This window comes from Dermochelys coriacea, chromosome 21 (assembly GCF_009764565.3).
Source record: "Dermochelys coriacea isolate rDerCor1 chromosome 21, rDerCor1.pri.v4, whole genome shotgun sequence".
In the NCBI taxonomy this organism is placed as follows: domain Eukaryota; kingdom Metazoa; phylum Chordata; order Testudines; family Dermochelyidae; genus Dermochelys; species Dermochelys coriacea.
Window position 1 is genome coordinate 6768211 of NC_050088.1, and position 115838 is coordinate 6884048.

General features: G+C 48.0%; 2 protein-coding genes, 2 long non-coding RNA genes and 1 pseudogene across 8 annotated transcripts; 4 read left to right on the forward strand and 1 right to left on the reverse strand.

Annotated features, from left to right (window-relative positions):
• Positions 1–300: 300 nt before the first annotated feature.
• On the forward strand, positions 301–31663 carry KLHDC8A (kelch domain containing 8A). Of its 5 annotated transcripts, XM_043500484.1 has the most exons (10): positions 301–619; positions 1241–1333; positions 5621–5655; positions 10684–10898; positions 20394–20460; positions 20659–21090; positions 26017–26181; positions 28346–28561; positions 29577–29678; positions 31089–31663. In XM_043500484.1, the coding sequence occupies exons 6-10, from the start codon at positions 20715–20717 to the stop codon at positions 31280–31282; spliced, it is 1053 nt and encodes a 350-aa protein (XP_043356419.1). In that variant the 5' UTR covers positions 301–619; positions 1241–1333; positions 5621–5655; positions 10684–10898; positions 20394–20460; positions 20659–20714; the 3' UTR covers positions 31283–31663. The 5 variants fall into 5 exon arrangements, with proteins under 5 accessions (XP_043356419.1, XP_038235849.1, XP_038235847.1 ...); XM_038379921.2 differs by lacking the exons at positions 301–619; positions 1241–1333 and having other exon boundaries at positions 5369–5655; XM_038379919.2 differs by lacking the exons at positions 301–619; positions 1241–1333; positions 5621–5655 and having other exon boundaries at positions 10453–10898.
• LOC119846362 lies at positions 26177–27745 on the reverse strand. The gene is made up of 3 exons (XR_005289857.2): positions 27568–27745; positions 26866–26942; positions 26177–26272 (listed from the first exon to the last, which is right to left on the reverse strand). It is a non-coding gene; the product is annotated as an uncharacterized LOC119846362 (long non-coding RNA).
• A 10-nt stretch (positions 31664–31673) lies between the features above and the next one.
• LOC122457133 lies at positions 31674–32745 on the forward strand. The gene is made up of 2 exons (XR_006276491.1): positions 31674–32320; positions 32426–32745. It is a non-coding gene; the product is annotated as an uncharacterized LOC122457133 (long non-coding RNA).
• Positions 32746–55362: 22617 nt separating this feature from the next.
• Positions 55363–73488, forward strand: NUAK2 (NUAK family kinase 2). The gene is made up of 7 exons (XM_038379918.2): positions 55363–55888; positions 63397–63517; positions 65687–65838; positions 67329–67394; positions 69274–69393; positions 70369–70501; positions 70629–73488. The coding sequence occupies exons 1-7, from the start codon at positions 55673–55675 to the stop codon at positions 71759–71761; spliced, it is 1941 nt and encodes a 646-aa protein (XP_038235846.1). The 5' UTR covers positions 55363–55672; the 3' UTR covers positions 71762–73488.
• Positions 73489–76253: 2765 nt separating this feature from the next.
• Positions 76254–76714, forward strand: LOC119846359 (annotated as a pseudogene).
• The last annotated feature ends 39124 nt before the right edge of the window (positions 76715–115838 follow it).

Here is a 115838-nt window from a genome sequence, read left to right on the forward strand (position 1 = left end):
ATGAAATCCTAGTTATGGAGTCTGGCTGGGGATTTGATCGGTTTTCCTGTCTGTTACAATTAATCCCACTGAGGGTGGAAGCCTCGTGCCTTTTTCTTTATGTTCAGAGAGACTGCAGCAATATTCTGTAGAGAGGATTGGCATCGGGGTAGGAGGGGCCTGTCCACGGAAACTGATTGCTGGGGAACACAGAGCAGGAAGCAATGCACAGTCTGTGCTTTCTTGGCTGCATTATCTCCCACTCTCTGGATTTTATCTTGTTGTCCTGACTGCTCTATGTCGGTTCCATAGCCAGGAGCCTTATTCTAGTGCTTCATCCCATCCACTCAGAGAGAACCCCTCAAGCTGGCTAATCCGACTGCTTAACTCAACTGCAAGTCTGACACTTTATTTACTTTGCTTGGGCGCAGGCCCTTCTGCTTTCTTTCCAGTCACTTTGGGAACGTAAACACCTGCTGCTGGTCTGTGCTGTGACAGCTCTCAGCATCCTGCCAGGGCCTGGCTTCCCGAGGCAGCCTGTTGCTTAGTACGGAGGAGACAGCAGCCGCTTGTCCTGTCTTCAGAAAATACTTCACAAATGCAAGAGTTGCATCTGCATCTCGGGGAGAAGGAGCAGCTGGTTTTGTTTTTTGTTTGTTTTTTGTATACCTGGCTAAAGAGAATTGCTGCCCCTATATCCAGGAAACACAAATGAAAGGTCCAATCCTGCTGTCTGTTATGCCCCTGTCAGTGCAGAGAAACTTCAGTGAGCACTAAAAGGATCCCTAACATGTAGTAGCAATAGGTCAAACGAGTCTGGGTACAGAGACCCTGCTAAATAAAAAGGAAAGACTATATTTGTACCAGCTTTTGTTTCAATTATCTGGTTGTTTATATTTTGTCTCTGTGCCTTTCCCTCCATCCTCTGAATTCCCATCAATGAACTGGGAGTTATGATGGCTGGGCTAGGGTCCGCTCTCCCTTCTTAACCAGCTAGCCCCTCCTCTGCTGTGCTTGTCGCTGCCTTCCCCTTGGATCATACCACCCACAGATTGCTGACAGGCTGCTGTCTCAGACTGCCTCTCCCACCCATCTAATTTTACGCACTGCAGCCTTCTCTTGAGACCTGTCAGCAAGGATCTGTGCTTGGCAGAAATAGCCCTGGGAGAGTAATGACAGCAAAATGGTTGCTATATAGAGAATGGCTGGGGCACTGCAGCAGTAAGGTCAATTATAATCAACTTGTCTCCATATTCCTCAGACATCCCAGGGATGGGAAGCAGCTGGGGCTGTAACACATCTTAGAGAGCTGCCCCTGATGAAGACAATAAGGTATCAGACTCATAAGGAAAAGGTAATCGTCCCATCCATTTGCCGTGGTGGTACTCTGTCCTCTCCCATTGTTGTGAACATAGCTCTGCCCAATCCACTAGTTTCTCTTGTTGTTTTGCAAGGCTTTGGATACTTGCAAAAGTGCCTAGACCTGGACCCTAGAGGCTTGTGACTTTAACTTTTCATCCACCCCCTGTGGAGCTAGAGAATGAACGGACTTCTGAATGCAGGTGCTCACTTATCAGTACAGGGTTCCACCCCACTGGCATGCAAACTAAATGGTGTACACCTGTTTAGTGATTAACACATTTGCTGCCTTTAAGGCTCAGCTAAAGTTCCCCATAGTATTTTCAGAAATTCTTATGAACGCTGAACTTCCTTGAGGGCTTTCTCAACCAGCTGATCTCCAAATGCATGGCAGACACTAGCTAAACCTAACACCCCGCCCTTGTGAGAAAAATAAATGACATGCCCATTTTACAGATTTCTAAACCAATACAGAGAGTTTAGCTGGCTTGCCCGGAGAGCTCACAATAAGAAGATGGCTGAGCAAGGAATGGAACTCATAAGTCTCAACTCTCATTCCCCTGACCTAACCACCAGAGCGCACCTCTCTTCGAGTCAGGGAATAGAGCCCATGACACCTGATTCCTAAGCCACCTGCTCTAACCGCTGCGCCCCCTCCCTCCCCCCAGCTATGAATAGAATCTAGAAGTCCTGACTCTCATTTGCCTTGTTCAAACCATTAGACAAACACGCTCACTTGCTCTTTCTCACTCTCTCAGAGCTGGGAACAGAATGTAGAAGACCTGATTTATGATCTGCTATCCTAACTGCACTGCCTCCTGTACTGGACTACGTAGGAAATCATCTTTACCTTCTTAACATGCAGGACAGTGTTACTGAACTCAGAGCGAAGGGGGCTCATGACAATGGCAAACCACTGGTTGATTTCCATGGGTTTCCATTTATCACAATGGTAATCCTAAGTAGAGATCAGCTATTTTGATTCCTGCTAGGTCCCAAGTAAGCTTTCTCCATAAGAACAAACATTTTCCCAGCTGTAAATAAACATTGACTTAAAAAAAAAAAGTCACAGAAAGGCTGATGGCTTATTTTTCATCATCTATATATAGGCTGTCTTGTTATGCAGCTTAATGTCTTCCGCTGATAATGATGAAATGCTACTAACTGGTTTCAGAGTAGCAGCCGTGTTAGTCTGTATTCGCAAAAAGAAAAGCTACAGCTCACTTCATCGGATGCATTCAGTGGAAAATACAGTGGGGAGATTTATATACACACAAAGAGTTGGCAACGGGCTTTGTTGTAAGGATAGGTTCCTGGGTTAGTGGTTCTGTTGTGTGGTTTGTGGTTGCTGGTGAGTATTTGCTTCAGGTTGGGGGGCTGTCTGTAAGCAAGGACTGGCTTGTCTCCCAAGATCTGTGAGAGTGATGGGTCGTCCTTCAGGATAGGTTGTAGATCCTTGATGATGCGTTGGAGAGGTTTTAGTTGCCAACTCTGTCCACATATCTATTCAGGGGACACCATCATAGGGCCTAATCACATCAACCACACTATCGGAGGCTCGTTCACCTGCACATCTACCAATGTGATATATGCCATCATGTGCCAGCAATGCCCCTCTGCCATGTACATTGATCAAATTGAACAGTCTCTACGTAAAAGAATAAATGGACACAAATCAGACGTCAGGAATTATAACATTCAAAAACCAATCGGAGAACACTTCAATCTCTCTGGTCACTCTATTACAGACCTAAGAGTGGCTATCCTTCAACAAAAAACCTTCAAAAACAGACTCCAACGAGAGACTGCTGAATTGGAATTAATTTGCAAACTGGATGCAATTAACTTAGGCTTGAATAGAGACTGGGAGTGGATGGGTCATTACACAAAGTAAAACTATTTCCCCATGTTATTCTCCCCCCTTACCCCCCCACTGTTCCTCAGACGTTCTTGTCAACTGCTGGAAATGGCCCACCTTGATTATCACCACAAAAGTTTTCCTCCCCCCGTCCCCCCAGCTGGTAATAGCTCATCTTAAGTGATCACTCTCCTTACAGTGTGTATGATAAAACCCATTGTTTCATGTTCTCTGTGTGTATATATAGATCTCCCCACTGTATTTTCCACTGAATGCATCCAATGAAGTAAGCTGTAGCTCACGAAAGCTTATGCTCAAATAAATTGTGTTAGTCTCTAAGGTGCCACAAGTCCTCCTGTTCTTTTTGCTACTAACTGGCTAATTTTGAATGTTGCTCTCATGTATGTATTTTTCCAGCCACTATCTTTTCTTCGAGGCTGCCTCTGCTGAAATGACGCCTCTCTCTGTTTGTCAGAGGGTCAGGTGCAGCCGATGAACTTCTCCCCTTGAGAGATCCTGAAGCTCTCAGCTCACGCTTCCAAGGATTAAGGTGACTAGCTGTGGCAGAACTAGCTGAGGGCCCTGCAAGAGGGAGAATTAATTAAATGCCAGACTGCTAGATCTATGAGAGAGATTGTCAGTAAGGACTGGATCCAGCAGCTCCAACGCCACAATACAGGCCTCTACCATGTAAACGAAAGGGCTAATTTTGCTGGCTATGAGCAGTTAGCAGGTGGCAATCCTGTGTGGGTCAACCACAGACTGGCACCAAGACATGCCTGGCCAATGTGTTACACCTCTTTTACCCTGCAAATAAATCCCATGCTGCTGAACAGACATCAGATCTCCTGTTCTGAAGAGGATTCCTATCCGTTGGGCTGCTGAGCCACCGTTAGAATCTGTGGGGTGTGGAATAAGCCATTTGTTCTCTTCCATTACCCTCCACCTGTTCTTATCTCTGCAGCTCAGCCAAGGGATCCATCAATAGCAGAGGGGCCACTGCAGAAGCTTCAGCAGAATGACCCAAGAGATGAATCTGGCTCATAGTGCATTAGTCAATGAATGCTGGGAAATTAACCCTTTACTAGCTGCTCTAAAACACCTTGCTGCATAAAGCATACATGCAAAAACAATATCTGTTCTGATGCCACAAAGTAAAGGATCCACGAGGCAGGTTAGTTTCCTCCAGATTATTTCATACGCTGAGGAAAGAGCAGGGGGAGGAAAAAATGGCCACCTCTTTGACAAACTGCATATATTAGGAGCCAGCTGAATCTTAAAGGCTGCAGGTGCGATGGGAGGGAACCTGAAATTTGTAGCGTTCAGTCTATTTGTGTAATTTACAAGAGTCCCGACAATTCTACTGCTGTTCCCATGGAAACAGATGTTGGCTTGCAGAAAATCTTTACGGGTTTTGTTGTTTGTTTTTAAATTGAGGTCCTCCTGCCTCGTTTTCAGAGAGGTAGGACATTTTTGCTACCTTGTCCCTGTTTGCCAGGGCAGGCCAGAGTTTGACTGGGCCGTTACCAACCCACAAGCTATGTTAAGCATCTTGAGATCCCTCTGCATCTGCCCCCATGACAGGGCAATTGTAAGACTATCCATAAAAATGAGGACACCAGCTGGAGTCAATCCATGGATGGATTTTTTTGTTCTGTAGTTGTACTCGACATTGTCCTCTGCTCTGACCATATTTAAACATAAGTTGCTAGACGAACCTCTCTCTCTCTCTCACTCATCTAATGGAACAGTCTGACTTCCAAATCTGTTTGGTGGGTTTGTTTCCATGGCAGTTGTTGTCTGTCTCTGCGTCTCTCCCTTTCATTACAGAGCAGGCCCCCAGCAGCCAGTGAGATTCATAGATTCATAGATACTAGGGTCAGAAGGGACCATTCTGATCATCTAGTCCGACCTCCTGCACAACGCAGGCCACAGAATCTCACCCACCCACTCCTGCGAAAAACCTCACCTATGTCTGAGCTATTGAAGTCCTCAAATCATGGTTTAAAGACTTCAAGGAGCAGAGAATCCTCCAGCAAGTGACCCGTGCCCCATGCTACAGAGGAAGGTGAAAAACCTCCAGGTGGTATAGGTGGAAGGAGGTCTAGCAGCTATATACACTGCTGAGGCTTTTTTACCATTTAAAAAGCAACTTCTAGGCTAAGCCAACTCCTATCTTTGTATATGAAGACTCTGGAGTCTCTGTAGCATGTTACGTAAGCTTGGTTCTTGAGAGACAGATGGTTATTTTCCAGCTTGTCAGGTCTGGCTCAGACAGCAGGGAAGTCATCAGTCATGCAATGAACACGTTGGATTTTGTGGCTGAACTGATCTACCTATCTCTGCAACACATTTCTCTATGTAGAACAAACCCTCTTTCTTCCACAGTCTTGATCTTTCTTTCACTTCTTTTGTCTTTTGCAGATGTTAATGTGATACAGTTTATTCTCCCTGGGAAGGTAAGTCTCACTGAATTACTCTTTTAAGAAATGATTGCCAGGCAAATGAAAGATTGTAATGTTATGTTTTAAAAAGCGGGGTGAATTAGATGCTGATGGGCTAATAGCATTAGCATTTATGAATGATATTATTAGCATTAGCGAGAATGAAACCATGAGGACAAAGACTGTGCAAGCTTCCCCACATGCATCTCTGTTGATACATCCATGATCTACCCTGCAACATCGCTGGTATCCTGTTAGTATTCATATTACTGTAGGACTTACAGATCCCAGCTAAGATCAGGTCACGTGGTGTAAGGCACTGTGCATACACATAATAAGAGATTACAGTTTAAAATAGACCAAAGGTGGGAGGGGAACAGAGAGACAGTGTCTTATCCAAGATCACACAGCAGGTCAGCGGCAAAGGCTGGAATAGACTCCCAGGTCTCCTGAGTCCCAGTTCTGGGCCTTCCCATTAAACTCCCCTAGTACTGGCTGTCTCAACCCATTTTATGTTGCTCTGTAATGTAACAAAAGCCAGCTTGCTGGGGTGCTCTGCGCCCTTCTAGTGATGGCTGGGCCACCTAGAGGTTGATGAGCCTGCGACAGCCTTGGCTAATAAGAGAGGTGAGTCTCTTCAGTTGGGCGTAACAACTCATGCACTGGCTGGAGGACAACGCCTCCAGTCTGTGATGGATTTTGAGATTTCAGAATTTGGCTTCGTTGGGCATCAGAATGAAACCTGAATGCTTTTTCAAAATTCAATTTCAACAGCTTTTCATTAGATGCTCTGTTCCATGTGAGAGAGAGAGACATTTGAAATGAAGATGTTTCAAAATACAAAAGCAAAATGTTTCATTCCCCAGTTGTTGAAACGGGACATTTCAGCTTTGTTTGAATGTTCATTTCTTCCTTCCCCCCGTGCCTCCCACCCCGTTTTTTCCCTGAAACAAAAATTCAGAGGAATTGATAGGACTCCACTAAGTGTTCGAGTATGATGGGGAAATCTGCATTTTCCAGTGGCAAATGGTTCCATTGAAGTTTTTCTGAGCTGTTCTAATCCAGAGATCTCAGGTTTGGTCCCTGCTGTTGACCAGTCACCCATATTTTTCTGAGGTGAATAAATGTCTGTTAGGGAGCATGGCAATTTCCGTTTTAAAGCGGCTGAAAAATGAGTCAAACATTTTCACCAAACAATTTTTTTTTTTTAAAGACTTGAAAATTCTACAACAAATATTCACTGGAATTTCACTTTTTGAAATTTTTTGACCAACTCTCTGTTTTCATTTTTCATGCCACAGGTTCCAGAGTCTAAAAGCATCTTAATGTATGTAATACATAGTGATAGGCACTGTACAGACACGTAAGAAGAGGAATGATCATCATTAGAGGTGGGAGCCTAAGCCACCAAATTGGAACACTTGGGGAGTTTGAATCCAAGGCTTCAGAGTATCCTAGTAGAAACACAATGACAGGTTTCAGAGTAGCAGCCATGTTAGTCTGTATTCGCAAAAAGAAAAGGAGTACTTGTGGCACCTTAGAGACTAACAAATTTATTTGAGCATAAGCTTTTGTGAGCTACAGCTCACTTCATCGGATGCTGTAGCTCACGAAAGCTTATGCTCAAATAAATTTGTTAGTCTCTAAGGTGCCACAAGTACTCCTTTTCTTTTTAGTAGAAACACAGGGATCAGTAGACAAACCTAGACCCTGATCCACAAAAAAAGGTGTGTGACTTTGTGTGTGAGAATAGTTCCATTGGGAGTACTCACATGCTTAAATTTATGCAAGTGCTTAGGTGCCTTGATGGATGGATGGAGCTAATTCGCATCTTTTCACTTACTTATCCATAGTGGCTGTTTCATTTGGGGGCACATCAGATTCCCTTTCCACAGTTCCTCCCCCTTACCTTATAATTTATATTCTACTCAGCCAGGTGTTTCATGGCCTGAGAAGACTTTTTTCATGATGATGTTCCCACCTCCACAGCAGTCAGCTCAGATCTTGCAAATTCCTTGGTGTCTAGGTTTTCAGCTGTCTGGATTGAGCTGTAAACAGTCTGTTAAATAATAATAACTTATAAATACTAAGTAGCTAATAAAACCAAACACTCTAATAAGCCCTCCATTAAAATGCACATTGACATTCTTTTTAATTTTTAAAGAAGCAAATGCATTTGTAATTAGCATTTTAACATTAGATTGACCATGTTCCTAAGGTTTCTATTTAAATGCAAATTAAATCCTCCCACTGGAAAGCTAATAGGAGATGAAAATAGCTGGTAGGGGATGGGAATTCGCTTTCATTTTAGTCATCTTGCTGTTGATTTCTTCATTTTTTATGGCCCGGTTTGCTTTAAAAATAGAGCTCCTGTGTAGAACTGCATGAAACATCTGTAATAATTAACCTTGCTTGGTTCCGGACAACATTGAAAGTTGAGCTCAGACTCTCCGAAAGGTTTGCTAGCTTTTTGCAAAGGTGGGCAAAGGTTAGAACTACTCTGAGCCCAGTTTTGGATGATCTAGTGCTTGGTTTCATGTAGTAATCGAGTGAGAGAGGAAGGATGGTCCCGTGTTAGGATCCTGGAGTAGGATTTGGAAGTTTCGTTTCCAGCTCTGCCACACGCTTCTTGTGTGATCACGGGCATGGCACCTGGGGCCAGATTTTAAAATGGATTTAGGCACCTAAAGATGCAAATGGGCACCTAGAGGGCTGGATATTAGCTGCTTAGGCTCTTTTGAAAATCCAACTAGGTGCCTATCTGCATCTGTAGGCACCTAAATACCTTTAAACATCTGGCCCTTAACTCTCTCGGTGCCTCAGTTCCCCATCTGCAAAAGGGGCACTCCTTGTCTGAGCTAAACACACATACAACCCACACTAAAAGAAACTGAGTCTTTTTTGCCCTGTAGTGTCTGGTGTACATAACAGCTTAAAGAGGCTACTACAGATAAGATAATGGGGGTGGGGGGGAACGGACATTACAGGGGCTGAGCTCTTTAGGTCAAGTGATAGCTGCTCATGCTTTTAGATCTGAAGCATGCAGGTTCAAACCCTACTACGTATCCAAGCCGGGGTGACTATACTCAGATAGGGTGCTATGCATGTGCTGGTTTAGGACGCATCCATTGTCTCAAGGAGCTCACAGATTTAGGAAGTGATATCCAATGGGATCATCGACCATTTTCCCAGGCATACGTGAACATGTGCAATTCAATATGGAGAGAGTCAGCAAAAATAAGTGGTAAAGAGAACGAATTAAAGAGATTTTCGTAGTGTAGGGAGCTCCTCAGTAGATGGTGACGTTGGCACCAGAAAAAACTGCTCTGGGCCATTATGCAAATATAACTTTGGGAAGCAGCTGCTGGGATATACTTTTGAGAAACAAGGTTGGTGAGGAATATCTTCTGTTGGTGGAAGAGACAAGCTTTTGAGCTCCACAGAGCTCTTCTTCAGGACTGGGAAAGTTAATCAGAGTGTCACCGCTGAATACAAGAAGGAACGGATTGTTAAGCATAAGGAGTTAACGCATGTTCCAAGAAATCATTCAGAATGAAGTGGTCAATTAACACCAACCATCATAGGACAAAGGCAAGTTAGTGGGTTACAAAGTGTTGTAATGAGACATAAAACCAGTGTCTCTCTAGAACCCCTGATTTTTGGTGTCTAGCAGAGTTATGAATTTAAGATCCCAGCCTCCTCTTCTGAAGGTGTTTGCAGGTTTCTTTTGAGGACAAAGACTGAGAGGCCAGCTATAGAGTATTATTTATGTGAAAAGTGATCAGTTGCAGGAGATAGGGTGTTTTTGTCTTTTATCATTTTTCTGCGTGAGTTCAATTTAGAGTCTAGTGATTGTCTAGTTTCACCCACGTTGTTGTTGTTGGGGCATTTGATGCACTGGACAAGGTTCAGCACATTTTGTGATAGGCATGTGTAGGACCCTTGGGTCTTCAAAGGTGTTTGTGTGAGGGCGGGGTGGTATTGACCATCATAGCAGTGGAGATATGGCTGCAGGTTTTGCATCTGTTATGACAGGGCCTGGTGCTGCTTTGAGTTGGTGGGTCCTGGCATTGGGGAGGTAGCTTCTGATGATGAGTTTAGCGATGCTACAGGATTCTTGAAGGCCAAAAGAGAGGGTTTGGGAAAGATTTCTTTCAGGATGTGGTCCCCATGGAGTATGGGTTGTAACTGTTTGATGATACCCTCTTTCGGTTCTCATGTGGGGTGGTAGGTGACAGCTAAGGGTGTGCGGTCAGTGTTTTTTTTTTCTTTTCTGTATTGAAGCAGACTCGTTCACGGGATTAGGGAGGCCCGTTCCATGATGTGCTCTACTTCTCTCATGGAATGTCTTCCTTTGAGGAAGGTGGTTTCAAGTGAATCAAGCAATCCATTAAATCTTGTCTCGTCCTCCGGGACTCTGACTCTAGCCAAACAGGCACAAGGGATCATTTGCATTTCTCTCCCCTGCCCCTAAAGGATCTAGGGTGTAGGCTCAGCAGCTGCTTAATGAGATGCTCTCTGAGACCTTGAGCTTAATTCAGTCCTGGCTCAAGCAGGCAAAACTTTCCACAAGTCAAGGGAGTTGCCTTTGTCTCTCCAGGGTTACCTTTTGGCCCTCTGTGTCTCATTGGAAACATCTGCTTTTCATCTTTCCCATTTTAGTTCTTCCTTCTGGCTCCCTTTCCCTATTGCTTTTGTTTTCCCTGCAAGTTTGGAGAGAGAGAGGCCCTCCTACAAAACATCCTGTGCTAGCACTGGGTGCCATAAAAGGCTTAACATGGCTCTTATAATCCAGTACGTGTACACACATACACACACACCCACACACACACACACACACACACACACACAATCTCTCTGACTCGGGGCATTGAGAAAAATACAAGTGGTCACACCAGATGGGGATTCCTCTGACTCTAATTGTCTTTCATCTTTTATAGGAAAGTGATTAGGTCAGTTGGATTTATGCAGCCAGTTGATCTTCTTTCTTCCCCCCCAGAAACCCAGTCTGCTACTTTCTTGCTTTACTTTCCTCTTAACAAGGGCTTCAACCTCCAGGGAGAAGGAGACAGACCAACGCACAGAGAGAGAGAGAATGGCTGTTGAGAGAAATGAGACAGAGGAACAAGGGAGAGGAAGAGAGATTCAGAGCTGCTCTTGCAGGAGCTTGGTGTCTGGACTCACTTGTATTAAGGTTGCAGAGCATTCTGAATAAAGAGCAAGTCTTCCTTGGTACCCCCCGCTGCCTCTCAAAAACTGTAAGTACAAGACACTTTTGAAGTATTTCTTTGGCAGCAGAAAATTCTTTCTTTGGCAGAAAATTCCACGCTCGCTAGAGGTCATTGGGTTATTAGTGTGTGTGTGTGTGTGTATGTGTATATGAGTGCAAGCTTTCCAAGGGAACAGCTTCTTTCAAACATGAGCATAGCTTCTAAGGTGCAACCTGGGATGAATCTTTAAGAGCATCAGTGTTCTCTAAAAGAAATACGTGGGTCAGGCCAGGGTGGTAATTTTCTCTCAGTGGTTGCTTTTTAATTGCTTCAAAGCTAAGGTTGCATTGAGTATAAATTCTCAGAGGGTGCTTCTAGTTGGCATCTCCTGAGGAAGTATCTGTGGGGCTGCGGCTCACCTTGCCACAATCCAAAGCCAGATAGTGTCAGCCTTTTGCAGTCCAGGCCAATCTTGAAGGAAAAGAGGCCCAGATCCTCAGTTGATATAAAGGGATGAAGTCGATGGAGCTATGTTAATTTACCCCAGTTGAAGATCTGGCCCAAGCTCCTTAAATTATATTTATAGAGGTGGCCTAAATACCACAGGATGGGTATATCATGAATATGATTGTAGAGGCTGAAAGATATGAAAGTGAAACTTGCATATTTGACCCCTGAAAAATAAAATTACTTTTACTTGTAGAGATCAACAGTAGTTATGACGGGGTGGGAAGGAGGAACACAGCATGGGGATTAGGAAGATCAGGAAAGGGTCAGTGTTTGCTATGTGAAGTGGTTTGTTTTTCTTTTGTAGGAATTGTAGCTCTGAGTCTCTCATTAGACAAATCTCAGGGTGAATCAAGCAGTCCAATAAATCTTGCTATATCCTCTGGGGCTCCCCAGCCACACAGGGGCAAGGGATAATTTGCATCCCTCTCTGTCCTAACAGGCAGAATTTCAAGAGGTGTGGTGCCCACCCCCTCTAAAAATCAAACAGTCATTACTTTCTCTTCTGCCCCTGATCTGGGGCTCCTACAGATTTACCTTTGCCCTGCTGTTAGCTGTAGAATATTTCCTTGCAAATGCTGTTCTGTCCTCCTATTTAGCAACATCAGAAAATTACATTTGGCATGATAAGATGGCAAATAACAGTCTCGAGGGGCTGCTAATGGGGTTAAAACCAGGCAGGAAGTTAAATATTCATAGTCTGCTGTCTTTGCATTAAAACTGTGTGCATATAAATTAAGAATGAGCTCAATGAACTGCCCATTGTAGCAAAGGTCTTGTCTCTCCTCACAAAGTTTCAGGTAATTCCCATTTACCAAGACAATCTTTCCCTCTCTCTTTCCACACTGAAAGCATCTTTTCCTCTGAATAACATTTTGTAGCCATGTAATCCTGGAAGAAATAGGGCTTGCCGGGGTTTTATCGGGTTTTCAGGAAGCTGTCAAGAGACTTGATTCAACTTGATGGGAGGTCAGCAAATATCCGATTCAATCCGAATATATGTAGTTCATTTAGAAGCCTCAGCCGTCAGGCCTTGTGCAAAGGGGAAATAATGTTGGCACCAGAGTGCCAGTTTTCAGAATGATTTAAAGCCTTTGCAGCTAAAACGTAGTATAAATTGGGGTCATTTGAAAGCACAGGCTGGTAACTCAATACTGTATGGGGCAGGATAATCATAAAATAATGCTCTAAGCTTTCAGATCCGCATATGGAAGACCTTCCTATCTGCAGATATTGCTGAGCTGCACCGCTTTTCTGCGAAGGTAGCAACAGCAGGGAGAGGCTTTATTTGTACAGGATCATGCTGTAAAACATGAAAACCTTTGGTAGGAGGGCCAGATTTCCAAGTGCTCAGCACTTACAAAAGGCATCTGAGTTGCAAACAAGATGCTGCTCCTATTTAGGCACCAAATGGCCAGCGTTCCAGGGGAGCTCTGCAAGTTGGGTGCCCACTGGGTGCTGAGTGCTTGGAAATCTGGCCCCATTATGTGTGTTGAACACTGAGAAATCTGGCTCATTGCTTTTCTGAAAATCTGCCCCACGGTGTATTTCACGCTTCGCTCATTGGCAATGTCTTCACTGCAAAAAGGTGCATTTTACATCAAACTTAGTTTCTCAGTGTACAATTCTAACAGAGAAAAGGTATGGGTAGTTTTTCACCTCCATATAACTCCCAGAGGTCAACCCCAGGTGTTGGGCAGAGAGTTGACCTTGAATAGCTGCATCAAGATAAAAACAACAATGCCTTGCTTCCGCTCGGATTTTACATGAGAGCTACCTTGTTGTAAAAACCCACTTCTATTTGCAGAGAGGACATAAGTAACGAGGCCTGATTCTGCTAGCCTTGGGGCTTTTGCCACTGATATCTATCAGCCCAGGAATCAAGCCCTTTGCACTAGGTTCACCTTGGCTGAAATTCATCCAGAACATTCCATGTAACTACCAAAAAAAAAAAAAGCACGTGAATTTAAATTATATGTTTAGATGAGCTGAAGCAGCTGATCTTGAAATGAATCCCTATAATCAAAGTTTACAGGACATTCGCTTGTCTGGAACATTTCAGGACACAGCATGTGTTTATTTAAAATACATTGCATCCTGCCAACTTTTTGTGCACGTAGCAACAGGACAAAAAAGGTTGAAAGAAATATTCATAATTTTTTTTTCTCCCTCGTTTGGTCATATTTTGTTTCTCCATAAGCTTCCTATCCTGTTCTTGAAAAATGTGATTTTTGTTCCCGTTGTATTGTCAGGAAGCTCCAAGTTCAAATTTTTAAAATGCTGCTTTTTGCTTCTCTGTTAACGGCACATGTAACAGGATGTGCTGGCACTGTAAGGCAGGTCTACAGTTCAGTTCTTCTCTGAACATTTCACCAAGGTGAATCAATTGAGCTGGATGAAAGCTAGCATGGGTCTGTCTGCATGAGCTGCAACTGCACCCCTTGACTGCAATACCCCAAGAAGTGTACACAGTACAGAGGTGGAAAACAGCCACCCACAAGGAGATGTGATCTTCAGCTCAGTCCTTGTGGTGATTATGGAGCACGTAGCTACAGGCTCCATGCCGAGGCCTCCCTCCTGCCACCAGGTGTCCCATGAACACTGGATCAGGATCTCACGTGCGCTCCACATCTGCTCAACCTCATCCTCATATCTTCCCACAGGCCCTAGATGGTGACATTCAAAGAGCAAATATCAGCTCGGTTCTCAGCCCTGAAGCACCTCCCTTGAGACGGTGTCTCTATCTCCGAGCCGTGCTGCCTGTAGTCTCCTCCTGCTCTTTTTAACAGAGTGCAGGCAGCCAGTATAATTGAAATGAAGCAGCTCACTCACAAATATAGATGCTGTGCTTGGAGAACAGGAGATGAGATCTTTCGCCAGTGTTTGAATAACGTTCCCAACCTATTGTTGCCCGTCTTCCTGTCTCTGCTGCTGTGACTGTCCCCAGTGTATTGAGAATAATTGTGGATTCAGCTATTGGTATTGGTTTGATGTCATATTATTCACAGCAAAACATTCAAGCCTCCTTGACAGTTCAGATAGCACATTGCAGATCTGCACAGCACTAATCTGATGTGACATTTAGATGAGTACAAGAGCTTTCTTTTGGGGTCAGAAGGAATATAGGTTTTCTGGTGTCCTTGTCAGGCTGGTGGCTAATCTGCATCTGTCTATCTAACCCACTCCTTGGCAACAGTGCGACCAGTCTGGGAAGCTGTAATATGTTAGGATTGTAATCCTCGAAGGGACTCTATCAGATGTCATGGGCTTAGCTTGCCTCTCAATATACCCCAGTGTAAATCAGGAGTACCTTCACCAAAACCAGCAGAGTTCAGAGTCACCAATGTGAGATCAGAATGAAGCCCTATATTTTTAAGAAACACAGTGGCAAATCAAGCCTTGTAACTCCATGGAAATCGGTATCATTCCACGAACTTGGAGCGTGCAGTGGTGTACTAGGCTCCAGATTTCCTTAACCTTTGGTATAAAATGAAAAGAATTGTGAGCATCACATTTACTTTTCAACATCTAAGACTTGGAGGGTGAAAAGAGACTCCCTTTCCTTTCGAGTCATTCTCTAGTTAGGTTTCACTCTCGGCTCTCAGGCACTAACTAGCCACAAGGGTACAACGTTTGGGTTTGCTTATGCTTTAGGAGAGTGTTTAAATACAAACAAAGCTGTTTTCACTGGAATGAAGATTCAAGACTTAAGTGGCTCTTAGGCCTTGCTCTGACCCACTGCGCAAGAATTACCGTTAGAGCATGACACCCTTTGAAATATGAGAGTCTAGGAGAGGAGAGAGGTAGCAAAAAGGACCTACCTGCATTCTAGAAAACCTAGGTGTGTTTGGAGTTCATGTTCATCTCCCTCCCCACAACACACTCACGCACAATCACTTTACTACAAGACTTAACACACACAGCTGTTAATAAATTTCAAATGGCTGTTTTATGAAGAGCAAATTGCTGCAAATAATGTTGCTTTAAAAAACATGGGGCTGGATCTTCAGGCAGGAGTGACCCTGTGTAGCTCTGTTGACTTCAATGGAGCCATGCCAGCTGAATATTTAAAAAGTAACATTAAGTGTGCGTGTTCTGCACTCCCCCGAGATACCAAACAGTGAGCTGTTCAGAGCATGATGGAAACCAGAGGGCAAGGAATAATGGTTTTGTCTGTAACAGCTTCCAGGTTGTTGTTTTTAACTCTTGTAGAATACAAACTATGGGCTAGAGCAGTGGCTCTCGACCTTTCCCAACTACTGTACCCCTTTCTGGAGTCGGATTTGTCTTGCATACCCCCAAGTTTCACCTCACTTAAAAACTACTTGCTTACAAAATCGGACATAAAAATACCCGGTGTGTCCGTTCTTATTTTTACTATATAAGTACACAAATAAATCAACTGGAATATAAATATTGTATGGACATTTCAGTGTATAGTATATAGAGCAGTATAAACAAGTTATTGTCTGTATGACATTTTAGCTTGTACCAACTTCGCTAGTGCTTTTTATGTAGCCTGTTGTAAAACTAGGCAAATATCTAGAGGAGTTGATGTGCCCCCTGGAAGATCTGTGTTTACCCTCAGGGTTACAGTACCCCTGGTTGAGAACCACTGGGCTAGAGACTTCAGTTGCTGTGCACCCTCTGCTCCCATCAGTTTCACCTCCCATATTCAGGCTCCATGTAGTTTTCTTTCTTGAGGTTGTAAATTTCATGCCTTCCCTGCCACTTTGCTTTCAAAACCTGGTCAGCTGCTATGAACCACAAATGCACTGGGTGGTCAAGGGATGCCCCGCTGCTAGGAGCTTTTATCCTGGCAGTTTCTGGCCGAGAACGATTTGGGCAGGTCTGGCAGCTGGCTCAGCATGACAAAGAGAATCTCTCCTCTCCCATCTCCTTTGATAGAAAAGCAATTACTATTCATTTTTGTTTTAATGTAGCCATTTAGGAAGAAAATGTTAACGCTTCCAATTTGTTTGGTATAATTAAGTGATCGTTCCATTTGCCTGAGAGTAGATGAAGAGGAACATGGCTGAAGTAGGTTATTTGCTCAGCACATTAGTAACAGCCATACAGTCCCGAGGCATAGCACAGTTATTACTTGGGAGAGAAAACCCTAGTGCCCCTTGAGAGAGGAGGGAAGGACTAAGTGTTTCAGGCTGACCTTAACTATTTTTTTATTGTACGTTGTTTAGAGGTGGACAGCAAGGCTAGAACATCGTTTCAATGCCAACGCAGCAGAATTCATACGAAGTAGCAGATTAATGCACTAGATGCTCCCCTTTGGACGCCCACACCTGGGTTCCATTTGACTTGGTCACAGCTGGAATGAATTTGGCAGGTCTCTGCTTAGTCTGTCCTCACTAAGGGCCTGATTCAAAGCCCAGTGAAGTCCGTGGAAAGACTCTTGTCCACTTCAATGGGACCAGGATCAGGCCTATGGGTTTCCTATGCTCTGATGCAATTGGGAGTCTCTGATGCTCAAGTGTGAGGCTCAGGGTTTGCTCCAGGACAGGATTAAGAGAGGTCACTGGCTGAACTGTCTGGGAATCCCAGCAATGAAGGGGTGGGGGGACCTTCAGGGAAGGGCTGAGGTGCATTGGCTCATTAGTGCATTGTGTAGGAGAGCCCAGACCTGGTATGTACAGTAGAACCCCTATTTTGCTAATTAATTAGGGTTTCAGGTCATAAAATCAAACAGTTCATAAAACTGAACAGCTCAAAAATACAGCAGGTGCAGGGCATAAGTTGCAGCCTGGTTCACTGCTTGGCTTCTGTCATTCACCCCATGGCAAAGCGATTCCCCAAGCACTGAAGGCATCGGAATGGAAAGGGATGTCTACTTGTTCGTCATCACTTTTGTTCTCCTGTGTTTTTTTCTCCAGTTGGGAAAAATGGTTTGTAAAACCGGTTGTTCATAAGACTGGTGCTTGTGAAACTGAGATTCTACTGCAGTAGCAGGGTGTGGGGCTTCAGGTCAGGGCTGAGATCAATTAGCAAAGCTGTTGGGGGGAGTCAAGAACCCAGCACTGGAAAGCAGTGTTCCTCAACATCAGAACTGAGATGCACTGGCAGGGCTGTATGGAGGCTCGAGACTGGAGTAATCAAATTGCTCCAGGTCAGGAGGGAGATGAACTAGCAGGATCCCTTAGGCTGAAAGACGCTTGCATAGCAAATGTCTGCACTGTGCAGTGTTCTCAATCCCCTCATTTTCACCACCATTGCAATTCCCTAATGAGGTCGCTGAATACAGACTGGGATTGTGACATTGCCTCCCTGTTGTTGTTAGCCCCTTTACGATTGGGTTACCTTAGATTTTGCTCCTAGGCCCTGTTGTCTCAGTTTTGCATCGCTTTTTTCCCCCTCAAACCCATGCTGAACTGAACGACCACCCCCTGAATCGTATGCAGGAAAGTCTGCTTCTTTCAGGCCAAACTGCACACAGGCTTTGGAACCCTGTGCCTCTCCTGTTCCAATAAGGATCCTGCATTTCACAAGGGAAGCAAGGCAACTGACTCAGCACGGGGCCGCATGATCAGCTCAGACTGCTGCCAAAGGCGTTATAGCTCTTAGCTGCTCATGTGTGAAATGAGTTTGATGGATCTCAGTCCAGTTGTTGGTGGTCAGCTGTCTGCATCACAGTTGCTCTCCCTCTATTGGCAGTCTCAGTGAAGAAGCCAAGAAGTGATTGGGTTAGGCAGAATGAGCTCACCTGCAGGTGATCCTTACAGATCAAGGCTAGCGATTGATGGCAGGGCAGTGGGTGCGAAGTTTGCTTTGCTGATGCCAGTTCTATGCCCACCCGGGGATAAATAATAATAATAGCTTGCTGTTCTATAGCATTTGCCATCTGTGGATCTCGCGGGGCTGTACAAACTATCATTATCCTAACTTTCCTGATGGGGAAAACAGAGGATAAGTGATTTGGCCAAGGAAATCCAGCAGGTCAGTGACAGAGCTGGGCACAGACAACAGGTCTCCCTGCACTACCCACTGTGCCATAGTAGGGCCATCAGTTCTGTCCTTTGCCACAGCACTGAATTCAGGCTGGAAAGTTTCAGCCATGCAGAGCCTTTGTGATAGCCCTGGTTTCTTTGACGTGAAGAACCTCTGTCCCTCTTTCCTTCCGGGGAGAACTTGCTCATGCTCCACAGTGCGGTTCAGTGAACCCATCAAGATACCAACTCGGATCCGAAATGATGGGTGATTAAAGGGAGTTGTAGGTGGCTGTTGCTAGGCTACAGACTCTCTCAGTCTGCTCTCGCTGTCAAAGGGTTCTGGTTTGGGGAGATCTGAAGCAATGCGGCCGGGAGTGGAGGAGTACGTGCTTCCCATCCTTTCAGTGTGTGTGGACAGCCCTGTTGGCCCAGAAGCAACCAGAGGCTTCTCATGTGGGAGGCCTGGCTCCTTAGGAAGCAATGCCAGGCATCGCATGAGACGTGTTGTGGGTTAGTAGGAGGTGCTGCGGACATATCTCCTCTGGAGTTCTGTGATGGCTCCTAGTTCTGGCAATGGCAAGGGGCATCCCAGCCATTGCCTTTGGGCAGAGCCATGATCTGCAAGTGGCGGTGTGAGCTCAGGCTGCTGGGATGGGGCGCGAAGGAGTGTCCAGGAGCAAGTTATTTCCTCTCCCTCTGCTCCTGCTGATGTAGAGGGATGTGGGGCTGGCCTTTTCCCCTAAAAAGCCAGGGCCACACAGCCAGTTGCTGGCTTTGCTTGGGCATAGGGCTGGCCATTACCTTACTTTTGAAATAGGATCATAGGTGGGAAAGCACCATTAGGCCATTGATCCTCCCCCATCCCAAACAGGAGAGAGTCCCCTCCCCCCCAACAGAGCAATCGCAGTGTCAGAGGCTTAAACTGATGCCATGTTCAGTCTTAGCCAGAAGGTTGAGACGAGATGATGGGCGTTAGCTTCTCTAAAACAAACCTGTTTTTGTTTCAGAGAAGCAGGCTCAGGCTGCATCTCACATGCATCAAGATCCCTAAAGCTCCGGAGGAAGCGGGCACCAAGTCAGATAGGCCTGCACTCTGGGAGTCCAGATTCCTGGGTTTTTTCCCCCTCTCTGACACTGATTCACTGTGTGACCTTGGGCAAATCACTTCACCTCTCTGTGCCCCTCTGTCAAATGGGGATAATGTTACTTTGTGAAGGCACTTTGAGATCCTCTCCGAAAACGCTATAAAGGATAAGTATAAAGGAAACCTTCCCCCAATGCCAGGTGGGGGAAGGTTTCCCATATAGGCTAATAAACCTCCACATGTGCGCTATTTTGATAGTGGCAAATATCCATTATTGCCAGAAGCCTGAATTTCAGGGATCAGTTTGTGATGCTTGGAGAGGAGCATTGGCTGCTGGAGCCAGAAGTGCACCTATGCTCTGTACACAGTTTGTGTCCAGGGTGCTCCAGTCCCAGAGTGATGGGATATATAAATTCTACTTTACTTTAAGCAGCTCTGGTTACATAACGAAAGCTGAGTTTCTCACTGTGGTTTGCACACCTATTTATACACAGGTGTGAGTATGTGGGTGGCTGCCAATCTTGCTTCCCTTTTGTGTCTCTACTCTCCTCTGTCGCTCTTCATTTGTTCATTTCCTCTGAAGGTTTGACAGCTATTCAGGGCGAGAGGAAAAAATAATCCCTGGTTTCCAGTGGTAGTTTGGGACTCTCTCTCTCTCTCTGTCCTGCTGGGCTGCTTTTTGGATCTTTTACAGTTCAGCTGTAATGCTGCATGTGACAGTCAGAGAGCTGTGGCTGGAGGGTTGGTCTCTGTACTCCAGCCTTTTTGCCTTTTCCAGCAGGAGGTACCATGGTAGGTTTCCCTGGGGGTTTGGGAAGATGTTGACAATGGGCATTAATATTAATCTTGTCAATGAAAAATTAAACAAAGAAAAGTTCCTCATGAGCTAAGAAAGGTCTGAGCCGGGGAGCAGACAGCTTGCAGCATCCTCGGTTGGAATATCCTGTGGGGGAGGGGATGCTCAGAAAAGGGGGGAGTGAGCTGAATCCAACCTGTGCCTTTTATTTTTAGGACCTGGCTCTGCGTGAGCTGCTCTGGCAGATGTGGAACTGCAGGATTAATGGAGATGTGATGAAAGGTACCGACTCCTTCTTCTCTCTCTCGCTCTCTGGTAGATGGGACCTCTCATTATGGGCGACTGCATGGATGCATTGCTCATGAAGGGGTTGCTGTGCTCCCGGCTGCCTGGCTCTCGGGTGGGGGTGGGGGTTTCTTTGTACATTTCTCTGTTGGTTTTTGCCTGTGTGTGATGCTTATCTCTGGCTGTGTTTTGCAGCTTAGCCAGCCCCCTGGCAGGCAGGACAGATGCTGCCTCATCCCTGACGATCCACAATGGAAGTGCCCAGTACCAAAGACTTCCAGTGGAAAACCCTCGCCCCACTCCCCAGCGGCAGGGTCTATTGCTCACTGGTGGAGGCAGGCGGCCAGGTCTTTGCCATCGGAGGCTGCGACGACAACGGAGTCCCCATGAACTGCTTCGAGGTTTACTCCCCCGAAGCCAACCAGTGGAACTCTCTCCCTCCCATGCCCACGGCCCGGGCCGGAGTAGCCGTGGCCACCCTAGGCAAGCGGATCATGGTGATAGGAGGCGTCGGGATGAAGCAGACGCCCTTGAAGATAGTGGAGATGTACAACATAGATGAGGGCAAGTGGAAGAAGAGGAACTCCCTGAGGGAAGCCTCCATGGGCATCTCTGTGACTGTGAAAGGCAAGGAGAATTTGTTTCCTAGGCAGTGTGTGGGAAGTTGCTCTGCAGAGAGAAAGGGTGGAGGGTAGGACATGGGTTCAGCTTATATATCTAGCCAACCAGCTTTCAGTGACTCTTGGGGTGGTGGGGGGCTTTGAACGGGGGCAAGGAAACAATCCCCCTTCCCAAACCCTGCACTGGGAACTCAAGCTGAGCCTTACCTCAGGTTGGAGAAGTTGGGTCAGCTAGACCTCTCCCCCTTGCAATGTCCAAACGAGGCAGGACTGGACCAGAACCACTGTAAAGAGGACTTTTCACTGACGCTGCTGAACCCAGACAGACCCTGTGGTACCCACTGGCTCTTCAGCACTGCCTGTGGACGTTGAGAACTCTTATGGCCATGATTATTTTAGACAGGCACAAGCTGCATTGCTGCAATGCAAACTTTCCCAATGTTGGGTGACTTTTGGATCTCAGGTTTTGGCTTGGGCCCAACTCTAGTTTTGCAGGTTTTCTGTAAGGCAAAGATGCCAGTAGGGGTTATGTAGGGCCCAGTTCTGCTCTCAGTTACACAAGTTTTAATCCCGGATTGAATGGAGAGCAGAATTTGGTCCTTGGGATGGTCCCATTCATGTGTATTTCCAAGATCTTATGGCCTGATTGTTAGAGATGCGGGAAACCTAAAGCTCCCGTTCATGCCACTGGGAGTGATGAGTACTTAGCACCTCTGCAAACCAGGCTACAAGGATCATAAAATGGCTTTGAATCCGTGAGCGGAGACAATTACTGTGACTTTTCCCAAGGGGCTACGAATAGGAACAAATTGCTCTCAGTTGGCATCTATTTCCAAGGGCTGTACAATTGAGATGGTAGGTTCCCTTATCTCTCCTTCCATTTGGGCCACAGGATGGGTGGGATCCACCACTTTATCTGGTTTGGCACTTGTACCACTGCCCTCTGGAGAAACAGAAAATGGAGCTGGCAAGTCTACCGAAGCCATATTGAGCTACTAAGTAGACAGGTGAAATCATTCTGCCTCCTGATTTCATTATAAATGGGAAAAACCTTGAGCTTTCCCTGGCCCACCCCAGCTCAACAGCCTTTCAGAAGTCTTCCAGGAATGGGGCTGCAGCTGACCCGGGGCTCCTCTGGCGGGGGCGAGGGGGCGCGCTCGGGGCCATTGATTGATCTGCCCTGGGGCCCAGAATTGCTGTCAGTGGACCTGCCGCCAGCAGCACACTCACCCCCCACCACGCTGCATGTGTCCCGAAGGGCCCCTCTCCACCGGCTCCCCCGTGGCGCCAAGTGGGGAGGATGCATCCCACCACCTAGTGGGCTGACTGGTGAAGGGTCAGGGCCTGGGGGGGAGAGCTGCCATCACATCACATATGCCTCCTCCCTCCGCAGATCACAGCAGCCGCCTCAGCCCGCCCCACTTGCTTGTAGCTGGAGCTGTGGAGCGGCACTGGTGGGTGCGGCATGAGAGAAGCCAGCCACCAGCTGGCAAGGCAGCATAGCGCAGGGGGCAGCAGCCAGCCGCTGCGCAGAGAGACTCTGGGGGAGGCATCCGGGGGCAGCGGGCAGGGCCAGTGGAGAGGCCTGGCCCCAAATATTGGTGGAGCTGGACCCCAGTGCTCTGAATATTGGTGGAGCACGGGCACCACGGGCCCATATAACCCACAGCCTATGCCCAAGGCCCCATTGTGAACTCCCTGAACCTCACGGCCAGTTTAGGAAGAGTATCAGTAGGTGCATTTCCAACAGTCGATGCCCTAATCTTCCTTGGAGAGAGGGTGGCGATTTTCCCCTGAAAAGGGCCAGGTTGCAATACCCTATGGGGCTACTCATGGAATAGGGGGATTCTGCAGCATCAGTAGTGATATTCCAGCCAGATCCCAAAATTTGCACCCGTGCAAATGAACCGACTGCACAAGTGTGAATGCGAGCACTGATGCCTCCCATTGCCAATTCCCCCTGCTTCGGGTACTGTCATTAGAGGCACAAGGGCCCTGGTTTGCACCACTGACTGAACTGTGAGTGCAAAATGCAGGTACAAATTCTGTGGTGCAAGAAAAGGGAGGTGTCTTTTGGTGAGCTCCAAACACTCCTCTTTCCTCTGCCTTTCATAATACTATGGCATTAAATGGACAAACGGAAAATCCTTGTATCAGGGCTCTGGCTTGCCTATCTAGGCATCTTGTTTATAATTTCTAAGTGGAGGCCTGGAATACTGATTTCCTTTGGAATGTGCTGCCATGCAATGAAAAGCCCCAGGCTGGGAGCCATGTTCTCATGCAATGAGCCTGAAGGTCAGTTAGCTTCCTGGGGTGATCTGGATCATGAACTCCTCTTCTGCCTAATCACCAGACAGCTTCTTTGGAAGTTGTTGGGTTTTCGTTTATTTTTAGGTGGATTAAAAAGGATACTGTCCAGGCTTTTTTTTTTAAAAAAAACCCAATGTTTACCACCATCGAGCTGGTTTCATCCCTGCTGTAAGTCTGCTGGCTTAAACACAGATACAGCAGGGATCAATTTGGCCAGAGAAGTCTGGAACATAAACCCTTCCCACAGTATTTTGTCTTCCTTGAGCAGACTAGTTTGTTAGTGTAAGGTTGTTCAGAAGTGCTGGGTGCGGGGGAGGGGGGGCCGCATATGCTGGAGTGTTATAGGGGTGCTTGGGATTGCTGATGGCTTCTTATACTGGTTTATTATTGTAGGGATGCTCAGTAGCGCTCTGCTCTGCGTACACTGAGAGATTATTGTAGGGATGCTCTTGTGGGCCAGGCAGCTGCCATTGGGTTCTTGGATTTCATTTCTGGTAATAAAAAAGCCTAGAAGGGTTTGTGTAGGAGAAACCCCGCCCGCCCCCTGTGTCTGTAGGTAAAGGATTCCATCGGTGAGGACTGCATTTGTTGTTACCCAGGGACAGATGTGGGTGACAGGGAGTCAGCTATCAACAAATTGGTTCTGTGCCTTGTGTGTGTCCTAGCTCTGACACCGTGGCTTGGCTCACAGGACTCACCATCTTTTGCCTGCTTTGAGGCGGTTCAAATGCCCTCCCTAAGTATGGGCTGGAGAGCGCTGTGTTGATTCTGCCATAATTTGAGTGCACTACCTGTTTCTATGACCTCATCTCCTCTTCTAGGGAGAAATAGCCAGGTACTTGTATCCAGCCAGAGTGAAACAACACAGCCTGCTCCTCCACAGCACCTTTAGCACCCTGCCCCCTCAGGGGCCAAGCAGCCCCAAAGGCAAACAGTCACCCCACCTTAATCCCTGTGATGCAGGCTAGGACAGTGGGGTATCAGCTGGGTACAGGGAACACCCAGACCGAGTAGCAGGAGAGGCTATGGGTTAGGATTGAGGTGCTTTGGCTGAGCTCCACATGGGAACCCCAAGGGGGTGCTGCAAGTCAAGACATAAGGCATCAGCAAGGCCGTGTGAGAGCTCAGGCACGTATCTGGCGCCAGCCAAGGATCTTAGTCCTCACTGTCATGAGCCCCATTTCCCCTCACAGAAGGGATGGTCTAAGCAGGCTTAATTCTGTCTCTGTGCAGTGGGCTGATTTCTGGAGATCCCTCCCAGCCCTGCATTTGTATATCGAAAGCAAAGAGCCCCTGTGTGACCACGCTTTTCCCTCCCTCCATGACCCTCTGGCATTATTTCCCTATTCCCCAGTCATTTATTTGCAGCTCCCACTGTGCCACCAGTTCTCACCCCTACCATGTGTGCTTTATCGGGTCTGTAGGGGTCTGTCTACACTGCACCTGGAAGCGAGCTTCCCAGCCCAGGCAGATAGACTTGTGCTAGCGTGCTAAAAATAGCAATGTGGACGTTCCTGCTCTGGCGCAAGCTCAGGGTTTTAAGCCCACCTGATCACCTAGGGAGCCCAAGCTCCAGCCTGAGCAGAACACCCATGTGGTTATTTTTAGCAAGCTAGCTTGAGCCCTGCTAGCGGGAGTCTGTCCACCTGGGCTGGGGGCTCGCTCCCAGCTGCAGTATAGACATCAAGGAAGACTCTGAGATTCAGACTTATGAGTTGCTGGGAATGTGGCCGATCGACACTGGATCGGCTCCATGAAACGCAGATGCCCCTGTCTGCAGTGACCATTTGGTGGCCCAGAATAAATCAGACAGGATGGCAAAAGCAGGCTGGGTGAAAGAATCAAACTAACCCCACCCCTTGGGTGAAGCTGCTTTTCCAGTTCAGAGCACAAAGGTGCTTTATTTGCTGTAGTGCTTAAATATCTGTCTAGGTGCACTGGGAGGGGGATAGAGGAGGTGGATTCATATTCATTCCATTGTTAGGAAAGGGAAGAAAGCCTCTTCGGCAACTGCTTCTAGTTCATTAACCCTTTCCCTGCCCAGGACAAGTGCCATAGTGCACTGGAATGGGCCTGACAGTAGAATACCTACTGGTCTGAGTTATTGCAAAGATTTACATGGCACAGTGGGCACCGCATGAAAACTGAGAAGGTGGCTCCCAAATATTCTTCGTGCCAAGGGAGAGTGGTCACTCTAGACCCAAAGTTACCTGTGCTCTGGGCAAATATGCCCTCTCACTTTTAGGGATGTAAATACTCTATCTCAGAACAGATCAATGGCTCTGAGGTTCTAGAGAGTGCTATTTACATGGAAGGAAGAGAGGCACTGCCGGGTAGTGGATAGGGCACTGAACTGGGGCTCAAAAGTATCTCCATTACCTATTAGCAGTACAAGAGCTATGACATAGAGTTCAGCAGTTCTGATTCCATCCAGTAGAGGACAGTGCAACGTGCCCAGGCATGCACAAACACGCACCTGCATGTTCACACGCACGCAATGCATGCATTTTTGCACCCTGGAGATTGCCCTGAGGGCAAGTGTCTTTTTCATTGTCCCAGGAAATAATTAGGATCTGGATGCATTCCTGAGCTCTTGTGGCCTTTGCTCCTCTGCCCTCTGCAGACTACAGAGTCTATGCGGCTGGTGGGATGGGACTGGACCTGCGGCCTCACAACTACATGCAGCACTACGACATGCTCAAGGACATCTGGGTGTCACTCGCGACCATGCCCACGCCCAGGTATGCCGCCACCTCCTTCCTGCGGGGCACCAAGATCTACGTGCTCGGTAAGGATGGGCCTTGGCTGCCTCCTTTCTTGTTCTTCTGTAGGGGATCTGCTGGACAATAGCTCCTCTGATCCATGTACTCCTGTGAATGCTGAGGGTGAGAGAATTCCTAGAACAGACCCAGACTGACCTAAAACCTCATAGGAGGTTCTGGAAGCTGCTTCCGTCCACCCCCAAGTGGTGATTTTAATGCATCCCATGGGTTTAGCCACCATTAGAAAGACCAGGCCTGCTCTTGCATCTGCTGAAATCAGTGGGATTTTGGCCATTGGCGCCTGCAGACTCAGGGTTGGGTCTGTTATGAGGGAGATAAGTTGCCCACTCGAGTTGCAGACACCTGCACAAGCACCTGGCCTTTGATAACAATAAAAATGCTCTGTCTATACAGAGACTGTTTACGTCTTCAAAGCACTGTACAAACATAAGGGTCTGATCCTGAATAACAAAACCCCACTGATGTCAGGATGTCATTGTCCCTTTGTGGGGAGTAAGTATCCTTCTCCTCCTCTTATAGATGGGGAAACTGAGGCAGAGGTACAGCACTACTTGCTTAAGATCACACAGCAAGTCAGTGGCAAAGCTTGGATCAAAACCAAGGAGCCCTGACTACACTCAAATCCCTAGGTAATGTTGCCTCTCTTAAGGTTGCTGCAGAAAAGAACCTTTGTTGCATTTGAAATTTACCTGCTTCTACTGAACACACAGTGTGCAAGGCCCTGCAGCAAGCGCGCATTTCCAGTCTTCAAAGACATGCCGAGTACCTGAACGGGAAAGACATGTATTCATTTGCATTTGATTTATAAAAAGAATAATATGGCATCTTTTGCCATTAAGTACTTGCTGCCTAGGCCGTTATGGTCTGTCCCTTTGAGTTCTTGGCCATGTTGTGGGCGGCACCAGTGCTGAACCCAATCTGAATTGCAAAAGTTCCTGAGCTGGCAGTACCCATTTTACTGTGAATTAGCCTTGATTACACTGGCACATATTTAAATACCTTTCAGTGCTAGCTATCCAGTGTTGCATCCTAGAGCAGCTGGGCTCCGTGATGGCTGTGCGGCAAGGAGCACCACTCACATCAAATCACATTTTTAACCTTGTTCAGAGAACTGAGTGATCCATTTACTTATTGATTTTAAAAGTTGCCAAGTGAGGATAAGGGCTGGTGAAATGTGCTGTACTGACAGCTTTGGAGGCTGATAGTCTCTGTCTATCTACAGGGCTGGCACAGACAAGCTTCCCCCATTCACTGCCCTGCCACTGTGCCTCGTCCCTGACCTGAAGGGATCCCACGCTGCGGCAAGAGGAGAGTTTAATCTCTATGGCCCCGTCAACCCCTGCCAACAGCTGGGATAGATGGTCAACTCCATTAGTAACTGAGTTTATTACCATTGTTATTCATTTGTATTACTTTAGACCCAAAGGTCCCTCTTAGGAGCAAGGGTCCATTGTGCTAGGTGCTGTACACACACTGAGGAAAAGACAGTCCCTGCCTCCAAAGAGCTTCCAGTTAGAGAAAATGGTCAGAAAATGGGATTTCTTTCCTTTTCTATGCTATAAGCTGGCCTCTCTAGTCAGACCCCATGTCCCATGATGCACCACAGTTTCCCCTCTGTTAGAGGAGGCAGTGCATCATGGGAGTCCCTGGCTGTGGTGCATCATGGGAGACGTAGTCCAACCAGGGAGCTTAGCCTATAGAGGAGAATGGGAGCATGAGGCACCTGAACTACAACTCCTATGAGGCACTGCAGCAACATATCAGATTACAAATATTTTGGGTTTTGAGTGTTGGGTTTTTTGATTGAAAAAAACTGAAAATTTCCACAGAAAGCTGATACTTTTCCTGATATTTTTCATTTAGTTAAAAACCCAATTTTCCATTGAAAAACAGTTTGGCTGGGATGACCAGCCTTGCTTACAATCTAATTTAAGACTAAGATGCATCCAGCGAGCGTGGCGGATGAAAGCAGAGGAGGGAGGATAAGGGTAGTAATAATTATAAGTTGGTTACTTAAGTTCCTTCATATGGTTCTGTATTGTCTGGAACCCGCCTCACGCATTTCAGCTGCCTGGTAAGTTACTCCCAGTTAGCCCATGCTTTTCCCGGAGCCTGGAGGCAGCAAACTGACCCTGCCCTGGGATGCTTCTGTCCCCATGTCTGTCACAGGTGGGAGGCAGTCCAAATACGCCATCAATGCCTTCGAGGTCTTCGACACAGAGACCAGGTCGTGGACCAAGTTCCCCAGCATCCCCAGCAAAAGGGCCTTCTCCAGCTTTGTGCCCATGGAGAACAACCTCTTCAGTCTCGGGGGGCTGCGGCAGGGCAGGCTGTACCGGCAGCCCAAGTTCATGAAGACTGTGGATGTGTTTGACATTGAGCAAGGTGGGTTCCCATCAGATTCAATGCTTGCAGGTGAGGAGCGTGTGTGTGATGTGAAGGGCAATATCTTCTAAGTCAGCAAAGACCTAAAGAGAGACAGCTAGAGCTAGACCTAGGTGGGCTGAGATGGATCTGCAGCTCCCATCGCCTTTGTTGAGAGTTGAGGCACACTGCCTCCCGCAGGATTGACTGTGGATCACTTGCACCCAGCTCTGCAGAAGGAATGCCATCAATAGTTTAAAAAAAAAAAAGGGGAGGGGGGCGCAAACTAGCCATGCAGCCTGCGGGTGGCAAACCCATTGACCAGGCAGCTGGCTCTAACATCAAACTCTCTCCTGGACACTGCCCTGAGAGACCCTGGTCAGCTGTGACATAGGTTTATACAAGCCAGGGCAATGTCAGGCAAACAGGCTTTATGGAGGTGGAGATGCCAGCGGGGTTTGGTTTAGTTGCGCCGCACCTGTTTGCGCACAGGTAAGATCTGCATGGAGCACATGGATTTTCAGCTGTTCTCCCTTCAGTAAGGAAACACCAAGCAGGGCCTTGGTTTCCCCTGGCTTGCTGGTGTGTCTGGGCTCGTGTGAAATGCAGGCATTTTGCTTGGCAAGGGAGGGGATGTTTATGCCAACTTTCTGGAGATGGGCACAGGCTGTAAAATCTGAATTCAGATTTTTCCAGCAGCCCACTTTGGATCCAGGGTTTGGTTCAGCCTGTTAGAAAGATAGAGCAAGGGCCTTTTGCAAAATCGGTATCCTTTTCTGAGCTCAAATTTCAAACACCCAATGCCTGGCCCTTCGGGAGCTGGGATTTTGGCTCAGGTCTATCTCTAACTTCACCCTGTGTGAGGTTAGTACTCCCCCTCCGCCCCCACAGTGACTTTTGACTGAGTTTGTGTCTGGGGTTTGAACAGAACCAAAGATTCTGAGCGAAACTCCCCAACAAACCACTGAGTTTCACTAGGAGGGTGGTGAACTGTTGAGTTTAGCACAGACCGTCTGTCTGTCCTTTCTCTCCTCAGGTGGCTGGATGAAGATGGAACGTTCCTCCTTCCTAAAGAAAAGGCGAGCGGACTTTGTCGCTGGCTACTTGAAAGGAAGGGTCATCGTGGCCGGGGGGCTAGGTGAGGAACAACTGGAGGCGAAGGGTAACATTTTCAAAAGCACTGAAATGACTTAGGAGCCTAAGCCCCATTTTCAAAACTCACTTAAGCACTTCAGAGCCCAAATCCCATTAAGTTTCAGAGAGCCTTAGGGAGATTTTCAAAGGCATGTTGACTTTCAATGGGAGTTAGGTGTCTAACTGCCATGCGAAGCTATGAAAATCTCCCCATTTGTCTCCTGTGTTGTTCAGGCACTTTGGGAAATCTCACCTGAATTGGGCAAGACTCTCAAAGGTCCCTGTTGATTTTGGGTGGCTGCATTTTTGGCTGCCCAGCACGGGACCCTGGAAGGGGCCTGATTTTTCTGTTGAGTACCTGCCTTCTGAAAATGAAGCCTCTTTCGGATATCTTAAGTTGGTCACCCAAAAATGGAGCCATCCGAAATCACTAGTCACTTATTAAAATCGAGGCTGAAATCTTCTTCTGTCTCATGCGATGCTTTTGAGGTACAAATCTCTCTTTCCCATCCCTCCCCCGAGTTCTGGGTAATGCATTACCTGCGAGCTTCCACTCCCATTAGGAGATGACCATGAAAGAGTTCTTGCCCTGCCCCTGCAAATTCATATGGTTGCTGCTGGCTGTTTGGGAGCCATCCTTCATTTAGTTGTTTCTTCCTGGGTAGTTGTGAGGAATGGTGCAGAGGGCTCACTGCATGGCGCCTTCTAGCTGCTGACTGCAGCCTTAACAAGAGCACAAAAAGGCAACTCCATCACAGGCCAGGAAGGGCTTTGGGGTCCTGAGGAGCCAGCGTGGCACAACTGCTATTGTGCAAGGGTGCCGGGTGCAGCTGCAGAGACTAGAGGTCATCACCCATTTTGGACAGCAGGGGGCACACCAGTCACTACGAGCTGCAGCGTGCAGCTGGCTCTGGTTTCTTTCTGTGTCCTGCAATATGTGAAAAGAAAGAAATTTATTCAATGCAAGTTCTCATTGCTTCCTTTCCTGTACCTCAGTTTCCCCCAGTGGGGCTAAGGATACTGATCTGCTTTGTAAAGTGCTTTGAGATGCACCGCTGAAAAGCACTATGTAAGACCTAGGTGGTGGTTTTATTTGTATGATTAACACAAAGCAGAGTGAGCAAGACTGGAAGCAGGAGCGGGCAGTTGGGTTATGCATGACCACCCAGAGAAGTCTTTGTTCTTTGGGCCTGAGTATATGTAGCAGAGAAGATCTCCCAGGCATCCTCATGGGAAAGGGGGAAAAGAGATGACAAAATGAGACCATTTCTGCTTTTGGATCATTGCCCCAAAGTGGTGATTTCTTTTCTGCTCAAATCTGATCCCCTCCCGTTATTTTTATATATTTATCCTGTCTCCACCACACTTTTGCTCTCTTACCCTCGCCCCCTCCACCCCACTTTGGTTCTTTCAGGGAACCAGCCAACAGTCCTGGAGTCAGCTGAAGCCTTCCACCCAGGGAAGAACAAATGGGAGAGCCTGCCACCCATGCCGACCCCCCGCTGCACCTGCTCCAGCATCGTGGTGAAGAACTGCCTGCTGGCCATTGGCGGAGTGAACCAGGGCTTGAGTGACGCAGTGGAGGCACTGTGCGTCTCTGACTCCTAGCCAGCCCCTTCCCAATCCACACCCACTGGAGGGTCCTGCTCTGAGGTCCTGGGAAAGCAGCAGTGGCGGTGATGCTGTCTGGATCAGCCTCGCGTAGTTTGCATCCTGCTCTCTCCTGCTGCACCTCTGTAGCTGACTTCACAGGACATCCCAGCAGCCGCCCAACCCTCGTGCGCACATACCTCTGAAGCTGTTGGCCAGCAGGGGCTCCTGATCGTCTGTTAGCCAGCCTCGGTACCCAAGGGCATCCCCCTTCATCTCCACCCTCATCCAAGACCCCACAGCCCTTGGTCCTATGCCAGCCCCGAATTGCTGAAGAACACACCAGCCTTGTACCGCAGTGCGGGAGATGACCAGTCTAGGAGGAGCACTTTGGTGGGGGGGAGGAATTCACTCTGACCACCTGCAAAGATCCAAGAAGGAGCTTGGCTGAGAAGAGCACCCCATGGAGCCGGAACATCGTGTCCCCTACCATTGGGAAAGGACCCTTTAGATCAGGGTATGCAGGGGCTATGTGCTCATACTCTACTGTGCTTCTCTAACCATGGCTCAGAGCTGCAGCACTCACATGAAAACCCTATGTAGCCAGACACGCTGGTTAACGAAACCCCTCTGACTCCATTGTTTGGGCGGAACCAGCCTTCCTGTTCTGATGTGACATTACGCTTGCCAAGCACCCAGGGTGCAAGACATCCCTCCCTGCACAGAATCCCTCGGCGAGCTACAGGGCAACTTCCTAATCATATAAGCTAGAATGGATGGTGAGCACCATCAGCCAGAGAGGAGCCAGTCCAATGCCTGGATTGACAGCAACTTCATTTCCCATTAACTTGCCCATTGCTTGTGCCCAGAGCTGAAGCCGAGCGTTGCCAGCACTCCTGGGCGTGCTCTGACAGATGGAGGCACGGGGGCTAGATTGAGGACAGTTTGAGGCAAACGGATGACTCTGCATTTAGCATAGAACAGACAGGCAGACCTGCCTTCACTTGTTCTGACACAGAGATGGGGCCAAGCTGCAACATTCAGATCCGATTCCAGGTCAATGCATCCGATGAAGTGAGCTGTAGCTCACAAAAGCTTATGCTCTAATAAATTTGTTAGTCTCTAAGGTACCATAAGTACTCCTTTTCTTTTTGGTTCCAGGTCAGGATTTTAATGCCCATGATGCTCTGGGGTGTTCAGATCCACGATTATTATTTTTTGGCTCACTTCACAGATAAAGGACCATTTTCAAAACCATGAGCTCATTTTGGATTTCCAGTACCCCAAGAGTTTAGGGGATGGCTTTGGACCCACCTCTTCGTAAACGCGTCCCACAACGAAGCCAGAATGCCACAGCGGTCACTTCCTCTTCCTTGCATCTGTTTAAATTTGTATCAGTGGTTTGTGGCCAAATGCTCTTTGATGGATGGGTTGCGATTCTTGCTCCTAGCAGCAGCATAATTAAAACCTGTATTCACTGAGCAAAGGCTCTCTGCAGTGAGAGATTCTGTAGCTCCCTCCCTGCTGTGGAGGGATCAAACTGGGAGCTGCAAAGCTGGGGCATGGACTAAAGGGAGCGGGAGCCAGCCTGGGAAATTCTTATTGTCACTAGACGGACATCAAAGGCCCTGCACTAGGGCAGCCTTAATGCTGCTGCAGCCACCAGCCTAACTTTTTTTCCACCAAATGCATCCGATGAAGTGAGCTGTAGCTCACGAAAGCTTATGCTCTAATAAATTTGTTAGTCTCTAAGGTGCCACAAGTACTCCTTTTCTTTCAGCCTAACTGGCTTATTGTGTACATTTCTGAATAAAGTCATTTGCCTTGGAGGAAAATGGGATTTACCAGTGACAATCCCTTCCAGTCCTGTGCAGAACAAGCCAGGGTATAGCTGCAGGGCGGGAGGGGAGGAAGCTGCATGGCAGCTTAGCCAGCGCCAATCACAAGTGTAAACCGCCTAAGATCCGTCCATGCTTCCTGCCTTTGAAAGAGCCCATTGGTTGTAAACGTGATTTGTGATGGGGCAAGCACTCCAGTGACAGGCTCGGTCAATGAGAACAAAGCCAGGCTCTCCCTTGGCAGGCTGATATAGCTGCCCAGGCTAATCTCCAGCCACGCTGCACTGGGCAGAGCCATGGGAAAAGGTGGCTGCTAGCAGGGAGAGCTTCCCTGATCAGAACAGGGAAGAGGGGTTCGTTTTCTCCTGCCAGCTGTGCTGTCACCATGTTCTAAAACCATCCTTGTGCTTCTCCCGTGGCCAGCCTGCACGGTTTTCAGAAGGAAATCCGTATCTATGCGGCTCACGCTAAGTCATGTTTAAACATGACTCGTACCAACACAGAGCAATCCCTGGGCCTGTCTGCAATAGGGGAAGTTGAGCACAGTTTTCTCGGCCCTTTTATGGATAGGGCTCGGCTGGGTGATTATAGCCGTGGGTCTGGAAGGGTGTTACAGCCTTGCTGCTACCCCCCTGGCCTTCTGCTGCTTGGACTTGTAGCTACTTTGGGATCCTGGGATGAAAGGCCTGATGGAGTGCAGGGCAACTGTTAGTGTGCTCCGAGGAGCAGTGACTGGAGATGCTAAGGAGCCAGGTGATGGATGAGAGGGGCTGGGACAAGGCCCCTGAGGAATTTGTGCCACCACAGGGCTGGGGATGGATGGGTTACTGTTGCCACGGCAGGGTGGGGTGGTTGGGGTACTGGTGCCACCGTAGGGTCAGGAAAGTCCAGGGAAATGGGGCCCTGAGGTAGTTTTTAGCACTTTGAAACAATCCATAAAGGTAGCCGCAATCGGCCAGAGGAGCGGAAACACAGGTGCTTGCAAAGCTCCTGGCACGCCAAGCCCAGTGCACCCAGCTCAGGACCACCGGGTTTAGCTGTTTCTTGGGCAGCTGGCCCATTCACAGTGTTTCTCTGAGGGCAGATGCTGGGCAGCGGGGTCGTAAACAGATTACGCTCCCACAACACTGCAGGGAGCAGGGAGAGAGCCAGCCCAGCGCTGCCGCAGCCACAGCCGATTGTAACCAGTGATAACCGAGCCATTCCTGATTGGCCACCCGTCTTCCCATAGCAGACGCTGTGTGAGACACAGGACCTCTGCCCTCTCAAGGTAACTACACCAAGGCCCTTCTATAACCTAGGGATCGAAAAGAGCTCCAAGAGCACATCTTTTCCAGCCCCTTCTCAGCCCAGTGCAGGACTGTTCCTACTGGATAGTGTCATGTACTGTGTGGCTGTGCATCACTGCCCTCTCCTGGATAGAGTCAGAACTGCTCAGCTGTGTGTCATAGGCCCTATACTGGTAGCAGATAATGGGAATTCCCAAATGGCAGGGACTTGAGCTCTAAGCCATGAGCAAGGTTAAATTCTAACCTTGCAGTTGCTGTGAAGTTCCCAGCATGTGGCCCAATGACAGCGGGGAAATCTTTGTTGTTACAACGTTGTAATTTTTGAACAACTTTAAATATCTCATTTACATATTTTTGTAAAAAATAAAATAAAAAATCACAGAATTTCAAACAAACTGGAAAAAAATCCTTTTTAAATTGTTGCACAAAATATACTTTCCTCTTGCCCAGCACACCAGCTGCCAGGCAGTGTCTGATGCTAGCAGCTCAGAGCAGAGTGAGGGGATGCAGAACATTGCTGGGAACACTAGAGGGCACTTAGGCAGGGAAGGGAGAAAGAGGGTGTAAAATCCAGCGGCTGCTGTCTTGCAATTGTTCGCACCTGTGTAAGGTGGGAGGGTGATGTGACCGGATCTCAGTGGCTGTGCTTTCCACCTGGAGAAGTGGGCCCATCACAGTGAGATGTTGGCATTTTGTGAGTCAGCGCCAATAATCCAGTTTCATCTCCCTAAACCAGATGCTGCAGCTCCTGGGGGAAGTATTTGCTGCAGATGAGTCCCAGCTGTGCAGATTCTCTCTGGCCACACTCCCTGCTCACTAGGAGGTGCGCACTCTGTGCTGTCATGGTGATGTAACTCTCTGGGGCGTGTCTCAGCAAAATAACCCCTGGGATCCTCCCCAGCTCCATAATGCAAAGCCTAGACGTGGATTCATTGTAATCGGGGGATCAGCCTGTCGGATGTGCTGCAAACGTTTCCCTAGTCTTTCTCCAAATGCCCGATTTAATACTCATCACTTGGATCCAGGCCCTATGTTCAGGATAGGGCCTAGATCAGGGGAGGGCAAACTGCGGCCTGCAGGCCAGATCTGGCCCGCAAGCCATTTTGAGCCAGCCCACAAGCCACACCACACAGCTCGGCCCTGCTTCAGCACTCTGGCTGGGGCACTGGGTCGGGGGCTGCCCCGATGGGAGCTGCAGGGGAGGTGCCTGTGGATGGGGCAGCGTGCAGAGCCACGTGGCCGCCTCTCCGCATAGGAGCTGGAGAAGAGACATACCACTGTTTCCGGGAGCTGCTTGAGGTAAGCGCCATTTGGAGCCTGTACCCCCTGAGCCTCTCGCCCTGCCCCAGCCCTTATCCCTCTCCCGTTCTCCAAACCCCTCCATCTCAGCCCGGAGCACCCTTCTGCACCCCAAACCTTTCATCCCCAGCATCACCCCAGAGCCCGCACCCCAACCCCAATATTGTGAGTATTCATGGCCCATCATACAATTTCTATTCCCTGGTGTGGCCCTCGGGCCAAAAAGTTTGGCCACCCCTGGCCTAGATCAAGCAATGGCAGTGAGTCAGAGGCAGTGCAACAGATGGTAGCAGAGGTCTGGGCTGATTGCAGCTGGCTGACTCTGCCTCAAAGGTCAAGGAGTCAGGAGAGGGAGAAAGAGGGAATACTCTTGCTGGGAGGCAGGAATGAAGGCTCCCTGCCAGGGCTGGGGAAATCTGGGCCAGATAGAAGAGTGTCTCCAGCATGACTCAAGACTTCAGTGGATGGGCCAGCACCACGATGCCTTTTGCTCTGGTCTGTCACGTGCCATGTGGGCTTTCGAGCTGGTTGGGGTAGTTGGTCGTGGGTCACATCCTGAAGCCCAAAGGCAGTCGATAGCCCAAAATGCAGCAAGGGAACATGCAGAAATCCAGGGGCAGAGAGGCCTAGCAAACCCACCCAGTCGCCACGACTGAGTTCCCAGCCACTCTAGCGAGTTGCCTTGCTAATCTTTGAGCCTGGCAAAGGAGCAGGACTGTCTTGGGGTTGCTTTATTGTGCCACTTTGAGGACACCTAGCGGCTTTTTGGGTTATCGCATTTGGAATTCTCTAATGAGGTATTTCTAATACAAGGAGCCCTCATCCAGTGCATCTCTGCAGAGAAGGAAGGTAGTTGAAACAAGGGATACCGGCAGGGGACATACAGAGTATCCTGTTCCATTGTAGCTGCATAGACATGAGAGGGAGTGGGGTGGCTGGCTCAGAGACTAGGTAATGGGCTATGCTGAGCTGTCACCATGTCAGATCCAGCTCTGCTCAGTAATAACCTGACTACTTAGCACTGCAGAGGGTTTGAAGGAGTTCCCTAGGCCTGAGCCATTCTTTTTAGGTGATAAATCAGAGCTTGATCAGGGTGCCTGTGATCCAGATCTGAATGCTGTGGCTTGAGCCTTCTCTGGAAAGTTGTTGCAGAGGCCGTGGGAGAAAACCATTCCCGTCTGTTTGTATTTGCCATTGAGCAGTGAAATTGGTGGCCCCTTTTTGAAGTGTTGTCCTGCCAGCCGTAAGTCTCCGTCCCCTCTGATCTCAGACTGCCACCTGGTACAGATGAAAGGGCGGGGAGATATTTACTCTGCAGCTAGCAACCCCGGAGCTAATTAGTTACATCCCCCCTGGATAAACACAAATGGCAGCAGGTATGGCCTGTCTGATCACACCCTGCAGCAGGTTCCCACCATGATTTAGGAAGTAGGGCCCAGATCCTCAAATGTATTTAGGCCTCTAACTTCTACTGGTTTCAAGGGAAGTTAGGAACCTAAATACCTTTGAGGTTCTAGGTCTAGGAGCCCATGATCGAGGAGCTCAGGGATCCCAAAGAGCAGCCTCTTTGAGAAGATAGTCTCGGCTGTGGTGGGCTTCTGTTTTTTTCTGGCCCAACCCGGGGAAATGCTGAGCCCTGTTTGTTGAGCACCGTGGACAGTGGTAGGAGTTGGGAGCGCTCAGTGCTCGACAGGGCAGGGCCTTCCTGCAGGGAAGGAGCTAGATAAACGCAAAATAGAAACTGCAATACGGGATGGTCTCACCAACAGCTGAGATGCAGTTACCTCTGGGGCGGAAGGCAGCAGTGCTCAGGAATGCCACGCAGCCACTGAAGATGGGAAGTGAAGGAGAACGCTGAAGCCAGGTGAAGCTACAGGATCAATTTAGGTTGCCCCATTGCAGATCCAGAGAGGGTGGGACCGATAACTCTGCCATAAGCACCAGAACTTGGGCCCTCTTGGTACCATGCTGGGGCATTGGGAAGAGCATCGCAGCAAATTGCTGTTTTCCCTGCAGGCCTCCCTTCCAAATATGGAGCAGGCACAGCCCGGTTTAGCATGTGCGAGCTGATGTAATGGCAAACTGAGCTGATGTAGCTGTGGTCACAGATACTGTTGAAGGGAAGGGGAGGGAAATGTCAACAAATTATTCAGACCCAGGGGAATAATAAGCGAGGTGGGAAGGAGGAAATGACCGGAGTGTTTGTAAAACAGCCCGGGATTAGTGCCTGGGGTGGGACACTGGTGGTTCTAATTTGCTAAGTGGTGCGTGAAACTAGTCAAGGCTAAGAAACTTCTCTCTGAACTCCACGTGGGAAATTCCATGAAGCACACATCCCACAACAGCACAGCCCGCTACAGCGGGCAATGGTGCAGTCCGGTAGAATTGCGAGTCAGGACTCCTGGGTTGTGTGTAGGATATTGGGCAGGTTGCTTTCCCAGCCTGGACCTCAGTTTCCCTGTTGGGAGATGGACACCGCCCCAGCTTTGTAAAGCAGATTGGCTAAACTGTACAATATGAGTGCAGATTATCGCGTTGATTCGTTGTGATTGTGGAGTATTGTGTCCAGTTCTGGGCACCACATTTCAGGAAAGAGGTGGACAAAATTGGAGAAAGTCCGGAGTGTAGCTGAGCACTGGAACAAATTGCCTAGGGAGGTTGTGGAATTTGTCATTGGAGGTTTTTAAGAACAGGTTCTCCAGACACCTGCCAGGACTATTACATAGTCCTGCCTTGCCTGCAGGGGTCAGGACTAGATGACCTTTTGAGGTTCCTTCCAGTCCTACGCTTCTGATTCTGTGATGACCAAGATTCTTCTCCCGCTCCCATTGAAGCCAGCAGGGCCATCAGTGGACTTGGAATCCATTGCGCACCGTGCCACTATGATCCCGATTTCAGAGTAGCAGCCATGTTAGTCTGTATTCGCAAAAAGAAAAGGAGTACCCGTGGCACCTTAGAGACTAACAAATTTATTAGAGCATAAGCTTTCGTGAGCTACAGCTCACTTCATCGGATGCATTCGATGAAGTGAGCTGTAGCTCACGAAAGCTTATGCTCTAATAAATTTGTTAGTCTCTAAGGTGCCACGGGTATGATCCCGATGGCAGTGAAGCCCAGCCCGTCGAGAGGCCAAAACCGCTCAGCATGCAGAGCCAGAGGGAGCCATGTCCCGGCCTAGAGGCTGTGAATCCCTCTCCTGTTCATGAGTTGCTGGTGTGTTGGGTAACACACCCTTCTGTCTCACAAATTCAAAGGTCTCTGAGAGCTGGAAACGGAGTGGCTTTTTTTTCTCTCCATTTTAATAGCAAACTCCAGCTCCCAGCACCCTTTCTGCACAGCATAAAATCTCCATGTATTAATTAAACACTTCCCTTTGTCCTGAAGGAACCTTTTCTCCACAAGACGCAGCCTGCTGCTTCCCCACTGGGCTGATTTTTCTCATTAGCGTTGAGCCCTGCTTATTACAATGAGGCATTCTGCTGGCAGAGACTCAGGGCTCGATTCTGATCTCGCTGGAGCTGCTGTAACGCTCTGCTGGCTTTGGTGGGGGCTATACGAGCATAAGGGAGGGAAGGAATCCTTCCCCTTTGTCTCGCTTCTAGACGCAGTCCAAAAAAGGAGCCCAGGGCCTGATTCTCCTCTTGCTTCCTCCCATGTGGATTAGAATCCACAGAACACAATAGAGTCAATGTAGTGTCAGTGGGAGGGGGATCAGGCCCTGAAATGCAGAGCCAGGGGCTGGCGGGGGACTGGGAAGAGGTGAGGGAGAGACAGTTACTAATCAAAATAATAGCTGTGGAAAGCACTTAAAGAAAAAAGTAGTTATCTGAGCCACACGTTTGCTTGGAGCTAACTTCATTTACATGGGCTTAGTTAACGAACCCAAAGCTCCTATGTGCAAACTGTAGATCATTTTAACTATCCCGCGGCTGTTGTTTGAAATGATGGCAGCTCACTTTGTAGTTATATCTAGTGATGATGCACTGATGTGCTCAGAGAATGTGTGGAGGGACTGGATGGCTCAGGGCAATGGGCTAACCATAGAGCCTTTTGCCTCTTACCAGCTAACAGCTAGGATGTGCGGGCAATGAGTTTGGTGGGTCTCGTGTGCACTGGGTATTTCCTACCTTGGTGTAGGGGCACTAGTGTAACGAGGTGAGGTGGCTATTTGAACTGATGTAACTTGCTCATATTTTCAACTGAAGGAAGCTGAATTGGTGCAAAGCGCAACTTGTTGTAGCTTTGCCTGTCGACAGCAGGAGTTTGCACTTGGGTCTGGCCACTGCTAATTAGTGCCAACGGCAATGACAAAGAGGCCTGCTCACTAGGAACTGGACTGAGTCAAATCCCCAGAACAGACAAATCCTCAGCCTTGCTCCTAATGAGCAGGTCTCTTCGTCACTGCCATTGGCACTAATTGGCAGTGCCCTCATTGGCAGAGATGCCAAGGATCAATGCTGCCAACGAGGCTGACATAGCCTCTGATCCCTAGAGAAGGGGTCCAGCAAGGTCAGGGTGCTGAGGCGTGTTGATGAAGCAGTATGTGGGAAACTTGCCCTGTGGTCAGAGATGACGTCAGCCTCCAGAGCTGCCAAGGCTCTGTCTTTCTCCAGCACTGAAATCCAGAGCCTGCTGCTGTCCAGGGGTGGTTCCAGGGACTTTCAGGCAGGCAGGAGGAACCTCATCTTCTCTCATCTGCAAGACATACGTTTCTGGTCTCTCAAAAAATGGGAGTGGAGGTTCCTCTCTCCCCAACCTGTCTGAGCATCCTTCTCTCATACCACAGGAAAACCAGGGCGCAGTGAAAGGGACTGACTTCCCTGGCCCTCTTAAGATTGAATCCTAGGAGTTGTATCGCCTGACAGCTGCTTGGAAGTAACCCAGGTGTCTGTGGCTTGTGGAGAGCGTGACTTTCTTGTTAATGTTAGCTTCGGTTGCAAATGATACAGGGGAAGGAAGGTGACAAATCACAGGGGGTTTCACACCATGTCATTTACCCAGCCTCCAGCAAAACAGTGGGGTGGGGAGCGAGCAAAGCTACAGAGCCTGAAACCCTGGCCGTGGAAGATGAGCGAATGCATTTCACAAGGCCATGCAAGTGCCTTGGGACTCTTGGCTCCCCGGAGTGGGTTAAGGACCCAGAGGGTAGCACGCTTGCAGGGATGGAGCTGAGTGCTAGTGGAAATGGGAGGCCAAACTGCAGTGATCCTTAATCCGAATGTGCCTGGCAAGTGTGGACGCATGGCACTGGTTTGTGCTTAAACTGCTTAGTGATGATTCCATTCTCTAGCGTAGACACAGCCGAAGCTCAGAGGTTTGCGCCCCATGCCAGGATGGGGGCATGATTTATGGGAAGTAGCTCAGTTCCCAGCTAGGCCAGATTTGCAAAACGCTCCACATCCAGCAGCTCTCGCTGCAATGGGCAGATTTGCACAAGAGCGCAGCAGCCCACACACTGCAGTTTCATGAAAATCTGGCCCTGGTTGCAGCTGCTGAGCCTTTAGGCTGTGGGTACTCACAGCACTGCCTGGGCACAGGTGACATTTATTTCCAGGTGACATTTCATTGCATCTGATGAAGTGGGTTCTAATCCACGAAAGCTTATGCCCAAATAAATGTGTTAGCCTCTAAGGTGCCACAATGACTCCTCGTTCTTTTTATTCCAAGTTAAGCCTCTGCATTGGCTATACTGTAGTCAGAGCTGCTCTGAATAATACCTAGTGCTCTTCGTGGGTGAGCTCAAAGTGCTTTACAAAGGAGGTCAATATCATGATCCCCACTTTACACATGGGGAAACTGAGGCACACAGCGGGGGAAGTGACTTGCTCATGGACAAATGGTAGAGAGCTGGGAATAGAACCCAGGTCTCCTGAGACTCACTCCAGTGCTCTATGCACTAAACAACACTGCCTTAGGCATCCTAAGACAGGCCACTCCCGGGGATGGCTCTGCCTGTACTTGGCACTGCCTGGAGGAAGCTAACAGTGTTTTCAGACTGTTCTTCCTTTAATTATTTCAAGGAAAGGTTTCAAACAATTTTTTTTAGCGGTCTTCCTGCTTCACATGAAACTACAGGAGCCTACGTTAATTAATCACAGTGTGGGAGGTTTAATGAGACTGCTGTAGAGAACAGGGGAAACCCAACCAGCAACTAAAACCACCGTGGAAATGCACTAAGCCCCACTGCCTGGGAAAGAGGGTTCAGTGCTCCAGAACCAGCTGTCCAAGTGAACTGCGTGAAGATCCCCAAACGGACAGGAGCTTGGTTGCTCTTCTAGGATGATGGTGTAAGAGGCAGAGGCAGACAGGCAAGCTTCATAGGTGCTGCTCTCAATGCTCCCCAAAAACAGCCCAGTCAGTGCACCTCGTTCCTGACCTGCTGCACGCCCTGCTACTCCAGTCTTGGGCTTCCCCCCTCCCAGCTTTCCCACTGTATCTCAGTCCTGACCTACAGACCCCCCACCCAGCACACCATTCCAGTCATACAGCTCTCTCTATATGTGCGCCTCACCCCATGTCTAAGTTGGGGTGCCTCTTATATCAGCCGTATGCAGCTGCTCTGCTGGCTGGATTCTCCCAAAACAACCTCTCAAGTTTTCTAAATGACTCCTTCAACATCACTGCAGCTATCTCGCTGTATGAATGTGGGTAAACCCCTCAGCCTGAGACACCCTCCTCCTCTTCTCAGGCCTTGCTACCTTCCGAGCACTGTGAACGGGTCGCACAGAGGACTTCCAGCTGTAGCCACATGGCTGTCGATCTGGCACAAGCCAGGAGGGGTGGGGTGCTGATGGAATGAAATGGAACAAGAAAGGAGGCGTGGAGAAGACACTGAGAGCGTGGCCCTGGTGACCTGAGGGTGTCACTCCGAACCATGTGGCCTGAGCGGGCACCCAGTGCACTGATGATGGAAAGGGGGTGCTCCAGCACAGGTGGCAAGAAGGCAGCTGTTGCACAGACTCAGATCTGCTCCCCCTCTGAGTCAATGAGAGTTTTGCTACTGGCTCTGATGGCAGCAGGATCTGAACCTAAGGAATTTCCAAGGATGTTAATAATGTCTCCTTCATGAGCTGGGTCAGATTAGGAGACACGAGGGTACAAGGCTCCTTACCAGACCTATAGATCCATGATCACAGCAGTTAGTGCTCTCATTGCTGTTCTAAACCACAGATCTCAAAGCACTTCATGAAGGTGGGAAAGTTTCATGATTGCCCTCTTGCAGGGAGATGAAGTGACTTGCCAAGAGTCATGCAGTGAGTCAGTGGCAGAATTGGGGATAGAACCTAGGTTTCCTGCCTTCATTCCTGTGCCCTATGCACTGGGTCACACTGCCTTTCCAGAGAGAATGGCCAAAGAGGCAGGCAGATCAGATAATGGCTAAACAGCAGTACTGGCAACTCTCCCGACTTTTGGTGTATTTCCTTTAGCTCTGGCTAGTGGACTTGAGAGAGAACATGAGAACATGAGCTTTCATTTAAAACAAAAAGTGAGTTTCTAGGCCTTATGCTTGAAGAAAAGCTTGAAAACGTGACCTGAGTGCACCCAAAGGCTTTGAGACCAGAAGATCCCCATATTTGTCATTTTTTAAAAAAATCTCATGACTTTTTAAATCACTTTCATTCTGGATTCATTATTTTTAATGCTTGATGTTGGCAATACTGAAACCTGGCCCCGGCCGACTCAGTGCAAGGAGTGTCCAACCTACCCATGCACCCCATTGGCTAGCGGAGGATGCTGGATCACATTTTTGGACACTTGAGACCAAACATCTTTCTTCCCTCATTGACGCATCAGAGGATGGCTTAACACCCCCCCCCCCAAGTCCCTAATCTGCCTAGCCACTTGTGCAGCCCATGGTGCAGAGGGACAGAAAGGATAAACCCAATCTCTCCCCTTGCAGGACACGGTGTCCCAGATGTCATACAAGGAACTTCTTCAATCAAGGTACTGAGTCTTCCTGGAGAAGAACCTGGCTCTGTACTTTATTGACCATGCCTGTGTCGCAGGAGTAGCTGCAATACTCTGACTATATTCTCCATGTCATGTCCCAGCATGCTCCGGGCTTGGTGTCAAACCAGGAGGGAATCTCTGATGCCTGATTCCGTCCCATTGAATGTAATGGGGATGAAACCTCTGGGGTTCCATAGAAATGTAATGGGGTTCTATAGTTAATCACCCTAAAACCCTGTAGGACTTAATAGAGTACATGATCCTTTCTACGTCCTAAAGCAAGGGAAGTGGTAGAATCCTCTGTTAAATTCTTTAGGATGCTTCAGGAAAACCCGTAGAAAGGTGATTGTTTTCTTTTATATTCTGTAAGTGTTACTCTCCAACTGAACTGACTTTTGCTCCAAATATTCTAAACTTTTGGGTGGGAGAGAGGGCTCCTGTAGGAAAACCTTGGGAAATCCAATGCTGACTTCCACCTTGACTGACTTTGACAGCAGAGCATCCGGAACGAGGATGTTAAAGGTCCGTACTATGGCACATTGCTCATACTGCAGTGTTGTCGATCCAGCATCGTTCCCCAGCTCTCTGGTCTGGCCTGGCTTCCACTGAAGTCAAAGGCAATGCTTTCCTTGACTCTAGTGGGAGCAGGACTGGGCCCTAAATAAAACTGTATATTGTGTCCTGATTTTGTTCTACTTCTGAATGAAGCACATGCCCCCGCGGGATACAGATGTCAGGGGAGGAGGTGAGAAGGTAGGAAGGCTGGATAAAATAAGAACCACCCCACCTGATCCAGTGAGAAGTGGATCCACTTAGTTATGGACCTGCTAACCCCCAAATAGCTTTCTATGGCTGAGCAAAGGGAGCTCCCAGGAGCTGTGTGGTTTATGGGGGCAGAGACCAGGATACCTCCTCCACCTCACACGAGCTGCACTGTGCTCAAGACTTCCATCCACCTCAGCAGAGGTTGGTGGACAGGGCAGGATTGTCCCTGGATGCTCCCCATTGAGGCTAACTGGCAGGTGACTATGGTGGGGGGTGACACTGGAATTTACTGATTGTCGGACAGAATTCTCTACCCACCTGACCCCCTGCTTTGCAAATAGGGTGACCAGACAGCAAGTGTGAAAAATCAGGACAGGGTGGGGGTGATAGGTGCCCTATAAAAGACAAAGCCCCAAGTATTGGGACTGTCCCTATAAAATTGGGACATGTGGTCACCCTACTTGCAAACAATGTCCCATGATTATTTCTTGCTGGTGCTTTTGCACTGTTGGCAACTCTTGGGAGCTCATCATAAGTGTCACAATTTTTATTGTTTTTTCTACAGCCCCAGCTGCTAGAACCAAGAGGTCACCCAAGAATCTCCGCTTTCTTTGGAAACAAAGTGAGTTTCTAGCCCTCCTGGGTGCAGAGGAAAGCTTGAAATGTGACCGGAGTGCAGCCTACAGGCTCCAAAACCAAAAGGCAAATCACAAGAATCCAAAATATTTTTTTTTAAACAAAATCTTATTATTTTCAAGCCAAACTCATGATTTTTCAGGGCCTGACTCCGGCTTGTTGAACATTTTGAGGTTGGCAATACCGCTTTTGTTCCCTTTCTTACGATGCCAGAACTCTCTCTGAACAGCAGAGGGCACCCCAGCTCTTAGCCTCAGCCTAAAGCAGCTTCGCAAAGGATTTGGTTTTCCCACTATCGCTGAAGGGTCAAGGCACACTGCAGCCGCCAGCTAGCTACAGTAGTACTGGAATTTCCAGCTCAGGTAGCCATGCCTCTGTTAGCTTTGATCAAGTTAGCATGCTAAAAATAGCAATGCTGTGGTACCCTCTAGCCGCCCCAAGTAGGTACCTAGGTCCAGGTGGGATTGTATAATGAGTCCAACCGCCTATACCTGCAATGCTATGTTTAGCACGCTAGCTTGATCAGATGTGAGCTGGAAATTACACCTCCAGCTCCAGTAGAGACCGATCCTCAATGATGCTCGTTTCAGCCATTCTGTGATGTCCAGCTGGCAGCACTGTGGCCCACACTGGATTTCTACCACAAGGCTGAAGGGGTAGGGTGCTACGCCTTCCCTTGTGCAGGTGGGGTATCAAACTCATCTCTGTTTTGCCTGTCTCTGCTGGCCTGTCCTCCAGAGGAAGTTAAAGATCAGGGCTCTGCTTTCTGTGCCTAGATCTTCCCAGCACAGACTTCCCCTGTTTGTGACCTAGGACACAACCTTGCAAAGTGCCGAGAGATCTCACTGCGTTGTGTGCTCAGCACCTTGCAGATTTGAGTCCCTCATGCAGATGGGTGCGATGTCCAACTCAAATGAGCCTACAGGCCAATTTTTGCTATCAGTTGCATCAATGCAACTGGTCCCAGTGCAGGCTTGGCCATGCAGAAAGGCTCTATGGTAAATCTACAGATTACTGCCCAAGAGTTTTGGGGATTGGAGGGTTGTGAGGTTTCCTGTTCCAAGACACAAGCAACATGCTGAGTGTTCCCCAACAGCCAATTCGGAGAGTGCTTCTACCTTTGAAATTAATACTTGATGGATCCCATTATGCCTAAGGGGACAAGGCAAAATGTAAGCCAGGAGGTCTAGGCTAGTGATCAAACCAGCTCCTTAGAACGGGCCCTTTGATCATAATTACCAAGTGCAGCCGGGTTAGTTAGTCTGCAGTGTGTGATGGGGGCTGCTTCTCTGGATGGAATGTAACAATGAAACCAACTGTCTTCCAAAAATAGTTTGACTCTGTCTGTGACATATGACTCGGGGGGCCTGGGACTAGATGCAGAGATAACACTGCACCACCTCTGTGTGTGTGTGTGTGTGTGTGCATGCGCGCGCACGCATGTGAAAGTCTGTGTTCATAAACTTTACCATCAACATGCCTGCGTGTGTGTGTGTGCATGCATAGGGGTGCACAGAGATACTGAGCCATTTTTGTGTGTGTGTGTGTACATGCAGTTGTGTGCGTTCATTGTATGTGTATGGTATAATGAATAGAGCTGTGCAACATGTTCTCAGTTAAAAAACAAAAAAACCAAAACAACCAAGCCCCCTCAGCACTCCCCTGGGTTTGAGTTTTATTGCTAGAAAAGTACTCAGTCCACAAAATTTGGATCTAGATTTCATACACCTCAGATTTCAGGGTTGCGCCGATCTGAACTTTTGGTCCAGTTCCACTATAAACACCAGGATCATCTGCAAAATATGGGCCCAGTTCATGTTTGAGTTTTGGCTCTTCCTGCCATCGACTGGAGATTTTCAGCTACAGGTCCCTGGTTCTGCTCCTTGTGAGAAATAGGCTGGCTGTGAAATTTGGTTACAGAGATATAGTCAGGCCCCAGATTTTAATCATGCTGTAACCCAGTCTGAGGACAACAGTGTTGCAACTGGTAATTACAATCAAAGGCTCTGTTTGAAGGAGCTGATTTGTTCCTTTGACTTCATTCTGCTTGTGGCATATACAAAGCCACTTAAGCGGATGGTGCCAGATGGAGTATCTTCTACCCTGCTCTACCACTGCAAGCCATCCCTAATGGGATGCAGACACTAACTCTTTGAAGATTTATTTTATATAACTGCAGCATTAGCGCTCACTTTCTATAGCTGTAGCCATGCCTGGTTGCCACAAAAGACTGGAATGCTGCCAGAGATTTTGCTCCTGCGAAAGGAAGCTCTTCAGATCTGCAGAGCCAGACTGCAGAAGGAACAGACACGGAAACATCATTCTGAGTACAGTAAACAGAACCCCCATCTAACGTGGCAGATCAGTGCAGCCTTACAACAGTTCACAGGCCTGTAAAATATATACAGTGCACCCAAGGCTAGCCTTGTATCAGGGTGGTCAAGGGGCCCTAAGCATGACTAACATCATGTGTCATTCCATCCAGATGCAGTAGGCCCTCCTTAAATTACAAGGAGAGCAAACTGAGCTGCTTAAAAAGACCTCAAGGAGGTACTTGATTGAGATCACATGCTGCACCAGCCCAGTGAGCAACACGCATCAAGATGTAAGAAATCATTGTCGTGTCTCATTAATCCTTCCTGCTATACCCTAGAAAGGCCACCTCAGTTCAGGCCTATTTGGCATTTCCATTTACAAAAAGGATCATTTCTGCCCCAATTAGATTCCTGAAGCCTCAGTGAGGGTAACTGAAGGCAGAATGCAGCCGTTCATTGTTAAGGGGAGGCAAGTGAAGTAACTTTTCCTCCCTTTCGCAATTCACAGAGGTGGTTTTCACTGCCACTCCAAATGGATGTTTCAGTGATGGGACACGAAAAGCAGGAAATGATTTAGGCTCCAATTCAACAGTGCACCTTAAGCAGGTGCTTAAATACTTTGCTGACTGTGAGCCTTAGATTATTGCAACCGTCTTTGATTTGGAAGTCAGTTAAACACACACAAAATGATCTGGGTTTCAGTTGCTTTCTTGCCAACATTTCCACCAAACCCAATTTCTTCTTATGTGGCATCTCTGTTATGGAAGGGTTACAACAATGGTTGCCCATTCGGTACCATCCTCCGTTACTCTCTCTGTAGACGAATAATCCTTTTGGTCCATCGTCCATGATTTTTTTTTTTCTGCCTTGTCCTTCTGCCACCAACTTTTCCTTCCAGTGCCTGTACACATGCATCACCTGCAGACCCCCAAAAAATGCACCCTGCCAATCAGAATCTTTCCTTTCATAAGATATATGACTACTAGTGTTTGCTGAGTTCCCATAATCACCACTTCTTCATTGGTTACACCATCTATCCATGAGATTTTCAGAATTCTTGTGTACCACAAACTTAGCATGGAAAATTATTGTCCATAGTCTTTTGAAAATGGATTAGTAAATATCTGAGGCATTTTGGAGGAAATACACTTGAGATCTAACAAAGACAATTACATTTAAGAATGATTCCATTTAAATAGGCCAGAATTTTCTCTATAGTATACATTTTTATTATGGGGCTATACTATTCCTGAGACCCAAATCTCATAATCCCTTTCAACTGCAAAGGATTGTGCGATATAATAGGTCACAGGATAAGTTTTTGCCCATTTTTTGGGTCATGGACTAAAAAGGTCTATCACCATTAAACTACTGCTTTGTTATAGGATGAAGAGGATGGATGGATGAATGGATAGATATATAGATAGAGAGGCCTGATTTTAAGAATAGCATTAACTCAACTACTTTATTTGTGCCTCCAAATAATAGCAGGCAAAATTCTGCACGTGCCTTTATTTGCAGACCCAAATGAGATGATGTACTTGTCAAGCTACCAACTTGTGATTAACAGATCAGGAAGCTCACTGCCTACATGTCCTTGTTTGAACCTGCAAATAGAAGAGACCATATTTACCGGATGCCAGATTTTAAAAATCAGACCCTGCGTGTTGTTCTGAATCAAATCTGCACCAGGCAGTCAGATTGCTGCTTGGCAGGATGCCCTTTTCACTGGTAAAAGTCCTCCTTATTGTCACTAGACAAAGCTTATTTATATAAAAACACAACACACTTCTTTAAAGGCATCACTCTGCTTTTAGGAAGAAGCCGGCTTCTAGAGGAAACCCAGAATAAGTTCTATAGGCAAAAGTTGCCCTGTATTAACTACCAACCAGGGCAGTTAAAACTGTACAGCCCTGCTAGTGTGGATACAGTAACACCAGCATAAAAGTACGTGTACTAGTGTAGTTTATTCCTGTAGGGAAAGAGGAATAACCTATAGCAGTATAAGACACTTGTATACCAGTATAATTGCATCCACATTCACGGTTATATTGGTATAACTATTTCAATCAAAAATTGCACCCCTAAATGACATTGTTATACTGGTACAAAATCTGTGTGTAGACTAGGCCTTAAGACCATGCAGAATTCAATCCCTGAGTCATGGCAGTGAGCTACTGTCTTTCTCCACAGCTAGCAGACAAAATGATTCAACATCCGTCATTTGCTATTACACATCGACTGTGACATGCAACATGTTGCTTCTTCCATTTGATCTATTGCAGGGGGACATCTGAGACGAACCCAATAAGTAGATATAATAGATGGACCTGAGACAGAAAGCTACACTTAAGGTTTATATTCTCCTCTGGCAGCCTGGGTGGGTAACTCGTTTTTGTTGACACTCACGCATAACTCCCATTAACTCTGCATTAAAGAAGCCATTTGCATGCATCTGAGAGGAAAACAAAACCCTAAGGATCTACTTCAAACTCACAAAAGCATGGAAATGTAGGGTAATAGCTACCACTCCGTCCTTATCTCAAGCGCTTGTCTGTGCTTCTTATCAGCTGCAATTTGGAACTTGTAGGACCGTGGGGGGTCTTGCACATTGTATTAGCTGAAATACTCAGACAGAATGCATCCAGTGGAGGACATCACTTCTGCCTTAACTATATAATGTCCTCAGTCTTGTGAGTTTAAAGCAGATGTATAAAATTGTATCTGTCCATCTTATCTATCTTATGTTTGCAGTGTTGCTATAGCTATATTAGTCCCAGGATATTAGCAAAACAAGATGGATGAGGTTTCAGAGTAGCAGCCGTGTTAGTCTGTATTCGCAAAAAGAAAAGGAGGACTTGTGGCACCTTAGAGACTAACAAATGTATTTGAGCATAAGATTTCGTGAGCTACAGCTCACGGATGAGGTATTATCTTTTATTGGACCAACTTCTGATAGTGAAAGAGACAAGCTTTCCAGCTACACAGTGTAGCCTCTTCTCCCACCTTGTCTCTCTTGGCAATTCTAAGATGACCATCACCTTTATATATAAGTTACCATATACTTTAAGGTGGCTTTTTTCCTGTCCTTCTGTATCATTCTGCCTTTATAAGTGAATAATTACTTTTCATTTATCCAGGCTCAAAGAGGTTAAGAGACTTGCTCAAATTCACACAGCCAGTCTTATTGGGATCCGGGAAGTGGGCGGGCGAAGCCCGTCCACTGCTAAAGGGTCCCCCCCAGCCTAAAGGGGGGATCCACAGGACCTAGATACCCAAAAAATTCCGGGGGACAACTAATAAAATAACAGGGACAGGAGTGCGGTCAAAGGGTCAAAAGAAGGGAACCGGACGGGGACACCGAGCAGAGAACCCCGGACAGAGCCCACTGCTCCTCAAAGGCGTCAAGGGAGTCAGAGGACGCCGCCCAGAGGAACTCTGCCCGGATACGTGAACAGACCGAGGATCGGAAATAGGCCCCACAGTCACAGGAGACTCCTTCACACAGCCAGTCAGTGGCAGAGCAAGCAACAAAACCAGGAATCCTGCCTCCCCATCCTTTGTTCTAATCACTAGAGAACACTGCTACCCTGTACACAGTATACAGAAAAAGCAAGAGACCGATGAGCATTAACTGCAGTTTTGCTTTGCTCCTTTTACTTCTCTGTGCACTTCCATTTATCAAATTGTCCACATGTAGAACTGCTCATAGAAGTGAATATATTTTTCCAGCCACATTGTCCAACAATGCAATAAGACAATATGTAGGTTTCTACCAATTCTACATCATTTGTGTTCACAGAAACCAAACCAATCAGTGATGTCATTGTCCTCTTCGAACTGGAAGGATGAACAACAAAACATAAACGTTGACTACAACAGGTCTGCCTATCTCTGCAGATATGTCTAACAGGGAGCCAGATTCAGCTGTTCTTATTTACAATGCATAGTGACTTACTCCATACCACTATTTATGAATAAACTTGGCAGAAGCTCAGTTTGTATGTACATCAATGTCAAATTGATGTTCTATATTAAGCCAAGCCAATCTTGCAAAAGCATTACGAAAAGTGACTAGCTAGAGCACGAAATCTATTTGTCCAGCCCTTATCAGGATGGCATTGAAAAAAAAAATTAAAAATACTTACTTGTCCATCAAAAAAAATTTCTAGCTCCAGGTGAGTGGATGAACAGAATAGGGCCCTGCGGATTAATCAGAGTATCTCATGGACTGCTACAGTGGAATTTGGTGACCATTGTACTGATCATTAGGCTTGATAGGTCATAAATTACTTTCCAAAGCCTTTTCCTATTGGTGCTAATGTGTTTGCCCCTCTCTTATGTTGATCAATGGGGCACTCAGTTGAAAGGATCAGAGCAGTATTAGTTTCTTTGGTGTTTTCAAAGGCAAGAATGAATTTCACACCTGTCTGAATACCACTTAGCTGCAGGTAAAGAATGTTGCCAGTTGGCAGGAGTGCTAATTAGAGGCAATTATAAGCTAAATGACCCTCCTTGGCATTTAAATACCTAGCAGAACTCTGCCTTTTTGCAAGGTGGAGATCGTGATTCTGTGAACTTGTCTGATATGGGAAGTTCATTCTTGTATGAATCTAGAAATAGGGCCCAACCTGTTGCTATTGACCTCAGTGGCAGAAAAATTCACACCCGTGGCCTTTTACCAAACTGGGGACATTGTCCAAAAATGTCATGCCGTCACACCAGTGTTAGCAAAATCAGGAGCCCTAGTGTTCGTAAGGATCCCAAAACATCCCAAAACATCATGTTGATTAGAGCATAAGAAGGTAAGAATGGCCATATTAGGGCAGACCAATGGCCCATCTAGCCTAGTATCCTGTCTTCTGACAGCAGCCGCTGCCAGATGCTTCAGAGGGAATGAACAGAAAAGGGCAATTATTGAGTGATCCATCCCCTGTCGTCCTGTCCCAGCTCTGGCAGTCAGTGCATGGGGTTGCATCCCTGATTAGACTAGCTCTGAGCAGGTTTAATTGATACAGAGCCAAATTCCATGCCAGCTTCCCTGTTGACTTTAATGGCGTTATGCCTGCAGAGAATTCAGCCCATAGTGTTAAAAACAGCCGCAGCCATGGGAGGCCTATGTACACTAGGATGTTGCAACAGGGGGGAAATTTTAAAGCTACAGTGATCCTAATGACAGGTTTCAGAGTAGCAGCCGTGTTCGTCTGTATTCGCAAAAAGAAAAGGAGTACTTGTGGCAACTTAGAGACTAACAAATATATTTGAGCGTAAGCTTTTGTGAGCTACAGCTCATTTCATTGACGCATCCGATGAAGTGAGCTGTAACTCACGAAAACTTATGCTCAAATAAATTTGTTAGTCTCTAAGGTGCCACAAGTACGCCTTTTCTTTTAGTGATCCTAATGATTACAATGAAGGATCCTTACACTGGGTTTGGTTCGTACCAGATCATACCCAATGCAACCCTGTCACACCAGTTACAACACACAACTACAGAAAATAATGCAGCTCTCACCCCAGTCAAAGGCCCCTAATGCAGTAAAGTATCTCTATAAATCAATGGGAGACTTAAGCAGGTGTTTAATTTTAGGTATGTGCTTATGTGCTTTCCTGGACTGGGGTCTAAATCAGGAGTAAACCCACTGGTGGCAATGGATTTACACCCATGAAAGACAATTTTTGTAGGGCGGGGGAGCTGAGACCCATTGAACCAAACTGTAAACACTGTATAGAATGGAAACTACTTCACGTCAGGGGGTGCTGCAGCAGCCCCAGCACCCCTATTTCTAGCACCTATGGTAAAAGAATCAGACCCAGAATGGTCTAAAACATAGGGGATTTGAGCTCAAGAAAATGAAATTGCTTTGCTTATTTTTACTGCAATGAGAGGTCTGTTTTCTCCCCTTTCAACTATTCAGCAGTATCTCAGAGTTGCCTTTAGCAAGATCTTATATGTTTATTTTGCCACCGAAATTACAGCTGTTTATTTAATCTCATCTACACCTTATTTATCTTGCCTATGTGACCTGCTGGCTGGTTTAAGACTGAAGTGCAGCTGCTGTTATTGTACAGTAAATAATTTATTATAGCAATGCTGCTGCAATAAAGTAACTTATTGGCACAAAAGAAACCTCTCAAAAGGCGTAGCTGAACTCCTGGGTGTCACCCCTGATAATAACATAAAATCTGAATGATAGATTGATAGATAGATATAGATGATTTTGCCAGTGGGGTAATTTCAATTTCACGTTACAGGTCTACCCCTGCATTCCTTGTAAATCTCAAAGTACCATTGACTTCAGGGGGAGGTTTTTGAGTGTACAAGGAATGCAGGCTCAGACTTTTCATTGTTCTTGTGGGCATGATCTTCCAAGAGTCCCTTAATGTCTGTTGAAGAATTGAAAGTTCCACTTACCCTAATACCAATAGAAAATGAGGGTGTTTGCCATTTAGCAGGGCCAGGTCCTCTATTTCTAGCATCTAGGTACCTGATCCAAAGCTCATGGAAGTCAGCGGGAGTCCAATCAAAAATTATCTTGATCATATGATGCGCTAATACAGAGCCCTTCTTCCAGGAATATCCAAGCACTTTGCAACAAGCACAAAACTAAGAAACATACCTGAGGTCTAGATCTGCAAAGATATGTAGGTGTGTCACTCCCAAGCACCTCAATGCCTTTGAGGACCTGGGCCTGAGTTACTACACTTAGTCTGTGATTCTATAAGGGCCTGATCCATTGAAATGAACAGTCTTTGAATCAAGCTTTAGCTCCAGGTTTCATCTTTCCTTGTGTGCATTCACATAAGACCCTGTTATATTTCATCTTGTCATGCTGCCCTTAGCCTTTTGAAGTTCTGGGGAAATCCAGGTCTGATTGTATGGATGAGTAATGCTGTAGTTATCTCTCTTTTTTCCCCCCAATCAATACGATGATGTCCACACGCATGCCAAAGCCAGGCGAAAGCTTTTGTTTTGTCTGCTTTTGAAATACAGACATTCTTTTGATATTTGAAAGCAAAGAATTACCATAGGGGCAAATAGACTGCGGTGAAGGGCAGGGTAGAGCACAATGAAATAGAACGGCACGTAACAGTTTTGCAAATGAGAGTTTGATGTAAATGTACAGCACGCCTTTCCCCACCCACCTCCAGAGTAAGCATACATAAGCAGCATTTATTCAATCCACAGAGCCTATGATTCTATTAAAGCAAAGCAATGTTTCACACCATAAATACAATTATTACATCAATGCACATAGAGTGCTCATGCAGGAGGTATTTTTCTTCAATAACTATTTGTTCTGTCTCCTTTTTAAAAGAGAGAAACCCAGATCCACTGTGCATGCGTCTGTTTCTGACACACACTGGGCCTCTGTGGGTACATCTCTGTCTATGGTTGCATGCACATCTCTCCATATAGCTGTGTATCCCATTGTGCCTGTGTCTTTTGGGATATTTGTGTGTAACTCTGTGTGTGTGTGTGTGTCTGTATTTCTGTGGCCTTGTCTACGCAGAAATTTGCACCTATTTAGTTAAACTAGTTTACAGTTAAATTCGTGCAACCCCCTGTGTGGATGAGCTGCTTTTGGTTTTAGAGGGGTTCACTTCAGTTTACCTTAAACGTGGTTCCTATTAAAATAGACTTAAAATCGATACAAGCCTGTTTCAAACTGAAATGAGCATGTCCACACAGTCTTTTGCATCCCCTGAACATCACGCCTTGATTTAAACCAGCACAACTCTGCCTGTAGACAAGCCATGAGTGCCTCTACCAGTCTCCCCTCAGTGTTCAGCGTAAGTCTGCCTCTCCATTTCTGTCTCCCCTCCAGTACCTTTCTGCACGTCTGTCTCTCCATCTGCTTGTCTATATTTCTGTGTCTGTCTCTTCTCCAGTACCTGTCTGTCTTTCTGCCTCTCCTCCCAGCGGTGCTGGAATAATTTTTACCGTGGGGGTGCTGATGGTGATGGGAAACCGGGGTGGTGTTTGTTATTACTACCGCAAGTCAGGGGGGGCGCAGCAGCACCCCTAGTCCCAGCACCGCGGTCTCCACCAGGGCCTGTCTCTTTCTGCCAGTGCCAGCCCATCTCTGTCCCTCTTCGTAGCTCACCATTGACACCTTTCGCAAAAAGCCCTTCGGGGCCGGTCACGTGTCCCGGGGCGGCCACTAGGAGGCGGGAGGCGGGCCCGGACCGGACAGGTTTGTAGCATTTATTGGCCCCGTGGCGCGGCGGCCGGCACAGGCTCGCTGCCTTGCGCCCTCACCTGGGCTGGAGATCGCCGCGCTGCGCCCCGGCGCGCCCCGCTCCGCCCCAGCCATGGCTCTGGCCCCGGCCCCGGCCCCGGCCGAGGCGCTGCTGGCCCCCTCGCTGGCCGAGGGGCGGATCCAGTCCCCCAAGCCGCTGATGAAGAAGCAGGCGGTGAAGCGGCACCACCACAAGCACAACCTGCGGCACCGCTACGAGTTCCTGGAGACGCTGGGCAAAGGCACCTACGGCAAGGTGAAGAAGGCGAGGGAGCGCTCCGGCAAGCTGGTGAGTGGCCCCGGGCGCCGCGCCCTGGCCTGCCGCGGGCACCTCTGCTTGCCCCCTGCAGCCCAGCCCCGCTTCCCGCCGCTGCCCCGCAGGGGAGACCCCCCGCCCCCATCCCAGGGCTGCTCCGAAGGGACGGTGCCGTCCCCGGGGTCCCTAGCCGGCCCGCTGCCCCTTGCGCGGAGAGCGGCCTTTCCCTCCAGCCCTCGGGGGCTCCTCTTGCGCCTGTTTGGTTTAACGCTCTCCTAGGCTGACCAGACAGCAAGTGTGAAAAACCAGGACGGGGGTGGAGGGTAATAGGAGCCTATATAAGAAAAAGGCCCCAAAATCGGGACTGTCCCTATCAAATCGGGACATCTGGTCACCCTGTGTGTGTGTGTGCGCGCGCGCGCTCGCTCTCGCTCTAGCTTGATGCGTTTACACGGGGCACCGGCGCTGCTCGCCTTTAGCGCGCCGCTCGCTCCGGGATGCAGTTGCTGCTCCCCTTGCGCCTGCGGCTGCAGTAAGCCCCCGATTTTGGTCCTGTCCCGTTTGCGCGTTGGTGCGCGATGCTGAGCTGCGCGGGGTGTGCGCAGGGCAGAGCCAGGCGTGGGCTGAGCCAACTGCCTGCGGCTCTTCAGGTTCAAGGCTACGCTGTTAATGGAAGTGGGGGAATAACCGGTTGCGGGGTGCATAGTACGTGACTATTTACCAGAGTGTAATTCAAGGGGTGGGGGTGAGGGGGGAGCGTTGCTGTAAGGAAACCTTAGATCATGGAGGAGGTGGTGGTGGTACTAAAAGTAAGGCAAAAAGGAACTGAAAAGTTAATCTTATTTGGAACAAATTAAATGAGGTTGCTGGCTCTACCACTTGTCTAGACAAGACCTGGTAGAGCAGCCTTGCAAAATCTACTTGCCCAGGGTGAGTAATTCTCCTTGATGCAGGAGGGTAAAACGATTAGGCTCTGCTTCCTGGTGTAAACTATACTGGTATGGGTATAAACGACAAGATGTTTTCTAAGTGGCTCAAAAGGTGGAGTAGGTGAGATGGTCACAGAAAATACCTTTAAATGTTCCTAGGCTCAGGGCCCTCTCTGTGTGATGGGATTATAAAATGACAGCACCTTGTTGTTGTTGTTTGTGAAGTAGGAGGCTGTATTGTGCAATAAAGAATGCTTCTGCCAGGGCATTTATTTCCTCTTGAAAGGGAAGGACAAGCCAGCCAGTAGTCTGCTGCTGTATTTACTGTAGTTGCTATAATTGATCAGACGTGAATTGCCTGGCACTAGTCTGCCTTCATGGTCTGTGCTAATTTGAAATGCAAAAAGTCCACCTCTCTTTGGCTTGGTTTCAGGGAGCCTATTGTCCAATCAACAGGGATTCCAAGCTCTCTCCCTTCTCAGAAGGGCCTGCCTGATTCTGATCTTGCCTACCCTGGTATAAAGTAGGAGTAACTTGCCTGAAGTTATTGGAACTGTGCAGGAGGTGGAAGGGGCAGATTCTGGCTTTACACTAAAGCTTTTGATACTGCATGCAGTAAAACTGGTTGGTGCTCATCACAGGCATGTAAATGTTTAGGCTTGCCAACAGATGACATGCATCTCTCTATAAACCCTTTCTGAGAGGTGTAATGTGTGTAGATTTGGCAAGATCTGTTGTTCAGAGAACTTGGTCCTGCAGTTGCATTATGTTACTACCTCTTGGAGCACTATTGAGTCCCTCATTGGAGGGGGGGGTAGAGGCAGTCACAGCTTCCTGTTGCACACTTGACCATAAAAGTCAGATTTGCTCCTAAAAGGGGTTTGTACATATCTTGTAGTAATACATATCGAGTAGTGGAGAACAAACATCACACTCGAGTCTCTTCCCCCCCCCCCCCAAGTTTTGGTTACTATGAAACATATAAAGTCTAAGTAGTGGGGGTAGGGATAGCTCAGTGGTTTGAGCATTGGCTTGTTAAACCCAGGGTTGTGAGTTCAATCTTTGAGGGGGTCATTTAGGGGTTTGGGGCAAAAATTGGGGATTGGTCCTGCTTTGAGCAGGGGGTTGGACTAGATGATCTCCTGAGGTCCCTTCCAACCCTCATATTCTATGATTCTAGTGCAGCATGCAAGCAACTCTACACCTCTAAATTGTCTCCTCACCCCTGACTCCAAGAGTGTCTGCTTTCACTGAAAGAATTAGTTCAACTTTATGGTGTTTCTGCCTCTCTTAAGCCAACTACAGGTTTTTAAGTTTTAAACCTTTCCAAAAACTGTGTGTGAAAACACATACATTGGACGTGGTGATGGTGAAGCAATACAGACTAACTATGCAATCTGTCTAAAATGGGAGAATGTATTGTAAATGTCCCTTTGGTTGGAGGCCAACATTCTATCTTGAAAGGTTTTTTTGGGGAGGGAAATACTGACACAAAATGGATCAGCTACAAATACTGAGTGGACCTAACCCCCTCCCAAGGAGCCTCTGCAAAAGTCTAAAAGGCAAACTTAGACACTTTCTCCTTGCTTTGAGTCACTAAGGTGCGAGAGGTGATCCATGGAAGTCAGATTCGTACATGAAAACCCACATGATCCCCTCTTATGCAGGTAAACGTCAAGACACAACTTCAGTAACTCAACTGGCCTGGCAAAGCATCAGTGTTCAAGTCCTGAGGAGAAGGAGTGGGTGGGTGTGAGATTCAATTACTAATGTGCCAGAATGGCATGTAAAGAAAAAAGATTGTGCTCTGACTTGGTAGATTTCTAAATGTACAGTTTTCCTTTCCTTAAGTAACATGAAGTAGTTCTTGGCTGACTTAAGTAGATGTAATGCTGGCAAAAGAAATGGCCTATCCGATGACTCTGGAGTCTCCTAATCTGCTGCATAACCAGGACTGTGACAGTGCAGTCTCCCACATCTTGACCTGGAAGGATCCCTTTGGTTGGGAGCTGGAGAAGAAGGGTTGGTTCAGCCTTCGTAGCCCACTTACCATTGGATTTCTCTGAGTACCCAAAATCAGATGTCATTGGGCTCGTCTAATCTAAGACTTGGAATTAAGCTCTTTGGGGCAGGAGTTCATGTTTGTACAGTGCCTAGGATAATGAGGTCCTGGCCTCCTAGTGCTACCGTTATAGAAATAGCATACGCAGGCCATCAAACAATCCCTAGGTGTAAGTGATTTGGCCAGTTCATATGTGGAACTGTTCACCTAGAAGCAAGTGCCTGCATCACAAAACCCTCTTGTGTTCTCTTCCTAACTCCACTTGGCAGTAAAGTTGGTTAATATTTGTTCATTTTTAGTGGCTTCCGCTTCCTAAATAAGGCGTAAGAGCAAATAACTTCATTTGGTTAGTCTTTTCAAGGACTGTGAGCGATGCTAACCCTGTTAGCAAGAGTCACGGTACCCATGGTATTTCAGCACTCTCTCATCTGGCTAGGCAGAAGCTTCCTCTAAACACAGTCACCCTCCCTAATTGGCTAGCCTGTTGTTTCTCCTATCTCTAGTCCTCCTACCTAGACTCAGACCAATCAAAGCAGAACTTGCCGTCTTGTTTAATCGTGAAGCTGTCGGGTGTGTGGATTTCCGTTGAAGTTTGCAGACTGCATGGAAATGGTGACATTTTTGTGTGAAACGTTAATTTTCTGCTATAAATGTTTCTTCGGTTGCAGGGTTCTCATGCTCTGCTGTTAAGATGCAAGAACAGGTTAAAACATTTTTCGCTGTGTGGGTCCTTCCTGACCACTTGGAAGCTTCCCTTCTGAAGTAAATGGGATGCTGAGAGCGTGGTTGGCTCTCGCCCTTGTTTTGAAATGAAACTCCCAATGGAAATGCAGCTCAGGGGCTGAGTAGCCAGCCTGCCTTCTGCACCTGTTTGTTCTGCAGCACCTGCCCATAGGCTGGGGGAGAGACTCGCTTTTAGTGCTTGGGTTTCAGCCAAGCCAAACAAGAGGCTTGAGTTTCTATAGTACTTGCCTGCAATGTCTGACAGATACTCCTGGGCCGGGGCTATGTGGAGGGGGGAAAGGGGCACCTGGAACAATTTAAAAATAGCAAAAACCTCCCTTTTGATGTTTAGTAACAAGACAACACTGGACTTCTCTATAATGGGATGGAATCTATAATTCACCAGGAATGATATTGTGTGCACAACCTGGAAGAAGCTTTAAAAGCACCTGATGGGCTTGTGGCTTAGTAATGCACTGTTTGTCACCTCCTTGAAATACTCTGCTCTTTCTGCCCGTCCCCCCTGCCTCGGCCCCCAGCATAATTTAAACCCTCCTGATTCAGAACTTGCTTTCAAATCAGCAAGTGGCAAGGATCAGCAGAGTGCCTGGTAATGCAAAGTGCACAACAGACTTCAAGGCTCTTGTGTGCCCCACAGGATGTTCTAGACATGCATGCTCTGTTATTTAGATGGCCTGAAGCTTGAGGTGGATAGAGCTGGCTGTCTAGTGTTCATGGTCAGCCCCCAGTGGCACAGGTGTCTACCTTCTTAACAGCCCCACCAGAGTGGGGCATGAGCAGACTATGAAGAGTGAGCTACTTTACTGCCAACTCAAAGCTGGGAGTTGGCACTGGTGTTGCCCATGCTATACCTATGATGGGGCAGGAGTAAGGGAATCTGAGTAGCATGACTTCAAGCTAGCAATAAGCTAGTCTTGAAAGCTAATGCTGGAGCTTGACTACTAGACAAACAGCCTTGTACAATAATAGGCAGCTACATTTTTATTGCACGAGATTGTAGCATGGACCATTGCTTCTTCTTGCTGGGAAGAACTCTTAAGGTGCTGAGCTGGAAACTATAGTACTAATCTATCCAAACCAGAGTCTTTCAAAGCTGGAAAGTGAGCAGGGTAGGGGTGGGAAAGAGAATTGCTGTTAGCTGTTTACTGTAAGCTTGATGGGCTAATGCCACTTGATGCTGCAGGAATATTGGTTTCCTTAATGAGGATGGGACATACACAAGTTTGTATGCCCAACTGCATCATAAGCCTGAAGATGCCGCCATTTTCAGAGGTTTGGTTGGAGCCATTCAGCATCTGTCGGCTAGGCAATAATGGGCTCTTGCTTTGAGACCAAAGATGTGTGCAATGCAATCGCTCTTCAGTCAGCGGGTCTTCAGTCTTCAAAAACTGCTGATGCAGCAGGTGGCTCTGTGTCCTAAAGATCATCAAGCCAGGCTAGATGCCAGGCATTCCAGCCACATGGCTCTGGGGAGGTGAATGGCCAGCAAGTGACTCACAGTAGGGACTTGGGGGAGCAGGCAGCCTAGCTTGTTACAGAAAGGGCTTTCAAGCATTTGTGCACACCCCAGATAATGGAGTGAGACAGAAAGGGTTAATCTTTAACCCATGAACGGAGCAGAGAGGCCACTGAATGAGTGTCCAACACTCATGTCACTCTTGAGTACATGCCTTCTGTATTGTTGGATAACAAGTCTTGGACTTGGGTTTTCACATCCTCCCTGGCTGGAGTTTATGGCCCTTCGTAACGCTTGGGTTTAAACTCTCTGATTGGACCAGCGCAACTTTCTCCTCTTGCATATGGAAGTCAAGTGTCAATCTCTGACCTGCTGCTGACCCCATGTGCCAGTGCTTGACTAGGTAAGTGGGACCCAATGTAGAGCAGGGAGATGCTTCAGCATGTGGGAGAATCAGACCTCTCCTATACATCTGCCCAAATGATCCTTTGCACAAAGGGACTGACGTGGCAATCTAAAGCTTGGTCCTCTAGCAGCCAACGATTTGTTATTTGTGATGTGACTGGCTTAGCTCAACTGTCAGTTTATTTTGGGAGATGTCTCTCTGACAGCACCAGGACACGCTTTGCAGGCGAAAGAGGTGGTGACATAACAGGAATAGCAGCGATGCAAAGTGTGTGGTACCTCTTGTGACCCCAGTGTGCATGAGGAGCAGCTAGCTGGAATGCGTGCGCCTAGTTACTGTAACCTCCCAATCTGCAGCATGTTCAAGGCAAGGAGCCACATCAAACCTGACTTGGGGAGAGTCTAGGCAGTGTGGTGCTACTCTGGCAGGCTGGGGTGGAGGAAGAATGCCAGGGAGGCATCAGGTTGAGCATCTGGCGTTCAATAATGCCAGCAGATCACCTGTGGGAAGATTCCCTTTTTTCATTAAAGAGAACTCTAGCCCTGCACTGACCCTGGGGTGCAAGGCAAAGCTCCCCCCCGCCCCCTTTTCTTTGGTTGCTGGGAGACCTGGCACTTTGTATCATCTAGGATCCTTTTACAGGATTAACGCTGTTCCGCATTCTTGTCTGAGAGAAGAAAAGAGGTTCTGCCGGATTCAGTTGTAAATTCAACCCAAGGAGTATATTGTTTCTCTCCAGTCCCTTTGAAAGAGGATTAAGAGGCATCCATTCTCCAGCACTTACTTTTCTTTCTCCTCCCTCTTTCTCTTCTCTTGTAGAGGAGCATTCATAATGAAGAAATCTGAGCGAACGCTGGCTGCTGCTGGCAGTTTGTATTTTCAGCATGCCAGCCAACTGGTCCCATTTCAGGGAAGTCCCATGTTTACTGCTTGTGCCTCTGTCATGTGGGGAACATTAGCAGGAACTTGCTGATGGCTCCTTGAGTGCCAAACTTTCTCTCATCAAATCCAAGTAATCTGTTCCTCTGAAACAAACAAGAAACCTGTTTTCCATCTGCACCAAACCAAGATGTTGTTTATCTTCAAGTCATGTGTATAGGTGACATTCCATTCACTGGCTGTAATGTACCGGGCAGCAATGGGGTCGGACGCTGTTCATGTAATGTAACTAACGGATTGGCCCCTTGCTACCTTGCAGGAAAGTGGGGTTCATGGTTTCTGGTTGGGGTGGCAGAACTAGCAGCGTGCTTGTCTTTATGGCTAGTGGGAAGTAGAGAAAGGAACAGCTTTTCAGGGAGACAAGGGCCTTTCCCCAAATCATTCTGCAGTGAACTAGAAATCTGGAGCAGTTCTGACTGGATTGTATGAAGGGGAGCACTAACCCCAATCACTCACCTGGAGCTGTGAGGCATGAGATTCAAAGGAAGGTGACCATTTGTAACGAGCACGCAACAAAAGAACTAGCCAAGACAGAGCCTAAACTATTAAACTACCTCCTCAGTAAGGCCGAGTCACAAAAATGTGAGGGACGGTCCCGTTAAAGCCCTGGGTGAGGACTCTTGGGTTCAATTCCCTGCTCTGCCACAGACTCCTTGTGTGACCCTAGGCAAGTCACCCAAATCTCTGCTTCCATTCCCCATCTCTAAAATGGGGACATCACTTCCTTTGTCTATTTAGACAGCAAGCTTTTCAGGGCAGGGGCTCTCATGTTCTAAGTACAATGCCTAGAACAATAAGCTTCCAACTCCTATCTCTAGAGGCTACCTCCCATGCAAATAAGTACATGAACTGAGGTTTCATCTGCCATTGTACTAGTCTGGTTACTCCAATCCCACGCACTCAGTAACTGGTGAGTCTCCTATCTCTCATTTCAGTGAGGAAACTCTGAAGGAACCCCGTAGGCTCCAGCGTTAATCCTTCCTTTATTTCTGTTCTCATTTACAGGTTGCAATCAAGTCAATCCGGAAAGACAAAATTAAGGATGAGCAGGATCTTGTCCACATCCGGAGAGAGATTGAGATAATGTCGTCCCTCAACCACCCCCACATCATTGGTATCCATGAAGGTAGGCTTGGCTAATGTGGATAGATGGGGGGACAATTTAGGCTTTCGCTCAATCCATAACTTAAGCTGGTCTGTGCAAGGAAGTAATCTTCCTTTAAGCATCTAATTTATGCTTTGTATCTCACTGCCAACTAGCCTTTCACCGCTTGCTGCACGTAGTGCAGCTGACACGTTCCTAGGGAATCTGCAGAGCTGGCTAACAGCATGTGGTCAGACTTACTTTTGCTGTGTCTGCATCCTGCCAAGTGCAATATTTATTGAAAAGATCTTCCCTGGACCTTAACATGCAACAAACCCCTCTGCACCATGAAACTGGCTTCTGTCACTGAGCTGCTCTGAGCAACCTGAAAACTTGGGAGAGAGACTCTGGGATGAGCATAGCTGCAGCCCTAAATACTACTCCCTGGAATTCATCTACCCAATACAATATCCTATATGGATGCAAGATCCTGTATCCAGTTGCTAACTGCATCATGTTGCAGCATCCCTCAGTGTGATGTAACTTGGCTGTCTCTGATGCAGACTTAAATTGCCTGTGAAAGCTAGCTGGGGTGGGGAGTTGGGAGGTGCTTTAAAGATTACTGGTAACCAGGCATTAGATTATAGAATTCCTTCAGTGCGGGGGGGAAACGAGGCAAAGCTAAAATTTAAGCAAGCCACTTTCCCTGTGGATTATTCTTGTTAGGGACACCCAAGACTCTCCACTTCCCCTCTAAAAATAGGAAAATATTACAAAACAAGCAGGCAGAAGCTACTCACTTATTGCTTATGCCTGGGGCATGTATGGGTGACTCAGCAGCTGCCAGAATAGAGTGCAGTTAGGCTTTCAGGCTTCTGCTGATCAGCTCTTGGATTTCATTCTTGTTTTGTGTACAAAATGAGGCAATCAGGTGGTAGGAGGGGAATATCTGCTCTAAAAATAGCCTCTTCCCCCTCCCCTCCATTCTGAACCATGCAGAGAACAAAGGCTGGAGAGCTTCAGAAGCCTTTTTAGTCTGCCTGCCCCACAACTGAATGTAGTCAGAAAGCCAGAGACCTGAAATGCTGCTTTCAGCAAAAGCATGGACTGGATAGCCCAGAGGATCTTTCCTTTCTAGGTCCTGCATTTGAATTCCAGCTCGGGTAGCTGTTGAGTGATCTATGTGAAATGTACCACCAACTCCAGTTCTCAATGGCCCAGGGCCAGCATTGCAAAGCACTGCAGTAGTTATCCTAGTATGAATACTGAGCTACCCTCTCTACTAGAGTTCTCCTTTCCCCCTCCAAGTCCTAGCTGGCCACTGGCAGGGTGGTGTGGATGTTTGTGCTGCTGCCCATGCTGTTTTATGGACAGAGGACTTTGATCTCCAGTGTTTGTGGTCTCCAGACACCATTCTTAACAAGTGCTGAACTTGGGTGAAAATTTGTTCTCAAATTCTAGTTGCAGTCAAACCCACCCGGAGCAAGTCTCCAATCAGACTGGTCTAGTATCATTTGAACACCTCCTACTTCCTTGATTCTTTGGAACTTATATTTAATCTCTGTCAGCTGGCTCTGTGGAATTTTTATAGTTTTCTCATGCCTGCTGTTAAGCTACATGGTAATGTCTGTATCACACCCTTTCAGAAATTGTGTGCAGTATCTCAAGGTTTCTCCTCTAAACACAGCAAGACTGGTGGCATACATTATGCTGAATGTTTGTATTGACTGAGTCATCCTGATCCTGGCCTCCATTCTCAGAATCCCAAAATATCACTTCTGAAAATTAGCAGAGGAAAATCTTGCATTTCTTGGCTAAACCTGGCTTGGTAGAATGGATTCTGAGAGTGTAGTGGTCTACACCCAAACTGGAACCATTGCAGTTTTCCTTGTCATCAGGGCTATTAAGAACCACATGCCATCTTTGTCAGCTTGGAATCCTTTCTCACGTGGTCTGTGGGAGTAGATCAATATAGCAGCTACCTAGGATGTCATCTACATCCCCAACCTGCTGAGCAACAGTCTGGTTGTACCCCCAGTAATCGAATGGGCACTTGCGCTAAAGCAATGGAGTCTAGATGTTACCTTTTTGGCTCAAATCAGAGACTGCAGAAATGGTTTGAAGGAACTTGTTTGAAGGAACCCTAACTCCTGAGCATACTTGAATGCTCTGTGGCATCTCCTGACCCCTCGCCCCCTTTGTCCCATCTAGTGTTTGAAAACAATAACAAGATCGTCATTGTGATGGAGTATGCCAGCAAGGGAGACCTGTATGACTACATCAACGAGCGACAGCGGCTGACTGAGCAAGAGGCACGATACTTCTTCAGGCAGGTCGTGTCTGCGGTCTACTATTGTCACAAGGTAAGTGAGCATTGCTGTCCTGAGTCTGGGTGGCAGGAGGGCATGGGGCCTCTCCATGACCTAATCGATGCAAAAAGTGATACTTGGCAACAGCCGTGGTCTCCAACCAGACCCTTACCCATGAATGTTAGTCTTACTCCTGTGCACCTCCCCAGCACTGCCTGGTGGGGTTCAGGATGATATGATGATACAGCAGCATAGACTGAAGAGCTTGACCAATGTACCTCTTAACTAGATAAAACTGCCTATCTGGAGCAGTGCAACCTTGATAAAGAAGATCGGCTGGCTGGCTGATAGGCTCAGTCTCCCACACTTCACATTGTGTTGTAGTTGAGTCCAACCCAACATCTCTTCCCCCACCCACCCACTCCAAAAAAGACCTGTTCATCTAATCCTTGACTCTCTGCACCCTCCAGACAGGGAGCATGCAGGGCGAGTCCTGTGCTGGCACCTACCTCCTGGGTTTGGAAGGGAATTGCAAGCTTCCCTTGGGGAAGACAAGAGTGCCTAGCACTGGCATGTCTTAATGCTAAAGTGCAGTGCCTTTCTAACTAGGTCAGTCACAGTGTATTAATTCCAGCCCAACCCCAGGGTAAGGAAAACACCGAGCTTTCACACAAGTTTTAAAGTAAAAGCTAAAATAGCCTGGTTCAAGTTTCACTTTTCATAGTGTGATTTGTGCATCAAGGACACCTGGGTGAAAGATCTTGTCTGAACCATCCCAATGCTTGTACCTCCGTACACCCAGAAGACCTGGAGTTGCAGGTTCTTGCTTGTTTACAACCATGGGCAAACGCGTTCCAGCACAAATTTCACACTGGCTTAATAACAGATTACTGGACAATCGGGCCGCTTGAGCTAGGCAGCTTATCCGCTGCAATATATAGATGCCAGGATTTTCCAAGTTTTGCACCCAGTTTGTGGTCCTCTTCAGAGATGTCCTGGAACAATTTATTTCAATGTGGGTTGTCAGTGATCAATAATTCTGACAACCCTGGCAGTTGCTAGTAAACTATACAGGTACATAGCCAAGCACCAGAACATGGGTGGAATCAATGGGAAATATCTGTACAGCTAGTCTAGATGAGGTACTTCCAAGCAAATGGAAGTGCTGAAAGGCCCAGCACAGGCAGGCTTTTATCTACTTGTTCCTGGCCCAGTAGTGGGGTGCCACCCAGAAGAACTATAGTTCAGCCTAATGCAAAAAATCACCGCTGACTTGAAGTCAAGGCCCTTCCTTTTGTTACCCATTATGGGAAGCAGTTTATTTGAATACACAGACACACACGCTTCATCTCCTCTCCATTACCAGGAATTCTTATCTTGTTTGAGCTTTTCACCAGCTCAGATATAAACACAACCTGTCCACCTGCTGCCTGCATATCTCAAATACAGGTTGTGTCCGTGAACTGCAGTAACCTCCCTGCTGTGATTAACCCTCCCTTGCTCAGGCCAGACACCAACTCCACTTTCTCTTCTGCCCCCTCTAGAATGGCATTGTTCATCGAGACCTGAAGCTGGAAAACATTCTGCTTGATGGAAAGGGCAATGTTCAGGTGAGTGAGGCTGACAAACCCCAGTTGCATTTTTAAAGGTGAATGCAGTCTGTGTAAAAGGTGCAATTCAGGAGATTTAGCAGCAAATGTATGAACTAGACCAAGGGATCTTGCACCAAGCATGGCTTCATTCCTTAATGGATTGGGCACTGTGTGGTACCATATTTGACCCGTGGCCATTTAGACACTGGGAAGGCAGAGTGTCTCTCTTAATCATCCTCTGGGTCATCCGTTTGCTAACCTCCAATGCATTTGGGGAGGGCTCTGACCATTTCTGAGCATTTGTGGCATCAGTCACATATGCCTGGTTCTTGGTAAGGCTGCATTAAGATAAGATTTGAGACCTGTTGGCTCACCACAATAGCCTTCTACTTCTGCAGCCATGGGAGCTATCCCCTAAACTGCTCATTGCTTTCTCTGACCATGCAGTGTAGGAGGATGTTCTGAAGCGGAGTGTGGCTGGCCAGTTTGGTCAGCAATGGAGGATTATTGGCTACTAGCAAATCCCTGAGGTGGGCAGGAGACGAGATCTAACTTTTATGATCCTGCCAAAGTACTCCAAGGCTTGGATCACTCCGTAGCAGCAGAGTGCCTGTATCATGTCCTTGCCTTTCAAAGGGCCTGCAGTGCTGACAGTACAACTGCTGCCTGACCTTTTAACCAGGGTTAGACTAAGGGCAGCAGTAGGGCTTGATAATGGCAGATGATTCCCAGAAACTTTCTGAGCTACTGAAATCATTATTGCTTATCTGATGGCTGGTAAACAAGCAATACAGAAACTAGAGTCCAAACAGTGACGCACCTAGCCAGCTTGGCACTCAAATGAGAAACCACTTCATAGCTTATAAAGGAGGAAATACCAGTTTCCACTAAAGGAAGGGAATTTCTGGTAAGCTTGCTTCCTTCTGAACTTATTTGCTAGAAGCTTAAAATCCAGCTTTCTGGGCTAGGCTTGAGCTTCTTGTAAGCATCAGCTCTTTCTCCTTCCTATCAGATGACCTCTACCAGGTGCTTCACCTGCTTCTCTGTCTTTAAGCAACACTTCTTATTTCTGGCCTCTGGCTCTGTGTAGCATGATTCTAGCATTGCTGGTGCACAACCACCCAGGGAGTCCATGTTCTCTCCTAATAAGGGAGAGAGGTACAAACAGAGCAGGGACTTTGTACAGTTAATAATAAACAAAGCCCTGTAGGCTGTTTATCTTAACAATAGGCAATTCTGCAATTGCAAACCTGCAAGCATGTACTGTACCTTCTGGTTCACTTGATTGGTCATAGTGTTGATAAAGATGATAGGCATTTGCTGATGATACAATTTAGCTGCTATGGGGCATGCCAACAGAGCACAAAATCACTGAACTGCCTCTTGAAACTGTCAGACATACCAGAGCCTCAGTACAGACTGGAAATGCTTTTCCACATGAAACTTTTCTTCAGAGAAGTCCAAGAACTATTTCATACAAGGACAAAGACCTCTTTCCTCTGGGCCTCATTGAGTGGCCTCCTGGCCTTGTACTAACAGTGGGTTCACTCTGCCCTGTGCTGTTGGAGCCTTTGTGCAGTGGAGGGTCTGAGTAGATGGGGAGGACCTGCCAATAAGAATGGCTTTGGGGAAGGCTGGGTAGGGCAGGGCAGCAGATCTAGTTTCTGGAGTGGAAGGTCAACTCGATGCAGCATCTCACTTGGTGACCAAGGGGGAGGGAAGACTATTCTAGTGGTGCTGCAGTGGACACAACCTAGGGTACTCTGGTCTTTATTTGTAGGGTCTTCTCTCCAGTTTAATAACGCTGTTGGACTCCTACATCTCTCTCCCTTCTAATTGCTAACATTAACCTTGGCTTCACAAACCATAACAAAAATGAATCTCTCCCCCTCTCTAGATAGCAGACTTTGGCCTATCTAACGTCTACCAGCAAGACACATTCCTGCAGACTTACTGTGGCAGCCCTCTCTATGCATCCCCCGAAATTGTGAATGGGAGGCCCTATAAAGGACCAGAGGTAAGCTGCATTTCCCTCCTGGAGTGGAGGGAAGCTTTCACACCCCCTCTTCCCCTCCCCCCCCAGCATGGAGTAGTGCAGTTGTCTTGCTGTAATTGAAGCAGAGGAATATCCCAGTAATAAGTGCAGGAAACACCTGATCCTTCTCATGCCCCTCTGCTTGAAGTCAGGAATGTCACTTCCCATGAGCCAGATGGCCAATATCTGTCCCATGATAGTGCTCACTTAAGTGCTAGATCTGCTGGCCTCATTAATGGCAATCAATGACCATATGATCCAGCGGACGCTTTATGCTAGGCAAATACATAAACACAGCAGCATAAAAGCGATTTTTATAAGAGTTCACGTGTAGTTAGCTCTCAGAGAGCCACTGTAGCTGCCCGCAGCCATGGGTGGTGTGTATCGTAGGCTGGGGACACTATGCCTTCCCCAGACAGCTCAGCATGGCCCCACCCATGCTCTGCCCTCTCCTGCTCACCCTTCCCCTTGGCCCCAGCCCAGGTAGCCCACTCCTCTTCAGGGAAGGGGGCTGGCGCTAGGGTGGCTGCAGTCAGCTTGCAACCAGGACTTGAGGTGGGGGGCTGGAGGCACTGGGGCTGCTGCCTGCCCTGTGGAGGGGCTGGGGGGGCACAGCACACCATGTGCTTGGGGGCTGGGAAGGGGGCTATGAGCTCATGGGGGGGAGGTGCCCAGGCCAGGGCCACCTCACTCTCCACCCATGCCTGCAGTAAATGAAGTGACAGGGCATTAGTAGAGACCATGCGTAGGATGTGGCCTGTGAGGTCACTGATGGGCTCGTTCAGTTCCTCTAGCACTGACTGCAGTTGGGTCACAATCTGGCCAGCTAAAGGGGCTCCCTGGTTTGGACCTTCAGATGCTGGCAGTCGGCACCAACTCTTAAGCTCTGGGGTGGTGGTAGGGGGAGCACACCTGGCCGGGATTCCGCCCCGTCTCAAAGATCCATCTGTCTCCCAGGTTGACAGCTGGTCCCTTGGGGTGCTCCTCTATATCTTGGTCCATGGGACGATGCCTTTTGATGGACACGACTACAAGACCCTGGTCCAGCAGATCACTAGTGGGGAATACAGAGAGCCCACTAAGCTATCTGGTAAGCAGAACCCTACACAGCCTCTGGGTGGTGGGGATGGGGGGGGTTCTCCTCTCATTCCCTCCCCATGTCTTCGTCAGACATGTCACACCCTATGGTTCTGATTGGTTCTTGTTCTGCCTTCTAGATGCCTGTGGGCTGATCCGGTGGATGCTAATGGTGAACCCGGAGCGCAGAGCCACCATTGAGGACATTGCCAGCCACTGGTGGGTGAACTGGGGCTACAAGGTGCCTATCGGGGAGCAGGAGTTGCTGCGGGAGACCGAGTCCCCACTGGCCACAGTGGCAGAGTGGCTGCGGCGTTCCTCGCGGCCCCTCTTCGAGAACAGCTCCAAGGTGCGCTGCTTCTTCAAGCAGCACATCCCTGGCGTTGCTCTGGAGAGGCAGCGTTCACTCAAGAAGTCAAAGAAAGAGAACGACGTCACCCAGGCACTGCAGGAGGTGGCCCTGGCTACGGAGAACCCCTCCAAGTCCATCCTGAAGAGGCCAAAGGGGATCTTGAAGAGAAGGAACTCCTGCGAGCAGAAAATGCAAGCCCCCGCCCCTCTGCCCACAGCGGCCGCCAGCGACACGAGTGACGACCGTGTGGCGCAAACACCAGACCTGATTCCTGGCCTCTCTTCCAGGGGGCTTGCCTGCACTACGGATGCTGGCGCTGCTGCCCTGGTGGTGCCCAAGAAGGGAATACTGAAGAAGCCCCAAAAGCGAGAATCTGGGTATTACTCCTCCCCAGAGCATACTGACTCCAGGGACCTTTTAGACTCAGATTTGGATGCCAGCGTCTTTGCTAATAGTCCCTCCCCTGGCCAGAGCCCCGTGGGCCTTCCTACCAGGAGGAAGGGCATCCTGAAGCACAACGGGAAATATTCCTCCACCAACACAGAATCAGACAGCGACCCCATCAAGGGCTTTGGTTCCTTCAGCGAGGTGGCCCTGCCCAAACACCCGCTGGCCTCCCGGGCCCACCCGTCCAGCGCTGTGAGTGAGGACAGCATCCTTTCCACAGAGTCCTTCGACCAGCTCGACTTGCCTGAGAGGATGCCGGATGGGGGCGGGGGCATGCGCAGCTGCATCTCTGTGGACGACCTCTTCTGGCTGGAGGAGACGGAGGAGGAGCCAGGGCGCAGGCTCCGGCTCCGGCGCTGGACTGTGACACATTGCCAAAGCCCCCTCAGGGACAGTTGCTTCTCTCTGGCAGACTGTGAGAACGTCACCGATGTCTACAAGCAGGCCATGGCCATCAGCATGAAGCTCAGCTGAGGAGCCCCAGCCTGTAAGCTCTTGAGCATGCCACTGACACCACTGCAGATGGGACAGCTGTGGGGGACAGCAGTGCCAGAACAATTGCACTGCCTTGGAGGAGGGAGAGGGGAGAGCCTTCCCCAGCCTGGCTGTCCCCTTGCAGGGCTGGAAATGCAGCTGTGACATTGGAAGTATTTATTTGCATCCTTGTACTCTTCTGGCATGGGGTGCATGTGCAGGGGAAGGGTTGGAAAGAAGGTTCTGGTTTTAACAGTGCTGAAGTGGCTTACAAAGGGTACGACAGATAGAGGCATGTTTAGAGGGAGCAAGATATGTTGCATGAGAAGGAGGTAGATATAGAGGGAGTGAAGGCAAGTGCAATGGGGTGAGGTATGTATGCAAGAGTGGGTACCCATCTTGATCTTCAGGGAACTCTCGATGGACCAAATACTGGAGAAGTAGCAAGACTGGTCTCATGACCACCTAAGAAACTGGAGTAACTCTTGCTGCAGAGTAGTATAGGAAAGGGTTAACTAGAGTCTCTAGCAGAACCCTGCAGACCACTTTTGCAGCTCTCTCCTGGACTCCCTTACCTCTCAAAACAAATAGACTTGGTCATCTCAAGTAAAGGAATGAAAACGCTGGAGGACTTCAGATTTTATTTAATTTTTGCACTCTGCTGTCCACTGTACAAGAGGCTAGGATGGGGTGATAGAAATACAGCCAGGAAAGGGATCAAGACTTGTCAGGGCAATGACATGAGAACAGCCACTGGGCTGAGAAGATGGCATTTGGCTTGTTAGTCACTGAAATATAGGCACTTAGGATTTACTGGCATGTATGGGGTCCAACATCAGGCTTCCCAGAGTAGGGAAAGGGAAGGGATGGAACTGGAATAATGCACCCTTTGTGTTAATCTTGTAATGTTGGGACAGTTTTCCCATCTCAATGCTTCAGGCAGAAGTGGCTTGACACATCAGTGACCATCAGTGTAACATGTATTGCAGGCTGGTCTACAGCCCCAACCTTAACTCCTCCAGCTGTTTGGGTTCTGATGCTTCTTGCTTGGGCCATAGTCAAGTTCAAGTAATAAAACCCGCTGCTCTCTGCATTGGGACCCTGTCTTGCAACTGCTTTAAATCCACTGGCCTGGAAGAGCATCCTCTGACAGACTGTAAGGTTAGCTAACAGACACGGCCTCTGGCTAGAGGAGCTATTCCGCTCAATGGGAGTTAGGTGCCAAACTCACTTAAAGCCCCTCTTTAAAAATTACAGCCAAGGCCTGCCTCTGGCAGCAAAAAGCCAGGTGGACCTAGAATCTGGGCACCCCAGAAACCATGATATTAAAAACAAATGGGCATGTGTTCCCTGCTGCCAACATGAATGGGGGGAAAAAAGTTTGAATTTTTTTTTTAAAAAAAGTATATTTTTGCTTGTCTGGGGCCCTTGCAGGAGGGGAAAAATATTTATTGTCTTAACATTGAATTGTTATGTAAATTAAAATGGCACTAGGTTAACCTGGCTCCAATGCAAAGCTTCTCAAGCATCTGTCAAAGGAGAAAAGCAGTCTGTAAATGTGTGGTCTTGTAACTCTTCAAATTGTAAAGCCCCTTGCACTATCTTGCCATGTCTCTTCTCTGGCTCCCTACCCTTTCCCAAGATGTGTACATTTTTCTTACCCCACTCCCAGAATGTGGTCCAGAGAAATTCATTAAATTAAATTAAAAGCAAAATGTAGACCTGAACACTCTCGTTTGTCCATCTGCTCTAATCTTCCCATGGTCCGTGGGACAGCTCAAAGTTTAAAAGGCATTTGGTGTGGAGTTGCCAGCTGGTGTTGGTGCTGCTTCAACAGGAGTTGCCTGCCAGCGGCTCTGGAGCAGAAGCCCTTCCACCTCTCGTGAGATGGCATCTCCATTCCCGGGCTCCGTGGAGTCTCCTTTCACATTTCTGGTCCCTCTGTTGCTTCCTATGAAAGTACAGCTTGGTGCAATGTCACATTGGCCATGGGGACAGCTTGGACATGTGCTGGCCTGGGAGAGGCAGAAGAAGACTGTTGCCTCACTTCTCCCTGTTTGGAAAACTCTCTCCTTGAGCCTTAGACTCTACAGTGCATCACGCACACGCTCTCTTGCTCTGCTCTGAACCCAGCAGCTCCGCTTGGCTCTGCATGCCCCTGCTGGGATGGAGGTTGGTGGCTGCAAGAGGGTTGGACTCATGTCTCCTAGTCTAGCATTCAGACAAGTCCTCTGTCAGGGCCCTGCACCGTGGTCTTGGTGGTACTGGGGGATGATCTCTAGCAGCCACCTGTCCAGCCCTCATCTCCCAGACCCAGTCACAAACTTAACAGGCTGCATCTTTCCAGCAGTGTTTGGGTTATTCCCCCATTTCAGACCCTGAAAGGGGTTGAGCCTTAATGCTCATTAATACATACAGAATAACCACCCAGAGAGGCAGCCTCACTGCCCACTGAATCAGTCTTTTGGTTCACCAGGTAGGTGGCATAGGCTCATTTAACAGTGAGGACTGAATTCCCATTCTGTATTCAGTCAAATTCCCTCCTTTCTTCTCCTACACACAGAGCATCCTGTGTTCTGGCCACTCCAAGCACTGCCATCAACCTTCACAGCTAGGAACAAGTTTTACCCACAGACGCATTCCAGTCTCAACTGGAATTGGTCAAACCTGGCAAGTCCCCCACAAATCCTTCATCTCTCTTCCACCCATGATGCTGGAACTTCTCAGCTGTTGCTTAATTCCTATAGGATCGTTCTCCACCGAGAAGGCTTCTCTTTGAGAGGCAAAGGCCAGCTTGAATGGAGAATGCAGAGTGCTGCCTAGGTGGAGGGTATCCCTGGTGCATCAGCTGTATCTGCAGAAGAATTGTCTCTAGCCTAAGGGGCTCTGTCTATTCACATACAAGTGGAAGAATGCAGAGCAGACCACCCAGTCACTCAGTGCCTTTGGGCTGCTAAACCATATAGCAGCCAAGAGCCTGCAAGACATGTAGTTAGTGAGAAGTAGGAGGGTGATGACAATCAGTGTAATTAACAGCCCTAATACGAGGTGGGAGAATAGGGCGCTGAGACCACAGCAACAGTGAGGGGATTATGCATGCCACAGGGAGCGCTCTGTCTAACCTGAACTGAGAAGGGAATTGTCCTCAGAACAACAGAAAGATTTTGTCATTTTTCTGAGAGCGAGCCTCCTCCACCCAGATTTTATCAAGCATGCAGCACCAGCCTAGTTTTCCTGGGGAGGATTAGAATAAACCTGCTGTCTACAGTCAAAGGGTGGGGCAGAGGCTCTTGCCCTATGGCACCTCTGTTACTCTCCATTCCTTTTCTGAGAGCTGTGGGATAGAGCTGACCGGAGGGTGAGCAGCTGCTGCGGGGAGCAGCTGAGAGTAGAGGGTGACCCGTTAACAGCTTGCAAAGATGGATGAAAGAGGTGGGGCCCTTGCTCCATTGCCAAAGCCCTGGGCGGTAATAGTTGGGTCCAATTTCAGTTGCTGGGTTTAGTGCCTGGGTTTTGGTTGCCTGTCCCAGGCAGGCGATCAGACTCAAGCGGTTGGTCTCTTCTAGCCCTAACTGCTGTGACACTGTAGTTCTAACTTCAGAAGAAACAGGCAGGAGGGTTGGATGAAAGACTCTGGTTTGGGTTTAGGTCTAAACTTACAATGGCTAGGAATGGTGGGTGTTCAACAGGAACCACCATAAAGGGTTCTGATACATAGAAAGCGCTACACGCTCATGTTTTAACAATCAGGCCTTGGTTAGACATCTCAGCTTGGACACCCACAATCGCATGTCAGTTCTGAAAATGTAGCCAGTACAGAACAGGGTCAAAACTCAAGCCTGGTCTTACCAGGGCTGCAAGTGAATGCAGACTGACTCTAAAGCTCTGACTCCCAGAAGCTGGGAGGGAAAGATGGGTGGGTCACTCCAACAGGTCTGTTCTGCCCACTCCCCCGATGCTCTGGTACTAGCTGCTGTTGGAGCCAAGCTAGTGGGCTAGATGGACCATGGATCTGACCCAGTATGGTCTATTTACACTGTAACTCAATATGGAGAAGTAATTGTTCACAGACTGGCTCGTATTTGTATTAAGGCTTTGGGCCAGCTCTCATGACAAGCATCAGCAACTTGTGGGCAAGCTTACCCCCCAGGCTGAAAAACACACACGCGCTTGGCCTCCACCCTGCTCTATTTAGTTTGCATCATTCTGGGTAGCGATTGCTCAAGGGAATTTTCTACAATCATGAGCTGTCCCACTCAGGCTCAACATGCAACTGACTTTCTTCAAAGACAATGTCAAGATCATAGTTCTAGTCTTAAAATAGCATCCCCCAGCTGTATTACAGTAGTACTCAGAGGTTCCATGTGAAATGTGGGCCCCTGGAACTGGGCACTGTGCCCACTCAAGCTAGTCAGAGTGATTGGTTCTGTGGTTAGGGCTGGGGTTCTGTTGAGCTGGTTGGAGAGGGCTGCCTACCCAACGACATCTTGAAGTAGCAGCAGCAGCCATGCCCCCCAAGGATGATACGAAGAAGAAGGATGCAGGGAAGTCCATGAAGAAAGATGAGGACCCAGTGAACAAATCTGGGGGTAAAGCCAAAAAAAGAAGTGGTCCAAAGGGAAAGTAAGAAACAAGCTGAACAACCTTGTTTTGTTTGATAAGGCTACTTATGATAAACTGTGCAAAGAAATGCCCAACTCCAAGCTCATCACATCAGCTGTAGTGTCTGAAAGGTTGAAGATTTGAGGATCTTTAGTAAGGGCTGCTCTCCAAGAATTGCTCAGTAAAAGTTTGATCTAACTTGTGTCCAAGTACCGAGCCCAAGTGATTTACACCAGAAACACGAAGGGTGGAGATGCACCTGCTGGTGGAGAGGATGCTTAAAAAAGTTTTCCAGTCACCTCTGCAACATTTCTTATGTAAATGTATACAATAAAATTGTTGAATTAAAAATAAAAACACAAGCTGATGCAATCACAACCATGCACAGACACTAGCACTTCTTATGCTCCTACCCTAAGGCCTGATTGATGGAGATGGCAGCAGGAAGTACTTTCAGAGCATGGCAGTGGGGGCGTTGGTGCCATGAGGCACCGAATGTCTGAGATGCAGCTTTGGAAAGGAAGAGGAACAAAGGTTCCAAGAGACGCAAGGGACAGAGCAACAATCACCACAATGGCACTGGAATAAATGGAGTCTGTTGAGTTTGATGCAGAGCTCCTCCTCCCCTTCCCCCTTGTAACTCTCAGTCCGCAAGGGGAAGGGGATACTCAGGTTCCAACCCAGGGTCTTGATTTCACAGAATGATAAGGGCTTTGTCAGGGTTCCTTCCCCACTCTGAACTCTAGGGTACAAATGCGGGGACCACAGATTCTCAGAGTGTTAGGGGACCAGCTCAGATTTTTGCAGCAGGCAGTGATGCCCCAGGAAACTGCCTCCTCATCTCTTTAGGGTTTTTAAAGTATTGCTGCTTAAAAAAGGACTGACTGACTGAAACTGAAATGTAGCAGTAAAAGCTGAGATGGGGTCAGTGCATGCTGAGTGTTAGAGGGAACTTCCTTCTTCCCCCACCCCTGCAACTTCATTGTGCTGCTGTCCTGCTATTGCACGGAAGTAGATTTTATTAATCTGTAAAGCACTGTAACATTTTCCCCTCCGTTTCCACTTGGGTTAATAAAAGACATTTCACATCTCCGCCCCTTGCCCCACTACTCGCTGGTTAACGGAGGGTGAAATCAAATGAAAGGAAGAAAGATGTGAATGCCTGGAATTTTTTCCCCTCTTGTCCTGTTTCAGATGAAAGTAACAAGGGCAATGTGCAATCACCCCCTGCGGAGAATTCCCTGCATGCTTCCAGATCCATTAAGAAACTCAGGAGTGTTTTAAAGCCCTTTTGAGGACACCCAGATTAACAAGGGCAAAGTCCCAGCACCCTCTGGATTTTAGGGTGGGGAGGGAGGTTGCTGCTAAACTTGTGTAACTTGGCAGCTGCCATCAGTCAGTGGAAATAGCACAAACTACATAAGCAGCTTTTGCTGCAAGCTTCTAACCAGCTTGTGCATCATGCCACTCACTTCTGAATGAACCAGTTGGGATAGGCCCCAGGGTGTGTTCTTTGTAGGTGCAGAGCAATGCAGCAAGTCGCACCATCTCTGTGTCTCTTTGCCCTCCCACCTGCTGCCTGTTTTAGCTGTAAGCTGTTGGGGCAGGGACTCTCTCTTAATTTGTGTTTGCGCAGAGCCTAGTGGGAAGGGGCCCTGACTGCAGCGGGGGCCTCTAGATGTTGCTGTGAAATAATAAGGTAACAGTGAGCGTAGTCATCATCATCATTTATGGCCATCATCACCCTAATAGCTATGTGCCACCATAAGACTTACAGCTCTGACACTAACAGCAATAATCCACTTGACAATTAAATACAACTGCAGAGTGTGTGAGGACAGCTCTCCTGGCTGATGCACTAGGGAGTGAACTGGGTGCCTCCAGAGCTAAAAGCACAATTCTCTACAGCTCGAGCTAATGCATCGGTGCCCCACAGCGAGAGCTGCGACACACCCAGAGTGGACACAGAGAGCGGGACAGGTAATACACACTGACCATGGTATGGGGAGGTCTGACAGTAGGACACTAGGCATGTCAAGGCAGCTTGCACGGCTCCTGCCTCAGCTCCCTGGCTTGAGGGTCCCACTCTCTAGCCCAAGCAGGATAATCCACCCGATAAAAAGCAGCCTCCACAGATTCTGATCCCTGGACCCTTGGCTGTGGCCCCTAAGGTCACTGATGGAAGAGGAGGGCTGTAAAGCAGAACCAGGTGGGTTAGTGTTCATAACAGTGCATTGGCGGGAGATGGATTCCCACTGCAAAATGTATCTACTTTCCCTCCCACCCCCTTTCTGCTTTTAAAAAGGAGCAAGCACATGGCTTTAGCAGGTGTTGTTTCTGCTCAGGGAGCTTGGCTAACTGCTGGCATGCGGCTTTCATCTCACCCAGGAATGTTAATAGGGCTGAGCCCTGGCCTCAGTGAAGTGCGGGGCTTTAAGGCAGGGGAATGTGTTTGGAAACCCCCGCTCTGGGAGCAGGATTATCGGACGCTCGGGCGCATTCTACCAGGTAATAAATATTTTCCGCCAGCCCCTCTCCATGCCCTTTTGAACTCCTCTCTTCCACCCACCCCCCCTCCAGCCCCGAGATAAACCCCTCCCTCTTGGTGTGGTAGACCCTCCAGCAGCATGGAAAGGCAAAGACCAAACCAGCCTTCCTCAGGCAGGATTCTGCAGCGGGTATCTGCTCCTGCTGTCCCTTATCCACTACCTGGGGTATAACAATACACTGCCCTTCCAGAGCACCTGCTTTCAACCACAGGCTTCAAAGCACACTGTAACCTTGCATTAATTAGGCATCACTAGCTCCCTGTGTGGCAGCTTTCTAGCATTATCCCCACTGTACAGAGGGCAAAGAGACACAGAACAGGTCAGCGACATGGCCAAGGCCACAGAGGAAGTCAGTGGCAGAGTCAGGCCTGGGACTTAAGTGTCAATTCATAGCTTTTAAGGCCAGAAGGGCCCATTAGATCATGTAGTCTGACCTGTATATCTCAGGCCATTGAATTTCATCCAGATACCCCTTTATTGAGCCCAGGAATTTGTACCTGGCTAAAGCATCTCTTCCAGAAAGGCAGCCAGTCTTGAGCTAAAGACATCAAGACAGTATTTCTCCATCTCTAGTGTCCTACATTTTCAAAATAGACACTGATTTTTGGGTGCCAAACTTTTCACTTTAAAGGGGCTGGATTTTCAGATAAAGGATTCTCAAAAACTCAGGCATTCAAAAGCACTAGCAGGGCAGTATCTTTTGCCCAGGGTAACTTAGTAGACTGATTCTAGTACACTTGGGTTCTATGCCTGGCTCAGTCACTTCCTCACTCTGTTCCTCAGTTTCCCCATCTGTAAACCAGGGATGATGATACTAATCTCCTTTGTAAAGTGCTTTGAGATCTACTGAAGAAAATTGCTATATTGGAGGTAAGCATTATTATTATTAGTTAAGTAGCTGAGGTTAGTGGGTTGTTGTTGGAGGGAATTATTCATGTGATGCTTTTAGCAACAAACACAGATATTAGATAGAAGGTAGATTTAAGCCACCCCTACTTCACCTCTCAGCCTTAGGGATATTCGATCTGAGAGGTGTATTTATTACACAAGAAAGCTGCTGAGTTATACACTTGAAAGCACTGTTACATATCATTGTTCTAAAACACCTTAAAATATTTTTGCGGTATGTACAAGAATTCCTTGTTTTGAAACAGCTCCTATACAGTGTAAAGCATAGCTAATTTTATGACTTCCTCATCACAGCAGAGGTATATATTTAGTATTGCAAGATAAAGTGTATTAGTTATGTTACAGGTACCTTCTATGTAATTAGTTAAAACTGTTTATTCATTGATAAACAAAAGTACAGAGGTGTTTTCCCCCTGACAGTTGCTAGATTTAAAGTATACTACAAGGTTAACACCTTACTATATAATAACAGCTTATGTTTACATAGCATCTCTCCTCCATAAGGATCCCAAAGTGCTTTACAAAACTCATGCACCATTGAAATGCAGCCACCTCTGGGGTGGAAAGTGACAACAGCACAAAGTAACACTACACAGGAATTTCAATTTAGGAACCACTACAACAGCTGGGCTCTTCTGGGGCAACAGAGATCTCAAAATCCAGGGCAAAGCACAATGAGAGCTGGGGACAAAGCATTCTCAATTGAAGGGGATCCAGCTCTGGAACAAACTGCTAGAGGAGATCAGACAAATCCAGAGTCTGACCATCAAGGGGAAGCATTGTGTACCCATCATGACCACCTCCTCCCCAAAATCCTTTTCACCATAAGATTGTTACAAACACTGACTCCCTCTTATACCCAAATGGCCATCTCAAAACAAATCCTGAAACAAAACAAACTAAACAAAAAAAAACCCATGCCCCAAGCAGAGCTCTTAGCCTGAGAAGAACCAGAGACTCCATGAAAACCTATTAAGGGCTTCATCATTGCGATTGATTTTATGTGAAAGGCGCTCAGATGCTCTGGTGATGGGCAGCAATATAAAATCCTTGGGTAGATGAGATAGACACACAGCCAATAAGAAAAAGGCTATTTCCAAACTGCAGGGAGAATTTTAGGTCAGCAGAATATAATTTCCCAAGTAGGAAGTTTGGTGTGGCATCATCAATCCAGCACATCAATCCTGCCTTTACAAAAGATGCGGTGAGATCTTTAGTGCATTTCCACCAAATGCATCCGATGAAGTGAGCTGTAGCTCACGAAAGCTTATGCTCTAATAAATTTGTTAGTCTCTAAGGTGCCACAAGTACTCCTTTACCAATGGTCAGGAACTTGGGTTTTTATATCACACTCAGGAACTGGCAGCTCCCCTGAGTTAGCAATAACTAGAGATGAATAACAAATAGAACACTGCCCTGGTGGAAATGAGACCTGAAGCAGAGCTCAATGTAAACTCGAAAGCCTGTCACTCTCACCCACAGAAGTTGGTCCGATAACAGATATCATCTCACCCACCTTGTCTCTCTGATATCCTAGGACCGACACAGCTACTAAACCACCACGTACAATGGGTGGAAATGGGACAGCTACATCTTTGTTCCGCTACAGTGCCCTGCACAAAGGGTCCTGCTCTATGATGGGGGATCCTAGTGACAATAAGCAATAAACCTGCATTCAACTAATATCCTGGCAGTGAGCTTGCCCAGACATTACTTTAATCCCGTAGTACACACCCACACCTTCCCATGGATGCCTTTGGGATTTTTATTTTGAAGTCTCTGTTGTTCTTTGTGTTTTGCCCCATTGCATCAGAGGCAGGTTAACAGGAGGAAAGATTTCAGAGTAGCAGCCGTGTTAGTCTGTATTCACAAAAAGAAAAGGAGGACTTGTGGCACCTTAGAGACTAACAAATTTATTTGAGCATAAGCTTTCGTGAGCTACAGCTCACTTCATCGGAAGTGAAGGAGGAAAGGGAGACTAGTTAAAAATGTAGACTGAGGACAATATACAGGAAAAGAGATAAAGGAAAAGAAAGTGGTGGGTGGGACTGAAAAACAACCACGGGCTTTTAGTCTCCGGAGATAGCAGCTCCCTGTGTTTGCAAACCAATGCCTCCTGGAGAGAAGTGAAAATCTATAGCTCTGGCCTACCTGAAGACATATATCATCAACTGCATGGTTTCCTGAAATCCTGTTGTTACCATCTGCATCTGAAAATGCAATACTTCCTGTGCTAGATAGCATCTTGTGCCACAACACAGGGCCCCAGCCGTAATCATGCCTGATAATGGGCCTCATTCCAGGGTGATGTTAAATGTTTCAGGTCCATGCAGCAGAACACTGCTGCACCATCTGCTGCCCAGAGATCAGTGGGATAGAAAGAAAATTGATCCAGATCATGGGAGGGAAGGTCAAGATAGCTAGAGGTGCAAAGACTTCCATTAAGAAAAGCACTAGATCATTTTCTGAGCTGTTGAAGATAAGTAAATGCATCCAGCTAAGGGTAAAAGACCTAGACAATTGATGCTCAGCACAGAGCAGTGAGAAAGATAATGGGGTAATAATAGGTTGCCCTTCTCTCAGTGCCTTTCATAAGAAGATTTCAAAGTGCTTTACAGACCTGAATCAACTAAACTTTCCAACAACGTAGGGAAATAGGGATCATCCCCATGTCACAGTTGGAGAAACTGAGGCACAAAGAGGTGAAGGGACTTGCCAAAGGAGCCTGTGCCAGACAAAGGAATGCAGCACAATCCATCTGACTACCAGACCATGCCCAAAGCTATAAAAGAACAGAGCCAACACAGGACTGTGTTGAAGGCTAGTGCCTCAGCAGCCCTCAGGCCAGGTTAAGGAGTCCAGCTGGATGCTGACAAATCACCTGATTGGCTGGTCCACCCGGTTGGCTACAGGGAGCCAGCCTACGGGCCTGCATTTGAACTCTGTAGCAGCGGGGCTCTGGCTACTCGATGCTTATAGCTCTCGTTACTTCTGTGCTCGTGTTACTCCAGTCTGCTCGCTTTCTGCTTCCCGTCCTGAGCCTTGGTTCTGGTTCCGGTTCCTGGCTTCTGGCTCTGACCTCGATGTATGACCACCCACATTATCACATACCTATCACTCAATGGAGAGCCTGCCTGGGAGTTAGTTCTGAACCAGAGTTGTTTCCCTTTACCCAAAAGCTGCTTAAGCCTGAGCAGGTGCCAGGTTCTGTTATTTTCAACACTTCTCTTTAATAAGCAACAACAACAACAACAACAGCAAAGTTGTTGCCCATAAATCAAAGCCTGAGACAAGGGCAGCTCCTTGGAGGCGTTCAGCGTCCAAATACAATGGCACTTCTCAGCCAGATTTCCATCTGAAGGGGCGGGGATGGAGGAGGCGGGAGATAGCTTCAATCGTTGTTGCAATAACTGATCACAGGAACCGTCCCCATGACCCTGACACAGGACAAACTGGGCTCTGCTTTTTTTTAAAGGGCTAACCGCTAAGCAAATCCCTCCACACCCTGATATTAAAGGGGGAGGAGTAAGCTCCCCCTGGCTACCCCTGAGAGGCAGAAATGAAACTGCACCGAGTGCCTGCAAAGAGACAATAACTGTCTATACTGAGAGGAGAGGCAGGAAACAGACTAAAGCCAGCAGCAAATCATTTGTCTGTGCACTAGGCTGGTGCCAAAAAGCAGAGCTAGCCTAGTTAACAATCCCCTCTCCGGCAGGCCCAGAGGTACTCCCCACCCCAAGCCAGAATGAGCAGCGCGCAGCGCAGGGCTGGGAGAGAGACAATTTGTTCTTAATGGAGGTTAACCACTTTTCCTGCCTGCGATTGGCGTGACTTTGTCATTGCTCAACCCACCCTGGATTTGTCTCTCCAACTAAACAAACAAACATCTGGCCAAGGGGAGGGAAACGGGCAGGAGACAAGCTTGTCTCCCTCCTTAAGCGTGGACATTTTTAAGCGAGAGAGCCATCCTTGGATCTAGCCCAACGGGACTAGTGGGGCTTCCAGCTGCTATTGCAATATATACCATTAATAAGTACTGATTGTGAATAATCATTTGTGGTCATTAATACTAAGAGGGAGATTGCATTCTGTTCCAGCAGCTCATTCACCAAGTGTGTGTTTTCCCCCGCACTATTTGGGAGTCCTCTGTATTTCTCAAACACATTCCCCCGAGGGGTGTTAACAGCACCTTAGATTATTCCCACCCAAACAATTGTGTATAGTTCATTTACTTTGCACTGCTGATGTTGTTTAACGTTTTTGCACTTGGCTTCATTTGGGAGGTTGGAAATGCTCTCGGTCAGGCTGGGGCTCACACATTCGCAGGGGGCTGCCGTGTGTGTGTGTTGGTTGGGAGTCCCCACCCATGGGTTTCAGTGGCACATGTCTGCCAGGTTTCACTCCTCCCCTCTCCCGTCTGTAACCCACTGCTTTTGTCCCCTGGTACTCTGGGGTCTCTATGAGTCACAGTCCTGTCCAAGAATATGGGCTGGGAGTGGGAACTTCCCTCTCTAGTTACTCATCAGTTATCTCTGAAAGGGAGATTTTTATCCATGGATCATAAAGGAACAGACTCCTAACCTCACCCCTGGAGACCAAACCCCTTGCCTTTGGAATGAACCTGGTTGCACCACAATGCATGTGGCTCCCAAAGATTTTCCAGGTGATGTTCTCCCTCCAAGGGCTTTGTCCCCCTCCCTGCACAATAACTTTGATTGCTGCTGCCCACTCAGTTTATTCGTGGTGACCAATCCCCACACATCTGTGTTTGCTAATCATTCTAACATATGACTGTTTATCCTTGGGCTGCGGGGGGAAGTAGTGATTTTAAACTGTCCCCACAAACAGAAGGTTGGGTGGGTGGTTGAACTCCCGGGGGAATTCCCCACTGCCCCGCATCCAACTGAGTCCCCCTACAAATAACCCATAACTGATTTCTAGGGGTGGGTCCATTTCTGAGCATCCAGCACACATTGCAGGAGCAGTATGCCATAGGGTGGTGGGCAGCCCCCTGAAATAGATCCAGCTCCCCTATGCCAGAGCAGGGCTCCCCAATGAGCCAATTAACGGGGCAGGAACAGCAGCTGGGCGATAAAGAGTCAGCGAGCGCTCAGGGAGGACAGAACTAGAAGGGGGAACTGCAGAGTGAAGCTGCAGGGAGAGCGGTTCTCCTGCAGTGGTCCCTGAAGAAGGGACTTGGGGATGGGTAAAGAGGTCTAGCAGAAAGTTTTGTTTTCCTTTGGGAGAAGGCAAAGAACATTGGCTAGGCCTTGTATCTTCTCAGGCAGCAGGAAGGGACAGTACTGCAGGCAGGAGGGGCTGTGCCCAGCTTCAGACCGGGGGAGAAGATTTGTGGGTTGTGTGGTTTTTTTGTGATAATAAAGACACCAGACCCCAAGATGAGCCAGACTGTGTAGGTTGGTTTAGAGAGCCCTGAAAAGGGGGGGGGAAGGGGCTGGGCACTGCAGAGGTACTTCTGGCTGTTTGGGTGGTGGCTACTGTGTTACACTGTGCTCGTGTGCCTTGGAGATTGATGATCCCAGGCCAGCCTAGAGCCCCAACTGAGATCAGCCCCCTCCTGCCCAGTGAGAGGCATTGTACAGAGTAAGAGACAACCTCTGCCCTGAAGAGCTAGCAATCTAGGCAGACAACACAGTTATTCTCCCCATTTCACAGATGGGGAACTGAGGCACTGAGCGACTAGGTGACTTGCCCAAGGTCACACAGGGAGTAAGTGGCACAGCCAGGAACTGCACCCAGGTCTCCTGTGTCCCTGCCTTACACACAAACCCATCCTTCCTTCTCATTCAGCCCTGACGCTAACCCCCCACCCCCGATCTGTGTCATTTTTCAGTTCTGCAGCCCATCTCCCCAAGTGCCCTGAACTAGGCAGCCGGGCCGCCCAAGAAACCCAAGGCCAGACCAGCCTCCCACGTATTCATAGTGCTCCCAGCCCCGTGTCAGGAAGAAGGTGCTTCCTGGTCAGCCTTGGATGGTTTCTCATGAACTGCTATTGACCCTGAGCTGTGCTGCTGGCCTGAGTGTCGAGAGTGTCTGAGCCCTCAGAGCAAGCAGCCGAGCACAGAGAGTGTCTGCGGTTTCCCTTTCCTCTCTCCCAGAAGGAGGAAGGGGTGGAGGGCAGGGGAGGAATGTTATGGCTCAGGTCTGGGTCTGTGCTGTCCTTGCTGCAGTCAGACAAGACATTGCTGAGGGGCTGGTCACCCCCCCGTACCCGCCTGTAAAACCAACTGTTGGTCTGAGGTGTCTTTTGAAAACAACATTTTTTCCCCCTCAGTAAAAATTGTCAAGGGCTTGCTCAGAACTGGAGAACAAATACCGGCCCAGCCACGGGGACAAAGGAATCCCTGCGTAAGACAGGGCAGCTGGCTCTGCCAGATAGGGAGCGCTGTCTTTCCAATGACAGGTTTCAGAGTAGCAGCCGTGTTAGTCTGTATTCGCAAAAAGAAAAGGAGTACTTGTGGCACCTTAGAGACTAACAAATTTATTAGAGCATAAGCTTTCATGAGCTACAGCTCACTTCAGTGTCGGATGCATCCGATGAAGTGAGCTGTAGCTCATGAAAGCTTATGCTCTAATAAATTTGTTAGTCTCTAAGGTGCCACAAGTACTCCTTTTCTTTTTGTCTTTCCAATGTGAGCAACGGGGAGGCTGGATTCTGCTCTCCATTTGGCCCACGTAAATCCAGAGTCACAGAGATTGGCAGCTGGGCTCCAGATTTACACTGGTGTAACCAAGAGCAGATTTGGGCTCGATGGGTCCAATTAAAATTGCTGGTGGCTGTAACTTTCGCAGAAGGTGGCACCATTAGGGGCACCGGCAAGATGTGAAAAGATTCAGTGCCTGCTCCACCCGCAGATTTCTGTACCAGTAGATGATAGGAAGCCAGTGACATGGGTGAGGAGGTTGGAGTCGCAGGAGAAAGACTGTTTCCAAGGTACAGGAAGCCCCACCGGAAGCAAGAACTGCTGGGAATCCCACAAGAAAGCCTTTTCCCATGAGCCTTGCAGACTCAGCAGGTTTGGAGACTCATCTGAACTCTCAGGTGTCTAACTAGATGGGAGCCTCTGAATCTTGCTGAGGATCACTTCTCATAAGTTATTACCCCCTGGGGGTGGCCCGGAGCCAGAGCGGGGTGGAACGAGGCCAAAAGGTAGAGCAGATTGATCATAAATGCAGGTGCTGAATCTCAACTGTCTGGAGGCTGTGGGGAAAGACCTCCGTGAGATGGGAATGCTGGAAAAAACAAACTCCAGGGTGAGGATTGTAGAAAGAAACAAGTATTTAGGGCTCCCCTTTCCAGACCAGGGTTCCCTCCTTTGCCAGGTGAGGGGACCCAGTCTGAACAATCCCACTGTAATGTGCCACAGCTGGAACTTTCAGGACTGGTGTCACCAATGGAGGAGGTGATTCCAAGCCTGATGTTGCCCAAGCTGCTAGGACCCTCCACAGCCCAGTGCCAATGAAGGGCTAAGGCCATGAGGTGGGCCCGGTAATTGAGCTGCAGATAATGTCTTTAATCCTGAAAAGAAAAGGAGTACTTGTGGCACCTTAGAGACTAACAAATTTATTTGAGCATAAGCTTTCATGAGCTACAGCTCACTTCATCGGATGCATTCCGGATTCATCGGCTGATGAAGTGAGCTGTAGCTTCGAAAGCTTATACTCAAATAAATTTGTTAGTCTCTAAGGTGCTACAAGTACTCCTTTTCTTTTTGCGAATACAGACTAACACGGCTGCTACTCTGAAATCTGTCTTTAATCCTAGTTACCCTTCTTAACCCTCCCTCCTCCCGGCCCCTTGGATCACTCTTGAATCCATTCCCCCTTCCCCATGCAGTGTTTACTTTTCACAGTTTAAGGCCCATCAGCTGGGGATAGAATAAAACAGGCTCATTAAACATGGGATTCTCCAGCCAGCCCTTGGAAACGGCTCTTTCGCTCCATAGCCACCATTTCCGCTGCCCCTCCTCCTTCCTAGCTCCCCTTGCTCTCACAGCCATGAGCTGCAGCAGACAGTCAGGGGGCAAAGGGATTCTATTCAGTCAATGACTGTTATTGATGACAGCCTTTTATTCACTGACTTTCATCCCAAAGGATCCACATTAAACTGACTTGGCAACCCGGGCCTGATCCTGTTTCCATTGAAGTCGATGGTCAAACTCCCATAGGGCCAAGATATGGTATTGTTCTCATCTGGGATTCTCTGATCCTATGACAAGCCCACTGAACTCAGCGGGAGTTAAGGGTGCCCAGCACCTTTGCAGAATCGGGCTCCAAAAGAAAGAAATCCCCAGAGCTGGGTATTTTGAAGCAGGTGAAAATGACTTCAGCATTCTGCTTGGAAACTGTCACCATTAAAGGCAATTTCATGCCCCTGGAATGTCTGTTTTTTTCATGAAATGTGCCAAGATGCCAGTGTTAGAACCATAAAGCTGTGACATGCGGTCTCACCAAGGGAGCAAAACGGCCTTTGTGACCAGGAAGAACACTTGCATTCCTGCTGTTAACAGGCTCGGTGTGAAAGAAAGACAAGACAAGGCGAGAAAAGCAGGAAAAGAAATTGTCCCAGAAGACATACGAGCAGAATCTCAATCAAAAGGGCTATACCTGAAATCCAGTCTATTTGGGACCAAACAGTTCCTTGTTTTGTTTGTTTCTGTTTCTCCTAGGACTTGCAAAGTCTAAAATTAAGGATTAAGGAAATTTACTAAGACTACGACTAAGGAAATTTAGACCAGTATCACTATATCCAGTGCAAACCTGTAATATAGACCCACTGCACCAGCCCAATGAAAACTCCCTCTTACACTGGTGCATTGCATCTATACTGGGCCCAATGCTAAATCCATCTTACACTGCTCCAGTGAAGCTACACCAGTGCAAAAAATTAGGGCCTCTGGACACAAGATGATGTGACAGTCTATTACTTAAAAAGAACAGGAGTACTTGTGGCATCTTAGAGACTAACAAATTTATTAGTCTCTAAGGTGCCACAAGTACTCTTGTTCTTTTTGCGGATACAGACTAACACAGCTGCTACTTTGAAACCAGTCTATTACTTGGCTTCTCTGGGATTTGTTCTTTTATTGTTTTGGTACAGTTTGAAAGCTCCTGGGGGATGCATGCCAGGAGAGTGAGCATCAGTAGTAAAAGTAGCCTCCCAGGAGCCCAAGAAATCCATATTTCAGAGTTTCCTTAGGACCTGGGCATTCGGTATTTTTAGACAGATATTTAGCAATAGCAGATGGTAAGGCATGTGGTTCTGGCTGGGCAATGGACTTGCCAAGTGCCTTGGGTACGCTGCAAGAAGTGAAGGCCAAGACAAGTGCCTGCCACTCACATGGGAAGTCTGGGTGGCCCTTTACAGCAGCAGCCCTTCTTAACCCATGTTAGCGCTTTGACCAAATACTTGGTGTGTGAATCTGGTGCTGGTGAAAGATCCAGATAGGCACCCCGAAGACTGTAATATTCCCCCCCATGCAGCAGCAGGCTGATGCACCACTTAAATCCCACTGATGCACCCGACAAAGGTCTTAAGTGATATATATGTCCTGTGCCAGGTCTCTGCATGTCGGTGACCTGCATCTGTTCAGAGCAACGTGGATGGCAGCAGTGTAGGTTTCCTCCAATCCAGTTCCCACAACGTACTTCACCCTAACATCTTCTAACCATGAGATTGTCTCTGTGCCCATTCGGATCTTGACCCTTTCCTCTTAGACTAGCCACTTGCACAATGGTGATTTCTTGGAGGTGGATATCTGTGCAGCAGTTCATTTCACATGGGTCACTGAACAGCCCACCCATGGGAACAGCCATCAGATGCTGCCATCCTAATCAGCTCACTAGAGGTGAAAGGCTGTTTCCCATTGGCAGCCAGCCAGTTCCTTCCTTTGGCTTTTCACCTGGCACATTTGGTGAGAGAGGGCATACACCGTGGGTAGAAATGAGCCACTTATCTCCACGGTCTGCAGGTGAGCCAGAGCCACGAGTGAGCAGGTAGGAAGATGGAACGAAGGATTCAGCTGAGATCTGCCCATCCTGCATTCTGTTTATGCAACAACAAATCCTGTCTTTTGTTTGTGTTGGGAGGCAGGACCTAGCTGTCACTGGGTGAATTCCAACCCACGGGCAGAGAGTCAGCCTTAGACATATGCCCCACCTTCCTTCCTAAAGCAAGACTTAAGTGGTGCCCAAGCCTCCTGCTGTCTGTCTGCACAGGGCCAGATTTCACCCAGGGAGCTTCTACTGCATTCACATGGCTTCAAGGCCCTTTGTTGGAAACCACTCATGGAGCGATCAGCATTGTGCAAACACCTCGATGCTAAAGAATCAAAAGGGCATAATGCATTGGGGGTCAGATTCTGCCTTCGTCTGCAGCCCCGTTAATTTCAGTGTGAATTTCAGTGAGGCAGCAGTCAGAGCACCTTTCTCCAATTGAATGAGTGAACTTGCAAACTCCTGCCACTGTTGCCACCTTCAGACCTGACAGGAAGGATGCTCTTATGGATGTAAGCTAAGCTGAGACTTAGGGAATCTGGGTCCAGTTCCTGGTTCTGCCACAGACTCCCTGTGTGACATTGGGTCAGTCACCTTATTTCTCTGTGCCTCAGTGCCCCATCTGGAAAATGGGGATAACAATCCTTTCTCCCACCAGTTGCTTATCTTGTCTATTGAGACTATAACCTCTTTGGGACAAGGAGCGGCTTTTACTCTGTGTCTGTGCAGCACCTAGCACCCTGGGGCCCTGATCTTGGTTGAGGTCTCTGTGTGCTACCATAATACCAATAATAGCTCATAATAATTTTTAAAATAATGACAGGTCACCAACAAAGCCAGTGCTTTCCCCTAACGACCACACACAGAAAGAGTTTTGGTTGGCCCCTTTGAGAAGTGGAGGCTAATATTTTCACTCGGGGTAGGAGAACCCAGCAGCAGGAAGGAGAAAGCTAGATCTCTCTCTCCTCTTATCTCTTCTTTGACAAGCCCAGCAATTACTGTACTTGCATCAGGAGTGGAATTTCCAGGCAGAGAAAGAAAGAGAGACATCAGCCTTCAGATGGCCCCAGGCTGCTGACTGGGAGGTGAATCACATATCTTTGAAGTGCCTCTTGTACACCTCTTGTATACACTTGTGTAGAAGATCCTGGCTTGGTGGTGTTCTATGTGTGGATCTCCTAACTGGGCTTGCTGAGTGTGCATCTGAGCTAGACGGATTTCAGAGTAGCAGCTGTGTTAGTCTGTATTTGCAAAAAGAAAAGGAGTACTTGTGGCACCTTAGAGACTAACAAATTTATGAAGTGAGCTGGAGCTAGACAGAGTTCATGAGTGGGTGTGGATAAGAATGTGTATGTGGGGGCTGTATGTTGGTACAGAGGAGGATGGGAGTATATGTGTGGGGGTGGCAGAGAATGTAGTTGTGGATGAGTGTGGCTGTATATGTTGTGGGGGCAGGTGGGTATGAATTCCCATTTAATAAGGTGACTCCCATTAAATAACACTCAATTCCTGCATGCAACTGTTCTGTCCATAGTATTGTTAGGAAAAATATCATCAAATAGATACCAGCCAATCACATGGCTAGGTGACTGACCTCCCTCCATTCAGCTTTATCAATGAATCCTATAATATTTCTTTAAAACGCTTAGGATTGACTGCAACAACTGAACAAACTTGTTTCATCAGCCAGCCCAAGGAACCATTCTGATCCCAGTGCAATGAGAACTGGTAGCAGGGCCTACCAGTCTGTCTCACTGGTGAGCGACTTCTCCACAATGCCCCTAGGCGTTGAATGTCATTAAGAAGTTGAGTGTCTCCCTCTCTAAACACAAACACCTTGGAAGTGATGCAATATAAAATGCCCCATCGTTTATCTCGCACTGACAGTCCATTGTACTGCCACCATATTCCAGGCCATTGTCATGATCTCTTAAACTAGTGGTGGGCAACCTGTGGCCCGCAGGCTGCACGCAGCCCATCAGGGTAATCCACTGGTGGGCCGTGAGACAGTTTGTTTACATTGACCGTCCGCAGGCATGGCCACCCACAGCTCCCAGTGGCCGCGGTTCGCTGTTCCCAGCCAATGGGAGCTGCGGGAAGCGGTGCGGGCCGCAGGTTGCCCACCACTTCTTAAACAGTTCTGACTGACGAACATGAGCTGTTGTTCTTTTTATTATAAATCCTCTCTTTTCTCCCCAAGTGTTATGATTTAGTGCTTATTCATTCTGTGTCTGGCTGACACATGGTAGACCCAGAGGCAAATCTATTTCTAAGACACCATGTAGTAATTTTTAGTACAGAACAATCAGAACAACAAAGTTTTGAGGTTTCTTTTAACCTGAGTATGTTGCTTTCAGTCTGATTTTTTTAAGGGGCTTCCAGGATTCCCTGTTTGATTGATCTTTCTTTGGAGATCTGACGAGGAGAAATACCCACATGAAAGTTCTTCCATTTCCAATGGCACATTGCTACAGCCCAGAGCTCTGAAGGGGAAATAAAACAGACCTGCAGTGAACTTTGATCATCTTCTCTGAAGGAGGAGAGACTGGTTGAGGGTTACGGAGCCTTTCACCTTATTCAAATTTGGCCTTGTGACCAAAAATATCACCCCGTGCCTATTTGGAGACTCTGTGTGAAATGATCCACCCCAGGTCCCTGAGGCCTGCTGACCACATCTCAGGAACCATCCTCATGATTGGTAGCCTCAGCAGAGAGACTGAGGACTGACTGGGCCATGCACGTTGCACTGCCCCTGGTGATGCTCCTGCTGCCTTGAGCTGAGGCAGATTGCAAGGGGGTAGGGTGGGGAAGCTTTGAAATGCTACTACCTCTGTTGTCCCTGCTCTGCAGACTGGGGCCTTTTCCATGCCTGCACCCAGGCAGAGTTCCTATAGGCGGCGTCCCCTGACTCATTGGACTCCCTCAAGGAGCAATGGACCCTGCCCAGGGCTCTCTGCTCAGAGTCCCTATCTGGTTCTGTTGTTTTACACTTTAACCCCCATTCCCATTCCTGTGTTATCATTTATTGTCCCACTTGTCCCCCATGGTTAGCTGATTCTTGGCTCTGTGGCCCCTTCCCTGTTTGAGGGGGCAGGCCTTTTATTCCTTTAGGGTCTGCCCGCCTTTCCAGGATTTAGACAGGGGCCTTTTCTGTGCATAATCTGAGTAGAGTTCCTCCGGGCATTGCCCGCTGATTCATTAGTCTCCTCCTCTGAGAAATGGGTGTTGTTCAAGGTTTTCTGTTCAGTGCCCCTTGCTAGGCCCCCATTTTGACCTGCATTACGTCCCTGTTTTTTCATTCTTTGTCCCTGTCATCTGGGTTCTGTGGCTTGTCCCTCCCCTCAGCACATAGGCCATTCACAGGGGCAGGAAGGGCCTGATCTCAAGCTCATTGCAGTCAGTCAGGGGTGAGAGGGTTCTTTCCACTGACTGCAAGGGGCTTTAGGTCACATCCTAGAGGAGCAGGACTCGCTGACCTCTCAGAACCAAAAGGACTCTCCCTCATCCTGTTGGGTGCTGGCAACTATGGCTATGGCCCCTCAGCTCTTTCTCACCGACGGGATTCATCTTGTGATTATATTTCTTTTGTGCTGGGGCAGCCAGATCTCTGTCAGAAGAGACAGATCGTGTTCATGTGGCTGGCCTTCTCAAGGGCGAATGGCTGTCTCTGTCTGTCTGGAAGAATTGCCATGGGATCTAAGAGTTCTAAGAACATGTCTGGGCTGTGGTCAGAAGGTCCAGATGTAGCACTTCTTGTTCCTCATAAAGGATCCTGCTGAGACACACGTGTGTTTGGGGCGGGGGAGAGTGGTTTGTTGATATCAATTATTTTTTTCATTAGTTACTAAAAGTCACCCCATCTGAGGCAAAACCAGTGGGTGGAGTAAGGGCTGGTGAGGGAAGGAGTGATGAAAGATCCCAGGGTGTGGGAAAAAGGGAAACAAATAGACATATATGTGTGCTGATGCACACCTGATCTGTGTCTGCCTAAGGCTATTGTTGTGGCAGGGAAAGTCAGTGATAGATGGCAGGCTGCAAAAGAGGAAACTTTGGGAAGGTCTCTGAAACTGCCAGGACCAGGAAAGGAAGAAGATTAAGGGAGAGAGCATTCAACTCTATTAGAACTGCCATGTGTGTGTGTGTGTGTGTGTGTGTGTGTGTGTACGCTGAGATGATGGGATCATATGACCTGATGGGGAAGACTGGGGAGCAACCAAACCAATCTCGAGCAGCCAAACAAATCTATCGACCTATCTATTGAGCTATTAGGTTCCCTCTCACCATGATATCTGAGTGCCCACAGAAGCTGGGAGAACGTGTAGGAAAGTCTTGTGGCAACCTGGACCAGTTTGACCTGCTGTTATTAAAGAATCATTATATTTTATACTCGCCAAGGCACATCCTCTATCCTAGCTCGAGACCAGGCATGATTACATGGATACATGGAAAAATGGCCATACAGAAACAAAAATCCCTTGTGTTTCTCCAACATGTCTCACATCTGCTGGGCACACAAGGCAAACATAAATTTGACAGAGCTTCACATCAAAACAAACACTGCAAAACATGAGCCAGCCACGTTTGCTAGACTGAATCGTAAGATGCTCAGTAACCTCTTTCCCTGCAGCTCCAGGCTACCAGCTGTTATCACCTGGCAAAAGCAGAGATGTGAACTGACTTACACAGGATGTGTGTCACACCCAAATGCTGTCTCACTGTCAGACCACTGAACTGGGTCCACCCATTCATACCAGACTAAGCTTCTCTGTCAGGTCACAGGCTGGTCTCCTGAGGCGAAAGAGTGAGACACAAAGGAAGGGCCATGATTTCGCACAGGGGCATCCACTGCTCGCCCATCCCTGTGTTTCCCCAAGCAGATAATTCCATGCACCAGTTATGCAGGCGGCTACCTGCTGTGTGCACACGGATGCAGGCTTTGTCTGTGTAGTGGGTGCACAAGGCAATTTTGCTGCAGCAAGTTAGACGCCCATGTTTGCAAACTCGCTCTCAAGTGTGTCTAACAAGCAAAGGTCATTCCAGTGTGTGCAAACATTACAAATGTTAATTAATCTGTGAGGCAGATCTCCTTGCCCTTCATTTTATAGAAGGTGAAATTAAAGATCAGAGAGTCTAAATGCTGTATTTTCAAAGTTATAGGTGCCTAGTACGATTTTCAAAAGTTACATGCTTAAATCCCATTAACATCAATGGGAGTTAGGTTCCTGCTTATGCACTTTCAAAAATGCCATTAGGCACCAAGACGAGGTGTACCTGCCCCACAACAGGCCCCTATCTACATTCTTAGGTGCCAAAATACCTCTGAAAATCCGGCCCTAAGGGACTTACCCAAAGTCGCAGTGCATCAATGACAGATCTGAGATTCCAGTCCCCTGCTGTGATCGCTAGACCATACTCCTTCCCAGAGTCAAGAATAGAACCCAGGGGTCCTGCATTCCAGTCCCCTGTGATAAACTGAGGCTACACTCCATCCCAGAGACAGGGATAGAAGCCAGGAGTCCCATCTGTCAACCAGTCCCCTGCACTAGCCACGGGACTACAAATCATACAAGGCATGTTGCAACTTCATAGGTTACATTGTGCCCTTGCTTATTCTCTTTGCATCCTTATGGAAGCTTTGCACTGGTCTAACACACACACACAGAGGCATGAAAGCTGCAGCAACCCTTTGGGCCCAGTGATTACCTTTGGTGAGTCAGGCTGCTGCATGGCGTAATTTACTCCCCATGCTAACATCTGCAAGGGTGTTGAATTCTGACCCAGCAGCTGATCTGTTGTAGCCTCAGGTACAGAGGACCTGATTCTGCTCTCCTGCACCCTGGTTTTACATTTCCATTCACTTCAGTGGCATTACTCTTGACCTACAGTGTAAGGAAATTCACACCCAGCATGCCTGGAGAAAGATGATGGATGTAGCCTGGATACACAAGAGGCTGGAGAAGGTGTTGTTGAAAGCAAATGTTCACAATATACCCCCTAGGCTGGCTGAGTCACGGATGTGTCATGACTTGCCTTCCAGACCAGCCACCTGGTCTCTCAGCAGAGCTGCATCCGTCATTGCCTAAGGGTGGAATTTTAGCAGTTTGTAACCAAACTTTAACACTCCAGCAATTTGTTTACATGCACTGATAATATCCATCACCAGCGACCGGCCTGCCTGAGGCTCACCCCAGAGATGTCTGTCGGTTGACCAGGTCTGTTCCTCTTTGCTACCCTGACTATTTTAAGCCTTGGATAGTGTCAGCCCCTTTGGAGGTCAGGGAAGTTCGGGTGATAAAAATAGGCATTGAACAATCAGGAGATGATGGGAGGGAAGCAGTACGCCTAGCCCTACTTTGGCTACAGACATTGAAGGGAAAGTTTATCTCTGGTGTAACTCCATGGAAGTCCAATGAGTTACCCTAGGGATAAAAATGGTCCCTTGTCAATGTTCTTAATTTGCAGTAGGGGAAGAGGAAGATCCTATTATGGAAATCCAGAAAGGAGGAGCAAATTCAGGAGCAATGTCCAATGAGTAAGTATCTCTGGTTTCCCTGGTCAGCTCCATATAGAGATCCAGTGTCTCTGGGAAACTCTGCCTAGAGAATCCGAGTCTCTTGTGCATGGTTTTGGAAGGCAGAGAGAAGGAATTCTGTCACGAAAGGTTGCAATAACAGGAGAGCAGGAGAAAATGCACCAGAAGGGAGCTCCCCTTCCTCTCCTGGGCTTGGGTAAGCAGCCCCTTCTTATAACTTCCCCTCCTCCTTGGTTGGTCAAAGGAGATCTCCCCTTCTGGTTTCAGTCTGCTATAATCAGTACCAAGGAGCATGAAATGGGGCCTGTGATCTTTCTCCCATGTTCACCCACAGGGGCAACCCCATGTACCATGTTAATCCTGAGAAGTGAGATTCATAGATTTTAAGGCCAGAAGGAAGCATTATTATCATCTCGTCTGATCTCCTGCAGAACACAGGCATGAGTACCTCCGCCAGCGATGCCAGCATGAAGCCCCATAACTTCTGATTGAGCCAGAGCATCTCTATTAGAAAAACATCCAGTCTTGCATTAAAGATTATCACAGTGATAAAACATTTTCTGATCGCATGCCTTTGATCATGAACTTGGCTCCTGAGAGCAGCTTCTCCAAACCTTTCCAATCCTTACTAGAAACCCCCCAGATCAGGCAAAATATGGGACCTGAGTTGGAGCTGAAGAACAAATTTTGGCTGTGTAAAAATGGCACAAGTAATTTGTTTGCAATATAAATCCCACTGCAGTTCAGAGAGTCTGCAACCCCTCTTGGGAGTTCTGAGCACTAATCCCAGTCTTATCCATGCCCTGTTGCAGCAGTCAGTCCCGGAGTTAATCTGTTCATTCGCATGCTGCAATAACCTTCCCCTGATCAATGCCAGAGTCAAAGCAGTTTCATTTCTGTATTACAACGCAGCTTAAGAGGGTTTGCCAAGGGAAAGTCATCCACTACCTTGCCAGGGTTTTCATTCTGCATTCTAGATTCAGCAGTGCTTTAATACCACATCTTTTTGTTTCAGCCATGTATGCAATACCGGGGAAAAAAAGAAAGCAAGAGAAAGATCAAGCATTGTTATTGCCAGAGACAGAAAAATCTTGGATGGAATTAGAAATTATTGGTGCCTGATCCTATCCCAGAGACTCATCCTTTGGATTGAGAGCAGAAGCTAGGCCGTCAATTGCAAACGCTTAACGTACCGGTAGCTGGGAACCACTGTGGTGGAAATCTGTAGAAGAAAACTCATTACTGGCTCATTACATGGCTGCCTAAAAAAGAATCAAGGAGAAGATTTTAAAGTGTTCCTGGGAGTGAAGAGCTGGTTTGATGCCAGGGCTCTGCTCACCCCTCCTAAGTTTGATTTTGTCCATCAGTCGTCACTAGACTGAGTCCAGGGCAACCTCTCCAGAATCAGCTCCCCCAAGACTTGGAGCATGGTAGAATCCAAAGCTTGCACATGCTCCAAAGTCCTACAGAGCCTTCTCTGGCTGCTCCACTCCACTGAGGCGGGTGAGCCAGAGGTGCCTACAGAGCCAGGCCCAAGTGTGAGAATCAACAGCCTTGTCTCTGCATCTCTAGAGTCAGCTCGTCCAGATTTCCATCCATGGCTCACCACTTCCCTCTTTTGTTTGGCCCCTGATTGTCTAGCTGTTACAATGCCCTGTGTAATTAACCAGTGGTTGCACATTGTAATTAAATAGAATTGCACCATTTGTGATCACGTTTGGGTTTGGACTTGGTCCACTTTCCCAGAACGGCATTTCTATTTAGCAGGGAGTACTGCCTCCTGAGTACTGCCGTGTCTGAACAGGTCTGAGAGGTGATATCTCCAACCCACTCAAAGAGAGTACTAGTTCCTGCCCTGACAGGTTGGGTGCCTTGAAACCCAAGTACCCTTTGGAACTACTGAGCTGTCTGATCAGCTCCTTCGCCAAGGACTTTCCAATCTCCCCAGCAGGCAGAAAGGGGGCCCACCTACTCTGCAGAACCATGAGATTAAACATGTAAACACCCGGTCGGGTAACCGCCATGTGACAACGGTAAAGAACCACAGAGAGAACATAACATAAGAACGGCCCTACTGGGTCAGACCAAAGGTCCATCTAGCCCAGTATCCTGTCTTCCGACAGTCGCCAGTACCAGGTGACCCAGAGGGAATGAACAACAGGTAATCATCAAGTGATCCATCCCGACTCGAGTCACCTCCATCTAACACTGAGCAATGATCTTTGTTTGAATAAACAGCACAGGATTATCCCTAACTCTCCTCTGTCTTCACTATAGAGCATCTGCTTAGAACCTTCCCCAGACCCTCACCAGCCTGAAGTTCTGCTAGAGATTCAAAGGGGACAGTAGTGCAGAGTTGTCCCCTAGACGTCTCTTCCTAGTGCTTTGGTCCATCTAATTCTAAACGTCCCAAGCAATGGGGCTTCCACCTCTTCCCTTTGAACATTGTTTGACATACCAATAGACTTTGCAGTCTACAATGTAGTGTGCACCTCTTCTAGCTTCATGCCAGTGCTTCTTGCAGTCAGGTCCTGAAAAGAAGGGGCAGATACCACCACCGAATGCAGGAAGCAGTTTAACAGCTCCAAATTCAGATTCTAGCAGCTCCTAACATTATCATTTCCAAATTAACCCTTTCATGGAGGCCATGTACATCTCCAGCGCCGGAACCCACAAACGTCATTCCCAGAATGCATTATTGAGTCAGATTGCACCTGGGAGTAAATCAGCCCATCTCTGTTGGCATCAGTGTCAGATTACATTGTCTGACATCAAAACAAGGCCTTGTCAACATTCAGAGATGAACCAGTTTTGAAAGGTTTTAAACTGATTTAGTTAAAATGGAGCATAACAAAATGTGGACATTCTTAATTCGATTTAACCCAGGTTTATGTTGATTTCACTTAATTTGCTAAGGAATCAATTTAAGTCATGTCTACACGTATGTTTTTGCACTGGTTTAACTCATTTGGCTTGGAAACTAGGATTGCCAGCCCTCCACTACATGCATCCGACGAAGTGGGTATTCACCCATGAAAGCTCATGCTCCAATACGTCTGTTAGTCTATAAGGTGCCACAAGACTCTTTGCCGCTTTTTACAGCCCTCCAGGATTGTCCTGGAGTCTCCAGGAATTAAAGATTAATCTATAATTAAAGATTATGTCATGTGGTAAAACCTCCAGGAATACGTCCAACCAAAATGAGTAACCCTATCGGAAACTGAATTAGTTAGAAACAGTTCAAGAGTGTCTTAAATTGGTTTATCTTAAATCTAAAATGACATAACCAAAAGCAATTTAAGACACACACTTGCATACGTTTAACTAAGCAGTTTAAAATCCCACTTTTAGTTAAATCGGTGCAATTTTGTATGTAGATAAGGTCAGACTAAGTAATTATCTAGGCTCCTTCAGGCCTTAAAATCCATTCATCTAAGCCAGGTTTCAATTGTATTATGGGTGTCCCCACTGTGTTTTGCATCAGTTGAGATAAATTGGTTATTAAACAGATCCAGCTGGTGCAATTCTGCATATAGGCAAGGCCTGGTGCCTGAGGGGCCTTTCCCTCCTATGCTTCCACACATCAGTCTGTTGCCTGCACTGTAAAAGAGAGGGATAGCCAGAAACTGGGTGGTGATGGGCAGCAGGTGAGACAGCCTTGCCCCTATACACTCCAGCGCACCCTGCAGTCAGCTTGGCACATTATAAACAAGTCCTGGTGGAGCTAAGGAAGCTGCATGAGCGATTATTTTTCTAATCTTATCTAGCTGTCTTTCCCCTGCTTTCACTTGCGAGCTCCATCCCTCTCTCTATTCCTCTCTTTGATTTTCCCTCCCTCTCTCACTCATACTTTGTACCCTCCTGACAATAACAATTCTCGCCCTGCCAGTAATTTCCTTTGATCCCAGGAAGAAGCAATTGATCCTCCTTATCTCGGTTGTGGCAGAGACATTCCCGGCATTGCCCTTAATTAAATTCCTCTTCCTTTTCTCCAACAAGCATTTTTTTGCCCCACTCCCCCTCCAGCCTCAAGTTTATTTTTAAATGTGCAACTAAATTATTACATTGGTCAGGAGAAATAACAGGAAACAGATCCCCCGAGGTTCTATTTTTGAGCTTCACTCTGATTCATGCAACTGGCTATGGACATTGCTTCACAGTTCTCACCCCACTGTACCGTCAGCCTCAACAAAGCCACACAAGGTGAAGTGAGCTGTAGCTCATGAAAGCTTATGCTCAAATAAATTTATTAGTGTCTAAGGGGCCACAAGTCCTCCTTTTCTTTTTGCGAATACAGACTAACACGGCTGCTACTCTGAAACCTGTCATTTCCAAATAGATCCTTCCAAAGGCATTTGAGCCAGTACCCTCTTTTTTCAAATGGGAAGAGGCTGCTGGTAATCTTACCTATGTATTATTTAATCCATCCCAGAGCTCCCACCACTGGAGTAGCGAAGCACTAAATACAATAACTGGATTTGAAAAGCATTCTCCATAGAGGATAGATAGCTATTAGTAAAGGCCTTGGCTCTGGACCATCCTCCCTCTGGGCGCCTGAGCTGGCTGTGACGGAGCTGTCAGTGCGCGCTGCCTGGCTCATGTCTGCTTCTCTGGGTGGGGTGGGGGGTGGAGCAGGTTCAGAGACAGATGTCTGTGGAAGGTCTTTGCTGGCAGCCATTGTAATTTTCCATGGAGTTGCTTTTAGGTGCTGCATGTGAGCTCAGAGACTTGAGATCCCAATATTATTTTAGACATTTTAATAAATAAACAAACGACATTCTTCACTGGGCACAGATAGTGCTGACAAGCTCCCTGGCAGAGCTCCACAACCTGCTGTGGCATGAAAAACACTCCCTGTGCTGATCACTCTCTTAAAAGGGGGCAAGTTGGGGCTGCTCGTCCTCCTCTCGGTTTGCATTAAACCACAGAAAAACACAAGCACTTTCCGTATGAAACTAAGATGCTGCATGTTGCAAATAGCCAAGGATTGATGTCATTCAATGTGACTCCGTGGGGGTGGGAGATATGATTCCCATGTCATTCTCTTGGGCAAGCCACTTCTGCTAATGTATTTTCCACTACTAGATTTGAAAGTGGAGACCCTCTCCTTCTGTGTTGTCTTTCTGCATTTGATTTAATCAGGATGTCCCATCATCCAAGGTTGAGCCAGCTGTGAGCGGGCCAGACAGTTCTGTGTCAAAGAGCTGCTCTAGTACAGCAATCTATCTCAACAGTGAAGGTAATTAACCACTGGAACCCCTGGGACTTGATTTGACGATGTGATGGATTCTCCATCATTTGAAGTTTTTAAATCAAGACTGGATTTCATTCTAAAAAACATGCTGTTGTTCAAATAGAAGTCACAGGTTTGAGGCAGAAATTAATGGGTGGGATTATCTAGTCTGTGTTATGCAGGAGGTCAGCCTAGAATGACCATATTGATTCCTTCTAGATTTAAAATCTCTCTCTCTAGGCTTTGGTGTCGTGGCCAGCACCAAGGAACATGAGCCAGCTATCACCCTATGAGCCAGCTATCACCCTATGAGCCAGCTATCAGTGGGGTTGCTTCTGCTTTCCTTATCTCCTAAGCACGGCACAGGGGTTTAGCTGTGTGACTCTGAATGAATGGGTGTTGCAATGCAGAAGCAGCCCACACAGGGTGTTGAGCTCACAGGGGCAGACCCAGGGCAGATCTGCTATCTTTCTTGCCCCAAATTCCTGCATTGCCACCCACCTCTGCATCTCAGAGCACACGGGATTAGAAACAAAGCCCTGACACATTTCTAAGAAAGGGCTGGAGCAGAACATGAGAGCAACATGATGATGACGTATCCACTTCTCATCACTTCCCCAGCAAGCAGAACTTGCTCCTGTCTCCTTTCCTTCCTCTGCCTGCAGACCTGACTCACACATGGATCTCGGCATTGTGCCGACATTTCCCTTCTGGGCAAACCTAGCTTAATTTCCCTTCCCCCTAGCAACACACCTGGAAGGCTTATGAAACATTCTGTGGTATCCACATAGAGCCTTGCTTTGTGAGGGCTAGTCCAAATCTCCCCCCCCCAACAATGGGCCTGATTCTCTTCCTTCCACCAGATTTAGACCAGTGTAACTCTGTCAGCATCACAGGATTTATTCCTGATTTACACTGGTATAACTGGAAGGAGACTCAGTCCCAGTAAAGGGAATGGACCTGATTTCCCATCTCATATACACAGGTTTGTATCAAGTGTAGTCAATAGAGCTACACAGTGTAAGTGGAGAGAGTATCAGATCCAATCTATCTCCCTCCTAAGTATTCATTCTACAGGATTTGGATTCATGGCTCCAAGCAGTGCCCGAGCATGACCACCCAGGTGAATGCATACATCCAACCGAATGCTTTGACATTGAAGCCAGGATCCCTCTGGCAGAGAAGCAGGTGAGTTTCTTGTATTGCCCTACAAGGTTTTTGGTTCAGTATGTGGAAAAGAAAGGATGGATAGTGCAGTGGTTAGGGCACTAACTTGGGACTTGCAAGACCTGGGTTTGCTCCCCTGTTCTGCCACAGGCTCCCTCTGTGACCTCGGGCAAGTCATGTAATTGCTCCGTGCCTCAGTTTCTCCACCTGTAAAATGGCGGTAATGGCACAAGGGTGTGTGAGGATAAATACATTAAAGACTGTGAGACACTCAGATACCAGGGTGAAAGGGGCCAGATAAGTATCTAAGACAGCTTCTTCTCCAAGGTATGTTCCTTTAGCAGATGCTTGTGTACAAATGGAACCCAATGAGGATGGCTCTGCGGTTGGCACCGGTACTCCATCCATCCATGTTAATATGCCTGGTGCAGTTCTCTGACAAGTGTGATCTTCCCTTCCCCTGCAGGGAAGAGCAGCATTTGGTTCTGGGGGCTGGATGTGAGGGGGTTAAGCTTTTCCTGATGGCAGAAGGACGATGCTTTTCTAACAGCCGGCACGTGCAGGCACCTGCCTTTTCAAAACACAGAGTCATACGAGCTCCTGTTTTGCTGTGCTAAGACACACATGGCTGATGTGCTCTGACATGCCTTTTGTGCTGGTGGATCCACTCAGAGAATTAGCGATGGTCCCAGTTAATGCCACAAAAAGCCCTTCTGTAATCATGAGCATCTGCCTTGGAGAGAGAGATGAAAGCATTAGTCCCCCACCATGCTCACAACAGAGGCTGGGTATGGAAGTGTGTGAGAGCCCAATCCCCCAATGAGTCAGGTGGAGCCACATGCATAGCTAAACCACATCAAGCTGGGAAGAGCCTAAGCAGTTGTATCAGCTGCGAGTTCTTTATTTTTCCCAAACCCTGTTAGACAGCCAAGCCCCACTTTGATCCTCTCAACCTTCATCACGAGTGTGCTCCCCAGTGAGTAACAAGGCTGTGTGCACACACTATGTGTGTCTGCCCGTACATCATAAATTCAAAGGCACCAGCCCCAAACTGCCTTCAAGCAAGAGTGAGTTTGTAAAGATCCAGGCCATGGGGTTTACTGAAGCAGACTGGGAGGTCACTGACTCCGAGGAAGCGATCGCTGGAGTGGTTTAGATGTTTCACGTCCCAAGTGGGCTCGAGTCTGATCAGGTAGCCAGAAATGGACTCAATACTGAGAAAACGATTTATTCTTATTTCATATGAATGTATTGCTGCGGATGGACAGCAATGGCCTGGAAAATGGATCGTGCTGATGGAACCACAAAGCAGGCCCAGCACAGGCAGGACTAATCCAAGCCCGACAGCCCTCCTGTGTCCCCAACTGCTTGGTTCTCGAACTCTTTCATTCTGTGGCCAGTGTGAGAATCACTGCTTGTGACCACGCTCCTGTGAAAGGCCAGATGGCCTAGTGGTTAAAGGACTGGCCTGGCAGTTAGTGCCTTAACCACTGTGAGTCAGATGAAGTAGAGTTTATGGGGCACTTTCTGATCTCAGATAACCCAGGGTAAATCAGGAGTAACCCCACTGGGTGCTCAACCCCCAGGGAACTCCATTGCATTGCATCTGAGAGCAGAATCCAGTCTAGGCAGAGCCAGATCCTCCAAGGGCAGAGCTCCTTTGGCTTCAACAGGGTTTTATCAGCTCATGCCAGCTGCGATCGACACCCAGTGCAATTGCGGAGCCCTGCTCTTGTTTGACTGCACTGGAGCCATGGACCAGTAGTCTGGATCTGCTCTGTCCATTGTACTGCATTGGCAGCCTTTGCACAGACTGGTTAGAACAACCTTCAGACAGTCAAATGTGTTTTCTGTAGTCAGGCATCCCAGAGGGTCCCCCTTTTCCCCTCCTGCTCCTCCTCTTCCTCCTCACGCTTGGGGCTGGCGATGGAAAGGACTTTCCAGTCTTACCAAAGCTACTCAAAAGAAAACAGGTGTCCAACTCTGACCTTGAAAAGGAATGTGGACGCTGTGTTAGGGGCGAATGCAGGAACACTGCAGGCTTTTCCTTTGTCTAGGGTTTGTTTTGTATTCCCCTTGCCCACGGTGCAGGTGTGAACCATCGATCAGTGTGGGTGGAGGGGCGGAGGAGAGGAAAGAATAAAACCCCGGGACTTCACAGGATGGGGAATTCAATGCAGAGGGCTTTTTTTATGGCTATTCTCCCTTTCCCTTGCTGCAGAAAATCAAGGTAAAATCACTCGAGGGAAAACACAGAGATCCCCCATCTCCACCCAATCAAAATCAGCAGGAAGAAGCCAAGAAGGTTTAAAGGCAGCTGCAGCAAAACTTCTATTGCCATGTGTGTCCTGCCTGAACTGGATGTTGGAGAAAGGTGTTGCAATGACAGCTCAGGGGACCAAACCTGCTGGCTGCAAATCCGGAGCCGGAACATCTACCACAGGGGGAGCCTGTAGACCTGGGCTCTGAGACTTGCTGCTGGGTCCACAGGCTTGTACCTTAAGTGACTGGCCCAAGGTCAGAGAACAGGTCAATAGCCAGGGATTGAACCCAGATCACCTGACACCACTAGTATCTTAATCACAAGGCTTCTTCCCAGCAGACCTGCTGGCTCAGCATCTCAGAGGCAGCGTCTATTGCTGCTTACCACCTGTTGTGCTGATTGCACTGGCCAAAGGGTGCATGCCCCTGCCTGAAGCCTTTACTGACAGGCAGAGCTGGACTTGGCTTTGTCTCTCACCAGCTCTCTCCCATTTGCTGCTCTGTTTTTCATTGCACACCTGTCTGTTTCCTCCTCTCCTTCCCCCCAGAAATGACTCTCCATCTCCCAGTCCCGTCTCCCCCACCCAGCCAAGTTGCTTTTGCAGCATCCCAGGACAGACCTAGCTAGAGTTATTCCCTCTCCTGGGGCTTTGTTTAGCCAAGGCCCTACAGGTGAGATGAGACTGCCCCAGACCTGGATGCTGACTGTGGCTCAGCTTGGACTTCATTAAGCCTTTCCGCTAGGAAATTTGTCCTTCAGATACTTTGACCTCCAGGGCGGTGGAGCATTTTTCTTGTAAATCCGTCGAAATTCCCCTGGAGACAGCAACGGAATGCAAAGCATGTTAGCCTTGGTACCAGCTCTTTCTTTTTACTAAGCTTGCCCAAGCTGGCGGGGTGGGGAGGGGATTCCTCGACGTCTGGGATCTCAGAGTCTCTCTCCTTGATGCTGTCTGTCCTGTGCTTGCACCCCCGCCACACACATGCAGGTCTCTTGCCCTCCGCCCCCTTCCTGCTTCTTGGGACGCAGGCTGCTGAGCAGTGAAAGAAAGAAAACTCCCCTTCCCGGTTCGGAATTTTATAGGCTTCATATCACTGAAGTGTCTCTGTGATAAACAGGTCAAGGTCTCAGCCCTCCTCCCACCCTCCCTGCTGGTACGAGTGCCTGCCTCACCCAGTAACCCCAAACAAGGGGTCAGGCTCCTCCACTGCCTCACACCTCGCTGGGATTTGCTAATGTTACCAGACCACAATGCCCCACTCTCGGGGATGGCGGCATTTTTACACCTGTAAACAACTACACAAGGAGCAAGGCAGGGGAGAATCAGGCCCAGTCTGCCCCTCAGAAGCAAGGGACTGCCCTCAAGCGCCACAGAGAGGAGAGGAAAGTGCTTCTGGAAGTTTTGCCTCCCCCCAGTGCTGGAAGGTGATATGCGGTGTGACAGGAATGCTTGGGGTTGCTGCCTGCACAGCACAGAGGAGAGGCTGCTCCGGTAGGTCTGCTAGGGGCACATCTTCACTGCAACACCTCCAGTTAGTCTGGCGCTGACTGGATGGATAGATAGATGAGCTGGGTTGCAGAGATTTTTAAGGTGCAGCATTGGGTGGGAATGGGGGAGCTAGCACATTATTTTACCGTCTGACCTAAATGCAGCTGGAAAACTGACAGTATAGTCTTATCAAGATGAATCACTAGATTATTCATCTCCATTAAATGTAATTACCTCTTAGATACAAGGCCAATTCATTATGTTTTTTTACAAGCTCACTGCACTGAAGGATAATTACACACACAAAACATATTCTCCTTGTAACATAGGCAAGGGGCAGGCAGGCACCAATGACTGACCAAGCCTTTAGGGGAGGAAATCAGTTCTTCCTGTGCACTCCCTAGTTGCAGATTTAATAATTTTATTAAGATAATATTGAAGTAAAAAGAAAACGGTACAGAGTTTAGGCATAGAAGTTTCTGGTTATCAGGGAATAAGGTACTACAAGGGAACATGCTCTGGAAACAATACCTTGCATATATATTGCACTTTCCATCGCATTTCACTTTTTCAGACCTGACATAGGGATCACTGCAGCCAGCGATGGGGTGGAACAAGGCAGCTGTTTAACAGCACAGCACAACACTACAGAAAAGTTTAGAACAGGACATGAAGAAGAATGCCCTATCTCGATGGAATTGCAGAGGGAATCTAGGTTGGCAGAATGTGGTTACCCACCTTGAACTGGTTCAGATCACCAAAGTTAATGACCCTACATCTGCAAAAAGTGCTATGGGATCTTTGCTGGCCACATGCAGTTTGCATCTTGGTTCTAAAAAGAAAAGGAGTACTTGTGGCACCTTAGAGACTAACAAATTTATTAGAGCATAAGCTTTCGTGAGCTACAGCTCACTTCATCGGATGCATCGAAAGCTTATGCTCTAATAAATTTGTTAGTCTCTAAGGTGCCACAAGTACTCCTTTTCTTTTTGCGAATACAGACTAACACGGCTGCTACTCTGAGACCTGTCATCTTGGTTCTGTATCCCTCCTGAAAGATGGCACTATAACACTGGCCACTGCATACTCTGTCCTACAGCTTGGCCTACCTCCTTTATCAACTATTGCTAATGAAATAGGCACTTTGAAAGGCAGCCCCCCCAGCACCATGCTGGGTCATTGTCTAAATATGGACTCAAAAGGTGCACCTCACCACCAATTGCTGCAGAACCCTGTTTTTTTTTTCCTTTGAGGGCTGTATACAGATCAAGGTAAAGACTCTGTATAAGCTCTGATGAGATCACACTCCCAGGAGGTTCATGTGGCAGACAGAGTAAAAGTGGAGCGGGTGATGAATTTAGATCACAGTGGGCCAAATCCTGCCCTTTTTTACATCAGTGTAAATCCAGTTTAACTCCATCATAGTCTAGTAAGGTTGCTCCAGCTTTTGATAGGGGTAACTGGGCAGAATTTGGCTCATTATCTTGATTCACTGGTGATTAAGCAGGCAGTCTTGGCTGTGAATTTTAGGAGAAAGACGAGCATTGTATTCAAGCCACATTCAGGTCTCAGGAGCTAAGATATCCACAAAAGGTGAAACTAATTTAAGCTACTGTCTATCCTATCGTTAAAGGCAATTTGATCTTGTAACCATTATATGTAATGCTTGCTAGTCTCCCACCAAGGCAAAACAGGACTATTGTAACCTCCCACTGGTAGATCTCTTGGACTTTGCAATGCTGTTGCATGATTGATCAGGAGCATGCTTCAAACAGAGCTCAGGCCTGTCTGTACTGTCAAGAACCAGCCATGTCAGGTTGTGCTGAAACGAGGCCCCCCAGCATGGTAGTTTTGATAGTGTAGATGGGGCTTTGGAGGAAAGCCAAAATAGCAGCTAATTCACCCATCACACAATCTCTATTGCCCTGTCTTCCTGGTGCCTGGCCAGGCCCATCTGTGAGTTGGTTGGCTAAGGCTATGTCTACACTGGCAAGTGGAAGACAAAACTTTTGTCGTTCAGAGAGGTTAAAAAAACACCCCCCCCGAAAAACACAAGTTTTGTTGACAACAAGCACCAGAGTGAACAGTGCTTTGTTGGCAGGAGCACTCTCCTGCCGACAACGCTAACGCAGCTCATTGGGGATGGAATTTTTTTTGGCAGGAGAGGTCTCTTGTGCCTTATAGTGGCACGGCTGTAGCGACACAGACATGTCGCTAAAAGCTGCATAGTGTAGACAGAGCCTTAGACACAGTTAAATGGGCTAATCCTGGGGAAGTGTGTCAGATGTGCTTAGACCGAGATAATCCAGTGCCGCGTTTGTGACCTACGGCACTGTGGTAGCTCATTAACAAATGCTGATATTTTGTTGTCATTTATAAAGTCATACCTGGGAATTCATGCCTGGTCATTTGCTATGTGGGATAGTAGGCTAGTGGATAAAAATATCTTTTTGCCAACAAGATCTAGTCTCTTGGTGTCTTTGTCCAAAGGGTTGGACCAAAGCTGGTGCAGCCTCTTTCATCCATGGCCACCTGGACTACTAAGGAGTTGGGATTAGGGAGGGAAAACAAGGATTTTGCCCCTTTGGAGGGAACAAAGCACTTCTTCTCAGCCTTCTTTGAGATCGGGCCACAAGTGGCAGGTGTGCACCAAATCTCTTAAGCAGGATCCAATATATCCTTGTTACTAGGGAGCCCTGCTTTGGAAGGAACCTAGCCTGGAGAATATCCAGGAGATCCAGAAGATAGTAGGTAGGTTCCTGAACCTCCTCTAGTAGGAGGTGAAGAAATTCAGTGATCCTTTTCAGAAGGTCTAAGTACTGCCTGGGTTCGTCTGGTGACGAGGGAGAGGCCAGTGTGTGCCTCATCCGGGCAGGCAGAAGAAGGCACTCCAGCGGATCTGGCGGTACTGGCTGTACCGGCGACTCCTCCTCAACCAAGTGCTCCTGGGGAGACTGTGGCTCCTTGTTGAGAGCAATGGCTAGCGTCCTCATAATCTGGTGCCTGAAAGTATAGATCCCAGGGCCCCAGTAAGGTCAGTGGACAGGATGAAAGGAGTAGGGAGATGGGCCAAAGGTTGGAGGATACCATTGGTCCTTGGCCAACAGTGCAGTTCATGAGGGCACCAAGACATCTGGGTGGATCTGGAAGCCATGCCAGGGCTGATAGCTTTTCACCAGATCACCAGGGAACCACTGGTACTGGCCCCTATTCATCTGCAGAATAGGAGTCCCTCTGACTCTACTGGGGGAGCTGATGGTACCATGTGTGCCCTGTCTGACCACGAATCCTTTATTGCTGGGTTGACAGATGCTCTGGGGTGGGACTGTCTTTTTGTTATAGGTGTGTACAGCACCTTGCACAACAGGACTCTGGTGCTACCATAAGACAAATGAACACAACCAATAAGAATTAACCCCCTCCCCCCCATGAATATGTTGTTGATAGTTAATTGTTTCTTAATGAAAGTGACAGGCAGCCCCATTAAAGATCAGGCTTTTTACCTGCACAACCTCCACCGATTGCACAAAGAGCAGGTGATAATGGGCTTATTAAATGGCACCCAAAGGTGCCCTGGGGATCTCCGGAGTTCATGTGGCACTGAGGGGATTGTGAGTGAACGTTGTGCAGTGTGCTCAGAGTCAGAGTAGATAACTGTGCACGGTCTCAGGGTTGCTGGGATGCGTGGCGGCAGCCCACCACTGTGTGAGGGTTTGCATGACAATGCTAATAGTGGCAGGAAATTTACCGAAAGGGAGCAAAGAATTGAAATCAGGAGGGTCAGCAGAAAGGGAGGAGTTTCACAACCAGATGGCAATTGCACTTGGTGTGGATTCCATCATTCCAGCTCTCTTTATTTTATTCCTTCCAGTCTCTGTCTCACCCCCCTTCCTTCCCTCCCGTTTCTCTGTTACAGTCTCTTCCCTCCTTCTCTGCTTTTGTCCCCCCTGCTCTCTCCTTCCCTTGACCTAGCATCAATTCCCATCGCAGCCCTGAACTCGCTCTTTTGTGCCAAGACTGGGGAAGGCGTCTGTCTGGCTTATCCTATTGAGAGTGTCTTGAATGCTCCTGTTTCCACTAAACAGTGGGGGGAAAGGACTGGGACAAGCCCCTGGGAACTGCCTGGCAGTGGCAGCCCTTCATGGAAGCATCCTCTGTTAACAACCGTACACAATAATCTCCTCACATGGGCAGGGAGCACAGAGGACAGAGGGAGCAGCAGCCTCAACCTGGTCCCTCCTGTTTGAGGCCTGTGTGCTCCTCGGCGGGGGATTTGCATGCTTAACCGACTGCCAGCACTGGCTCCTGCTGCCACGACAAGGGCTCTGCCTAGAGACGTCCCTTTGGGACTTTTCCAGCTACCTTGGACCGGCCCCATGAGCCTGATGCTGCTGAGGCGCCCTAAGGCTCCACCCATTTGGGGCTCCTGTGCCCCCCGCGATGTGGCTCTGCAGCAGCCCTTGTTTGCCTCCTCAGGGGCTCCATTCCTGTCCCAGACCTGAGAGCCCTGTCACTCCGTCTTATCCCTCTTTCAACAGAGGAATGGGCACCCAGCTGCAGCTATTACATAAGAAGCAATTAGCGACGCAGGCCAGGGAGGTCTGAATGGCATTAAGGAATTCTACCCAGGGTGACGTCAACGCCTCCCCTCTCCCCGCTGCCTCAGGGACAAAGGGGGCCGTTAGGAGCCAGCCTGGACCCGCTGAGTGAATGCGGCCACTGAGAATGCCAGGCATTAGGAAGCCTGGAGATGCATAGGCTGAAGCAGAGAAATTGTTCTGAGGACAAGCTAAATAAAACAATGGGCACATCAGGGCTTTTCAGACAGGGCCTGGCACCCCTCTGCCCCGACGGCGCATGTTCAGAATGTCATTGGTCACCCTCTGTTGGCTGCTCGGGGCTCCTGGGTGAACGCAGTTTGGGGGATTTCAGGCTGGCTCCCAGCAGACAGGTGTTTGCATTGCAGACAGAATCCCTGCCTGGCCAGGTCAGCAAAGAGGCCAAGTCCTGAATGGGACCTGGAGACTGAGCTTTCCCTCTTATCCCTCTGGGGCAGGTTGGAGGCACATTAGTGGGAGCAGCTGTCCCTTGCTGACACGTCTGCTGGGTGAGCCGAGGCCTTCAGCCCTCTGTGGAGTCAGCCTGTGCCTTTCACATAAACACAAAGGCCCTGATCCAGCAAAGCACTTAAGTGCTTGGTTCCCTTAAGTCAGTGGGACTTTTCAAAGGGCTGACGTGAATCCTACCTAGCCCTTTACAAAGGAGGTTGGTATTCTTATTCCCATTTTACAGATGGGGAAACTAAAGTATGGGGAGGGTAAGTGAGTCTCCCATGGTTACCTAGCAGGTCAGTGGCAGAGCTTGGATTATACCCAGGGCCCCTGAGCTCCAGCCCTGTGCTCTATAACACACCCAAACTTCAAAGCTTAAATGTAAGCATGTGCTTTAGCGCTTTGCTGAGCTGGGGTTAAATTAGCAAAATTACTTTAAATAAATAAATAAATAAATAACCCAGAGCAGCAGCTGGAGATTCCCTTGCCCTGACTGGTGCAATGACAAAGGCTCCTGTTCTGAAGGCTTCAGGTCATAAAAAGCTCCCCCAGCTGAGGTCAGGAACAAATTCCCACCGGTGGTGTAGCCTTGCACTACTGAGTGCTTTCTGGAAGCCTTACGCTTTGCCCTGAAACATCCACCACCAGCACTGATCGCTCCGGCCTGGACCCAAGGCTGGAAAATGCGGCAAGGAAACCCTAAGGAGCTCTGAGACCCTGGGAGCTTCAGGGAATGGTGAGGAACCAGCCTGAGTGAGCCTGTTGAGATGCCAAGAATGCTGGAGAGCACAGAGACTGAGGTAACCCTGAGGCCAACCTTGAAGGCCTGGAAGATACCCAAGAGTGAGACAAGATTTGGAAACAGATGGTATCAGGGGACCAGGAATGCAAGCTGGGCCAGGTGCTGCCAGACAACCACTGGCCTCTCAGCATTATGATTATTATTTGTATTACCGTAGCACCTAGGAGGCCTAATCATGGACCAGGACCCCATTGTGCTAGGCGCTGTACAAATACAGACCAAAAACCACTGGCCTCTCAGCACGCTCAGTAAAGATCTCTCTCCTACAACTCTGTCTGCCTGAACCACTACCCAGTGAGAGACATTCATCCCTGCCCCCAGTGTCTCCTTCTCTATGAGCTCCTTAGTGCTGGCCAGCTGCCATGTGAAAACATGCCATATTAACTATATTAATCTGCCTTTGATTGTCTTCCTCCACTTGCCACCTGTTCTGCCATTGTCAAATCGCCGTATCGGAGAGCAAGATGCAGCCTCCCTCATACGCAGCAAGTTCTCTGTGCACTGGAATGGCAGAGAAGACCAAACCATAACCAGAGCATGTGGTTTTACAAAGCTGCACAGTGGAGGAAGAGCTGGGGTGGACAGGCCGAATCTCAAGCCAGGAAGCTAGTTTATAAATTAATCTGGTGCAGCTGCTACTGGAATCCTGTGTCCGATCCTGACTCCTCAATTCAAGAAGGAGGTTGATAAATTGGAGACCATTCAGAGAAGAGCCATGAGAATGATTATAGGGGCTCTGATCCTCTGAAAATCAGAGCCTGGGGGGTCCTAAATACCGAAGCACCCAAACTCAGTGACTGCTCTTGAAAACATTGGCTAGAGACCATTAACCGCAGTGGTTCACCTGGGGGTTGAGCCCTCCCCACCGGTCCATGCAGTTGTATATTTTGAGAAGCAAGCAGTGGGGGAGCTTAGTGGGGTGGCAAGGGCAGCTGGTATGTGAAAGGAGCTTCACCTAATAGAACAAGGCGCAGAACAAAAAAACTGGAGGAACGCTGATTTATTGAAGCTACTCATCTGACCAGATGCTGTTTGATTGACACATAGCCCTCACACGACACTGGGATTGCTCAGCAGCCATTTCCCAGCCCCTTCACCTGCACAAGCTACTCCACGTGTGGGATTTCTCATATTCAGAGCCTGCATCGTACGATTCTCGATCTTCATTCTGCTACATCCTTTAACTCTAAGCATCTTCTCTGCTTCTTCTCCTTATGCCCAGCATTCCAGACATAAGAGAAGAGAAGCAAGATCCGTTAATGATGCCTCTGACACCCAATGGAAGGACAGCGATGGGGGTGCAGGATGCATGCTCCCCTGATCCTGAATCACTGCCACAGGGGAAGACAAACAATCCAGTCTCCCTGCAACAGGAAGTCTAGTGATCAGTGCTGCTTTTGTCATGTGAGCATGAATCACCAGGGTTTAACAGCTTTGTGTGATTTCACAGAATTATAGAGGTTACAGATATTAGGGTCCATCTATTCTCTCCCCAGTGCAGGATTGGTCCCCACTGGCCTGTCTATTCCCCAGCACTTGATCCAAATCTGTTTTTAATGTCCCAAGGAATGGGACTCCCAACCTTTCTGATAGATCCCACCGTCATGACCGTCCCTTAATTTCCTCTGTTCTTTTCCCTGCATAGCCTGTATTTCTTGCCCTAACCCCTCATGGTGTATTGCTATGAGTTGTTAAATAGCTTCCGTGCTCCACCCCAGTGGTGGCTGGAGTGATGGCTGTGTTTAATCTGCATAAGCCTGTTAAGTATGTTGAGATCCATTGAGGATGAAAGCTTATAAGCATTCCTGTAAATCCAAACTGTTGTTATTGCTACTCTCATTTGTCTGTAATTTCTCCCCAGAGGAGCAGAGCACCTTTAATCATTCTCGTGGCTCTTCTCTGAACCGATTCATAACTGGGTCCCTGATCCAGTCAGATTCTAGCTTTTGGGCAGCTGGGTATGAGATTTTCATCATGAGCTTCTTTGAACCCAGACTCTCTGCAAGAATTGCTGGCAGGATTGACAATAGCAACACTTTGCATTTTCGGAGCATCTTCCATCCAAGGATGAGAGAACACTTTACAAAGGAGGTCAATATCATAACCCCCAATTTTAGAGCTGGGAAAACTGAGGAACAGGGAGGTGTCTTTGCTCACGGCACACATCAAGTCAGTGGAAGAGTTCTAAAGAAGAACCAGGAGTCACCTGCTCTAACCATTAGACCACACTCCCTCCAAGAGCTGAGCATAGGATCCGCGAATCCTGGCTCCCAGCCCTGCGCACTGAACAGGAGAGTTCTCTTCCAATGCAATTTATCGTCAACACGAAATGGCAAGCAACTCTGCCACAATCCCATTTCCGCCCACTCCTACGCGTTACCTCTGCAGCAGCCGCCCGCTTCTGTTTTGGAAGAAAAACAGCAATGAGCTCAGGCTTAGGAGCAGCAGTGAAATATCTGTGGTAAACATTTCAACAGCAGAACTGTCTGCTTCCCCACCCCCAGTATCACAGAAATAACAGAGCATCCCCTGGGGGTCACCAGGTTAAGCCACCCAGGCAGGGGAAGCCAGTTCATGCAGAATCCAGAGGGCCTCACCTATGCCTTTTGCTAGCCATAGGCACATAGGATTTACCATGCCATGCCGAGGCCACTACCTGATGGTTCAGAAGGTGGCCCTGCCCATAATGCACTGGGGCAATTGTGCAGCCCTGTGTTTGACATGTAGGTAGGTGAGATGGGGCACACACGTTCGCTCCTCATCCCTGCTGTGGCCATCCAGCCTATACCGGGCTATACCTGGGCCCGAAGGGACGTGTCCCTACTGAAGTGGGCAAAGCCAGGGAGTTCTGTCTGTGGTAGAAGTGATCTCCTGGCCTTTCATGAGAATGCCCCAGGAGGTGCAAGTGTAACAACCCTGGCCCTGACACTAGTCCCTGCTGCAGCTAGGAGGCAACTTGAGCTGGGGTGGGGGCTTGGAAATGGACCGAAGGGGGCAGCGGGGAGGCAGTTAGAGAAGGAGGAGGCGGGAGGAGGCAGCGCTGGTTGAAAAGGGGATTTACTGAGGAAGCTGGACCATGAAGCGCCGGGTGCAAGGAGCTCACCGCGAGGGGCACAGAGCTCTGCCCAGTGAGGTTGCCCGTTGGGGCACTGACAGCGGGAGATGGTTTGGGAGCCTGGGGCTGGCTCTCCAGGGGAGGACCAGCTGGAAAGAGGTGCGGGCATCTCAGTGTTGAAGCCAAGAAGCATCGCAAGACAGAGAGAGGGGAAGGCGGGACAGCTGGGGTGAAGCTGAGCACAGCCAGGCAGAGGAGTTGATTCCTCTTGGGGTGACACAGCCGGGTGCTGAAAAACTTCGTTTCTGGTGATGGTAATTTACAGCTAATTGCCTTCCTAAGCGAGTATTTGATGTTACTCTATATTATTTATTGTGTATTATCCATCTGTTCTTTCTATTCTGTTTT

Coding starts and splice junctions, on each gene's coding strand:
- KLHDC8A (XM_043500484.1), top strand. CDS start 20,715: ATGGAAGTGCCCAGTACCAAAGACTTCCAGTGGAAAACCCTCGCCCCA. Junction 28,562..29,576: donor TGTGTTTGACATTGAGCAAG/GTGGGTTCCCAT, acceptor TTCTCTCCTCAG/GTGGCTGGATGAAGATGGAA. Junction 29,679..31,088: donor CATCGTGGCCGGGGGGCTAG/GTGAGGAACAAC, acceptor TGGTTCTTTCAG/GGAACCAGCCAACAGTCCTG.
- NUAK2 (XM_038379918.2), top strand. CDS start 55,673: ATGGCTCTGGCCCCGGCCCCGGCCCCGGCCGAGGCGCTGCTGGCCCCC. Junction 67,395..69,273: donor ATGGAAAGGGCAATGTTCAG/GTGAGTGAGGCT, acceptor CCCCCTCTCTAG/ATAGCAGACTTTGGCCTATC. Junction 69,394..70,368: donor GGCCCTATAAAGGACCAGAG/GTAAGCTGCATT, acceptor TCTGTCTCCCAG/GTTGACAGCTGGTCCCTTGG.